Source organism: Heloderma suspectum, chromosome 7, assembly GCF_057233095.1.
Source record: "Heloderma suspectum isolate Gila_16-S chromosome 7, 16-S_ref, whole genome shotgun sequence".
Lineage (NCBI taxonomy): Eukaryota > Metazoa > Chordata > Lepidosauria > Squamata > Helodermatidae > Heloderma > Heloderma suspectum.
The window spans coordinates 42,663,950-42,806,783 of record NC_139464.1 but is presented as its reverse complement, the minus strand read 5'-3'; the positions used below and the strand labels follow the sequence as shown (position 1 = coordinate 42,806,783).

The following is a 142,834-nucleotide window of genomic DNA, read 5'->3' as shown; positions in this document are numbered from 1 at the left end:
CAGAGTTGGGAACCACTCATCCACAGGGCTTCCATCTTGCCAGGATTCAGTTTCAGTTTATTGGCCCTCATCCAGCCCATTACTGAGTTCAGGCACTGGTCCAGCACTTGCACAGCCTCTCCTGAGTCAGATGTCACAGGGAGATAGAGCTGTGTGTCATCAGCACACTGATGGCACTTGGCTCCAAATCCCCTAATGACTCCTTCCAGTGGCTTCATGTAGATGTTAAGCAACATTGGGAACAAGACGGTACCCTGTGGCACCCCATAGCTCAATTGCCGAGGGGCTGAGGAATAGTCACCCAATGTTACTGTCTGAAATTGGCCCCGTAGGTAGGACCAGAACCACTGTAACATAGTGCCTCTGATACCCATCCCACGGAGTTGATCCAGGAGGATAACATGGTCAATGGTATCAAAAGCTGATGAGAGGTCAAGCAGGATTAACAGGGTTGCACTCCCCCTGTCCCTCTCTCGATAAAGGTGTGACCAAGGCTGATTCAATCCCATAACCAGATCGAAACCCAGAGTGGAATGGGTCTAGATAATCAGTATCCTCCAAGAGTGCCTGCAGTTGCTCTGCCACAACCCTCTCAAGTACCTTCCCTAGGAAAGGGGTATTTGTGACTGGGCGGCAGTTGTCTACTACCATTGGGTCCAGAGTGGACTTCTTCAGGAGTGGCCACACTACTGCTTCCTTAAGGACAGCAGGGACCACCCCTTCTCACAGGGATGCATTTATCACGCCCTGAACCATCCAGTCATACCTCCTCAGCTAACTTTTATTAGCCAAGAGGGGCAGGGATCAAGAGAGCACATGGTTGGTCACACTGCTGCAAGCACCTTGTCCATAGCAACAGGCCACAGCAACTGGAACTGATCCCACAAAACTGGGCAGATGGTGGCATCAGACAGCTCGACTGGAACTGTGATAACAACAGCGTCAAGTTTGCTGCAGAGACAAGTAATTTTGTCTTCAGAGTGCGATGCAAAAAGGTCACAGTGGGTCCTCGACGGGGCCAAGGCCCCATTTTCTGGGGAGGGTGTTAACAACCCTCGGACCATCCGGAAGAGTTCCGCTGGACAACTACTCAAGGACACAATGGAGGCAGCAAAATAAGCCTTCTTTGCTGCCTGCACCACCACACAATAGGCACGATTATGTACTCTAGAGTGTTCTCAGTCATCTTCATTTCGAGTCTTACGCCATTTGCGCTCTAGCCAATGTCCAGCCTATTTCGTTGGCCACAGCTCCCCAGTATACCAAGGAGCAGAGCGGGCTCTACAATGCTGGAGAGGGCACTCAGGTACAATCAAGTCAATGGCCCTCTGCATCTCACTGTCCTACAGTGAGGCTAGGGCCTCATCTGGATCACCAGCTCTCTCCGCTGGAAAATCCCCAAGAGAATTCAGAAATCCATCAGATTCCCTCCATCTCCTGGGGCGGACCATCCGAATGGGTCCCCTACCCTTGCAGCAGGGAAGTAACACCGTGAGTTCAAATCTCACCAGGAAATGGTCTGACCATATCAGTGGGATTACTTGGACCCCCCCCCCCCACCTTCAGACCACCCAACTCGGGCCGATGACAAACTGAGACAACCCCATGGTTGCCATGGAGGCCGTGAAGTCCTGAGCTGGAACTCCAGAGACAGCCTCAGCGTGCAAGTTGAAGTCACCCAGAACCACCGTCCTGGGTTCCTCCAACACCACACTCGAGACTGCCTCTGCCAGCTCAGCCAGGGAGGATGTGGGGCAAATTTAGATCTTTCTGCAGTCAGGACAGGCACTGCTTACAGAATTTGGAGTTAGGGTTGAATTCTGCCCCACCTTCGTGAGGGATTTAGAAAGAAGTATTGACACTTGTGGAAAGCTACAGAAAGCGGGAGTGACCACTGGATAGATCCACAATCCTTGCTGTACGTTAAACAGATGAGAGTCTCACAGGCGATGCAGTCTGTCATTAGCTGGCTGTGCACATGTGTATCTGAGTGTCTCTAAGCTTTGCGCATGAAGATACAATCTCAAATTGAAATTAGCAGTGTGCGTTCAGGGTCAGGGTTAATCCAGGGTGGTGTGCATGCTGCGATTCTGAAGGAGTACAGAGAAGACACAAAGGCTGCATTTACACACGTTAACCATGGTTTGTTGCTTTGGCCATGAATGTCTTGCAGACAAAGCCAACCTTCAGAATGGTTTCGTTTTCAGGCTGCTCATGCTGGGCGCTTCTGTTTCAGAGCAGATAGCAGCTCAAACAAGCCAGGGATAAGCCATAATTCTGGGTTCAGACATCATGACAAGCCATAGTTTAAACAAGCCGGACTTCGTAAGCCAGCCATGGGTTCCATTTACAGCTGGTTATCAATCCATGGTTTGTTTGTGGGGATGGGTTCAGACACGACGACAACCCAGATTTCAATAAACCACACCATGTGTTATGTGTGACTCAGGCCAGAATGTTCTCTTGGCACTGAATTCAACTGAGAATTTTTGTTAAAGAAGCAAATTTCTAGCCTTATGGCTCTGTAGAAAATGCATTTCTAAAATCTTAGAAGCCAAAAAAGAGGCTGGGTGTCTCTGTGTTTTGGAGTGGAGCTTCAGTGTCTTGCATAGTTGCTTTGCCCTCCCCGATGGCTAGTAAAACCAGAATATATTAGCAAAATCAAGTGTGAAAAACTTTCATGGTTTGCATTCTTCCTCTGAAGTGCCATTCTTTCCCTCACAGTTACTTCTGAGGGGGAAGGCAGGGCTCAGCCTCCCTTCATCTCTGAGAGAACTGTTGAGGGAGGCATTTGCTGCTTCACCTGTGGCCAAAGCCAGTTTGGGGAGGAGGCGGAGGGGCATCTGACACCACGCTAATATTTCTGCTCCCCTCTCACTGCTCCTACTGCGTCTACAAGTGGAAGATCACATTACTGACTGATTGGAGAGAATTATGGAATATAGGATAAATTATGCAAATTTACTCAATGCGAATTATCTGCAAATCAAACAATTTTGCTTTTCTTGAGAGAGAATTGAAATTGCCTGGCTGCAGATTGTAGTATGTTTAGCTAGAGATGTAAAATTTCTGGAAATGTTGAGGCCATGGGGGGAAAATGGCTTTTTTCTGGGGGCAGTTTCCTGGAAAATTGGAAATTTTGGAAAAATTGAAAAATAAGTACTTGTTTTTTTATTGTTCTTTACAGATCTAAAGTCACTTTGTTGCTTTAAGATAGCCTTCCCCAATCTGGTGCCCTCCAGATATTTTGGACCTCAGCTCCCATCAGCCTCAGGGGGCATGGCTAATGGTCAGGAATGCTGGGCATTGTAGTCCAAAACATCCAGAGGGCATCAGGTTGGGGAGGGCTGCTTTAGGAACATAAAGCAGCCTTTCTGTTCCTAAAGGGATTTTATGTATGACTTAGTTTTCTCAAAAAATTATCATTACATTTTAAAACTTTTAAAAGTAAACTCAGGAGATTTGCAATTATTGTCTGAATAAATTAGAACTACATTAAACAACTGCTACAGCATCAGAAACACAGGACTCTATAGAACAAAACCCAAGCTGTCAAGAACACACATTTACTGTCAAGAATGCACAATGGTGACTCTACTTACATGTTGGGAAACTGAGCATAAATGTCTATCAGTAAAATATACTTTAGATCAATAATTTTAATAAGGAATGAAAGAAGTAATTATGCTGGCAATCTTACAGAGAGGATTAAAAAAAATTCCCCATGGCTTCATTATTACCAAACATGTTACATCTCTAATATTTCTATAAAAGTGTTCTTTTATATAGTTCTTATATACAAGTGATAGTTTTTAGAAATCATTTTGCAGGGAGTAAAGGCTGGGTAACAATATATAAATACTTTGTCTTAAATTCTAAAAGACAGTATTTCATAATCCAAAGCTGTTCAAGTTCATGCTGTTCACACACACACACACACACACACACACAAACACACACCCCTGGCTAATACTCTGGAACCAACATCAACAGATCAAGACTCTGCAGTGCCTAATTACTGGACCTCGGTCCTCTCTTACCTTTCTTTTTAATCATGGCTTCCAACATTTTATCCTCCTCTTCCTCCCTGACAAAACAAGAGAAAGCAAGAGTGACATTCTGCCTTAGCGAGAGGAGCCAAGGCATGGCTTATTCGAAGACACCATTACACACAGAAGCGATAGTCACTACTCTTCTCCAAACAGCATTCAGCCAGTACACTCTGCCTATGTCGCAGGAGAGGGTCCTCCCAAGCCTCAACACGTCACACCCTTGCCCAAGGTACTAGCGTCAATGCCGCAGGACAGAGCTTGGGCACTCATGTGCTTTGCCTGGAGAAGACGGCATTGTAAGAATGGCATTGCGCAGTTGCTCTTTGCAGTGTTACAGCCGGTGCGGTCTTCCCAAGCCCTGTTCCTTAGGCGTAGCCAGCTCATTTCTACAGACTTTCCCTCATGCTACCTTTGCCGGTCCTCATCCAGGCAGTTGACGATGGCATTCCGTTGTTCAATAATGGTCACAAGCTCTTGCATCAGCACCTTCTCCCTCACTCGGTCCTCATCTGTCCAATCTTTCTCTGTCGAGGAAGAGAGAGGGAATTAACAACCGTTACATGAAGAACTTGCTTGGGCGAGATGGCTGTGCTTCTGCTCTGCAAAAGGTCATGTGAAAAGCATGCATTTGACTCCCCACCCTCTGCAATATGCTCCTTCTTTAGTGCTGGGAAGACAGTGAATCCTGGGCAGCTTCTGGCTTTCTTGTCGTGCAGCACCACAGATATGAAAGATAGCCTCTTATTAGGTGGTACACTCCATGGAACTGTGTGGGACAGAGTATGTTATCTTGGGGTTAAAATAGGGGTGGGGAGGCAACACACACGTGCTCCCCCTGGCCGTTTTTTGTCTCCCCCGCCCCCAAATGCCCCACTGGTGGTGCTGCTTCCGTGCCACCAAATTTCAGGGGGAAAGCAGCAAAATGGCCCCTTTTTGAAAGGAGAAAGCAGTTTGCTGCTGGAATTTGGCGCCACTGGGCTGAAAATGGGGGAGGGGGAAACATTTTAAAAGAAGCTCTTTTGCTGCTTTTTTCCCACCACCACACTGACAATGCCGCCTGCTGGCCCCCAGAAGTTGCCCACCCCTGAGTTAAAAGCTCAGGTAGGATGGCTAAGAAAGACCTCTGCCTGGGACTGTGGCAAGCCACTGCCCCTCACAGTAGATAGGACTGGACTAGGCAGACCAGTCGTCTGACTCCGTATATGGTAGTCAGATATGTTCACATTTTTTTTACTTCTTGGCTGAGACTGATCATCACATTCAAAGTTCTGACAGAGGACCAATTTGGTTTTGCTCACTGATTCGGTTTGCTTTAGCTCACTGATCACTAAGTTCTTCTCTGCCCTTTTCTGTGGATCATTTGTGCTGTAAGATAATTTTGGGAGCTTCCCTCTTGTTGGACTCTCAGTAAGTAAATAGGGCAGGAAATGCTATATATGGAGTGTTTGCAGAAAGGTTGGCAGCAGGGAGAGGACTTCTCCTTTGATTGAACAGTGCTCCCTGCTGGCAGTCAAGGTGTGTTGAAACAGAGGAAAACAAAACAAAAGAGCCACATCCCTCTGTGTAGTCCAGCTTTCCCCATCCTGGTGCCCTCCAGATGTGTTGGATTACAACTCCCATCATCCCTAGCCAACCTGGGCAGTTTCAGTCCAACACACCTGGAGTGCATTCAGTTTGGGGAAGCCTGGTATAGTCTCTTAAAAGGGTCACGGTTCACGACCCAGGGCAACCCTAATTTCCCATCACACATAGAAACCAACTTCTGCAGGTGGCCCATAGAAGGTAACGTCATATACTTCACACCAGGGGAGAAAAGCAAGGAATTCTGAGAGAGGTAGCATTTGGCCTGTACCACACCTAGGTTCCTGCCAACGTTCTGAAAATGCTTCTGTCTCAGTAATTCTTATAGCAGCGATGGGGAAGGGGTGGCCCTCCAGAAATGGCTGGACTTCAACTCCCATTATCCCTCACTACTGGCTAGAGCTAAAGGGAGTTGTAGTCTATTATCTGGAGGACCAAACATTCCCCACCCCTGCCTTACAACAACCCTGTAAGGTAGGCCACTATGATTTCTCCCCATATCGGAGAGAGATGCTGAGGGATTGTAGCTTGCCTAAGGCCACCTACTAACTTCAAGGTGGGGAGAAGATGCAAGCTAAGATGCAAACCTCTTAGCTGCAATGCTACAGAAGTTCTCTAAACATTCACACAACTGGGAGGTTTTCTTTAATATTATTAAGGAAACTGAAAGCACCTTTTTATTAAAAGCACTTAGGGAAAAAGAAATGTAAATAAGTGTAGGTTAAACATTCAAAGGCCTCTGAACAAGCACCATGGAGGACCAGCCACGCCGGCCAGGTCAGAGTACACCAGAGAAGTAGCCTGACATGGTCTCCCCATACAGGCCCCTGTGACAGGGGATCCCTTTACGCCCAGGGAGAGGCAACCTGGTGCCCTCCATATGTCTTGGACTACAACTCCCACAAGCCCTCTCCACAGGCCATGCTGGCTGGGGCTGATGGGAGTAGGGATGGGTGAAACTGTCAAGCTTGATTTCACTCAGGTTCTCATTTTTCCAGCAAGTCATTTGTTCCATCCTGATTCTGGATCAGATTGCAACTTTTTTTAGTCTTTTTTTTTTTACATTTTCATGGATTTTTTTTTAAAGGATTTTTCTGTACGTGGTTTTTCCAAATGTAGGCATTTTTGTTCATGCTCTTGAAAATGTACACATTGAATAAAGCGCTTTTGTGTGCATTTTTGCAAATATACACAGTTTTTGAAATGTACACAACCTGCCCCTCGCTGAACTCCACTGCAAACTTCGGAAACGTACACATCCAGCGGCGAACTGCTTTCTGGTTCGTGTTTAGGTTGGGAAGTGTGAATTTGGTAAGTCTGCATTGAAATGCAAACCAAACAAAATTCTCAGCCTCGGAATCTGGAAGCCCAGAAGTTTTGGATGTCATCGTCCAAAAAACCGCTAAGGGACACCAGCTTGCCTAACCCTGCTTTGAGCACTTTAAATAAATGTGTTTTTTTAAAACGGTTTAAACAGCTTCCTAATGCTACAACATAAGTCATTTAAAAGACACAGGAGAAGCAGACCCGGAGAGACTTACCAGGTTTATTGAGAAGGCATCGGAGTTCGTACTCCACATCAGCCTGACGCTGCTCCAAGTTCTGCTGCTTAAAACTGAAAAAGAAGAAGCTGAGCATTAATTACTTTATTATTTTAAATATGTATATAGCACCTTGATGAGTCATATAGCTCTCTCGAGACGGTTACACACCAGCAGCAAGACTGGGGGGGAAGTGGGGAGAATCTTTGACAAGGCCATGCTCTTTTTGAAAGACGATTCTTTCAGAGAACAGTCTGAAAGCTGGATGTCTCTGAAATCTAGCAGCAGATAGGCTTAGCTGTTTTGTCCTTATCCAGCAAAAAAGGTTGTAATAGTGTGTCCATGTGAGTGTTGGACTGAGACTTGGGTTCAAGGCTCCATGAAGCTCACTGGGTGACTTTGAGCCAGTCACCGACCCTCAGCTTAGCCTATCTCACAGGGTTGTCATGAGGATACAATGGAGGGGAGGATCATGTATGACACCTTGAGCTCCTTGGAGGAAAAGGCAGGCAAATGTAACCAACAAATGAACAAAACAGCTGGCGGGGAGTACCACGGGGTGATCACAGCTTTTCTAGCAGGGGACGCTAAAGAAGATTATGGCTATGGAGGTTCTCAGATCGCTTCTAGCCCATCTAAACTGCAAGGATATTTCAAGAGGGGAGAAGAATGCCTTCCCAGAGAAATGCAGGCCTTTCCTCAGTTTCCCCACTTCAGCTACTGCAGCTGGAATTTCTGCTTAATAAGATTTGGCTGCTTCAGTGGCAACAGGAGACAGGTTTCCTGACGTGTCTGTTTCCTGACGCAGAAGCCATATTTCCACACTGCCTATGAAAAGAGGCAGTCTTACCACTGCCCACTCACTCGTGCCCCTTCCGCCATGATGGAATTCCTTACCACTGCAGACTGGTCAAACTTCAGGCTGAGTGCTTTTAGAAAGGTCAAAAGAACTACCCATTTGGACTGGCCTTCAGGACTGAGGATTAAGTCTGCAAAGGGTGGGAGCATTTCACTGATATTGACCCCTTGGTTCAGATGGCCTTGGCGGGAGCTGTTGCCTGGCAACAGCCAGTGAGGGATGGATGCTTCTCTCATGGGCTGAGTGAGTTCCAGCTGCTCTACCCGACTCCCTCATCCTGGAGCATCTCTGTGCAAGCTGCCACCTGTCACGAACGAGGGATGTAATCCTGGTTCCATGCAGACCATGTCATTTCTGCTCCTGGACTTGACTGGAGCGTGATTTTTTTTTTTTTAGAATTTTTTGTAAGCCTCTTTGAGAGCCTCTGGGGGCTATAAAGTGGGATATGTATTATTACATTTTCAAAAATTAAATTACAAATAAAATTACAAAATTAAATAATTAAAAAAATAAATTAAAAAAGAAAAACAAATAAAAATGATGATCATGATGATGATAATGAAATAAATATTGCCTGGTGGGTTTTTCCCCCTCCCTTACAATGGGTATTTTTGCCCTTGTTCCCTGCCCCAAGCTTCCCAGATGAGCAGGCTGCTCATCTTAACAGTGCAATCCTAAGCATATTTACTCAGAAGGAAGCCTTGCAAGAGTTCAACGGGGCTTCCTCCCGACTATGCCTGCTTTGGACTGCAGTCGAAATCGGTTATTCATACTCACATATAGATGAGTTCAGACTCCCGCCGCACCAGCATGTGCTTCTCATGGATGAGTTTAAACCAGTCTACCAGCAAACTGTCTTCGGGGACATCTGCCAGTCAAAGGGACAGATAGAGCTCAGAAACATGCATATGTCGAAGGACCGCTTCCCTTCACACAAACAGAGGCAAAAGGAAGATGCAGCCAGAGCATCTCAGACCTGGACACAATGCTTGCTCCAGGGCAACCAAGACCCAGACGTGCCCTTTTTGAAGCAGAAGCACAGCACCAACACAGACAGCAGCATTTTCTTCAGTTCCCTGTGCTGGCATGCACACACACACATCTCCCAAACACACTTGTGCAAAGCTCCAGTGGAGAGGGTTTTTTTTAACCTGCTTCCTTTCCAAGTTCTCTACATTCAACTTCCCTCTTCCCTCCTTGCCTATGCTGTGAACGGAGACCCCCTTCCCTCACCAAGTGGCACGTCCCGACGGCCTCTTCGAGGGAGCCACAGAGCATCACACATGTTTGGCAGCACTCGGCCTTGGCTGGCGCACCCAGGCCATGGTCCCACCCGCCACCCCGCTCTGCAACAAGCTCAGGAGATGAAGCCATCAGGAAATTTGAGGACTGATGTACCATCTTATCCTCCTTCAACCAGCCCCTCATTGTGTCCTGAGCTTAGCCAAAAAACGTGTCCTTTCCTTGAATGTCAGCCAAATAAACTTCAGAACCCTTCTTTCTTCACTTTCATCATTCCCCTCCAAGCCAAGAGACCAGTGTCCCATGTTGCGTATCCTCTGCCTCTATGGCGGCATAACATCCCTATCCCCACTGACCGCTCCATTTAATGTGGCCAGATGAATTGGACTGCAACTCCCATTGTTCCCAGCCAGCATGGCCATTGGCGATGATGGGAATTACTGTCCACCACATCTGGAGGCCATCAGGTTGGGGGAGGCTCGTCTAGGACATCTGAGTATTCCTCCCTCTCAGCATCATTGCCCTCACTCCTTTCTCTGCTGCTCTCCCTGGCTACTGGTGCTCAGAACCAGCCTCAAGGTTTCCATACAATACTGTGCGTATCTACGGTATGAACAGAATACTTTTAACATTCCTTTTATTTTTAATCCTGTGCATGTACAGTGTACACCAGCCTTCCCCAACCAGGTGTCCTCCAGATGTTTTGGACTACAATTCCCAGCACTCCTGGCCATGCTGGGTGGGGCTGGTGAGACTTGCAGTCCAAAACATCTGGAGGGCACCAGGTTGGAGAAGGTTGGTATACACAGTTATGATAAGGAAATATAGTCAGTGATAAATGTTGAAGTGTGGGCGCGCCTCACGGCAGTCCCTATAGCCATGTCCCCAGTGGAAGGTGGTGGCTCCAATTTCGGTGGGGCTCTGAACCCATTCCTGGTTTCATTCAGAAACAGCCAGAACTTTAAAGGAGCTATCCAAGGTGCTGAACCAGATCCCTAAAATAGATGGGCAACAAGAGGGCAAAATTGTGGGCAGCTGTGTCGATCCATACCAACAAGCCACTCCTAGCAGTTTTCATCTCTACCAGGAGCAGGTCTTTGGTAAAGCTAATGGGTCTTCCTTGCTCATTCTAAGACCAGGCCATCCCAAAATACTTTACATGACAACAGGAACAGCTCGCACCAATATACTGTTGCTGGGAAAATTCAGCTCCCCCCAGCTACCGTGTGGATTGCATCTAAGCTGTGAGGGAACAGGATATTCTGAGGGGGGTGGCTGATGACATCAGCATCCCTGCTAATCAAAAAGTACCTGTCCCTGTGAACCCTGGCTCCATTACACCCCCAAATATAGTGTTCAGGACTGGGGCACTTCAGCCAAGCAGCAGATGCCAACGACCAAAGTAATGATCCCAGGGCGGCAAAAGCTGGCTTGGCCGACAGTTTAATTAACACTGTGTTCCGTCGTGAAACTCTTCCTGCCTTTTGCACCTCAAACGGTGTCACCCATCCTACCATTCTCCATGCTGCGGAGTTTCCTTTCTAGTTCGACTCCTCGGTGTTCCAGCTCATCCAGATGCTGCTCTATGCTGTCCATCTCACCATATATATCCTCCACTGGGACATACTGGTCTGACTGAACCTTCAGGAAGACAAAAACAAACAAAGAACCATGCCTCCCATTTCTCACAAGCCAGCCATGGGCATGGCTTCCTGGAAGATTCCAATTGCCTCCAGGGTGGGAAGAGGGAGATAAAATTACAGAACATATGGATTTAAATAGATACAGTGTGAATGAGGGCAAGAAGTGGGACAGAACTTGGTCGAGAAGCCCCACCCCAAATCCATTCTGGACTCCTACAGAAACAATAAGAGAGAGGAACTTCTTTTCTTTTCTTTTTTTAAACCGAAGCCTGACATTCTTATGGAGACAAATTCAGAGTTAAGAAGGTGAAATCCACACAGCCTAGACATGAACACACACAGCTTTGTCTATGGGGAGAAAATGGCTGTGAAAAGAAAAGCGGGTAGTGGTGGTGATGCGAGCAGTATGCAGCTGCTGTGAAAAAGGCTTGTTCCACGTTAGGCATAATTAGGAAAGGAATTGAAAATAAAACTGCCAAGATTGTACTGCCCCAATACAAATCTATAGTGAGATCACACTTGGAATACTGTGTACAGTTCTGGTCAATGCAACTAAAAAGTGGTATTGTAGTGTTAGAAAAAGTGCAGAAAAGGGCAACTAAAATGATCAAAGGGCTGGAGCATCTCCCCTATAACAAAAGGTTACAACATCTGGGACTGTTTAGCTTAGAGAAAAGATGAGTGAGGGGAGATATGATAGAGGTGTACAAAATTATGCATGGTGTGGAGAATGTGGATAGGGAGACATTTTTCTCCCTTTCTCAAAATACTAGAACATCATCCCACAAAGCGGATGGGTGGGAGATTCAGGACAGATAAAAGGAAGGACTTCTTCACACAGAGCAGAGTTAAACTATGGAAGTCGCTACCACACAATGTAGTGATGGCCACCAACTTGGATGGCTTTAAAAGGGGATTATTTTATTTATTCATTACATTTCTATACTGCCCAAGAGCTGAAGCTCTCTGGGCAGTTCAGTACAATTAAAACCATAAAATAAAATACAATATAAAAGTTTAAAATTTAAAACTACAGTACAAAAAAACGGTACAAAATAATAATCAAATAAAACCAAGCAGCAGTGCAAAGATTTTAAATACAGCATCAGTTTTAAAACAACAGGAATGGAAAGACAAAGGGCACAATCCTATGTCTGTTTAGACAGAAAAAAGTCCTAGAGCTCTCAGCATTCCCATGCTGGGTGGGGAAGGCTAGGAGTTTTAGGGCTTTTTTTCCATCTAAATAGGCATAGGATTGTGTCTCAAAATGACAAATTTAGACAAATTCATGGACGATGGGGCTGTCAATGGCTACTAGAAATTCATGGACGATGGAGCTGTCAATGGCTACTAGTCATGATGGCTATGTGCGACCTCCAGTATCAAAGGCAGAGTGCCAATTTACACCAGTTGCTGTGGAACACAGGCAGGAGGGTGCTGTTGCACTCACGTCCTACTTGTGGGTTTCCCACAGGCCATGGTGTGAACAGCATGCTGGACTAGATGGATCTTTGGTCTGATCCAGCATGGCTCTTCTTATGTTCTTATGTTAGATTCCAGGGCCACAATCTAGAATCGGGCCGCAGGTGAACACCCCTCTCTACCTCACCATACCCCTTAGCTCTCCGCCTCCATGCTTCAGTTAAAACAGTACAGTAGAGGGTGCAGAATCCCACCTCTTTTCTCCCCCACTCCCCGTTACCTTCCGTTTGATCAATGGAAAGCCATGTCCAGGAGCAGGAGGCCTCGCTGGTTTGGGTCCCTTGGGGGTTTTCTTAACTGAGGGGGAAGCAACGGGTGACGGCTTTCGGTTGAAGGGATTCTCTTTGCAGGATGACTGGGGACAAACACACAGAACAGATGGATCAAAATACTCCTCTATGGCTGGGGTGCGACCCTGGGCTTACCGCTCTTCCCCAGCTCTTTAATGGGAAGTGTCCAGCTGCACATGTCCTCAGCTTCAGCAGATGAGGAGCGCCCAGGCCTCTTTTACACTAGGCACAAGGTGGGATCCCAGAGGGAACAGATTGAAAGGTACGGCAGTTCCTGGGGGTGACCTAGGAAGCCGAGAGCAAGCCAACCAGGACAGGACTGTTCTGAGCAGCATGACTGAAGAGATCCTGCTGGTACCAGTAGAGTGCATTGCATGGCAGAGCAGTGGGCTCTCATTTCTCCTGGGTGAAAGAGGGAAGGGACGTGTTACAAAGCCCTGAAACGCTCTAAATGAGGGATGCCGCCAAATTTCGTAATTAGTTGTCTTGTTGGTTGAAATTTGTGCATTTCTAATGCTCATCTTTGTAGCAAGTCTGAATAGCTGTCTCATGAATTCGTGACTGATTTCAGGACTGCTTGCGAGCTCCGGAGCATGCGCAGTCTGCATCTAAACTATGCTACTTCCGCGCATTGCGCTGAGTTGGTTGATGGGACCCTTTTCTTTCTTAAGGAAATGTGATGTCACTTTAACCATTTAGTGAACGGGCTTTTTTTTTCTTGTTTGTTAAAAGTGTACTTGTGGGTGTTGGTGGGTGGCACTGGAGCCTGTCTGTGAGAGGGATACTCAAAAAGGAATCCAGGTAGGAAGAGGTCTCTGTGGCGTGCTGCAGGCTGGTAGGGCTGGCAGGCACAGTGGAGCGCAGAGCTCTGGCAGTTGTAGTTGGTTGCTTACTCAGACATTAAATAAACTTTCTGGAATAAAATATGATCCGGTGGGAGCAACAGAATAAACTCATGGAGGATGTGGCAACAGTTAAGGCGAACTGGCAAACTGTTTCCTTTGCGATAAACAAAACAGGTAAGACTTGATAATCAGGCAGGCCATGTGAAAACAACCCGTCAGGAAGGAATGTGGTGATGCAGGACATAATGACGTATCATGCGATTCCAAATTACAGCTCCCAAGATGAAGTTTGACATTGCGCATGCACCAAAACGCATATGCACAGAACAAGAATTAAAGGACAACTCTCATCCGAGATTGCACAGAAGAATTCAATACTTTCCAAGGAAATTACCAATTCACTTGGGGTATGTTTGCCCATCACTACTCTAAGTGGTGAGGAATCACTGCACAAAGAGCTAAAGCTACAGTTCAACAGGGCAAACATGGCCACACTACAGCTTTCATTATTTCTGAAAAGATCTGTTGCAGGGGGGTGGGGGTGGGGATCAAAGCTTCATAGTATAAGCCAGCCTTCCCCAACCTGGTGCCCTCCAAATGTGCTGGTCTGCAACTCCAATGCGCCAACGGGGACTCCCAAGGCACCACACCCTGCTCCCTTCAAAATATAATTTTTAAATTTAAAAAGCTTGAAAAATATTAGGATGCCAGGTTCTCCTTCCTGTTCCCAAACCTGCCACTGCTCAACTGTTGGGTGGGCAGGAAAAGAAGAGTTGCTTCCTGGCCCAGCCCAATCTTCTTCCGTCCACACGGACCTTTTCTCTTTGTGCGCTCTCTCTCTCTCCCTCTCTCTCTCCCCCCCACCCCCCGCTGCCAGGCTCTAGCCTCACTATTTCTCTTCCTTCAATCCTTTTGCCTTGCTATTTCCCCCATGCTCCCAGCCTCTCCCCTTGCTTTTTCTCTCTCCCCACCTCAGCCTAGCTGTTCCTCCCCACTCCTAGCCTTGCTCTTTTTCTCTCCCTTCTCGGCCCCTTCTCTCATTCTTCACACACGTGTGCGCGCGCGCACACACACACACACACAAAGCACCTTCCTGGGTGAGGGGTCTGATGGCAGAGGAGGAGGCAGGAGCATCAAGTGGGGAAAGGAGTGGTGAGTTTGGGGTTGAGGTAGGGAAAGCCTTTCCTTTCCTTTTGGGGCTGGGGGCATTTTCCTTTCCTTTGGGACTGGAGAAAGGTGTGTGTGTGTGTGTGTGTGTAGGATAAGAGCACTCCTATGTAGGTCTCCTCAGAAGCAATTCCCATTGAGTTCCATGTAAGCAGGTGCAGGATTGCAACCTTAAGCGGGTATTTTGTCATGCTTCTGTAGAGTCAAATATGTGGATTGGCTTTGGATTTCAGACCTTACTCTGCTTGTACTCAGTTACATGGGTGAATTACTTGTCTTTTGACTAGCTAGTCCCACCTCTACCCCCTGGCAGCCATTATGTGCTTAGTCACATCCTCTGTGGGAGCCAGTTTGTGGTGGTTCCCGCAGCGGTTTCTCAAATTCCAAAATGTGTCCACAGGGCCAAAAAGGTCAGGGACCCTTGACATAACCAGTGGATGGCATTAAGGGTGAACAAAAGAGAGGTGGCCAAAAAGTTATGTCCCCAGAACTACGGAGGCAGGAAAGCTCTAACTCCGGTTGGAACTTCCTGACCAGATGCTTTGTTTATATAACATATGCACACACTTCCATGTTGCTGGACCTAACTCCCAGCCTGGTGCCCTCCAGATCTTTTGCACTACAACTCCCAGCATTCCTGACCATTGGTCATGCTGGTTGGGGCTGACAGGAGTCTAAGCCCAAAATATCTTGAAGGCACCAGGTTGGGAAGGCTGCTCCAAACCCTTTCGGCTTCCTGCCATACCCATACAGTAGCAAAAGGGTGGATATTTTCAAGATCACTTATGCATGAGATCACTATCACTCCGCAGAGATGAGGTTGCCTGTATATGGTTGAACCAAGAGGAACTGCAGTGGAGCAGCTATGCAAATGGCAAATTTAAAATGATGTAATACTACGGCATAGATGAGAGGTAGCCCAGCCTGCAGGCCGGATCAGGCCTGACACCATTTTTTCTGGTCCCTAGTAGCCTTAGCCCTACTAAATCTTAATCAAATAAATCTAATCAAATACATTTTTAAAAAACGCTGGCAGATTCACATGTACAGAAACAAAATTTTTTTTTTGAGTTGTAAGAAATAGAGATACTTCACACATGAATATCATATCTGTTTCCTCGGTGTTGTATGTAGCACAGAGGTACACGCATGGAGGAAACCAGGTTGGGGAAGGGTGGTGTAACTGATTCCAGGCAATGTCAAAAGGCTAAAGAAGCCTTTCTTGGACCTTTTAAAGTAGTTGGCCATGACAAAGAGATAGTGGTCTGAAATAGCCACCCCAACCTGGTGCTTTCCAGATGTTTGGACTTCAACTCCCATCAGCCCCAGCCAGCATGGCCAATGGTCAGGAATTCTGGGAGTTGTAGTCTAAAACATCTGGAGGCCACCAGGTTGGGGAAGCTTGGTCTGAAAGATCTTAGACAGGGACAGGATCTCCAGATCCCCTAAGACTTTGAGGCACCTTTCCTGGAAAATTAAGCATGATAAAAGCTTTGGAGAGAATAGGCTGAGGAAGGAAGGGCAGACAGACAGACCCCTGCCTCTGGAATCTGAGAATGTGGCTCCAACATACCTTCGGCTGTGCTTTGGGTGAAGGAGAGTTCCTGGCAGCTCCGCCGCTCAGATCCGAAGCCAAGAGGATGGGCGTGGGAGTGGCACCGGCAGGAGGCTTGGGGGAGGCTCGCCCAGGGCTGGTTTTCAAGTTCCCAGCTGAGCAGCTTCGGGTAGTCTGTAAATTACCGCCCTGTGCCTCGTGGCCGTAGCCGGCCAAATCGCCAGACGACGAAAAGGAGGAGACGGTAGAGCCACTGGGCAGAGCTGCGGGGCCCTCACTGGAGGAGACACTGGCAAGCGGAGGGTCCAAGCAAGAGACGACGACGGAAGCAGTTGGAGCATGGACCGTGGGCTCAGAGGAGCTCTTGGGCACACAGGTCTCCTCCAGGTTGTCAGCAGCCTTGGCCAAACACTCGGACGTGATGCTCTCCAGGCTGAGGGCAGGGGATGGGGTGGAGGATGACGGCTCTGAGCGGGAGAGTCTGGAGATGGGATGGTGAGCTGCAAAAAAGGGAAGATGCAGCAGAGAAGCTAGCCCAGCCTTCTGCAACCTGGTGCCCTCCAGATGTGTTGGACTGCATCTCCCACCATCACCAGCCAGCATGGACAAGCATTGGTCTGAAGGGCTGCTTCGCAGCCAGGGCCATTTAGCAGTGGACACCACTTTGGTCTAACCCTTGGCCACATGACAGAATCGTGCCTCAAACACCTGCCCCACATCCATCTCTAAGCCATCTAAATTGCAGTGGGGCTGTTCACATGACATGATAGCCCACTTGGGTGTGAGGCGCATGCCATTTTGAATATGAAACCCCTGCTTGGGGGTTGTCATGTCATGCGAACCTGGCAAGCATGGGTTATGGGAGAAAGAAGAGTTCCTACAGAGAAAATCACCGCAGGTGATTTCTTCTCCTCCAAGATGGAGATCAGTCAGGCTTCAACCATAACTCATCATAAAAAAAAAATGGGTGCAGGAGGAGGCAGAGAAGAGGGACAACATGGCACCCAACATCGTGTCCTTAGCTGTAGGAAACCGTGATGAAGGAGAAAAACTAACCACCACCACCTCAAGATCACATAAGGGAGGGGGCCCTTGGGGCCAATCCCAGAGGTATTAGAACAGAAATCGTAAGGATTTCTTGAGGGGGCGAGGGAAAACTTAAGCTGTTATTATTATTACACCTTATTTGCTAAAAAGCCATTAAGGTGGTATACAATAATAAAGCTGTAACACAATAAAAAACAGTGCCATAAAAAAGAAACCATAAAAATATGAAAACAACCAGAGAAATATCTGCTGGATCCTTAATCCTTCAAGATTAAGCAGAGAAGGCCCAGCTTCACCGCACCCACACTGCTGCTGGAGGCAGCGAAAGGGGTCTGAATTGCCCGTGACCAAGATTGCAGGGAAGGAGATGAGGGAACTCATGTGTGGGGTGGACAGCTAAGAGTACCAACACGTTTCCTGCTGGAGAGACTCACCAAGCGGGGAGGCACTGGGGGCCCTTGGAGCTGGTCGTTTCTTGGTCTTGGGGCTGCTGTTGGGGGTGATGCCGTACCAGGGGTGAGCAGTCTTGGAGGTGGCCTCACCCTCATCTGGCTCTTGTTTTTGAGTGCTCTGTGGCGTGACTGATTCCTCCTCCTCTGCCTCGTCCTCCTCAAAGGGGTTATAGGGCTTTGGCTCTCTCAGAGCAGGCCGTCCTTCTCTGCCTCGGGCCTTCCCTGCTTCCTCCTCACCACCTTCGTCCTGTTCCAAAACCCTTGTCGGGGTCTCTTTGCTACTGCCCGGTGGGGGAGGAGCAGGCTTCTTCTTGGGTTCCCCCTGGACCAGTGCAATCCATGGAGGGTCTTTTGGCCTCGGTGACTCTCCAGTTCTGGTTGGAGGATGAAAAAAAAGAAAGACATGGTGGAAGGAAGGATGAAAGGGGGTGGGGTGGGGGAACTGGAATCCCAACAAATGGAAACTTCTCCCCAAGTGGGGAGAGGCTTCTGGGTTCACTGCTCAAGAGAAAGCAAGATGCTCATTCTGTTACATCCAGAGCTGAATATATTCTCTATATCTATCTATATTTATATCTATATCTACACACACACACACACGGAATTCCTGGTGAATTCAGCAGCAGCTGCTGCATTTTCAGTGAGGTGGGAGTGGTACTTCTGAGCCCTGCATACTTTTAGCTCCTTCTCCTGGTTAATGGAAGTGGAATTCATTTGGCAAACCAAGGCAAGAGAAGCAAACTAGAAGCCTGCAGCCCAAGAGTTGCTGGGTTAGTTCTCCCTGTCTCTGTCTCTGTCTCTGTCTCTGTCTCTCTCTCTCTCTCACACACACACACACACACACACAGAGGGTTGCCACTGCAGTAGTGGAACAAGCCACAACTGGCAGAATTCTCTTGTCAGGGTCTAGATCAACCTTTCCCAACCATGGTTCCCCAGGTGTTGTAGGACTACAAGCCCACCATCCCTGATCATCAGCTATCCAGGCTAGGAATTATGGGAGTCATAGTCCAATAATATCTGGAGACCCAAGGTTGGAAAAGACTGATGCAGCAACCCTATCCCCCCTTTGCTTCCTTGGTCCACAGTTCCCGCCAGTCCCCTGCTGGCCCGTTCCCTTCCTGCCAATAGTTCAAACTCGGCTTTCCATTTCTCCCTGCAATCCTACTTTCTCTTTGGCTCCTCCTTTCTTCAGCTTCATGTCTCCACCCAGCACTGTTCCCTCAGGTCCAGGCCTTTCAGCCACTGAGTACTTCCCTCAGGTTCTCTTCACAGTTCCTTGAGCCTCTGGATTCCCTTCCCCTTTGTTGCTCTATGTCATATATCCACTTCCAAGTTGTCAGATTGCCCAGTGTGAGGTTTTAATCCCAGCGAAATGGGAAACTTTCCCTTCCCTTGCAGAAGATGGACTGCAAACGGTTTAGTTCTGTGAACAACTGGACATTCCATGCCTCCAGAGCAACACAGCCAATCAGGGCCAGAGGCTTCACCACCACAAGCATGATACAATATAGATTTGCTCAACGTGTGTGGTTTATACAGAGAAAGCAGCTTCCCTTGGTGCAGAACTGTGATTTCTCCGTGTTAGTTCAGAATATACACAGCCCTGGTTTTCCAACCTTTGGGGGAGGAATATTTGGGGTTCAGGGCACTGGGAATACCCCCTTCCATCTTTGCTGGATGAGAAGTCAAGTGACTTCGGACACAGCACTCAGCACTGTCATCTTCCCCTCTATGTGGTTAAAGTTGTTAAGAGCTGCTTAATATGTGATAAAGAATCTTGTGGCACCTTACAGGCTAACAAAGTTATTAGATTTCTTAGGACGCAATCCTAGGAAACTGCCCACCACTGGAATGCAGCCCCCAAGAGCTTCCCCAACACTGAATTTGGCCCTCAGGCTGAAAGAGGTTCAACATCCCTACTTTAAGAGGACCCAAGACTACTGTTTTTGCTGCAATAGGCTAGCAATTTGGAAACTAATACATTTTTTCCCTATATGAGAGTAACCTCTGTATAAAAGGTTATGCATATACACAGTCACTTGTAACTGGTATTTTGAGACAGGTTCCACAGATTGAGAAGCCATGGTGTGCACCAGAATTCCCTCTTCAACAGACATGGGGTCACTACCTCAGAACAGCAAGTTTGTGTGCTTTAAAAACACACACACACACACACACACACACACGGTTGGAAGATCAATTTAGATGGTGAAAAAAAAGGAAGCTGGAGGGAAGTTTCAACATTTCTCTTTCTGTCTCAGTGTGATTTACAAGCAACAGAACGTACCGGTCTGAGGATGTGGGTCTGCCTCTGGGTTTCGGAACTGGAGGGCAGAGCTCAAGAGGCCTACCTAATCCGGAAATGAAGAAGAGACAGGTGTGAGTGTCACCCTCTAGAAAACACTTCCACATCTATTACATGGTGAGAATTTATTTTTCAAAGTACATAGCTCACCCAGCCTTCCTCAACCTGGGGCCCTCCAGGTGTCTTGGACTGCAACTCCCATCAGCTCCAACCAGCATAGCCAATATGATGGCAGTTGTAGTCCAAACATCTAGAGGGTACCAGGCTGTGGAAGGCTAAGCTAGGCCCTATACCTGTGGATGAAAGCTTAACTATACAGCTATGCAATGTTTTATGAAACCTCAGATATTAGCCTGGGAGCAGGACTGCAGAGGTCCTGAATTTATCTACCTTGGCTAAGATTCTCTGGCTCGTTCCCAAGACGTATCCATGTTCAATCTCCATGCCCTTTTTTCTAACCATTCCATTAGCCCGGCTTTGTATTCAACAACTCATTTGGTCACCATGCAGGTGAATGAGCGGGCTGACAAAGGAGAGGTGGATCACTCCCTGCCTCCTAAGCCAGCCTGCCTGGTTTTCATGCTAGTGGCAGAGGAAGGCAAGTCCACTCCTCCATGACCAGCATGGAAACACAGCGGGCTGGGGAGGGGAGCAGATCACTCTGCCCCACCTCCAGTCTGCTTTTTTTATTCGCCTGCTATGAGGTGAGTAGCCTGCAAGACCAGTCACTTTTGCGGGCTTATTTACATGACTACGTTAGCAGTTAGCAAAAATCTCCACCTTGGAGGAAGAATAAACAACCCCACAACAAATAGAGTAAGACAGTTTGTGTGACGTGACAGCCCACAGGTTAAATAACTTGTGGGCTGCTGTGCACAAGTGGGAGAAAGTGGGCATGCTGCCTGCGCCGGGCCCGCCACCTCCGCTTTTACTCAGCAACCCACGCGCGGCTCCGCCGTAGGCTGTGGAGCATGGCGTCCAAACCCGGACCACAAGGTTGTTTAGGGGTTTAGTCGCTGGGTCACTATGCACATAAACATGCGTCCTTGATTTTTGTGCAGAATTGGTGCTCTGTGGGTACAGAATCTGGGTAATCCTGACACAGAACTACAATCTAGGAGCGGGTGTGGGAGAGTCTATACAACCCTGGCAGTGGTTTGTATAAGGGTGTGCCTAAGGGTGTGGCACTGCTATGGTTGCCTGTGGACACAATCCCCCACAAGTGAACTCTGCCCCAGGCAAAGAAAGGGGTGCAAACCAAGGCCAAGAATGCCTAGCGGGAGGCCTGCTCTGCACCTGCCAACCTGTGGCTGGCCCCAGCTGCAGGAGACAAAAGAAAGAAAGAAAAACAATTCCCATACAAGAGAACCTACCCTTGTTATGCAGAAGGTGGTCCCAGGTTCAATCCCCAGCATTTCCAGTTAAAGGACAAGTGAAACAGGTGGCTACGAGAGAGGGCCTTCTCAGTGGTAACTCCCCATTTGTGAAGCACCACCCCTACCACACACACACACACACGCCTGGTGGCTACATTATGCTATCTTCAATAGCAGGTGAACCCCTTTTTATTTTCCCGGGCATTATAGGAACCACTTTGCTGCTTTCAGATCAGCCTTTCCCAACCTTGGGTCCCTGGATATTGTTGGACTACAGGCCCATCATCCCTGAGTGTGCCAGCTGGGGATGATGGGTGTTGTCATTTGCCAGCTGGGGACCTGTGATTGGGAAAGGCCATTTTGGTTCTTTGCACTGTTTCATCTCCCCTGCTGCTTTTACTTTTTGTTTTATTACGTGCAACTTTGTTTTGCTTTTTTAAAATCCCCACTGCTGGTTTTAACTTGTGCTGTTTCGTTGTCATTCTTCTCTCGTTAACTCCAATGTTATGATTTTAATCTTATGTTTCATGACGGTTAATTCATAAAATCAGTGTTATGATTTTATGAATTAACCGTCCAGAAAACTTTGGTTATAGGGTGTGTTAAAAATGTAATAAATAAAGGATCGCAGGGAGCAGGGCTGAGAAAGACTTGAGACCCCAGAGAGTTGCTATTAGTTAAAGTAGACAATACTAGGTACAATGGACCATTGGTCTGTCCCAGTATGAGTCCATGTTTTTCAGGTGAAAAGACTGGTGACGATGTCTAGTCTGATCCTCAAAAAGTAATTTATACGTAAATACATACGTCAGCCTCCCCTAACCTGGTGCCCTTCAGATGTGTTCAGCTACAATTCCCAGCATCCCCCAACCAGTGCTAGCACAAGCTGCCCTAAATGCACCAAAAGCCCCTCACACATGGAGACAGGCATACATGCGCCATTTGCCATGCGCTGTAGTTGTCTCCGGGTCAACAGAGACCAGCTTTCTCCCACAGCCGCCACCCACTGAAGTGGCCATGCAAATAGGCTCTGAGCCAGCCGTCCTCGACTAGGTGCCCTCCGAATGTGTTGGACTGCAATTCCTATCATTCCCAGCCAACGGGGCAATGATGGGAGCAGCAGTCCAACACATCTGGCGGGCACCAGTTTGGGAAAGGCTGACTGAGGGTACTGATCCTCGGTCTCTAAAATTCATACCCATCTCGCTCCAGTTTGGTGCGGCGTGGAGCCACCCACCGGGCCCATTTCGCTCCCTCCCCCTGCTCAGTGTTTCCTTACCATTGGCCAGGCCAGATCCCAGCTCACTGGAGCCCTCGCTCTGCACGTTGCCTCTGGGCCTTGGAACAGGGTGGGAGTTTGGAGGCGAGAGGGCTGCCGCGTCCGTGCTCTTCCTGGGGGCAGGGGTGGGCCGTGTCTCCTTGAGCTGCCCGTGTTGTTGGCCAGCTTTCTCCTGGATGAGCATGGGCGGCTTGGCCGGCACAGGAGGCCTGGGGGGCGTTTGGAAGCAAGGCTCGGAGCTGGGAGTCGAGGCGAGCGTTTCATTCCTAGGCTGGGCAAGAGGCATCTCAGACTCCGACTGGGCTCCGTCCATTGCTCCCTCCCCCGTTTCCCCCATCTCTTCTGTGGTTGATGGGCAACTCTCCAATACTCCATTCTCTTCCTCCACACATGTGCTCACGACGCCAACCTCTCGGCTTTCCCTGGCGTGCCGAAGATCTGGACTTGGCCTGCGCCCTCTCCTCGCACTGAGGGCCAGCTTGCCACGATGCTGGGTACACACAAAGGTGCCCAGTTCAGGTCCAGGCTTGTAGGATCCGGGGAGGAGCGTGCTGGAGCATTCCTTACACCTGCCAGAGATGCAAACAGAGCCCCTTACCAGAAGGCAGAGGCAGGCAGGAATTGTGGCCTCGTGATCACAGGACAGCTCAGGCAAACAAAACGCAGTTTGTGGATTGGCCTCAGACTTAACCGCGAGACTCTGAGCAGAGTCACTTAAGTTCTCTGTTTCTCAGTTCCCCTGTCTCCATTGGCACAGATCCTGAGATCCTTTTCCCCCCTCTTTTTGTTTGGTTGAAAAGCAAGTTACTAGCCCTCATGGTAGCAGAACAAATACAAAGGCATTTCGTATTTTGCTTAAGAGTTGGAAAGTAAGAGATGCTCCAAGCAGGCTTGGCACAATTAGAAGGCCATGCCTCGTAAGGAAGGACGGGGATATAGGCGAATGGGTGGCAGCATTAGCTTGCAACAGACTTGGGTTGGAAGAGCTTACCTGAAGCACTGACGGTGGTATAGTTTACCCTCGGCCAGATAGCGCTGGACCAGGTGAACGTGTTTTTGGCAAGCTGCACAAGTGCTGCTAAGGGTGGTCCGCTGGGACTGCTCTGCCGGGCCTTCGGCAACATCATCCTGAGGCAAGAAGAAGTTGGAATGAGAATGCCTCCACGAACAAGGACATTCATGCACTCTTGGTATAGAGCGCTAGCCCCAAGCTTTAATATGACTGACCTAAGTCTCACTTATTCCAATAGGTCTGTTCTAAGTAGGGCTAATTTTGGATTCAACCCGATGTCTAGTACATTCATTCATTCATTCATTCATTCAATTTCTGTCTCACCTTTCTGCCCAAAAAATGGGGCCCAAGGTGGCGAACTGTAAAATCCAGATAACAAAAAAAATCTTAATTAAATCATAGCATTAAAAAAATTAAAAACACAACAATAAAAGAAATAAACAGCACCGACCAATTAAAAACCCCTTCTGCAAAACAACAGTTTATATGCCAAAGGCCTGCCTGAATAAAAGCTTACATGCCAAAGGCCTGTCCTGCCAGTGGAAGGAGAACCTGGCCTCCCTCAGCAGGAGCTACAAAAGAGCCACAAATCTGACCCAAGGACTTTAGAACTAACCACAACACACATCAGGGGGTGTATTGCCCCGGCCATGGCTTTAAACTCTTAGGTCAGAGGTGCCAAGATAGCGATAAATCAGACCCAGGTTTACTTACAAGGAGCATTTTACTGAGTACAATCAGCACACAGGCATACCCAATGGTTGGATCAGACAGCTTCTCTGAATCCAGAGCCATGGGGTACAATGGGTCTTACACCATACATGTTAGCAACGAAGCAGCATGACAGCAGCAAGGGCCCCCTAGTATTCATTCCCAGCATAGACTAATAGCACTTGGTTCTCAGTACAGCCACCTGTAGCTTTAAGGTAAACAGACTTTGCTTCCCAGGCCCATCTTGATCACTCATTAGCATGGAATGTGCCAAGGCCACTATTGGCCTTTTGACTCACCTCACATTCTCAGAGGCCCACTAGCAAGGGAATTGCACTAATAATGAACTTAAGCAAGGCATTATGGATCTCTAGGCCCCTCTAACACTACAGGTGACTTGGTTACGCTCCTGGGGCCAATACAGGGGGTGTGGGGGGGGGGGAGAAAGAGAAAGAGAGATTTACTCAGGTGCTAGATTTAACCTGATCAAAAGACTTTAGCATTAACCAGAACACACATCAGGAGAGAATGGAAGAGAGACCTGGTTCGCACCATCACCACAGTCCACTGTGGCTTATTAGCCATGGTAGGTTACAGCGCCTGTGGGGACCACATTGGCAGTCCAAGCTGCCACGGGTTCTTGTTACATGCGAACCCAGCAAGGGTGGTTTCTTGGGGTGGTTGACAAGCTACCCAGGACCCATGGGCTGTTTTAGGGTTGTGGATGGCTTGTAAAGCACCCCAACAACCCACCCTTGCGTGCAACAACAGGCTACAGCACGTCCCTGCCATGCCCCGAATATTCAAAATGATGGCCGCTGCCACAGCGAGAAGCCCTGCAGGGAAATTCACCCATGGTGGCTTCTCATTATGTGCGAAATGGGCCAGAGAGGAAGATCTACTCAGGTGCTAGATTTTCTTACAAGCTTACAGCTCCACTGTGTCACAAACACCTGTCCCATCCAGTTTAGATAACAACAAAAGTAAGAGGAAGCGACCTATCCAATATTTCTTGGCCCAGCTCTTAGCAAGATACTCTTGCTCACATCCAATCCTGGAATGAATGGAGCAGGGTTCCCAAACCTGGCACCTTCCATATGTGTGTTGGACTACAACCCCCATGATACCCAGCCAGCATGGTTGGGCATGCTGATGGGGATGATGGGGGTTGTAACCAAAACATCTGGAGAGTGTTGGGTTGAGGAAGGGAAAGTTGGAACGGGGTATCTTTAGCCCATGTTCCCCTTCTTGTGATGATTGCTGAGGTGAGCGGAAAGGGCGATCTTCCAATCCTGTCCAAACATGTACAATCTTTTCAGTCCCGATGAGCTCCATTTCAGCATCTCTGCATTTAATGGAGTCCGGTTTGAAATGTACATGACGAGGCTTAATAGGTCTGCTATTTGCCTCTGGGCAAAATTTTTGCCCTCTGACCCCAGGACTACCACAAACACACACACACACACACGCATAAAATAGCATGTTCATTGTTGCACTGTTATTATCCCAAGACGAAACAAGATCATTAGCGCCAAAACCTCGTAAAGACATCAACCACCAATGTAAGTGAACGAATCATTATCTTAAAAAAACTGATTATGTAAACAAGCCCTGAAATACTAGGAATAACAATAGCTCTCTATGCCAAGCCTGGGCAACTTATGACCCATGTATTGTGATATGCAAGGTTCTTAACAACCCCTTTCTTTTTGCTGTCCCTGGTGGGCTGCCATACCTGGCACAAGGGCTGCATTCAGCTTGGTGGGTAACACGTTCAGCACATATGCTTGACACCACATACACTGTCTACACCCTTTTCCCTGAAATACAGACATCCCTGAGCCAAGCACGGGAGAAATATAAACACTACCATAAAATACCACAAAAAATCAACCTGCCCATCAGTTGAGATTGGCTGGGAAGGCCATTTTGCTTATACCATCACCTATCAAAGTCCAGACTTCAGAACTTGCAATCGGGCCTTCTCGGTGGTGGTGCCCCAGCTGAGGAATGCTCTCCCCTGAAGGTTAGGTTGCACCAACATTGGTTGGCTTTTGGCGCCAGGTGAAAACAATCCTTTCTTGACAGACCTTTTGATTACTACAGCAATATAGTTGATGGGTGGTATATATGGAATTTTTGACAGTGGTTATTGTGCATTATTATTGGTTTTCTAGGTTTTAATGACATAGTGGGCCAGTTCGCATGATCACCATGTGTTTAATAAGCCACAGTGGCTTGTTTACGCCATGGTGTGTGCCGGGCACAATTTGCCTAACCACCTGTCCCGGCATGGTTTGTCATGTCATCCAAACCCAGGCAGCATGGCTTGTTGGAGCAGGCAACAACCCTCAAATAACCAACAACAGCCCACAGTGATTGTGCAAACCAGGTGAGCGTATGCTGTGACCCTCCCTGATATTTGTGATGAAGTGCAGGATATAAATTGTATGTATGTATAAATAAATAATCAATCTATTTATCTGTCAATCAATCCACAGGGGATCCATACATGCTTCATAGCTGAGTAGACAAGGAAGAGGACAGGATGATAAATCATACATTTCGAATCGCTCTCTTTTGGAGAGTACCACTTCAGAAGCTAGAACCAGAAGGAGGTTATAGAGAGATCTGACAGATGAGAGCAGGCAAGGTACCTGGGGTGCTACTGTCATCTCGGAAGCAACGACAGGCCTGTGGGCTGGCAGAGTAGGTGAGGAGGCAACCGCTGGGCGCTTCATAGGTGGAGGGACCCTAGCTGTAAAGGCAGAGAAAAACGGGATTCAATCCACGATGGTAGCTGATGAGTCAGAAAAGACTGGAGGGTGTGGAGCAGGACTACAAAACCTCTTTCAGCCTGAGGGTCGAATTCCATTCCAGAGAAGCACTCAGAGGCTGCACTCCAGCGGTGGATGGGACTGAAGGCAAAGGGCTGAGAATAACAGCACATTTTCACTTAAAGCTCTTTCTTGCCAGGAACTCAGCTTTGGGAGAAGCATTTCAACCTTTTACATTGGGAGGGAAAATGCACATTGGCCAGGAAACCACCAGACAATGGGTGGTTGGGAGAAAGGGGCGTGGCCACCTGGAAAACCCTGGAAGGCCAGGAGGGGGCCTCAGAGCTGAGGTTCTGCACTCCTGGTGAGGAGAATCACCTGTTTGACAGGGCAGAGTGGGCCTACCTGGCTTCTCACACACATCTGGAGCTGAAGCGCAAAGCCTCCATGACGTCTCCTCCTTCCAGCCCATGTGGGCAAACTGCTCCCCCCACACCCCTCTGTGCCCCAGTTCCCTCATACTTCAAAGCTGTTGTAATGATCACTTGACTTAGCTCAGGGTTTCAATGTTAAGCATCATCGTTAAAGCCACGGGGAAGTTCCAAGGCTCCACACATTTTGGGAGGGCTTTGGTCGGAAGCCAATAAGTGTGCTCACCCCAACCCCCCTGCCCCTCCCCTAGTTTAGGGAGATGGATGGTGTCTTGCCCCCCTGCCTCTAAGCAGGCTCTTTTTGTGGTGGCCCCCAATTGTGGAATTGGAATGCCCTCCCTAGAGCAGCTCATCACATGCCTTCCTTGTTGATCTTTCAGTGCCAGGCAAAACCCCGTTTTATTCTCTCAGGCATTTTAACTCATTGTGTTTTTACTGCCTAGCTATATTTTGTATTTTCTACCTTAGATTCTGAAGTTGTGTTTTGAGCTGTTTTGGAACTTTTGCATTTGCTCCCTTGTTGCTGTTTTGGTCTCTGTTTTGACAAAAGATTTCATTGTGTTTCTGCTACTGTATTTTATTGCAATCACATGTTGGGAGTGATACATTTCATTGATCTTATTGTTTGCCTTTTATTGCATACAGTGCCCTGAGATCCTAGGCTATAGGGCAACTTTCCACAACCTGGTGCCTGCCAGATATTTTGGACTACAACTCCCAATATTCCTGACCATTGGCCATGCTGGGAGTTGTCATCCAGCACATCTGCAGGGCACCAGGATGGGGAAGGTTGCTACAGACAGGGGTGCAGAACTTTAGGCCCATGGGCCAAATCCAGACCTCTGGGGGTTCCAATCTGGCCCGCCGGGGTTCCCCAGGAAACCACACCCCTTCCCCTGGTCCCAATCCCTTTCCCCCAACCACTGATCATTTGGTGGCTTCCCAGCTTTTGTGCAGTTTTTCCCCATTCTATAAGGTTAAAATGCCCCTGCTAAGTTATTAGCAGTAAGAGTCTTTACTTAAATATGCTGGTATTTTAAATATTGGGGGGTTGACCCCACCCCTTTTAACTTTGGCCCCACCCACCACTGGAATGCAGCCCGCATGAGATTTGCTGCACTGAAATTCAGCCCTCTGAAAGAGGTTCTGCACTCCTGCTATAGGTTATGGATTCTCGTATGCTCCACCAATTGTGTTGTGCGTGGCCCCCACCGCTTCCACAACAGCGATTTAGTGCTTCTGGGGCAACCTGAAATGAGCAGAAACATTTCACGTTGCCCCAGAAGCAGGGGAGACCTGAACATTTCAGGTTGGGAGGAGGCAGGTCGGCGGAGCTCGTGTAAGGGAGTTCTGCAGACTTACCTCCTTCCGGAAACAAGTGTTTCTTCTCATTTTAGGGCTCCCCCTAGGAAGTGCTCAATCTCCTTTGCACAAGCGGTGTGTTCCGCTTGCGCAACAGAATTGATAGGACCTACTGCTTGCGAAGGGAATTGGCAGGGTGCATGCACCCCATTGGATTCTGCCCGTACGTCTAATAAAATAAAGAAGTAAATATCCAGCTCTGGCATATTCAGACCCACGTGCCAGAGGCAACCCTTGCCCACTGGTGACTCAGCAGCACACATCCTCTTTCTGCGCTGCACACTGGAGAAGGCAAGTAACAACAGGAGTCTCTCCTGCAGTTTCTCTCCTTGGCTATGCACAGTGAAAAATTTGTGAATTCTCTCCTTCAAACCCTCCGAGTGTGCCAGAGAGCTTGGGTGAGGGGAAGGTTTGATGGAGAACACACAGAGAGGCTCCCTGGTAAACTCAGTCAACTTCTGGGGAGGGGCAGATCAGGCTGAAGTTCAAGGATCATCTTCCACCCTGCTCCCCAGCTCCAGGATCAAAAGGAGGGCGGGCAATGGTCCATGTCACACCGTGTTTCAGAAGTGGTTGGAGTGCCCCACCACCACCACCACACAGTGTGATTACAGGGATAATAATCCCTGTCCCTCCCCCACCCAGCCAGGGCCAGTCCTGGCATTAGGCAGAGTGTGGCAGCCTCCCCAGGCACCTGATTTTGGCAGCAAATCGTCATTTATTTTATGATGGTTATATTTTTACTGCTAGAGAGGGGGAAGAGGCGCTTGTGGGATTTTTTGCCTCAGATGCCCAAGGCCCTGTCCCCCACGTGCCCCTCGCTCCCACCACCACTTGCTCCAAGCTCTGGAAAACAGCAGGGGCTCATCATGCTTACAGAGGGAAGCTCGCTGTGGTGAGGAACTTTATGGACACCTGTTGAGTTCCCGGCTTCTAGGGAGGGAAAGGAGCCGATGCCGCCACACCAGAAAGGGGCAGAGGGCCCACGGTGTGATGCAGGAGACATCACTTTGGAGCTCTCTCACCTTGGCTGGGGTTGTTAAAATAGTTGTAATACTGGGAGACGTAAGTCATGACACTGAGGCAGTCAGGGACCTTCATGGAGACCATGTCACTGGGATCCAGCAGGGCAGGGATCCCCAGCTCCTGTTCGGCCACCTCAAATGCCTGCAGAAGCAACAGAAGGAGAACAATTAGGAAACCAATGTTGATGGGGACACACACACACACACAGGTGGACCAAAATGCCAGAAGAATTAACAACACGACACACACTCGGACTCTCTTCTGCCCTCATACCACCTCCTTCCTACTGCACACCTCTGAAATAGAACCATACCTGTTTTCATCTGTTATTTGTACACAAGGGTTATCCTTCTTGACAAGTACATCAGATCAGTGCACATTCCCAAAGAATCTGTTGGCTTTCTTTTTTCAAAACATTTTCCAGGCCTCACGATTGAGGAGCATTCTCAGAAATGTAAGGGGTCCTTGTGCAGACGCTTTAGTGATCTGGGAACAGGACTTCTTGCCAGCTTGCCCCTACAGTTCTCTTTGTGTTTGTCCCGCTTCATCTACCTACGTATCTATCACGCCCAAAGAGGGTCAGTTCTACAAATTCCACCTACCTCCACACCACCACCACCACCACCACCACCATCATTATAAATCAAGCACATAAGATGCATATGTGAAAACATGCAAACTTTGCTCCAAATATGGTCCTAATTTGGTCACTGAGTAAATATGTTCCCTTAATATTTAACAGCCTGAAGAGGGCACCTCCATGCAAGGGAGGAGTTTCCACTCTCTGAGTTATCTGCCTGTCAGTAAGGAAGTCAATGAATGTGAACTAGGATGAATTTTTCAATAGTTCCTTCCCCAACCTTGTGCCTTCCCAGTGTGTTGGATTACAGCTCCCAACAGGCATGTTGGCTGGGGATGGTAGGAGTTGTACTCCAACACATCTGGTGGGGAAGGGCTGTAAGTCCAGCCATCTCCTTTCCCCAGTTTCCACGCTGCCCTGGAAGGGATGGCAGGTACTCTAAGGAGCTTCAATGAAATGCCAGTCACACTGAAAGGCTGCTGTGCCAGGTATGGAGTGAGGATTCTGGTTATGCAGACCAGTTCCCCCATCTCCACCAAGCAGCAACCTATTGTGCCCCAGCTACATTTAAGAGAGATCTGTAAGGAGAAATCCATTTCCACATCTGAATTACTATAACTTGATCGAGACACAGTTCTGGCTAGAAATTAGAGGGCATTGTGGTGTAGTGGTTAAAGCAGCCTTCCCCAACTTGGTGCCCTTCAGATGTGTCAAACCACAACTCCATCATCCCCAGCCAACATGGCCTTGCTGGCTGGGAATTATAGGAGTTGTAGTCCAACATCTCTGGAGGGCACTAGGTTGGGGAAGGCTGGGTTAGAGGGTCAGACTGGCACTGGGGAGACCCAGGTTCAAATGCCCCCGCTCAGCTCTGAAGCACACTGGATGACCTTGGGCCAGTCATCAGTTCTTAGACTAAACTACCTCACAGGGTTGTTGGGGTGGGGGGAGAATCAGGCAGGCTGCCTTGACATCCTGGGAGGAAAGGCAGGATCTAAATGTAAACCCTCTTCCAAAGTTTGGGGGCGGAAAGTTGCACAGAGAAATAACAGAAAAATAAGAAAACTTCAGAAAAATATTGCATAAATTAGACACATTTTAGCTGGGAGGAGGTTAGCAATAGGACTGCTACTGATACTGGATGAAATGACAAAAAAGAAATGACTAAGGCACGGTGAATTTTTCCAGTCATGAACAACTACCAGGGACAAAGAATGTGGCAGAAATAATAGAGATGACAGTGCTATATTTGCTTCTAACACAGTCCATTAGACAGCACGCTGGACTATGACCAATTCTCAGCTGCACCGCAGACTCACTGGACCTTATGTGAGTCACCCTCTCTCAGTTTGAGAATGCAAGACCTTAACAGATGTGATCTGTATGTATTGTTTGTTTTTATCTCCATTTTAAAAAAACTTTTTATCTTGCTTTTCCTCAAAGAAGAATCAAAAGAGGCTTGAACATAAGACAACAATACGTACAAAGTTAGAAATAGATGCATATTAATGTGCAAAGAGAGATCACAGAGGAGAGCACAACTGGGATATCTTCCTACTATAAGTCTCCCCCTGCCTCACCCTTTAAGCATTCGAATGCTTCCATGTGGTCTTGGACTGTGAGTTAAGCATGGCATGGAAGCCTGGTGCTATAATCTTGCTGACATGGGGGAGATCAAGGCAACCTCTCAATCGGGGACTCTGACAAAGTATGCCTGGATACTTGGACCCATGAATAGAGGCAACACACAATCATTTTCTATCAGAACAGAAGCACAAAGGGTTATGTAAGAACTAGCCCATCTCTAGCCAGAACTCTACAATTACATCAGCAATACCCTACCCAGCTGAAATTATTATTTACACTTGCTTGGTATCTTAGATAGGCCGCAGAGGGAAATCAAAGCACATTCTTCTACTGCCATGGCAAGCCTATTACGTTGGGCTGCATATTTGGGTCAGCATGTTTGCCATACAAACATGAAATCTACTATTCTACATAGAATTAGGCCCTCTGGGAATCTAAGAGTGTTTCTTTTTTAAAGCAACAGAGCAGGGCCTTGATTTAAATCAGCAAGAAAAAAGTTCAGTTTAAATCACTAATTTAAATCAAGTCTCCCGTGGAGGCTTTTTCATAAAACCCCTGAACCAGATTGCAGATCTGACCACTAAAGCCATGTTAATTTACACTGTTTCATTCTCCCAAGCAGACTTTGCATCTCTTTTTCTCACTGTTTATATTTTGCATGCTTTCCTTTTTAACTATACAGGGAATGTCTTTGAAATATTCCCATATAGGGTCTTTCTTATGACAAGCACTCACAACAGTTTGAGGTTAACATCACAATCCTATACATGTAACCTCAGAAATAAGTTGCATTGAGTTCAATGGAGCTTACTCTCAGGCAAATGGGTAAAAGATTGCAGCCTTAGTTTGAGAATATAGGAAGATGCACACTGGGCAATTTTGTCTTCACTTTTGTTTTCCAGTGTTGCTCCTTTCGGGTCCTCTCCGTCTTGGCCTAGCCTTAACCTCACAAAAAACAAAGTTGCAAACAAAAATAACATGCCCAAAACTGTTAGGGTTAAAGCAAAATTTGATCATTACTGGGCTGAAAAAATCCAGTTTAATTTTTTTAAAAAACATTTTTTGTTTAAGCCAAGATTTTTATCCACATTGCTATACTGTCTTTCTGTCTTAATGCCTCTGCCTTGCTTGCTCCAACTCCAAACCACATTAAGCACCAAACAGCAATTCTAACTCGTCTGCGTCTTTGCACATGTGATTTTAGTTGGAGAAGCTTCAAGTTGCTTTCTTCAGTTGCTTTCTTTCAGGAAGCAAAAGCTCTTAATTAGGCTGGACAGAGCCATTTTCATGAAATGAAAACTTAAATCAATGTCCATGTTTGAATTGTATGTAACTTTATTTTTATGAGAATGTAAGTGCAGGTTTAGCATGTTTATGATTAGATTTAATTGTAACTATGTTATTTTTTAGGTCAGAGAGAAATTTACTATTTTATTTATAATAGTTTGAAAAAAAATTAAAAATTTTTAAAATCTATTTTTAATTTTTTTAAAATAAAATCATCTATTTTTATCCACTGTGCAAGGGAGTGAAAATTTTTTTTCTAGCCACAGAAATCTTGGCTGACAACTAGTTTTGCTAGGGACTAGTTTGGAAAAGGGGGGTAAGCCAGGCCTCAACCCAAGGCCTCAACTGGACTGCCCGAAATAGTTAAGGAGGTGAGAACGAGACAGCAGGCTGGACTGATTTAAATTAAAGAGATTTAAATCAGCAAGTATAGGGGCTGATTTAAATCAAAGATCTATATTAATGTATAAATCTGGCCACTAAATCTTGTTAATATACAGCTAGGGTATTTTCACCAAACATGGGAAACTTGTAGCTCTCCAGATATTTCAGCCTACAAAAGCCCCAGCCAGCAAAGCCAATGATAAGGAATGATGGGAGTTGTAGGCCAAAATATCTGGAGGGCCCCAAGTTGCCCAACCCTGATTTGCACTATCCAAAAGGGGAGACTTTGTGCAGTTATATTAGCCTCCCTCAGAGGGATGTCTTCCGGATGTGTTGGACTACAATGGTCATGCTGGCTGGGAGTCATGGGAATACAACACATCTGTAGGGCACCAGGTTGGGGAAGGCTGTATTAAATAAATAATAAACTGGGTTTTCTGATGACCCACAAAAGCCATGGAAGTTTTATTCTGTGGCAAACTGTGAGAATAAATAAATACATGAAGTTACACCTGGAACACTGTTCTCCCTTCCTTCTTTCCAGTATTGGCTGCTTTCTGTTTCACTTCTGCTCCTTCTCTTCTATAGCCAAACTTCCTTGCCTTGCCCCAATCCCACCCTCGCTCCAGAAACACCAACTAGCTAATAATCCAAAACATTTGCTCATTGTGGTCCATGTGATTTGCAAACGTGTCTTTGTCTCTTTGGAGACAACTGAGAGGCCAAAACTCTAAAGAAGCAAAGTGTGGTAGTTAGCGAGCAGTACAGTTGGTGTTCAAAAGACAAAAAGGGAACATCCTTTTATACCGAGTCATAATTTGAGATGCGAGCAAATTTGCAGTGTTTGGGAAGCATAAAAATAGGAGTCTTAAGAGATCACCCAGATGGGCACACTGGATGATGTCCCAAGTGCCATACAGGATGGCAACTTCTGGAGCCAGGAGCTGAATCCCAGTGCCTGCGATGTCTTGCCAGTCCCAGGCTCCCCAGTATCAAGTCCATCAAAAATATAGCCTATTGTGCCATATTTATATGATCCCGTTAATATTTGAAGTTATTATGCCATATTTATATGACCTACAGTCATATTTGCTATGCCATATTGATATGAACTATTGCGCCATATTTATAATGCTGGATGTCAAAAAGTTCTTTATTTACACAGCCTTTTAACCCAGTGACTTTGATAAGGGGGCCACTGATTTGCATTCATTCATTCATTTATTGCATTTATATCCCGCTTTTTTCCTCTAGCAAGGAACCCAAGGCAGCTTACATTATCCCTCCTCCTCTCCATTTTATCCTCACAACAACAACCCTGTGAGGTGGGTTGGGCTGAGAGTCTGTGACTGGCCCAAAGTCACCCAGTGAGGTTCCATGGCCAAGTGGGGACTAGAACCCAGATCTCCCAGCTCCCAGTCCGTCATTCTCACCACTAGACTACATTGGTTTAAGAGATTATGTGTAGCTTTGACACACTTGTTCTCAGTTTTAATTTTAACCAGACTATTAAAAATAAAACATATGATGTTTAATTTAAAAGAACACGCACTGATCTCGTCACTGATTTGTATCCATCCTGCTTACAAGTCAGAGCAGGAGGAAAGGATCCTCCCTCCTCTTGACTGTGTGCCCTCCCTAAACCCCTCCCATAAAGCAATTTCAGGAAGTGTGAAAAGAAGCTGACATACAACGCTTGCACCATGAAACTCCCAGCACCAACACATGCTCTTCCCCATCCCATCAGCCACTTCAGGAAACACAGAGGGGAGGAAGAGAGTTGGCAACGGAGAGGCCGGACTCTGGCCCATACGCTACCGGCTGCCCACTGCACTGCTTATGCTAGCCTTTCCCAACTAGATGCCTTCCAGATGTACTGGACTACGCAGGAGAGGGGCTGTAGCTCAGTGGCAGAGCCCCTGCTTTGCATGCAGACGGTCTCAGGTTTGATCCCCAGCATCTCCAGGTAGGGCTAGAAAAACCCCAGTCTGAAACTCTGGACGGTGCTGCTAGCCAGTGTGAACTATACTGGGCTAGATGGACCCGTGGCCTGACTCAGTATAAGGCATCTTCCTATGTTCCTATGCTTCTCATGATCCCCAGAAAGCACGGCCAACCCATCTGGAGGGCCCCAGTTGGGGAAGGCTGGCTAATGCACTGCCAGATGTCAGGAAGGAGCCAAGCCAGCGTGCCTCTGTGCCTTGCATTGCCTGTCTCTCTGCTGCTCTTGTACCCAACAGGCAACACCCACCTGGCACTGATGCTGAGGCACAGGACTTGGGAAATTCAACCTCCATCTGGCTCGTGGGGGGTTCTGCAGCTGGCATTTCTTCTGCAGGCATGTATGCTTGCAGCATGATGTTTTAGCGTGTGGCTTGCAAACCTGCTTTCTAGCCCGGTATGGTCTACTCCCACCTTCCCCAACCGGGCTTCCCTCTAGATGTGATGGCTGGCTGAGGATAATGGAAATTGTATTCCAACACCTCTGGCGGGCACCTGGTTGGGGAAGGCAGGATGGAGTAGACAAGCTTCAAATTGGAGCAAAATGCAGCAGCTAGGCTGCTAACGGTATCAGGACCATATCATACCTGTCTTGAAAGACCTATACTGGTTGCCGACTGCTTTCCGAGCACAATTCAAGCTGTTGATTTTGACCTTTAAAGCCCTAAACAGCTTAGGACCTGGCTGTCTAAGGGACTGCCTGTCTCCCTATGAACTTGCCTGGGTATTGAGATCTGCAGGAGAGGCCTTTTTCAGGGCACCATTACCCAGAGTCCTGTTGGTCGGGCATGTGTGAAAGAAAGGGCTTTCTCCTGTGTTGCCTGCAAACTACGGAATGCACTCCCCCGAGAACTATGATTGTCTCTTGGCTTTTAGAAAGGTTATGAAGGCCCATCTTTTCCATTCAGCCTTTTCAAATATATAATTTGAACATTTTAATGTTATTTACTGTTTTAGGGTTCTTGTTTTATTGTATTAAGGTTCGATTGTTTGACATTGTCGTACACCACCTTGAAGGCTTTTTAGCAGAGAAGGCAGTATAGAAATGTTAAAAATATATAAATAAACATTTTGACCGGAAGCAGCTCTCCATGGTCTCAGGCACAGTTATTTCCTAGCCCTGCCCAAGATCCCCTTTCAACTGAAGATGTCAGGCACTAAGCATGGGGCCTTCTGAATGCCACACACATCGCTCCCCTACAGGATCTGACCCCATGACTCCAGCGGCCCATTCCAAACGAAAGCGCCACCCTTAGCTCACCAAGCCACACTTCATGCCAAAACGTTCAGCACACACCTGCTGCAGCATGTTTCTGTTGGCATTTTTTAATGCTACAAGGTGGTAAAAGACAAGCAAATTCTACCCAATTATTTCCAAGGAAAGTCAAGTTACCTTAGATAACTCTGCTGCTCAAATTGTGAGGGAGGAGGTACAGGGGAGGAGGGGAGGAGGGCTTAGTGATCTCTACAAGCCCTAACCCCCGACTCCACCAAATTTCAGCCAAATCTTGCAGTGGTCTAACAAGGTTTAGGGTTGATAGGGGTGTACAAAATTATGCATGGTGTGGAGAATGTGGATAGGGAGATATTTTTCTCCCTCTCTCAGAATACTAGAACCCATCATCCCATGAAGTTGATTGGTGGGAGATTCTGACAGATAAAAGGAAGTACTTCTTCACACAGGGCATACTTAAACTGTAGAATTCGCTACCACAGGATGTAGCGACGGCCACCAATTTGGGTGGCTTTAAAAGGGGGTTGGACAAATTCCTGGAGGAGAAGGCTATCAATGGCTACTAGTCTTGATGGCTATGTGCTACCTCCAGTGTGAGAGGGAGTATGTCTACATACACCAGTTGCTTGGGAACATGGGTGGGAGGGTGCTGTTGTGCTCATGCCCTGCTTGTGGATTCCTGGTCGGCAGCTGGTTAGCCACTGTGTGAACAGAATGCTGGACTAGATGGACCCTTGGTCTGATTCAGCAGGGCTCTTCTTATGTTCTTCAAGGTAGCCAAGTGAAAGCATCAAAAAAGGTAAGGGGGGGGGCAGGTCCCTCTATAATTTGGGCAGCATGAAAAAAGAAAATGGCGGCCCGTGTCAAGAAAAGCACATTGTCAAATGTATCCCTGCTTAAGGCAAGAAAGGAAGTAGATTTCAAGTACCTTGGGTTGGATCCACTTGGGGCCTTGCACATGGCCAGCCCCGCCGGCCCCAGTCCACATGCACTCAGCCCTGCTGCCCCCAGTCTGCACATCATTACCAGTGTTAGCAGCCACAGTGTAGCACTTCTGGGGGCAAGCCCTGAAACGAGTGCAAATGCTCATTTCTGGAAGGGCAGGTTGCGCCCCTTTCAGAAATGAGCATTTGCACTTATTGTGAGGTTTGCTAGTGAGAGCGCTACATTGCATGGTAGGAATGAAGCCCGGAAAGGCTGGCCACGTGCGCAAGGCCCCAATTGGATCCAACCCCTTTTTGCCAGTATCATATTTCCAGACACCTAAGCAATCAGGCACCAGGTTTTTTTTCTAGCATTGCTGTGATCAATTTGAGCCAGGAAAACATCAGAATTAAGTGAAGTAATGAACAGCGAAGACAAAAGGCAGGACTCACCAGGCGGTTGTTCTCATACACATTGTCCTTAGAAAGCGAATCATAGTCCCTGCAGAGGTAAGGAGAACAAAACAAAAACAAATGATGTTTCAGAAAGAGAAGGAAATATGGTTCAATCTTGACCAGATCACACACAGATTTGTGAGGCAGCATTCATGAGGCAGCATTTCTGGGCAACTAAACCACTGGAGTGGGCTTACTGGTGCGAATACATATGTATAGCAAAATCTAATGATTTTTTTAAATTATGTAATTTAAAAATATACAACAAAACAATAACAGGGAATACAATGTTGTCTTGCTGTAAAAGCCTAACCATACCAAAGATAACCAATACCTAATAAATCAAACATGTTTCGACATAAAAGTCTTCCTCAGTGGTCTAGTATAAAGGACATGGTCTAGAGTATAAAAGGTGTGCTAAAAGTATACAAACATATGTATACAAACAAATTCGTTGCTATATTGCTGAGGGTTGGGTGATATTTCCTGTTTTTGTTTGGTCTGCTTTGTAAATTTTTTTTACCACAGTTGAGGGTCGAAATGGTCAACTACACTGATGCTTTCAGCTATTCAGATGAATGAACATTGTTAGATGCCCCCACTTTTTTTAATGCTACAAGAAGCATCCATTACTAGTGAAGTACTTCAAAGCATAATTTCCTGAGTAGAGAATCTTTGTAGTTCAATCACCCTTGATGTTCCAGACAGGGAAAGAAACCCTCCCATTGTGGACTTTTCAAAAACTCCCCCAAAGACAGGAAATTTAGACTACATAAGAACTTCAGTTATAGGATCACCAATGATAAAAGTGATCTTCAAAAAGAAAATGAAAGCAGCAGTGACACTTCTAGTGAGTAATTCCCCTCCATAAAGGTTCCTCACAGCTTGCCCAAGCGAAGTTCCCAATGGGTTGTGCTCAAAATCCAGGTCAGTTCACACATGACATTTCAACCAACACAGGGGTACCTTAGTACACAACACCATATGAACTGCTTTACATATGACGTTTTCCCAGTGCACATGTTCGTTGGTGCACACACCAGCCTTCCCCAACCTGGTGCCCACCAGATGTTTTAGACTTCAACTCCCATCAGCCCCAACCAACATGGCCAATCATCAAGAATCTTTGGAGTTGTAGTCCAAGACACCTGAAAGGCACCACATTGGGGAAAACTGGCCTATGCACCAATGAGCACTGCCATATGAGAAGACTGGGGAAAGTGTGTACTCTTGTTGGGGAGACATGCCTGGTGTTAATGGTAAGCCCAAGAAAAACTGAATGTTAGATCTGTATGACCTTTACGCATTGTAGATATATTTTTGGAATACATGGGGAACACTGGAGGAAGTGTACATGTCACAAACGGGCTTCCAACCTGTTTCAAACCCTCCATGCAATTGTGCCCTTAGAATCAGAACCTCTGGCCCAGGCGCCAAATCTGGCCTGCTTGCCTGCAGTCCCAATCTGGCCCTCTGAGGTTCCCCATATGGTCACAACCTCTTTCACTGGCCCCACCTTCTTCCACCCGGTCACCAATTGTTTGGTGGTTTCCCAACCTCTGTACAGTTTTTCCCCCATTCTAAAAGGTTGAAACACCTCTCCTGAGGCTCAGTTACCAACAGCAAGAACTTTAAGAACATAAGAACAAAAGAAGAGCCCTGCTGGATCAAACCAAGGGTCCATCTAGTCCAGCATCCTGTTCACACAGTGGCCAACCAGCTGTCAACCAGGAATCCACAAGCAGAGCATGAGAGCAACAGCACCCTCCCGCCCATGTTTCCCAGCCACTGGTGTACATAGGCTCACTGCCTCTGATACTGGAGGTAGCACACAGCCACAGCCAGGAGCCATTGATAGCCTTCTCCTCCAGGAATTTGTCCAGCCCCCTTTTAAAGCCACCCAAATTGGTCGCCATCACTATATACTGTGGACGTTCCACAGTTTAACTATGCACTGTGTGAAGAAGTACGTCCTTTTATCTGTCCTGAATCTCCCACCAATCCACTTCATAGGATGACCCCGAGGTTCTAGTATTATGAGAGAGGGAGAAAAGTGTCTCCCTCTCCACATTCACCACACCATGCATCATTTTGTACACCTCTGTCATCTCCCCTTACCCTCTTTTTTTCTAAGCTAAACAATCCCAGCTGTTGTAATCTTCCCTCATAGGGGAGATGCTCCAGCCCCTTGATCATTTCAGGGTGCAATCCTATGGCTGCTAGACAGCAGCTAGACAGCCATAGGATTTTTCATTTTCAGGGAACTGAGCTTGGAGTTAGCTCTCTGAGATCAGTTCCCAGAAAACTGCCTCCCTGCCTCTCCCCCGCCACCTTGTAGGCAGTGCAGTTTGTCCCCAGCTCTGTTCTAATAAGAGCAGCGCAGAGCAGGGGGGAAGGAGGCGTTCTTGGGGACAGGGATGGGACGGCGGAAGCGCTATTACGACGCTTCTTATGAACCATCCAGCCTCCCCTCACTCCAAGGCGCCCAGCTAAACGGCTGAAATTGGCCGTCTAGCTGCAAATCAGGGTGGTCGGAGTGCGGAGGAGATCCCTCTGTGCTCTGCCCACCCTGCATTTAATTAATTGGTCACCTCTGAGTTTGGAGGCAGACCAACTATCCGCATAGGACTGCACCCTTAGTTGCCCTTTTCAGCAGATTTTCCAGCTCTACAATATTTTCTTTTAGCTGTGGTGACCAGAACTGTACACAGCATTCTAAGTGTGGTTGCACCACAGATTTGTATAAATGCAGCATGATATTTATTCACAATTCCTTTTCTAATTATGCCTAACATGGAATTTGCCTTTTTTACAGCAGCCGCACACTTGGTTGACATCTTCACTGAGCTGTCCACCACAACCCCAAGATCTCTTTCTTGGTTGGGCACCACCGGCTAAGATCCCATCAGGTTTTACTTGAAGTTGGGATCTTTTGCCCCAATATGCATCACTTTACACTTGCTTACACTGAACCGCATTTGCCATTTGGATACCCATTCTCCCAGTTTGGAGAGATCCTTTTGGAGCTCTTCACAATCCTCTTTTGTTTTAACCACCCTAAATAATTTGATGTCATCAGCAAATTTGGCCACTTCACTGCTCAGTCCTAATTCCAGATCATTTATGAACAAGTTGAAAAGCATTGGTCTCAATAGAGGACCCTGTGGGACTGCACTATTTATTTCCCTCCACTGGGAGAATTTAAGCTCAAATGTGCTGGTATTTGAGGTTTTGAGCCCCACCCCTTTTGCCTTTGAGCCTGCCGTGTTTTGCTTCTGGCCCCGCCCACCACTGGAATGCATCCCCCGAGAGCTTCTCTGAAATGGAATTCAGCCCTCAAGCTGGAAGAGGTTCAACACCCCTACCCTAGAAACTAGAGGGGTCCCAAGCTAGATTCCAAGCTGTCAAGGGAGCAGACATCTTCACTCAGCACATGGTTGAGACCCTCTTCATAATCCCTGGTTGCTGATGCCTTACCTCTACAACACCATTGTTGCTCAACAATGACTTCCAGACTTCCTTCCCCATTCAGCAACAAACAATTAGGGGAAAGCTAAAAACAGCAAGAACAGACATCCAAATCATGAAAAAATAAAGACCCAAAGGAGCTTGTATGGCACAGTACACCATTTAACAGAGTGTGATTTCTGCAAACCTTATGTTTTACATAATTGATCTCATTCATTCAAACAATGTTTTAGCACAGAATGGTAAACCCTGCACTACCATCAACTCCTGCCCTAGCAGTATCTTATTCAGTCCTGTCGAGTGACATGACAATGACTGAAATTACACCGTCAGCTTTTCCCAGCAATGCCAAGACCTGTTGCCTCTGGAAGTTTCATCTCCTTTTCTATGAAGCCAACTCATTATGTTCAGGAGAAGGTGGAGAGTTGTGACATAAAAAGAGCTGACATTTGCCAATATTTCCAGCACTTTTTGCAAGGGAAGAAAAATCAACAAGCTAGGGCATGGACTAGGAATGTCTGAGTTGTTACGCACACACCATGATTGGTTACGACAGGCACCATCAGTTGGATGATCTCAGCGGTTTCTTAAACACAACCCTTCATTAAGCCACACTCCTGAGACAAAAGCAAAGATCGTCACTACTTCACATGTGAGAAAACAAGCAATTTGATTATGTATGGGCAAATGTCTAAACTCAACAGTAGCATCATCATCAGTTGTGCATACATTTTGTTTATTTATTTTGTTCTTTTGCCATATCCAACCCCTGCAAAGCAAATTGTTGCAAATTTATACTCTGCTTCAGCCTCTCCCAACCTGGCACCATCCTACAACTTGCATAATCCCAAGTCAGCCTGATCAGTTGAGGATGATGGGGAATTGTTGTCCAACACATCCGGAAGATGGCCAGCTGGGGGAGGCTGCATACTTGATACTTTTACACAGTGTGGAGTTCAGGATCAGAGAATCTGACTATGCCTGCAGACCTATGCATGCTTACTTGGGAGTAAGTCCCACCATACTTAGTATGGCTAATGCCCCGAAGGCACATATGTAGGATCGGTTGGCACACTTTCTTTTCCATTTCATCATGTTACTTATGACTGCTTAATAACAGCAGTTTTAATTTGTGGATACCACCTAGAGATGTTTGTTGTATGCAACAGCAACCATTTGGAGATTTGCCATTCTTACTGGTATGCTGCAGAGCTGATACCCTTGGGGGGTGGGGGGAGGAGATACATTTCTTAAGCCTTATTGGCTAGCCCCTGAAATAAAGACCTTGAGACTGAGCTTTAGAATTCCTTCACAACATTCTGTCATTCGCTCAAACATTGCTTAAGTCCCATGCAACACCCTGTTCTTTGACTGCATCGGTTTCGGGGAAGCCAACTTCACAAAATGGTTGACTTGATCAACAAATCAACCTAAGCAACAACCAACAAAACACCATATGAATTGTGCTAGCTACATAGGAAAGCAAGCAAGTTCACAACTGGATAACAAAAGGCAGACAAAGGATAGGCATTATTTTTTTCCGCCGTAATGCCAGAAAGATCACACAGTTTGTCTCAGCCTAGTAAGTACTGTGCCTTTACCAGCAGGATTTCCTAGTTGTGTGACTGTTTCACAACTGGCACAGTAGAGCCTCAATGGCATGGACCATTGGGCTGGGGTTTTAGCATAGTTCTGGCCCCTCAACATGGGGCCAGGAAAGGGCTAGGAAGAAAGCTGGACTGAATTCAGGGATTGGAGAGGCAAAAGTAGGTCATACTAGATAGCCTGCCATTCTGCAACAGTCTCTGTCAGCAACTAATCTTCTTGGAGGGAGCCAGGCACCACCTCTCTGGAGTCAGATTTGGCCTATGGCCTCCATTTGCTAACTCCTAGGCAAGAGGGATTTCATTTTGGGACCAGTGCCTCAAGCCCCATCTCCTAAAATGCTGCATCAGCAAAATCTGTTACCCCGGACGCTAATTGCTTTTGGAGTCAGGCAACACCTCTCTGGAGCCAGGTTTGGCCTAGAGCTTCCATTTGCAACAAGGATTTCTCTTTGTGCTTAAAAACAACAACAAAAACCCTTCAGATGGGGTACACTATGAATCTGCACAATCTCTTCTACCCCCAACTTGTATGCAAAACAAATTGAAAGCATAGCAGTGGCTCAATGCAGCAAGTACATCCAAACATTACAGACCAGATGCTTTATAAAAGGTGGCTAAACTTGGCACACACAGAGGCCTCACCTCAGAAAACATTAGAGCCAAAGATAGTATTAGCACCAATATACGACAGCAGCCAGCAACAGGCAGCTCATGAAGCAAAGCTAGCCAACATGTAATTCACTGGCCCTAGGTTTGAGAAGCTGTGCCTGATCCCAGGGTCCTCTGGTTCACTGGGAGGGATGTTGTTACCATCCTGAAAACAACTGGACAAGACAGACTCCAGGTGTGAGGGCATGACAGGGAACCAGTGGGTTGCTGAGTATCACTGAATGGCACAATGCACCCACAGAGTGGCGGGTGGGCAGTCCCACGGTGATGGAAGGGATCCATTGTCCTCTGCCATAACCAAGACCTAGCCAACCATGGACATACAGGAATGTGGTTTTAGGGCCTCCTACTACCACAAGCAGGGCTGTGCATGCCGTGTGACAACAGGGGTTGTGGAACCATAGAATGTGGTAACAGATGCAGAACTCTGCTTCCTGGGAGCCTGCACTGTCATTTTCAAAGAAAGAGCAAGTTTCTGATGCCTAAGGTTGAGTAGATATGCAACGCCTGGGGAAATCTCAGAAGTCAGAAGGGTTGTGGGGATAACATTTTCCATGGCCAGCAGGCAGGAGTTTACTGGCCAGCCCAGCTCTTGCCCTTCCCCACTGAACACATGAGTAAAAATGCAGGCTAAATTAAGCAAAACAAACAAAGCAAAACATATTTTATTCAGTGTACAGAAATGATTTGTTAGTGTAGTTTTAATTTGATTCACTGTGTGCGTGGCGTGGAGGATTAAGCACACAAAGCCCTGATCGTAAGGTCTCTGTAAGCTGTGGGAATGAGCAACAGCAGAGGAACATATGAGTGCACTGAGCTTTGCAGTCTCTTGATTTCACTGTGGTCTGAACAGCTTGTTCAACTTTTTTAAGGCTTTAGCTGGAACAGGCCGTCCCGTGGAAGACCTTGCAATCGTGGCCTATTCTCAATCCCAGCCAGAACCCATTAATATGTGCGGCTTTATAAATACAGCTTAGAAGGAGAGAGGGTCTGCTTTTGATCTGTCAAAGGGGTGATTTTTGACCACTTCTTTCCACCCTTTGATCCTCCAGCTTCCAAATCAGGGCATACTAAAGTGGTTAAAATGATTCAACACTCCCCTTAGATGTTCCTTGGAAAATCGTTTCTTAACATGCCATGTCCTTGTAAGGCCCTGTGTGTCAAGTCGGCAATACAGTTCACGCCACCTAACTGAGAAGTGCTTAGTTGGGCCATCTGCTAGAAAAGAGATTTATGTCCTGGATATTTAACAGCAATGACTTCTGCTTAATGGGCTAGTAATTCTGTTTCAAGGAGAAGTCTTGGCTCTGCTCAATGAAGCTCTTTCAAACCACTTGCTCCTGTACTGGCTTCAGGCCGTGTGCTCTTCTAAACAGTTGCTTTTGGGACCCCCAACAGCTGTCAGATAAATGTTTTAAGTGTATGAATAGTTGACTGTTTCCATGGATGTTTGTCAGTTGCTCGTCAATGTCACATGGCAGTTGGCAGAGACCCTCTGTTCCAGCCTTTCCCTATGCGTCACCCTCCAGATGTGTTGGACTAAACTCCCAGCATCCCCAGCCAGTGTGCTGGGAGCTGTAGTCCAATGCATCTGTAGGGTGCCAAGTTGGGGAAGGCTGCTCTGTTCCATCCCTAGACGCCTTCTCCACTTGTTCAGGCAGAATTGTGTCTTAGCTACATAAACCTGTTGCTACAGGTTTGTTGCGGTGCGCTTCTTCTGGATCTGTGCTAAACTGAAACTGATTTAATTAGCAGCTCACCTTCTGTGTCTACACTGAAAACATCTGGGAATGAGTATAGAAACTACCAGTTATTGTATTTGCACAGTTCAATTTCTTCCTCTTGGAAGAGTAGTAAATGTTCCAACTGAAAAGATCTATCATAATAATGGGAATATCCGTGTTTATATAGCACATTTCAAGGGAATGTACATACATTATAAGAACACATAATAAGAAGAGCCATGCTAGATCAGACCAAAGGCCTAACTAGTCCACAGTGGCCAGCCTATGGGAAACCCGCAATGGGACATGAATTCAATAGCATCGTCCCATTTGTGTTCCCCAGCAACTGGTATACGAAGTCATACTGTTTCCAGTACTGGAGGTAAAATATAGCTGTCGTGACTAGTAACCACTGATAGCCTCACCCTCCATGAATTTGTCTAATCCCCTTTTAAAGCCATCCAAGTTAGTGGCCATTAGGCCATCTTGTGGTAACGAATTCCATAGTTTAACCATGCACTCTGTAAAGGAGTATTTCCTTTTATTTGTCCTGAATCTCCCACTGTTCAACTTCATGGGATGACCCCAGGTTCTAGCATTGTGAGAGAGGGAGAAAAACATCTCCCAATCCACTTTCTCCACACAATGCGTAACTTTATACACCTCTTTCTTGCTACCCCCCTTCTTGCCTTTTTTTTTAAGCTAAAAAGCCCCAAACATTGTGACCTTCCTCATAAGGGAATTACTCCAGCCCCATGATCATCTGGGCTGCCCTTTTCTGCACCTTTTCCATCTCTACGATAAATATCCTTCATGAAGTGTGGTGACCTGAATTGTGCACAGTATTATCTCAGTTACCCTTACAATGGCCTTGTAAGGTAAGCCAGTATTATTAATATCATATTGCAGAGAGGGAAAGGGCTGAGAGATATGGTGTCTCACTTAAGGTCACCCTGTGAGATTTCATTTGTCTTTCTGGATCAGAACAAACATCCACCTCAGTCCTGTTATCTGCCTCCCCCAGTAGTCTGCCCAATGCCCCCGGAAGGTCTGTGGCTCAGTGGCAGAGCACCTGCTTTGCACCATTTGGTCCTAGGTTCGATCCCCGGCATCTCCAGTTAGGGTTAGAAGAATTCCTGCCTGAAACCCTGGACAGCTGCTCCCAGTCTGTGTCAACAATACTGGGCTTGATGGATCAATAGTCTTCTTCAGTATAAGGCAGCTTCTTATGTTCCTATAAAGCTCTCAAGTAGAGCATGATGGAAATAACGGTTCCCTGTTGTTTGTCTACAGCATCTGGTAATAAGAGGTATACCTCCACTGAATACATTTCTATTTTTAGCTATCATAGCCAATAGCCATTGATAGAGCTATCCTCCATAAATAGGTCTCATCCATTTAAAAAGCAATCTGCACCAAGGATCTATAGTTGCAAGATCCTACACTGGGCAAAGGGCTGGACTAGATGACCTCCTGGGAACCTTTCACCTCTAAAATTCTGTGATCATGGCAGTGGTGGGGGCACAACATGAACAGGCCTAGAGATGGATAACCATTCCCTAAATAATTATTCACGGTGCTAGTTTATTTCTATGTTATTCAACAAACGCAATACGGACTATTGCTAAATGGGGGCAGGGAGTGAGAAGTAAGGTCTTCATATGATACTTTTGAAGCCTGAGAGAAGGAAGCTTCCCACAGAAATGGCACCAGTTCTTCCTCCTGGGCATTTAATCAGAGCATAAGGAAGCAGCAACCAGAGACAACCTTCCATCGTAATTCAGGCACTGAAATCACTGAAGAACACAAACTGGACCATCTTGCCCTTGTCAATGAATGTTTCCTACACTGTATTCTCTGATGCTTTGTTTACACATGTCATATTTATAAATAGCAAAAAGGAAGGAACGAAGAAGCATGTGGGCTGAGACAATACAGGAAATGCTCAAAATAACATTAGGAAGAAGGAGCATTAATTTTTACACGTAGATATAGATTTGAAAAGCTATTATACTACTAAAAAATAGTAAGGGGAAAGAAGAGAACAATACTATTTCAGCCTTCCCCCACCAGGTACCTTTGAAATGTGTTGGACTATAATTCCCATCATAACCAAGCAGCCTGACCATTGTCTAGGGATGATGGGAACTATAGTCCAACACATGCAGAGGGCACCAAGGTTGGAGAAAGCTGCCCTATCACAAACATGAAAGGCAGCAAGTGCCATCTGCCCCCTTTCCAGAGAAAGGCACAACCACTGTGCACCAACAAGAAGTGTTAAAACTCAGAAATCCCACAGTGTACTGGCTTAGAGAAGGTAGTTCAATTGATTATAGGTTGCTCATGAATCTTGGAACTCATCTTCTAAAACGCCACTAACCCCAGAACTCAGCTGCCTATCTCCGGACTGGAAAGCTCCTCTATAATATCAGAGAAGCTAAGCCAGTGGCAGTCCCAGAGGCCACAAACACGCACACGTAACATCGGAGCAGATCAACCAAAGGCATCAAGGAAAGCAAAGCAGAAACCTATTAAAAGTCCCTGAAAACTCTATTATGTTGGTTCAACATGCTCTCTCCAAGCCCTCTTTGATAAAGCTGGGGAGCCCCGCTCAGATGCCTCCTACCTAGATCCCATAACCCCATAAGAATAGTCCACAAGTTCTCTTCCCCTATATCGGAGGGTGGGGGCAGATTTCCTCTACTCTTCCTTTATAGAAGTGCCCATGTCTACTTGAGATCCCTTAAGGCAGAGGTTCTCAGACTGGGGTCAGTACTTCCACACAGCTTGTCCACAGATAGGTTGTGGACAAACAATTGAAAGTATCTGCACTTAGCACTTGATTCATTTTTTTTCTGATAACAGAGATGTTATCATCTTATTTTTACCAGGGCCAGATTATCAAAGAGGCTGAGAAGGCCCTGGCCTGGGATCTGTGGTTTTCATAAGACAGCACTGGGACAAGATGGGATTTTCATCACTGGCCACTCTCAAGTCCAAATACAGAAGGATGCATGCTGAAACTGACCTGAGGCTAGAAGCTGACAAACATCACACCTGACTTCACAGAACTCTGCTCACAGAGACAGGCAGACGACCTACCCCATCACAAAGGCAACGGTTATTAAAATATGAGCTATGTAGGTGCTTTGATTTGTAGAAAAACAACAGCACATTTATTAAGCACCCCACCGACACCCCGGGCAATTTTAAAGCGGCACGGGGTGGGGGGGGACGTTTGAGAGCCACTGGCTTAAGGCAAATTAATCACCTCTTAATCCATTTTTAAGCACTGAAACTGTGGGAGATAAATGAATCATAAAAGGGTGGATATTTCCCCCTGCCCCTCCACTTCAATGCCTCATATTTGGAGTGAAGTTCTCATTCATATTTGCAACTGCAAGAAAGGGTAGCGGTGCGGTTATTCAGAATCAATGGCTAGGGAGCAGAAAGGCGTGACCTTCAGCCTATGCTTTTGTTGACAACCGATCCCTCGCACATTCCAAGTATGGATTTCTGGGCTCCCGCAGCCCCACTTCACTTCCCTGTGGGGTTCCAGGGGTCGAAGGACTGCTGTAGGGCTACCCCGCGCCCACCCCGCTCTCACGGGTAGGGGCTCCTTTCTGCCCACCCCGGAGGCCGTTTCTAGGGCTTGTCCCGCCACAAGTCCCTGCGAATCCTCCAGGAGGTGCGCGCTCGTCCCTCCCTTCCAGAACCGGCGCGAAGTTCCTCGTCGAGCCGACCGGTTGCCCAGGCGAGCGCGGGGCTGCCGGGCCTGGCGCCGCAGTCGCGGGACGGGACGGAACAGATGGGTGGGGAGCGGGAGGCGGCCGCCCGGCGGTACTCACAGCAAATCAGGCCGGTTCCTATGGAGGATGGCGCAAAAGGCCAGGCCATCCCGGAAGGAGCTGCTGAGGTCGCGGATCTCCACGCCAGGGTAGCCCTCGCACTGGCGGCGGCACCAGGCCTGCAAGGCGCTGCGAGGGCCCGACATCGGGGCGGAGGACAGCGGGATCCAGGCTCAGGGAGCCGTTGCCCGGGGAAGCGCCATGGCTGGGGCGGAGGAGGCGAGGCAGCCGCCTGTGGTTCCGGCCAGGCTGGGCGCGCCTGGGGCTCGGGCGGCTCCCGCGCGCCGCTCAACGGGTCTGGGCGGCTCCGCGCCCGGCGCGGCTCCGCGTGCCCGCGGCTGGGAGGCCAGGCTGGGCTCCGCCGGCGCCCGCCGCGCTCAGGTTCTCTCTCGCGGCTCCCCGACCCCCTCCTCCTCCCCCCCCCGGGGGCGCCTCCTTCCTCTCCCGCCCAGCCGCGCCGCCGGGCTCCGCTCAGACCTGGCCCTGCGGCGGCTTCCCCGCCCATCCTGAGCCCCGCGGCGACCTCGCCGGAGAGCGGCTGTTAGTCATCGAGCGGCACCGGGGAAGCCCGGCCGCAGCCTGCGGGCCGGCGGAGGAGCTGGTGCAGCTGCAGCAGCAGCAGCAGCAGCAGCAGCGCCAGGCCCGGTTGCGCGGGGATGGAGAGGAGCAGGAGGGCCCGCATCGCTCTCAGGCAAGCGAGAGAGAGGGAGGGAGGGAGGAGGAGACCGAGGCTTCAGCAATATCACGAATTCCCGGAGGAAAGGTGGTTCCGTCCATGGCTGAAATGGAGCATCCATGTTCAGAGGCAGCATGCTGGGGAATGGCAGCTGCCTTCGTGCTTTGCTTCCCGGAAGCACCTAATTGGCCCTACCGTGGGAAACATGATGCCGGACTTGGTCTGAACCAGCTGGGCTCTTATGTTCATGGCCTGACACTGGGCTCCAGGCAGGGCCGGCCCTCCCATTTGGCAGAGTGTGGCGGATGCCTCAGATGGCAGATTCTGGGAGGCAGCAGCAAGGGGTGGCAGGAGAGAGAACTGTGGGCCACTCAGCCTGCCCTGCACCCCCTAAAATAGGGGAAATTCCGGTATGGGAGATGATGGTGTCCCATTGCCAGTGCTGAAGAAAGATTCAACTACCAGCCCAGTTGGCCGTTGTACAAGGAATGGAAGGGGAAAGCCATCTTGCTCTTCACCTCAAGCAGCAAAATGTTTTGGACCAGTCCTGGCTCTAGTGCATACAAGCATGACAGTTTGGAATGGAGGGATGCATAACTAGGGCAGGTGAAGCCTGAGTGCTGGAGCCCAATGGTTCTACTGAGAACACCAGACCAAACTCAGTCTGTAATGTACCAGACCAAACTCAGTCCTCCTGACTGTGGCCCGCCAGATTTTTGGGCCTACAACTCCCATCAGCCCTAGCTAGCATAACCACTGGTTAGGCATCATGGGAGTTCTAGGCCAAAACATCTGGAGGGCCATAACTTGCCCACCCCTGCTTAAAGTTATGAGCAGTGATGCCATCAGGGCAGGACTTTGGGACACAGAAGTCCAAGGTCCCACACAGCAGAATGAGCTTGGATGCTCCCCAAATGCAGCTGGACAGGTTCCCCACATTTTGAGTGGTGGGAAGTTGCAGGGGTGGTGCCTTAGACTTGGTTTCCTTTTGATGAGAGCACATTGGAGTATGATGGTATCTTTGTGACATTTGCTTTTTTAAACAAATATACAAGCCTAGCATAGTGGAGGAGGATTCCTATGAGCAGACAGCATCTCTCCTAATTGTTCACCAGGTCCCCGAAAGGATCCTTCAAGTCCCCAAGGATGCTTCGGCCAACTCACAGCGCTCTCTGCCTCTGAAATTCAAACTGCAGAACTGGCTCAAAGTGCCCTTCTGTTTAACTGGAAGGTGTCACCTTCCCAATCTCTGATGAGAGTTTTCCCTTCCAAAGACTAGAGGGAGATTCCCAGCTATCAAGGCACAGGAATATCCTTGTTCCCAGGCAAGTTCCTGGCCACTCATTCACAAAACAGCTTCACTCTCAATCCAAAGCCTAGGTGTACAGTCTGGGTTCCGTACGACATGATTGTAATACTGTAGGTATTTTTTCTGTGCAGATTGTACGTGAAGGAACTTTTTCTGTGCTGTGTTTTAGGTAAAGGGGGCAGCCAGAACACGCATGGTGAGAAAGGAATAATTAAAAAGACAAATACTTCTGTAAAAAGACAGCATTAATTTAGTGGTTTCTGGAAAGCAAATGCTTAGTCCAAGATTTCCCTTGGGAAAACCATGCAAATACCGGTCAGACCAGAGAGACTGGAATGAAGAGCTAGGCAAAGTAGGTGTGGAAGGGTGTGTTCCTTGTTGGTGCTGTTCCAGAACCTTGACTTAAGACACAGGTTATTTTTGGCCCTTAACTGCCAGTCACCTGGCAGTGTTGCAGTTAACCAGCCCCTCTGCAAGGAACTACAGAAAACAGCAATATTTTGTAAAAACCAGCAGATACAATGGGGCTGTTGTGGTCTCCAAAGCAGAAAGGGCAGGAGTGGGTGAGCAGAAGGCAGGGGGCCAAACAATTTGGACTATTACATACTTCTTCCAGGGCTTGGTGCCCTAACCAAGCCAGATCTCCCCTTCGCTATGGTCAGACTGCCATCCCTCATAGGTTTTCAAACAGTTAGTGGCTTCCTTGATCCCAAGTGCCAGGTCTGCATACTCCAGATGTTCCACAGAAGGCCCATTCTTCTATTCAGTAGAACTTACCTGAGGACAGAATGTCCTGACAGGGGTTGCCATGGGACTCATGGAGTTGCCACTCCTGAGCACAGATTGGTCAGGAGCACCTCTGTTTCTAACCAAGTCATTTGTTCTAAACACTATTATAAAAAAACCTATAATTATAACCAAACTAGGGCTTCAATGATGGGTCAGTCAGATTAATAGTTTGTAAATATATTTTGTTCAATTAAAACAGGGGCGTTGAACCTCAGGCCTACCTGGGGGCCAAATTTGGGCCACCTGGGTTTCCCAGATGACGTTTTCTTCCCTGGCCTACCCCCTTTTCTCCAACTGTCAACCATTTGGTAGTTTCCCAGCTTTTATGCAGTCCTCCCCCACCCCTTCTAAAATGTTGAAATGCCTCTCCTAAATCTTAGTTACTGGCAGTACAAATTTTAGGCTAAAATATGCTGGTATTGTTTGTGTCTTGAAAAAGGCAAATGCTTATTTGGAAAAGGCATGCATGCATGTTGTTAGGATGTGGCTAAGACCAGCACGCATCACATTTCATTCTGCTTTGCCCCTCACTGTCCTGGTAACTAACTTTTGCATGTTGTTGCTGCTTTGTACACATTTGTTAGATGTAATGCACATGAATGCAATGGCATACATTCATTGTGAAAGAATGAAAAAGGAGGGGGTGAACAATAGCTTGGAAAAGGGACACAGTGGATCCTCTGTCTGAACTTATCATGGGTGTGAACCCCCCTTAATGAGGTATTTAAAAATGCTGAAAGCAAAGCAGTAAAAAGGAAGCAAGGGCAACCGAACATAGGATGTAGCACGAATTGCATCACCTCGTTGCGTTGCTGTCAGAAGCAGATGGCAGAAAACACACAGAACCACTGATCTGTGCCGTTACTCTATTAGTAATACGATAGCTAGGGGCTTGGCATCGTAAATTATCAGTCTGAGAACACATTATGCATCCCCTTGGGTTGAGATCTCCACATCCGAGGAGCACTTAAGCAGCAATGCAGCTTGACGTATTTGTTGGCTACTCCGTGTTATTTTGGAAAGACCAAAAAGAGAAAAGGTGATAAAAATCCATAGACAAGGCAAAGGGAAACTGCAAAGCCCTATGGGGTTTTTCTTCCTTCCTAACCTACATGGTATGCTGTGATGCATACATTAACAGAAACAGAATTGTGGCGACACGTTAACAGAATTGTGGCAACACGTTGTATATTCCATAATTACCAGGCTGGAGTGGCCAAAGCTATAGACAAGTCTAAAACCATCGATATGGGAAATGGAGAGTTGTGTCTGTATAAACATTCATGGTTATATGGCAGAGTTGAGGCTGAAATTTTTTCCTCCATGCAAATTAGACTGAACACAGTCAATGGTAGGCAGAATGCCTGCACTCTCATTTTTTTAAGCAAGTTTCTAGCCTGACCCTTCAAGGTTGCAGAAAAGTTTGAGAAAGCTCATTAGCACCTGTTGAAAGTTCCTAAAGCAAAAGGATCCTCAGGCAGGTTTCAGAGTAAGTTGTTTCTCTACGGAACAAGGGAGAGCCACAGATGGGGCAATGTTTGGCATGTATAACTAATGTACATCTGCATCTGCAGTGTAGTGCCTTGTCAACTAGCTGGCTGCACATCCCCCATTTCAGCCACCAGTTATGTGCTACTAATTGACTGGGTCTAGAAGCTGGATCAGGGCCTATTGAGTGGAATGAAACCCCTCTTTTCACTTGTATTATACCTGACTCCAAGGTCTCAATGCTTGTTTCTTTCTGTCATTCTTTCCTACTCTTGTCCTTGCCAGATACCTGGAATTCTCAATGCTGAAAAATAGAATTTATGCAGATTATGTAATTTATGCAGATTATGCACATTTTATCACATTTAATACCGGGTCTAACCACAATGCTGTGAACCTACAACAACAAAACCCGCCAGAAAGCCCTCAGAAACTGAGGGCTTTCTGGCGTCTTCTGAGAAGACAACAGGATACTATGTCATGGTCTACAGGGCTGAGGAATCTGTGGCCCTCCAGATGTTGCTGGTCTACAACTCCCATCATCCCTGACCATTGGCCATGCTAGCTGGGGCTGATGGAAGTTGGAGTCCAACAGCATTTGGAGGCCCACAGGTTTCCTAGCCCTGATGTACCACTCTAAGGCTCAGTAGATCCCTGCAATTAAATGACAGGAACTTCCAAGACGTGTTAAGACAATATAGCAAATCGAAGCCAGGAAAGAGGTCAGAGGATGATTTTCAAAGGCATTTTGTGTTCAGAACCAATGCTGGGAGCGAGGAAATGTCTCGAGACTGACACATAACCCGAGGGCCCAAGGATTCCATCAACAGAATGAGAACGGCAGTCAAGATCCGATTAATGCAAGCAGCCCCCGCAACAGCGAGGCTCAGAGTGGCAAGGACAGCTCCTGACCTTCAGATAATCGGGGGTGGGGGATGCAGGCATGCTGGAATCAAGATGGAGTCCTTGCAAGAGAAACAAGGAGATGCCCAGAGAGCTTTGGCTATTAGGTGGTATAGAATTGTAATAAATAAACACTTGGATTCCTTGGCTGCCCTCTGTACAGTCTCAGGAATCAAGGTATAAAAGAGATTATTTCTATGGAACTGGACCGATGGCCCATCTAGTCTGCCAGCTGTGATCACCTGTGGATTTTGAATCCAGCTGCCTAGAGTGTTTCGCAGCCTTGCTATTTGTGGAGGTGGCCCTATCATGTGCAATAAGGTAACCAACTGCAGGAGGTGGATTTTGGCTGCCAGGCGAGTGGGGAGGGGAGTGGGGGAGGGGAGAGTGTGTGTGCAAGGAATAGATCTGATGGTAGTGCTCTTGTTTCGCCCCCATTCATTTCAATGAGGTTCATACAAGAGAACTTCCCGGTGGGTCGTGCCTTGAATTAGTTTGTGCATGTAGGATGGAGACATTTGGATTTTCCACAAGGTGATGGTAGGATCCCATGCTGCCAGTACCCCCTTTAAACCTTTAGGGTCAGGAATGGGAAACCCGCAGCCCACCAGATGTTGAACTCCAACTCCCAGCAGCCCTGGCCAGTATGGCCAATGATCAGGGATAATGGGAGTTGTAGTCCCAACATCTAAAGGGGCCACAGGTTCCTCACTCCTATTTTCACATAAATAACAGAAAAAGGTGAGAGAGGCAGGGACATACAGTGTACACAGGTGAGAAACAGCAGGCTGCACAGCTTTGTTCACTGCTTTGGGTCAGTGAACTGGCTCTGAATGTAAAACTCCACCTCCTTCTGCTACCCAAGATAATGACCAAGCTATTGTTTAATTCTGAGTTTCAGCAGAAGTAGGTCAACATTTCCTAGAACATCTTACCAGAGGAACTGTTCCTTGCTTTCAACAACAGCTTCCGATAAACCCATTGATCATCACACAATACAAAATGGACTGGGGCGGGGGGGCTCAAGAGGCTGTAACTTGCAAAGAAAGAAACCTTAGGTAAAACTTTCCGGATTATATCTCAGACCCAATTTAAACGTGAAGCTGAACGTCGAAGAAGTACACATCGGCACAGTGCTGTATACACTTGGTGTCTTGTTTTAAAAAAAGGGCTGCTTCGCTGGGCACATGCAGCATTAGCACAACGGGGATCCAAGGTGGGAACAGGTGCTCCACTGGATGCATAGTGCTGGAGGGACAATCTATAGAAATAAAAGAGGATGTGCGTGTCCCGGTCCATTGATCAGTGCCATAGTGCTGAGAACATGAAACCTGAAACTTGCCATGAATACAAAGGGGACTGTTGGGGTGCGCACCTCGGGGTAATTTTGTTTTTTAAACTCAATATTTTTAGTTAATTTAAATGTGTCCATGTGATTTCAGTCTGTGTACCCACTAGGGGCACACTTCACTAAACAGCACACCGCTTTGCAGTCCATACAGTTTGAATCCATGGGAGATTAGTAGGCCAAGGGACACAGTTATATGCACGCTCCCTGCTCCTTGCTGTGGGGCAGCCCCCCTCAGAGGAACGGAGTAGGCACGCCCCTCCCTTAGAGGGCTCCAGGGGTACACCATGGCAGAAGCCATGCCTAGGTGTGCCAGCAGGCGTGTCTTTACTCAGGGCAGGCAAAATGTGTCCACCTCTGACAGCTGCCTCAGCTCGCTCGAAGACTTTGCTGTATGAAACTAAGGGCGATTCCAACCCTTGCAAAGCTAAGTCTGTTCACGAGCTTGAAATATGAAGCCAGCTGCAGGGCACGTCACGTGGTTAAGTTCTTGCTCATCCAGCATCACATTTTAACTGGTTGTATTGTTTACTGTGGTTTTAATGTTTTATATATTTTGTATTGTTTTATTGTGTGCTCTTTGGTTTTAATTGTTGTGAACTGCCCAGAGAGCTTCGGCTATTGGGCAGTATAGAAATGAAATAAAAAGATAAATAACTGGACCGGATTTTGTTCCTCTTCCAGGCTCTGCTAGTATCTCCTGCTCGAAACATTTGACACTATCCACATACGTTGCTACACTGTAAGTCAACCAATCTTATTCAAAAATCCTGTTAAGGAGAACTCTCGGATCTAAGAATGTTTTAACCATTTAGCAATACCATCCTCCTGAATCTGTCATAGCAGCTGAGCCAGGAGATGGAAATTAAAAACAATGTTGCTCCACAGACTACACCAGCATTTCAACAATTGGGCTGTGTTGATGCGGCTGCATGCTCTGAATTCCTTCAGCTGGTGCCAGGCAGAGGCTCTGACAGAGCCCGTCCTTCCTCCTGCCGCAAAGAGCAACTGGTCTGATTTTGTTCCAGGTCAACTGCAGTAAGTGGAGGGAATCTGCCCTAACCCCTTAGCAACTTCAACACTCATGCTGGCTCAAGCGTGCAGCATGTGACTTATGCGTTCCCAGCAATTTAGCAAGAAGCATTAACAGGTGCGAGATGCAGAAGGTCCAGAGTTCAGTACTGCGCAAAGGCCAGTTCCTGTGTTGTTGTGCTTATCACGCATGCTACAAATCTAACATGTCGTGCTTGAACATGTCAGAGAGAGCTCCCAATTCACTGCAGCTCTCGGTAGCCTGCACATGCCTTGGGAGACACGCATCTTCTGGCTGTTTTGTGCCACTTGGCCCTAACACAGGGATAGGAAAATCTTTTGGCCCCGAGGTGAGAGCCACCAAGATCACTTTCTCTACCACCATTAGTGGCAGAGAAACCGCTATCTCAGCAACATTAGGATTGCCGAGGGGGAGGAAAAGTGAAAGCCTCTCCCAGCCCACAGCCATCTCCACTAAGAACAATGTGTTCCCCAGCTGGGCAGTGGGGAAAAGTATGTGGAGTTCCCCAGCCTTGCGGGTTGCACCAGGAGCCCCAGTCCGCTCTAACCATTCTAAACTGGTATACGTCTGTGAGCTTATAACCCAAATACCCATCAGATGTTTATCCTATCCATCCTCCAGGGATCTCAGGGTAAAATACATATATGAGTTATCCCACTTTGTCTTAACAAAACTGCAAGATAGGTCAGACAGAGAGACTGGGACTGGCTTTACAGCTGAGCAGGAATTTGAATTCAGGCCCCTTCAGTTTAAGGCCCATGTTCTGTTCACTGTACTACACCCACTCTGCCAGTGACATTGCTGCAAAGTGATCATGAATTCATTTAGGACTGGGGTCACATGTTATTCCCACAGCCTTTGCCATCTAGGGCAAGTCAGTCTCCTCTCCTTACTTGCAAAACTGCTGTTTTTCGCAAGTGGCAGGCCAAAGAAATTAGCACTTTTGCAAAAAAAAAAAAAAAAAAGGAGGGGGGCTTACAGCTTATGTCATTAACCTAGGAGTAGGTCCCACTAAACAAAAGACACACTTCCAAGCAAATATGCATAAGATCAGGCTCCAAGGCTGCAGGTATAAGCATGCTTATTTGGAAGCAAGTTCCACTGAAATGTATAGGTCTGACTTCCAAATTACAGTTATGATGAGAATTGTGCATCTACATATATTCCAGTGTAATGTATTTTCAAAGCAAGCTCCACCAAAACTGCTGGGGCTTAGAACGAAGATGTGATTACAATAGGGTGCTGAAAAGAACTCTTTGGTTCTGTTTTTAACTGTGTAGGAAAGATGCTGCTTTTTAAGACTGAGAAAGCCATATTGCTTGCTGCCATAATCACTGACACGGCAGTTCTCTCCATGTGAGATGGAGCCTTGGCAAGGAACTGCAGGTTACAGGACCACCCTTCCACATAAATAATGGTTACAAAATAGGAGGGTCCTTTTTGTTTCCACATGGATCCTTCCAGAGGCCTCTTAATACAGGGGTGGGCAGACTGCAGGCTTGTTGGATCTACTTTGCTTTTTACTTGAACTCCAACATCTAACAACCAAAGCCAGGTGCAAAAGGCATGCATGTAGAATTTAAAAAACAAGGAGTCCGAGCACATCCTGAACTCAGGAATTTTTTTTCTGTACTGAACTGACTCTCCTTTCACATAAAAATCCGCTCCTGGTTACCCCAAGCTTTCTTCATTTCAGCAGCCTAATTTGGGTGGGAAAAATCATGTTGTTGTTCGTGTTAAACAATTGGAAGTCAAATACGTCAATCTACTGCAAAACACCCAGAGATCTACCTGTAGATCCCGATCTGCTTTCTGCCCATCCCTGCCTTAATATAGGTTGTGGACAAATGCAATCTGATTCCTTCTTGTCAGTCACTATGAGGCTATAGACATGAACAGATATGGTCAAGCCAACCTTTTACTTCTTTTAGGAAAGCTCGCTGTGTTAACATTTGAGAACCATCATTTTACAACCAGGACTTGCATGCTACACAAATTTCTGGCACTTGTCCATGTCCATGTTAACAGAAGTTCCCTGTTTAATGCACAGGAACTTTACGCAAGCGTCGTGCCTTGCAAATGCCTACCATCAATTGCCAATACCAAATGTGTGCAGTTACTTTGCAGAATATTCTGTTCACAAGACTCAGTTTTTCATGGATCTGATTTTTTTTTCTGCAAGGGCCAGGTAGGCAGAAGACAGGTTGGAGTACTGGTGGTGAAAGAACTGAGCACAAGGAACTCACAGCTGTGTTCCAAAGGAACAGAGGGAGCAAGCACACACTGACCCTTTGTATACCAAACTGTGAGCAAGGTACAATTTTCTATTTATTTGGTAAACCACTAAAGTGATGGATAAGCTTATACTTCTTTCCTTCAGGGATTGCCATTTATGTGTGAACACAGCTCATCACAAGACACCACCCATACAGCACAAATGTTTTTTCCCCCCAAAAGGTGCTAACTTCATACTGAGTCTATGGATAAAAGCTATTCGCAGCCATAGCTTCACATTCTTGCTCCCACTGGGGAAAGATGGTAGGGGTTTGGCACAAACAAATTGCTCGTGTTACTTCAATAACATTGTCTCATCAATGCAATGAGCATTCCACAACACCTGCTGTTCTCACTCATACACTGAAAATTGTATCATAAGATGTAACTAGAAATAGATAGGCTTATGCTTCCTGCAGCTACTCCCAAGTAAGTGTGCATAGGATTGCAGTCTGTATTTCTTTTATTTCATACAAAAGGAACCTGAAAGGCCCCTTAACAGCTGCTTTACTGTTATATTTTCCATTGTAGAAGACTTTTAAAAACGGGACCAGAAAATCAATGTCAATTTCAGTATAATTGATAAAGCAAAATAAAACCTGGATGACATTTGATGATGATTCCAGCTGAACATCAGGAAAAACTTCCTGTTACAGCACTACGACAATGGAACCAATTACCTAGGGAGGTGGTGGGCTCTCCCACACTGGAGACATTCAAGACGAAGCTGGACAGCCATCTGTCAGGGATGCTTTGACTTGGATTCCTGCATTGAGCAGGGGGTTGGACTAGATGGTCTTGTGCCTACAAGACCCTTCCAACCCTACTATTGTATGATTCTATGTAGATTTCATTATATCAATTCACGATCACGGTGTTCCAATATATATTTAACAAAAAGGACACTTATTGATAGCACACTCATGAAAGGTCAGCAATATGCAGTTGGACAGGACATCACAGAAATGCCTAGGACACCCCTAATTGATTCCATTCTCCTTTCCAGTAAACAGCAGGCCAAGTCTTCTTGACAGGTTGTAATGCAACAGGGGGAAGGACATAGATCCAAATTTGTCTTTGTTTCTGGGACCAGCATGCATAGGTCACCTTTTTAAAGTAGTGGCGAACAGCTGTGTTTGAGTTCTCATGTGGACCTTCTGCCTGTCAACCATCCCTACACACCTCCCACAGAGTGAAAGCGGCCCACCGCACAAGCTAAGCTAGGATTTCAAAGAAAGCTGGAAGACTGGCCACCTCTCCTCAAAGGGAAAAATGATAACTCCAGAGATGCACAAGAGATTTGACTCATTTAATTAGATTTCTTAGTCCTTTGTGTGAGCTCAGCCATCTGCAATCCAAGAAAAAACTGCAGAGCACTACAGAAAATTCCAGGATTCTTGGCTCATCTCCCCTCCCACTACCCTTGCCTTCTGAACACAAAAAAGCCAGGCAGCTTGACAACTGCTTCAAAGAGATTTTCAGGGCCTTTGGCCCATCTTCTTCAGAGTACGATTCAGCTGAAAGAGACAGACAACTAATTACAAGAAAATTCAGGACACATGCACACACACCCTCTTCAGTGCCACTGCCCCAAGTATGCATTCCTCGATCAAGAATTCGAGCACCCAACTAGAATGCTGACTGCATTTAAGTAAGAAAATTAAATCTAACCCACTTAGACACTACAAGGCAGAGAGATTTGAAATCAGACCACAGAAAAGTTTTCAACAGCAGGTAGAAGTTTGTACAATCGTACAAGTTGCAAAAGATTTCAAACGTGTTTAGCCCTCTTAACAGAAATCTAAATATCACTGTACCATCTCCCCCTCCCATGCATTCCCCAAATCCTTTATTCTATAAAGGAATATTCCCAGTTTCTTCCATATTCCCTCATACACTAAGCATTCAAAACGCGTAACTGTCTGTATCCTTATTCTTATATTTTAAAGTAATGGTGTACACACACACACACCCCTCCACTAGCCTGGTAGCCATAGGTGACCATGAATTGCATGGAGGAGAGTAAAAAAGCTGGTGAGGGAGGGATGGACCACTCTATTCTTAAGGAAGATAACTCCCATTTCTCCACACCTTGTGCAGAAATGCAGCTCCCCAACCTGCCTCTGCCACTGCCAGCAGGCTAGTAATTGGGTACCTAGAAGGGTATTCTTCCACTCACGATCCCATGTGTATTGCTTGTCAATTCACAACTCAAACGCATCAGGCACTGATGATCATGTGCATTTGATGATTATTAAAACTTACTTGTTTACCCAGGCTTTCCCCAACCATTAGCTTCTCTTAATATTGTTTTGCTTATAGAATGATGTACTGTTTTATATGGGAAGTGGCATATAAATATTTTTAAAACAAATAAATGTCCATGAAGACATGACGGCCATTCTCCCGCACAGCGCTTTCATTCCCTCAGTTGGACTCCCGGTGATGCAGTGACCTCTGCAGGAGAGCTGGAGCAGCCATACGGTTTCCCTTTGTGAGCAGCAGGAGACAAAGTAGGGTGTGTGGCCTTTCAAGAACTCCCTCCTCTCACAGAAAGATGGCAGCAATGCCATATATTCCTCCATTTCTGGCATTCATGACAAACCTCTTTAGAACAACTGATGCCCACTTGACATGTCACCCACCCCTGCATGGAAAGATGCTCCCTCACCAAACCCTGGCTGAAAGGGTGCAGAAGGGCAACAATGCTATGCTTCACACCACCAGGTTTCTGGAAACTATATATATATTTGCTATATTTTTCAGTAGGTTTCTCCTGCTTATTCAACCACTGGCTTACCTCCTCGAACTTATGGATCTGACGGATGAAGAAATCCCCATAGCGGCGAGCAACTTTTGTGTCTGCAATATGGATCATGTCCTGCCAAAAGACAGGCAAAAGTAAACAAAAGCCCAGGGTTGCTAACAGGGAACTGCTGGGTATTGTCTGTTCCCTCTAGGAATAGGGCTATTTTTCAGACTGTCTTCCTCAAAACTAAAAAAATGAGAAGTCTGCCAGTTAATAAGCCACTGTGCTTTAATATCTTGCCTACTTGAGAGAGGACGTCGTCCTTGTATTCACCTATCTCCCTAGGAACTTATTTTTAAAAAATGAAGTCTCAGGTTCCGTGTAAGCAATCTGCAAAGTAACTGCAGCCAAGCAGAGGATAATGGAAATGGGTTTGATGATGGTGTATCATTATGTATTCCCCATTAAATATGATGCACTTGTGGGAGAAGAATTGCTGGGGAGAATTAGGCTGGTGAGGATAGTTGAATTGGGTGGGGGAGAATGAAACTCTCTTGGGCCAGAATCACAGGAGCTGGTATCTTCGTCCCTTTACTAGTTTTCTGAGACAGGAAGATGACGGCATGGTAAGAAAATGCACCTCCTGTTGTAGGTGGTACTACAAACCAAAAAGGTGTGCCGTGTGATGCTTGTGCAAGCCTCTCATTCCAGCCCTTCCCTAAAGTTTGTTTCCAGCCCAGGTCCTCCATATATGGGGAGTTCATTCCTACCAGGGACTCAGTGGCTACCTAGAGACGGGCGTTCTAGGAACTAGGTAACCTGACTAGCCTGGACAGCATGAGCTTTGCCTAAAGCAGGGTTGTTGACCTGCAGGCCTGTGGGCCACATCCAGCCAGCCAGAGATCCTAATGTGGCCCTCTGGGGTTCCCCAGAGGGTCATGGCCCCTGCCCACATCACCAGGTGATTCCTGCTTTTTATCCCCAACCACTGATTGTTTGGTGGTTTCACGGCTTTTGTGCGTTTCCCCTCACTCACCCCATTCTAAAACATTGAAATGCCTCTCCTAAGGCTGAGTTACTGACAGTTAAGTGCTTTAAACTAAATTATGGTGTTATTTTTGGCCCCACCCTTTGCGCCTTTGGCCCTGCCCACTACTGGAATGTGCCCACCCCGAGCGTCTCTGAAATTAAATTCGGCTCTCGGGCTCCAAGAGGTTCGACACCCCTGTCCTAAAGGGATGGAGAGAAGCGAACTGACCGACAGTAACAGACTGACCTTGTCAATGTAGAAGTCCACCTCAGAGGCTGACTGGAACTCCCCATCCAGGGCAGAGATGCCACTCGTCCAGACCAGGTTCTTCATCTTATGTTTGAAGACCAGCAACTGGATGCGGAACTCCTGCTCTGTGAGGTCCAAGAAGCCAGCCAGCTTGGCGACAGGCATGGTGGTGTAGAGCTTCAGGAAGCTGCGGATGGTGGAAAGCTGGGCTTGCTGCTGGACCTCATCGGCAAAGACCTTCAGCTGCTGCAGGAAAGGCTCCTTGTGGTAGTTGGGGTGCACATTATCATAGTTGGGGACCACAGGCGAGAGGAACTTGGGACAGGAATAGCTGAAGAGCTCTTCATACACTTGGGGATCACCCTTCTGCATACGCAGCATTTTGTCCCCATACTTCTCCCGGAGCTGCAGATGAATGCTTTCATCTATGCGCATAGGGTACATGGTGAGAGCAATGGCCAGAAGGGCATGCATCTGCTCATTTTGTTTGTTAATCTGCCACACAAAGAAACCTCATTAGGAACATTCAATCCTATATATTCGATTTGCACATATGAACTAATGCAGTGTAGTGGCTAAAAGACCCAGGGGAGGAAGTCTCAATTCAAATCTCACCTCTGCCATGGGTTCACAGGGAGCCTTGACAGAGACAGACAAAGACTAGTGTGGCACACAGCCTGAACCTCTGGTATTAAAATGAAAGCTGCCAAGGGCCATTACACTCCATGGACCAAGATACTAGAGTCACTTTAGCCCTGCATTTCTATGGTGCATGGTCTGCGTGACCTTGCACTGAGAATTATGAGTGGCAACCAGTTCAATATAATATTGGAAATGGCATTAAGGAATGTCTTGGGACCATACCCTCTTGGTTCCCTTAGGCAAGCCACCATCATCAAGCCTCTGAACTCCCTCCACCACAGCTGTAGAATGGGGGATAACACTACTGAACTACCCCTACAGGGCTGTTATAAAGCTTACCAAAGTAATGTACATGAAACACTTTCAAAAAAGTATTAGTACATAAAGCCGAGCAAATATGATGCATCATTATAAAAAGACAAACAAGTTACTAACCCATACACTTGGGGAGCAGCCCAGAAATGTGTGTTGGGGAGTGTCTCAGGAAAGCTCCCTCTGGCCAACCTGTGGGTCTTTAAAGCCCTGTACACCCACCTATTGTCAAACTCCATTCCTCCCCTCCTCACCACCCCATTCCCCCCGTCCCCAGCAAAAGCCTTCAGGTTTTTTGAGAAATGAACTTTGAAAGCAAACCTAAAAAGAAACAGATCCTGTAACACTGAGCCTGGAATAGTCAGAGTTAAGAATGAAGCAGCAAGAGTGCAAGTAAAGAAATGGGTTTTATGCCAGGGCAGTTGCACATTGTTAATATGCTTTAGTGGAAAAGTACACCAAAAGATGCATAATCTGTGATACCCAATACTGACACATTGGTTTTAAGGCTCCAGAGGGGAGACTCAGCACATTAACAGAGAGGACAAAGCTTTGAGTAGATTAGAACTAAGAAGCTGTTGCAGAAGTAGGAGCCCATTTTGAAAACATCGAGTGAGTGAAAGGTGGGAGTGGAGACGGTGGAATCACACACAGCATCACAGCTAGTATCATTGCAGAGCAGAGGGTATGGGTTTGCAAAGTAACAAGAGACAAGGTCAGATTAGCAAAAGAAAGCCTTGAAGGTGAAGACTGAAGTCTGACATATCTGGAGCAGACAATGAGGAGCCAGGGAGAAACTGGTTCCTAAAAGATTTAATCAGTTACATTCTAGATGAGTTGTTATTATTATTATTATTATTATTATTATTAAATTTATTAATCGCCCATCTGGCTGGTCACCCAGCCACTCTGGGCGATGTACAACACACCATAAAACAATTTAAAACAATAAAATTCTACCATAATTTTTTTTTTAAAATACCCTAACCCACCCCAAATGCCTGCCTGAACAACCACGTTTTTAATGCACGACGGAAGCTCATTAAAGAGGGGGCATGGCTGAGTTCCCGAGGGCCACAGAGTGGGGGCCACCACAGAAAAGGCCCTCTCCCTCGTCCCCACCAGTCTAGCTTTCCTGGCTGATGGGACAGAGAAAAGGCCATCCGAGGCTGATCTTGTTAAGCGGCCTGTCTGGTGCTGCTGGAGGCGCTCCTTAAGATAGGCTGGGCCAGAACCATATAGGGTTTTAAAGGTCAAAACCAACACCTTGAATTTGGCCCGGAAAACAACTGGTAACCAGTGCAACTCCTTCAGCACTGGAGTGATGTGATCTCGCCAGCGGCTGCCTTTAATCAGGCGAGCCACCGCGTTCTGTACCAGCTGCAGCTTCCGAACCGTCTTCAAGGGTAACCCCACGTAGAGCGCATTACAGTAGTCTAAACGAGAGGAGACCAGGGCATGTACTACCGATGGGAGCAGATGGTCGGGAAGGAAGGGGCGCAGCCGCCGTATCAGATGGAATTGATACAGCGCTGTCCGGCTCACAGCTGACACCTGAGCCTCCGTGGACAGCTAGGAGTCCAAAATGACCCCCAGGCTGCGGACCTGGTCTTTCAAGGGTAGCCGTACCCCATTCAACACCAGGTCAACATCCCCCAGCCTCCTCTTGTCTCCCACCAAAAGTACCTCGGTCTTGTCAGGGTTCAGCTTCAGCTTATTCCTCCCCATCCAGCCACTCACCGTCTCCAAACATTTGGACAGGGATTCTACGGCCAACCTTGGTGAAGATTTGAATGAGAGGTAGAGCTGCGTGTCATCCGCATATTGATGACACTGCACCCCAAACCTCCTGATGATAGCCCCCAGCGGCTTCACATAGATGTTAAATAGCATCCGGGAGAGGATGGAACCCTGTGGCACCCCACAAGTAAGTGGGCACGGGTCCAAAACCTCCTCTCCCAGTGCTACCCTCTGGTACCTGCTGGAGAGGAAGGACCGGAACCACCGCAATACAGTGTCTCCAATGCCCAACCCCTCCAGACGGTCCAGGAGGATACCATGGTCAACGGTATCAAAAGCCGCTGAGAGGTCGAGGAGAACAAGGAAGGAGCATTCACCCCTATCCAGAGCCCTCCTCATATCATCCACCAAGGCGACCAAGGCCGTTTCTGTCCCATGCCCAGGCCTGAAGCCCGACTGAAATGGGTCTAGATAATCAGTTTCTTCCAAGTGTGCCTTCAACTGCACCGCCACCACCCGCTCAATCACCTTGCCCAAAAATGGCAGATTTGAGACTGGGCGAAAGTTGTTCAGAACTTGAGGATCCAAGGAGGGCTTCTTTAAGAGCGGTCTTATCACTGCCTCCTTGAGGGCTGATGGCATCACTCCCTCCTCAAGGGAGGCGTTCACCACCGCCTTGATCCCCTCACCCAGTCTCTCTCTGCAGCTCATAATGAGCCAAGATGGGCAAGGATCAAGTAAGCAGGTGGTCGGCCTTACAGATGAAAGCACCTTGTCCACTTCATCAGGAGGAAGAAGCTGGAACCAATCCCACAAAACCGGTTTGCCACAGGCCGCCTCTTGCTCACTAACTGTATCCACAGCGTGCAGAGTAACACACCTAATCTGATCAATTTTATCTGCAAAGTGCCTTGCCAAAGCCTCACAGGAGGCCTTAGAATGCTCCAGTGGTTCCGGAGCCACAGGACCGACCAGGCTCCGGACCACTTGGAACAGCCTCCTGGGATAGCACTCTGCAGACGCGATGGAGGCACCATAATATTCCTTTTTTGCTGCCTTCACCGCCACGTGATAGGCTGAAGATACAGCTCTAGCCCGTGTCTGATCGTCTTTGGAGCTAGACTTCCGCCACCGGCGCTCTAGCCGTCTCACCTCCCGTTTCAGAACTCATAACTGCGGATTGAACCATGGTGCAGTCCGAGCCCTGTTCAGGGGGAGAGGGCGTTTCGGAGCCACCTGATCTAATGCCTAAATGATCTAATTGCGGCATTCCAGCCACCCACCAGGGTCTCGACCGAGTGGCCGTTGGCATGCCCCAGAGAATCCCCAAGCGCGTTCAGGAATCCATTTGGATCCATAAGACGCCTGGGGTGGACCATTTTAATGGGTCCTCCACCCCTGCGGAGGGCTTGTGGAATCGAGAAATCCAACGTCACCAGATAGTGATCTGACAATGACAAGGGGGTGGTGGATATACCCCCGACTTCCAGATCACTCCCCGCTTCTCCAGAAACAAACACAAGGCCTAGTGCATGACCGGCTACATGGGTGGGCCCAGTTAGAATATGGTGCAGCTCCCAGGAGGCCATGGTCTCCATTAAGTCCCGAGGTGCTCCTGTGAGGATGGCCTCCGAATGTACGCTGAAGTCCCCCAACACCAGTAAGTTAGGGGACTGTACACGCACATCAGAGACCACCTCAAGCACCTCGGCCAGGGAGTCAGTCGTGCAGCGGGGTGGACGGTACACGAGCAGAATCCCCAGACTGCCCTTCGCGTCCAACCTCCAGTACATGCACTCAGCAACCTTGGTCTCCCGGAGAGGGGGTCTGGTGAAGACCAAGGACTCTTGGTAGATAACAGCCACTCCCCCTCCCCGATCCCCAGCCCTCGGCTGCTGTGCATACGAAAATCCAGCTGGACACATGGCTGCAAGGGTTGGAGCAGCAGCCTCGGCCAGCCAGGTCTCAGTAATACATGCCAGGTCTGCGCCCTCATCCAGGATCATGTCATAGATGAGGGAGGTTTTCTGGGTAACAGACCTGGCATTGCAGAGCAGCAAACGAAGGCCAGAAGATGGGGTCATGCCTCCCCCAGCCATCCTTTGGCTCTGGACAGGCCCGGAGCAGGGGACAGATACTACACATCTCTCCCTTGTTCCCCTTACCTGGCATGGCCTGCCCCTAGCGCTCCGCCAGCGCCTGCCGCCCAGCCTCGTATGTTCTGGCCCCCAACACTCCCCCCACTGCCTCCATCAGATAAACATGCCCCCTCGCTCCCGCCTATCAGGCAGGCTACCCACCCCTAAAAACACAACAAAATCCCCCCCAACAAAATAAAACAAACAAACAAAACAATTAAAATCCCCTTAAAAATGCCAGGCAGGAGTCCACAGGGAAGGCCTGGTGGTGGTGGTGGTGGTGGCAGCAGCAGCAGGCCCAGCAGCAGCAAGCACGCCTCTTCCCCGGTGGTGGTGGTGTCGTCTCCTGCAGGCCCTGGCTCTCCCAGGCCACCTCAGCCAGCCAGCTTATGTAGCCCCTCCAGGGAGGGGCAGGTGGAGCAGCGCAGCTGGCTCGGTACCTGGGGGCCTGGTCCTGCAGGGACTGGCGGTCTGCCAGGCAGAAGTCCACAGGGAAGACGTGGTGGTGGCAGCAGGCCCAGCGGCGGCGGCAGCAGGCCCAGCGGCGGCGGCAGCAGGCCCAGCGGCGGCGGCAGCAGGCCCAGCGGCGGCGGCAGCAGGCCCAGCGGCGGCGGCAGCAGGCCCAGCGGCGGCGGCAGCAGGCCCAGCGGCGGCGGCAGCAGGCCCAGCAGCAGCAAGCACGCCTCTTCCCTGGTGGTGGTGGTGGTGGCTTCTCCTGCAGGCCCTGGCTCTCCCAGGCCACCTCAGCCAGCCAGCTTATGTAGCCCCTCCAGGGAGGGGCAGGTGGAGCAGCACAGCTGGCTCGGTACCTGGGGGCCTGGTCCTGCAGGGCCTGGCGGTCTGCCAGGCAGAAGTCCACAGGGAAGGCCTGGTGGTGGTGGCAGCGGCGGCAGCAGCAGGCCCAGCGGCGGCAGCAGCAGGCCCAGCGGCGGCAGCAGCAGGCCCAGCGGCGGCAGCAGCAGGCCCAGCGGCGGCAGCAGCAGGCCCAGCGGCGGCAGCAGCAGGCCCAGCGGCGGCAGCAGCAGGCCCAGCGGCGGCAGCAGCAGGCCCAGCGGCGGCAGCAGCAGGCCCAGCGGCGGCAGCAGCAGGCCCAGCGGCGGCAGCAGCAGGCCCAGCGGCGGCAGCAGCAGGCCCAGCGGCGGCAGCAGCAGGCCCAGCGGCGGCAGCAGCAGGCCCAGCGGCGGCAGCAGCAGGCCCAGCGGCGGCAGCAGCAGGCCCAGCGGCGGCAGCAGCAGGCCCAGCGGCGGCAGCAGCAGGCCCAGCGGCGGCAGCAAACACGCCTCTTCCCCGGTGGTGGTGGTGGTGGCTTCTCCTGCAGGTCCTGGCTGGAGTTTGGTGGACGATGCGGGTGCCAGGACAGTGAGCAAGTCTGTGGCCAGACTTACTGACTATAAAATGTTTGCAAGTTTTTAACGATCTGGTTCAAATACTAGGGGGTGGAAGAAACATAAAGATGCAGTCCTACGCAAGCTTGCCTTGGTGAAAGTTTAGCTAAATACAATGGGGCTTACTTCTGAGTAGACGTGCATAGCATTGTGCTGTAAGTAGGGCAAGTATGTTTGGGAAGAAATAACCAACACCAGCAGCAAAGGAGTACGGAACAGATGATTTTGCAAAGACAACTACAGTCAGAGCCAGAAATATTGGAACAAGGATAACTGTTTTGGCAGTTGGCCTCTGTACACCACCACACTTGAAGCTGAAAGGAAACACAACCAGATGGGAGCGAAGTCAGGACTTTCAGCTGTAATTCAAGGGGTTTGACAAAAGTGGGACACTAACCATTCAGGAAGGACAGCCAGTGGCATACACACACACCCATCGTTGGTGGCTCATAAGTTATGGAACAAACCAACATTATTTCAAACTTAAGGATCGCCTTTAATACCTGGAGGAAAATCCCTTGCAGTCAATGACTGCCTGAAGTCTGGAACCCATGGACATGACCAAATGCTGAGTTTCCTCCCTCGAGATGCTTTGCCAGGCCTTTACTGCAGCTGCCTTCAGCTGCTGCTCGTTTGGGGGTCTTTCTGCTTTCAGTCTTGTCTTCAGTAAGTGAAAAGCATGCTCTATTGGGTTGAGATCAGGTGACTGACTTGGCCATTGAAGAACATCCTACTTCTTTGCCTTCAGAAACTCTTGGGTGGCTTTTGCTGTATGTTTTGGGTCATTATCCATCTGCAATATGAAGCGGCGTCCTATCAGTTTGGCAGCATTTGGCTGAATCTGAGCAGAAAGTATAGCCCTATACATTTCAGAATTCATCCTGCTGCTTTTACCAGCAGTCAGGTCATCAATAAACACCAGTGACCTGGTTCCATTGGCAGCCATACATGCCCATGCCATAACTCTGCCTCCACCATGTTTGACAGATGATGTGGTATGCTTTGGATCATGAGCTGTTCCTTTCCTACTCCATACTTTTCTCTTCATCATTCTGGTACAAGTAAATCTTGGTTTCATCAATCCAAAGAATCTTATTCCAGAACTGGGCAGGCTTTTTTAGGTGTTTGCTGGTGAAGGCTAATCTGGCCTGTCTGTTCTTGAGCATTACCAGTGGTTTGCACCTTGTTGTGAAGCCTCTGTATTTACGTTCATAAAGCCGTCTCTTGACTGTAGATGTTGACAATGACATGCCTACCTCCTCAAGAGCGTTCTTGACCTGGCTAGATGTTGTGAAAAGGTTCCTCTTCACTATGAGCAGAATTCTGCGGTCATCTACTTTAGTTGTCTTCCATGGTCTTCCAGGCCTTTTGCTGTTGCTGAGCTTGCCAGTTAAAACCTTCTTTTTCAGGATGTTCCAAACTGTTGTGTTGGCCATTCCCAATGTTTTTGCTATCACTCTGATGGGTTTATTTTGTTTCCTCAGCCTAATGATGGCCTCCTTCACTCGCATGGACACCTCTTTGGACCTCATGTTGGGGGTTCCAGTGAACAGCTACCAAATGCAAATGTAACACTCAGAACCATCTCCAGGCCTTTTATGTGCTTGATTGGTCATGGGGTACCCAGGAAACAGGCCACACCTGGCCACACAGCTGCTTGTCAGCCATTCATTCCATTACTTATGAGCCACCAATGATGGGTGTGTGTGTATGCCACTGGCTGTCCTTCCTGAATGGTTAGTGTCCCATTTTTGTCAAACCCCTTGAATTACACCTGAAAGTCCTGACTTCGCTCCGATCTGGGTGTGTTTGCTTTCAACTTCAATGTGGTGGTGACAGGGGCCAACTGCCAAAACAGTTATCCTTGTTCCAATATTTCTGGCCCTGACTGTAACTGTCCACTAAGTGACATGGGAGCACAATGGCTTCAGAGCAGCTTACCATCTCGTATTTGTAGGTTGTTCTCTGGAACATGCTCTTGGTCCTCTGAATATACAGGAGGATATTAGCAAAGACACGGATGGCATCTTGGTAGCGTCGCATCATGAGGTATGCAAAGCCCACATAGTAATAGGTAGTGACCTGGCATTCTGGCACTCGTGAATACATACTCTGAGAAGGGAAGGAAAAAGACTGTAAGTGAGAAGTCAGGAAAGAATCCTTTTCAGTCACTACTGAGAACAGCTTTCTTTCAAAGGATGTGGTGGAAGGGCCCAGCTCCAAGTTTCTTCCATTAGAAAGGGACGATCACTGACAGGTAGAAACAGAGATTTCTCTGTGGTAGCCTTGAAATGGAGCACCTTCATGTTATCTTTTTAACCAGCCTTACAGCTTTATACACTATTATATTTTAACAGTTTCCAGAGAGGCAGCTATGTTAGTCTGATCTCCTCACACAAAGTAAAGAGTCTTTATGGTACCTTAAAGCCTAACAAATGTATTATTGAACATAAGTACAACATAACTTGAACATATGTAAAATGTAGGTTATCTTTTTTTTTAAAAAGCATCTCCTTCAACAGAAGGGGGAAGAGGTATGCCTACTTTTCCTGTCAACATACAAGCACACACACACTTAATAGCTCTAAAGACCCCACATTGCACAATTAAGCATACTTGGATAATGCAATCCAACTATGGGTTTTTGTCAATCAACCAAATATCCCACCTAACAAGAATGTCAAGAGCTTAAGACAGCTGTTAAGACAAGCAACAGCAATCCTGACATACCAGGCTGTTCATTTTGGGCACAACACGTGCAACCCAAATGGAAATTAGGCACAGCTTATTCTCTCAACACATTCCACATGTTTCATTTGGAACCAGACTCTTAAGGTTTAGAATTTTTTAAAGCAACAAATAGCATGGCAGTGGGGGGAAAATAAATGGTTGGAAGGCGATAGGTAGTGTATGAGGATGACTGGCAGCTCTGAGGAAGGGACAGGTCATATTTGTAGGCTGTCCCCTCTGGAACATGCTCTTGGCCCTCTGAATGGTATTGGTGAAGATGCAGATATCATCACATCATGAAAGATGCGAAGCCCACACAATAATGAGTGAATTAGCACCCAGGTACTTCAGAATGCAAACTCTGGAAATGAAAGAAAATGACAAGGCAGATAGTCTCCTAAAATAGTGGAGCCTTTGACAAAACTCCTTGCATATTTTCAAATGCATGTCTCCAATGTTGAGAGCATAAACATGAGCTGGAATTCTCAAGAATCCAAAGTTTTTAGTCATACATCCAACTCCACATACAACTAAAGACAAATGATCTTGCACAATATCCACTGTGACTCTAAGCAGAACTCTTAAAAGTGGGAACAAAGATTCTACATTTCATACACATAACAGCAGAGAACTACATCTGGACCTCATCAAATGCATAAACCAGAGGACTCCTCAACAATGAAAATTAGAAATGCCCTACCACAGACAAACCTTCCTTACAAGGGACATTCTTTTTTAATACTATGGCAGCTCTGTTACCTTCTTGTTAAGCTCGATGTTCTCCAGAACCTTGATGGCTTGATAGTAATCTCCCAGCAGTGAATGGAGGCGCAGCAGACCCACAAGACTGAAATAGCCCAACATCTTGTAGAGGGAATGGCGGCCATACTCCCCAGCCACACTCTCAGGGTCACCTAGGGGGAAAAATGGAATTTGAAAGGGCCCCTGGGCATTCTACAGCAGAACATGGGGGAAGAGAGCAAGTGCAACCATCAACATGTCACCTTGGGTCACGATCAGACTAACATAGTTAAGACTTCCCATATAAAAACAGTTGCTGGATAACAAATGAATTGGACAGAACCAAGTCAATAGGGGCTCGATCAAGAACCCAAAAGTTCAAAGAACATGAACAGGAATTTACTAGAGGATTTAAGATATTACTTGTTCCCCTGAGGCATTAGAGGCACCAGCTCCTCAATCTGGACAAACAACCATGTTACCCACATTAATCAATTTGAAATTACTGTCAACCTCCGGTTTTGAACTAACAATCACTACATCACCTATTAGTACACATAGAGAGTGAAAGATTTCATGTTAACCTATCCTTTTGTATGCATATTAGAGAACTAACAGCCTGATCTATGTTTACTCAGAAGGCAGATCCAATAGTTTCACAGTTTGACTTATTTTTGAGTGTGCAAAGAATTACAGCCTAAAGCTACAATCCTAAACACACTTAATAGGGAGTAAGTAGGGGTGTACGGATTGTATTCACTCTCGTCCGCCCGTGGGTTTGCGGGGGGGTGGGGGGAGGCAATCCGGTCCTCCCCCCGGAATCCTCCCCGGCCGGCTCTGCTCCATGGCGATTCCGCAGAGCCGCCGGCTGGGCCCATCCGCAGCCGGACTTCTGGCTGCGGCCGGTCTGCAAACGCAAATGGCATCCGGCATAGTGGACGCCATTTGCGTCCCTGCCTTTTGCCATGATAGGCTACATAAAGATTTACGTAGATTTAAAAAGATTTACTATCACAGCAAAAGGCAGGGACGCAAATGGCGTCTGCTACGCCAGACGCCATTTGCATCCGAAGATAGGCGGCAGCGGCCGGCTGGTAGGATCCAGCTGCCGTGGATTCCCCCAGGTGGCGGAGGTAAGTCCGTTTCGCCGCAGGAATCCGGCCTCATTGGAGTCTGTGGCGGAATTCTCTGCCATCCCTAGGAGTAAGTCACATTGAACTCAGTAAAACTTCCTTCTGAGTAAACATGCTGAAGAATGCACTCTAAGTGCATTGGGATGGAAATAAGCCATATTACATGATTTGAGAATGCAACCAATATATTCATAACACACCGTTTCTTCCAGACCAATTTACATGCCAACTATGCCCAAGCATTAGATTTAAGACTATTAAGCTCCTTGTAAACAAAGGGGAACAGGGAAAAATTAGCTCAACGGGTTTGTGGATTAAACCATACCTATCAAATTGTTGAGAGGTGAAGTATCTCTCATAGGCTCTCAGTCCTGGGATTCTGAGAGGGATCTAATAAAGATCCAAAGAATACAATCACAACAATGATGTTATTTGTAGAATATACAAATGCGTGGCTCACTCTGTGCAAGTCAATTAACATCTTACAGCCTCCTTAAGTCTGCAGTCAGGCTGGGATACAGGGAAGAAGATGATCCACTTCTTTGCCACCTTACCTCCGCTAGTGTAGACCTCGAGCTGCCGATTGATGTTGGACTTGTCCACTAGGGAGTGCAGCACATTGAGCACACTGTGGACGTTCCAGATCTTGGGGTTTGAACGCAAGAAATCAATCTCTTCCTCAGACTTCTTGGCAGTCTTGCAGCGGTACTGACTGAAGGACTGGAACTGTAAAGGGGTACAGAGGAAAGTATGGGAGAAAATGCAGCCAGTAATTTCATTTATTATCTGTCCACCTTCATTTATTAATTGTCCATCTTGGATACTTGGTGAACAAAGGCAAGATAAACATCCCAAATGAATACTTAAGTAGTAGTTACCTGTACTGGGATGGCGGGGGGAGGGAATTTATTAACGTATGTGCATAAATGCATGGTCTGCACATGCTAGGCAAATAAAGAAAATGGTATCTTAAAAATTAAGATCTTTGTGCAAGAAAAAAAACTTGCGGAAGTTTATTTATGTTACCCAGAAGTCAAACAGCAGCTATAAGAATTGGGGCCAGGGGGCATCAATAGCATAGGAACTTGAGCCACTAGCGAAAGGCAAGTCATTTTCTGTTCCATACATCCACGTTCTGTGTCACAGAAAGCCAGATTCTGAATACAGAATAACTTATACAAGCCACATACGGTTCTATACAATTTACACTAGAATTCTATACATATATACATAGAAGTTAGCCCCGCTGAGTTCCATGGAACTCGCTCATGTGTATAGATTGCAGTCTTAGTCATGGATATCTGAGAAGTATTAAGAGCCAAGTAGCAAGCTAAAAGCATGTCATAAGACACTAGCCAGCCCTATTGATTTTGGAGGCTTCTGCATATACTGACTCCACGATCTCTAATTAATCATTATAGCAAGTTTCTATCTCTTATGGCAGCCTTCTCTAACCGGTGCCCTCCAGATGTGTTGGGAGCACCATTGGCCATACTGACTAGGAATTACGGGAGTTGCGATCCCAACACATCTGGAGTGTGCAAAGTTAGGGAAGGTGGTCTTATGGCTTGTAATCTTAAAAAAAAAAAACAAGCATGTGGGATAGGCATAGCCTTGGCCATCAGCTACCATACCTGATAAATAAACTCATCAATGATATCCCAGAGCCATTGGTTAGGCAGTTCCAGAGGAGCTGGGCCATCTGCATCTAGAGAAGAACATTCACAAGAAATGAATAGTGCCAGAGAGAAGAGATGTCTGTGCATGTGTCCCTTGCCTTAAAAGGAAGGGGCTTGGGCAGGGGTGCACAACCTTTGCAGCCCCAAGGGGTTGTTTAGCTTTAACAAAAAATGGGTTTTATTTATTTATTACTATACCACCCAAAAGCCAAGGCTCTCTGGGTGGGTCACCCCACTATTGAAAAATCTCCTCATTCTAAGCCTCCTATCTCTTGCACTCTCTAACCAATCACAAAGCTGCATCGCAAGTTGCCCATTCACTCATATGAGGCACCTTGAAGGTCAGTGGGCAGCTTGGGCAGGCTTCTTCAATAGGGGGCTGTAAGGCTCCATCTTTCCCCCACAAATGCCCCCCTATCCCAGAGCAAGAAATCTGCAGGGCTCAGGCTATCACTAGTTCAGTGTAGGTCAGGGAGATACAAGATGGTGACAGTGGAAGATGCAGGGCAGAGAGACCACTTCACGCAGACACTGGAGACTACTGGGGTGCTAAATAAAATGGAGGTGAAGAACACTCTTGTGGGGGTCACAGGAAGACTTTGGGGGTTGCATATGGCCTGCAGGTTGTGCGCCCCTGGGCTAGGGAAAAGGAATAAAGTGCAGTACCTAATAATTGAATGAATTTGCAAAGACAGACAACAGGGCTATTTTTATAGCATCACCAAGTCTCCCTGAATTTCCCCACTGCTCACTTTTGAATGTGATTTGTCTGTCAAGTTGTCTGTCTTTGCAAATTCATCACCTACATAAATGAGGTGCTAAAAAAGGCCCTGCCCTCAGGCTTACAATCTCTGTAATACAGGATGGAAAGGGAAAGGGTAGTAGTGGGAAATGGTAATTGCACAAAATCAGCTACAGAGAAAGTAGTGAGCTTTTTTTAAAAAAAAATCAAGCACTTAAATGCACCAACAGAAGAAGCCAAATGGATGTCAGGAGATAAGAAGTATTCCAGTGCTAAGAGGCAAGGACACAGCTGGGGAATGGCCAAGGTAACTTTGAGTTGCTGAATTGATTAGACTTCACTCCCAGTATATAAACATATCCTCACAATAAAAAATTAGATTACACATAGGTAACTGGATCACAGGAACTCACTGAGAATATAGTTGAATAGATTGCAATAGTTGTAATAAGACTCAAACCTCTGTTCCAAGGATGGACCACCCTGTAATAATAAAAAAGAGGTGGGATGGTAAATAAGTTTAGCTCAGCTGTTCAACTGCCTGGGCTTCAAGCACTTAATGGCACCTGACTTAAAGATAACCTGTAATGAAGAGCAGGGCAGAGTTCCAGGATGAAGCTGAACAAACAAATCTCCTTTCAACCAGGGATAATCTAAAGCCGATACTTACACTGACTTTAGCATAGATGTGTCTGTAATAGAGCTCCTTGTACAAAATCAGGAACACAGCATCTACAAGGAAAGGAGACACAAATATTCTTTAAAATATTTACATCTCGCCTTTCCACATAATGAGCCTTTCAAGGTGGGTGGCGTAATTTAGAACAATTAAACATAAGATCAAGAGCCCACCTAAAAACAAATAAGCCCCTTTCCAATAAAGAGCAGTTTAGACAGAAAAGATGCAGTAAAACCATATGAATATAACACTCAGGCAAATAAAACTATATTTATGTGGGGCCAGAACAATAATAATGTTGGCATCTTCTCTCTCTGGGGGAGTCTTCTTTAAGTGCACATTCGTATGGAAGTATACGTTCACAAACTAAGCAGCCATGCTGATGCCATGGCTGGTTTGATTGTATATGTTAGACCAGCGTTGGGAACCTCTTTTTGTTGCTTTTGAGAGCCGCATTCACTTGGGGGTAATCTGTCAGGGTCTGCATGCCAGCAATAGGCAGGACCACCCCTTTTCTCTGTACCTTTCTCCCCCACCCCCCCGCCCATTCTTCTTTCCTGCCCAGTGGCCTGCTGAGGGAGGGACAGATCACTCTTGCTGGAGGTGCAGACTGATCACTTTCAGAGGGCTTCTGAAATTAGGGCAAGGCCTGCATGAAATTCCATAGAGGGTCACATGTTGGCCAGCCCTGTGCTAGATGATCCCCATACTAAAAAAGAGGGGAAGTGTTCCTCTCAAAATGACGGTACGCTAAAAGCATTATTCTTTGGGCCTAGAAACACACAAAGAAAGCTGTGAATAATGGATATTGCTATAATCTAAAAAGTTCCTTTACAGGCCAAACAGAATCAAGAAATCCATAGTGCAGTAGCCATAAGAATCTAGACCATGTAAAGCAGAAGCCTTTCGTCTCTTCCCCACCTCCTCCTCCAGCCACCTATTTGTAAACAAGTTCAAGTGGCTTGGGTGGCTGCCACTTGCTTTCCTTTAGCCTAGCTCAAGGTTGGCGATGATTAGTTGGCGACAGAGGTCAACTGAGCATCCTCATTCAGCTTCAACTTCCGAAGTTGTCACCAAGGGTTCAGTTGAGCAGCAGAAAGAGGAAGGCAGAGGGGGTAAATGGGGACAGGTAGACAGAAGGGTAGAGTAGGAAGCAACAGTGCAAGGACAAAAGACTTTTCTAACCCCTTTTGCATTCCATCTTTCTTCCCGCCACAGTTCCTCATGGGGTCCACTTGCTCTGAACCACTTTCAATACAAAAGTGTGCTGCTGCCATAAGTGAAATGAAAAGGCTCCATACTAAAAACCAGCAACTTCTTAGCTTATATAAATATTGAAGAGACTAAACATCGGAGCAGACTGCACACTTTCATGACGTTTCCTGTTAGATAAAAGGAGCCACTAGAAATTAAAAGAGCTCAATTTTGTTCTCCTCTTATCTCTTCTTTCCAAATTCCAAAAGTCCTGGCTCCAATGGTTTAAAAAGGATAATACATAAACTGTTCCAATGTGACACAAAGGCCACAAAGAACATTTTCCTTCTCTAACAAACTGGTAAAGAAAGAAAATATTTACCATTTCCAACCTGTGGTGCAATAGCCTCCGCCTCTGGCCACGGTGTGTTTTTAAAGAACCTGTCTGTCAGTTTGGTCCAGCTGCAACACATGTATTTTTTTAAAAAATCAAGTGCCTTGGTCTTCGATATCAGAGAGATCAAAATATACCAAGAACAATAGGGATTAAGCCATATCTACTATAACTCATGCCTTCCTACTTTTTAATCAAGCCCATGTAGCTAAGGATTACTCATTTTCTGGGAGAAAGACATATGCCTCCTATACAGTGTATTGATCAAAGTTGGCAGCAAGATTTTAATTTACACCAGGGATGATCATCGCTGGGAAACCCAGACCTGTTTGGGATCGCGGGACTTCTGCAGCGTGCCCAACTCGGCTTGCTTTCGTGAGCCAAGCTGCGCAGGTTCTTCAAGTTCCGGGGACATTTTACGCATTTTTCTCAGCCATAATGTTTGCAAATAGAATTTTGCTCAAATTACAGCCACAAATCTGCATAATTTGCACAACTTTACGCAAAAAAATTGTTCAGAAATTCCAACAACCAGACTTGTTGCACACCGAGCTGGGTCAGCTGATGGAAGATGGAACAGAGAGCGGGGGGTGAGGGGGGGCTGAGCCAACGAAAGCTTCTCAAGCTGCACCCCACACTGGATTCCTCCAATATCCCTAATTTACACATACATCTATCTCTGAGAACTGAAGGCATCTCTTTAGAATGGGGTGAGAAAACAGAACCTTCTTCACAAGAGACTATAAATCTGCATGCAGAAAGTCCTGTCAGTCCCTAGCATCTAGAGCAGCCTTCCACAACCTGGCATTCTCCAGCTGTTTTGGACTTCAAATCCCGACAGCCCTAACCAGTATGGCCAATAGTCAGGAATCCTGGGAGTTGTAGTCCAAAACATCTGGGGGGCACCAGGATGGGGAAAGTTGATCTAGAGGATCTCCGCTTGCACAGAAAAACTTCTGCCTTAAATTTCTGCTGTTGCTAGTCAGCAGAAAGTACACCTAGGCTAGGTAGACCAATGTAACAGCATAAGGCAGCGTTCTACACATTCCTCAACTCCTTCCCACTATTTGGGAATAAGTGAGATGTTGCAGGGCCTCTGTCCCATTAATTCTTCATTCTCTCTCAAGTGTTAATGCAAGCAATTGGATGTTATCACAAGATAATTATGCTGATAACCCGCACCCTTCCATGAGAAACCATACCTGTTTTCATAGATGTCTTGAATCTCATACACTTTCTGGTCAATGACATCACTAGATACACGACTGGCCTGCAGCTCATACACTTTCTGGTCAATCAGATCAGACACAGTCTTATGAAAGTACTGGATAAAGTTTTTTATCACCTCAGGAATCACCTGATAGGTTTGCTGTTCATACTGTCGTTCATAGGCTAGATCCTGTTTTGGATCCCCTGTGAGACATTACAAATGTAACAGTGATATTAGAGCAGAATAGGAAGACATAGAATGATAGCAGTTTGTGTTCCAACCCTCAAAAAGATCCTTAACTTAGAATCCAACTTCTCTTCTTTCTTTGCCCTTCATGCCTATTTTACATGTTTAGAAAAACTCTTCATACATGTTACTAGGATAACTATTGGAGCCCAGGAAGAATAAGATTATTTTAATCCAAGAAAACAAGAAATAAAAATACACCTTTTTGTTCCTGAGGCATTACATTTGGTAAAATAAATAGATATGTCAGGTTAACCCCTCCCCACTGCCAAAATATAGAGCAAAGTTACGGTGACACCTACAATACATTACAAGAGTGCAAACAGGGTGAACAGTTAAATGTTGATTTGCTTAGCCAAGATTTTCTTCCATCTGAGCTCCAATCATTTTCCCATTTTCTTCCTATTAATTACTACAAATATAAGGAGACAGCACTAAGCATCTACAAAGGAGAACCCTCTTCGTTAAGCATCTAGTCTAAGCTTCCTAAGATAATTGTCAAATTCAATTTAAAACCAAGCTTGCTCTTTTACTAGTGGCCTATATAGAAAGTTTCATAAAGTACATATTTTCCCACTTTTTCCAGAGGACAGTCTATTAGCCTATTGCCACAAAAATGGCAAGTCTTGTGGCAGCTTAAAGATGGATGTATTTATTCTGGCATTAGCTTTCATGGACTATAGTCCACTTCACCAGATGCATGGAGAATTCTGAAGCAAAAGTTGTACTTGCACAGCAGCCCCATCCTTTATCAAGGCTGCAATCCTATACATACTTACCTGAGAGTAAGTTCCACTGAACTCAATGGGACTTACTTCTAAGCAGACATGCATAGGATTGTGGTGAAAATCTGTCAACTTGCGTGTGTATATCCCACAAGAACCCCCTGGTACACTATCCTACTCCTACAGGAAACCCATCTCTAGGTAGCACCATCAAAAAAATGGAAGCAAGTACCCACCTGTGTGCATATCATAATCTCCTGGATAAGTATACGGATCATAGGAGCCCTGAAAACAGAAGAAAACAAGAAAAACAGCTGTATTTGACACCATAACATACTTAACTTTCCCCCCACATCAGATGTGAACGCCCACCCAACCTGGAAACAAGCTGCTCTTTGCAGCCAGGAATGGGGCAGCATATTATTGCCTCACTTTAAGGGCGGAGGGGGTTCTTTGCCGCCCAGCCAACACCCCAGAGCACCCTTCCCCAACCTAGTGCCCTCCGGATGTTTTGGACAACTCCAAGCACTCCTCACCATTGGCCGTGATGCCTGTGGCTGAGGGCAGTTGGAGACCAAGACATCTTGAGGGGAATAGGTTGGGGGCGGCTGCCCTATAGCAGAACCCCTCCTTCCCTGGCAGGGCTGGGCCCACGCCCGTCTCTTTCAAGCCCCAAGGCCAACCAAGCGAGTTCTGATTCCCATTCCCCGACCAAGACCCCGACCAATGAACAGGCGAGGCCAGTACCTCATCGTAATCCTCCGTCGGGTAAGACATGGCGGGGCTTTGAACAGCAGGAAAAGGGAACGCACACCGTCAAGCAGCCGAATGGGACGGGAGCGTTGCGGCAGAGAAAGAGCTCCGGCCAGCAACTCGGCGTTACTTCCGGCAAGGACCGGAAGCCAACAGGAAAAGTGCTCCGGGTATTGGCGGAGCGGAGGAGGTAAAGGAGATTATTTCGGGCGAGGGTTGCCGCGGATTATTGTGGCGGGAAATGGCAGAGCCAGGCTGGAGACTGTGATTGAGAATACGCGCTTGGCATCTGGTCCGTCGGTTCCAAATCTTGGCGGAAGTTGCGCTCGCATCACTCATTCAGGGCAACCATACGGGAGAGAGGTGTAGAAGTGATTGGGTCATAATTGGCTGCTACAATGTCAATCTTTTGTTTCTCGACTTCCGGGTGGGTGTGTTGTCGCGTAGGAAACTGGCCCTTCTTTGGTTGAGTGCAATCAAGGGCTAATCCAAGTGGTTCTCCTGTAAAGCTTTCGGTTCCCAACTACACTCAGTAGAATCCATGTGCGGGACAAGCATGGTGGAAATGCCTAACAAAGCCTAAACGCTCCCTTTCGCTGCAGTACCTTGAAATAACCATTTTCTCTACCACCAAGAACTACAAAAGTCCCTAGACAGGAATTACGTTTTTTTCTGTCAGTGTGACCATGTTTTTAACGATCATGTTTATTACATGTATGACAAAACGTCTGTAGATGGAAATAATATTGCATTTATTGTCACCTTGGGGTCCTTATTTAGACTGAAAGGTGACACGGAAATAATTAGTCTCAGTCCTCATTGGGCGATCTCCTCTTCCTCTTACGGCTTTTTTCCAAAGACGTTTTTGTACCGGGAGTTTCCCCTCCCCCCTCCCAGCAGATAACTCCCTCGGATATGTGGGTGGTACTGTTTGGGCCACGTAAGGATCCAGGCTTAGGAAGGCGGCAGTACTGCAACCGAAACTTTCCCCACGACCTGAGTTCGATCCCAGCAGAAGCTGGGTCCCAGGTAGCCGGCTCAGGTCGACTCAGCCTTCCATCCTTCCGAGGTCGGTAAAATGAGTACCCAGCTTGCTGGGGGGAAAGGTAGTCACGACTGGGGAAGGCAACGGCAAACCACCCCGCTACAGTCTGCCATGAAAACGCCAGTGAAAGCGGCGTCCCTCTAGGGGTCAGCAATGACTCGGTGCTTGCACAGGAGGAACCTTTCTTTCCTTTTCAGTCCGTATAATATATTAAATTATATCAGATATCGAATATTACATATTAGATTAGATATTGTGTAGGCTGTACTTCCACCACTCCAGCCCTGCATGTGGAGGATTCTGATCGAAAAAGGCCATGTGTCCCACACTTGCTTTTGGAACCTCTCTCCCTGTTCTGACGTTCTCTGCCCGCCTATTCTAGCATCCGCCTTTTCTGATTGGCTACGCGGCGGCGGCCGCGGAGCTCCCGAGTGGCCCCGATAGGTGCTCGCGAACCCGTTGCCTGGTTACGCGAGTGCCCGCCCCCGCCTCCCGTGAGCCCGCCGCGGAGCGTGGGCCGGGCCGACGCGGCGGCGGCGCAGGGTCGGCCGGGCGGCAGGGATGGAGGGCGGCGACGCGGGGGCTCCCGGCTCCCCAGCCGCCGCGACCGCGAGCATGTTCTCGCTGGCGGGCCTGGGAGCCGCCTTGCGGGCCGTGCCCGACGCCCCGGACCCCGCCTCGCTGAGCTACCTGCAGCTCCCGTGGCAGCGCGAGCCGCGCGTGTGCAAGATCGTCGGCCGCCGCCGCAGGGCCGCCCGGCTGCACCGCAAGGTGGGGCCTCTGGGCAAGGAGACCCACGGTGAGGGGCTGGGCGCGGAGGGAAGCGAGGGGGCTGCCCCCTGCGTAGCGCGCGCCTCCGTGGCGGGAAGGTCCAGACCCAGTTCCAGCCCTTTCCGAGGCAGTCGTCTGGGCGCTTCGGCAGCAGCCCAGTAGCTGGATTGGAAAGCTGGCCAGCCTGCGGGCCTTGCAAGGCTACGCGCCTGATCCTGTGCGTGTTTTGTTCGGGAGGAAAGCCCGAGGGGCTCAAATGGGGCTTACTTCCGAGTAAATGTGACTATGACAGAGGGCACCCTTCTCCATCCTGGCGACCTCCAGATGTATTTGGACTACAGCTGCCATCACACACAGGCAGCACGGCCCCATTTGTTGGGTTGCAGCCGCCATCATCCCCAGCTACCAATGCCCAGTGCCCATGCTGGCTGGGGGTGGTGGGAGTTGTAGCCCAGCACATCAGGAAGACACCAGGTTGGGAAGGCTGTCAAATGAGATTGTAGCAGCAGTAGGGATTCAAAACTAAACATGCATAGAGTTGGACTTCAATCAAAGTTTGCTTACTGGGGAGTAAGCCTTATTGCACTTGAATGGAACCTACTTCTGAGCAAATAAACTTCTGAGTAAACATGCTGAATAAATATGGGCCATCATGGCGGTTCATATGGTCAGACTCTCCAGGCTAATGCCCTTTCAGCTACATAGTTCATGCTCTTCTGTTGTTGATGAAGGAGGGAGGGCCAAGAAGGTGTGGTGACTGGAGTGTTTTTTGAGGGGCTAAACTGCCATGCTCTGTCCCCCCAGGGAAGAGTGGGAAACAAGGCTGACTCAGAAACACAAATCTGAAATAACTCCTGTGGCTTTATTTGGTAGTGACTGGACCCGTTTTTACCTATGTAGGTACTGAGAAGAGTTTTGGGGGACTCTGCATGGTAGCTGCCTTGATTAGGAGTAGGAAGGGGTGGCTGAAGTATGCTGAGGAGTAACTGCTTCATGTTGAATTGATCTGAGTATGCAGCCTTATGGCGCAAACCTGTGCATGTTTACTCAAAAGCGAGGCTCACTGCGTTCATTGGTGCTTATTTCCAGGCAAGCGTGTATAGGATTAAAGCCCAAGTGAAGTAATCCCTTGACATTCTAGTGTCTGGAGAAATGGCAACCAAAAAGGGTGGGGAAAATGCTACCTTCTTCTGAGTAACTGCGTGGGGAGAAGTGAATTGGGTAAACCTTGTAGAGTCACATTCTTGTTTTTCCACAAACACAGGGCCATTGGTTTCTGGAGAGTCTCTTTAGAGACTTGCAGGAGCAAAATGAGGAAGTGATCTGAGAATAATATATTTGCAGGTAGACTGACTGTGAACACAGCCACATTCCACGGCAGGCAAGGGGGAGTGGAGAGCCTTCCATTTTAAACAAAAATGATTTGCAACCCAATGAGAATTAAATTAGTGGGAAGAGGGGAAGCCAACCATGCTGCTATTTTCACTTTTAAAATAAAATTTAAAACTGAATGAGCAATCCTGGAGTTATACAGCTGGGAATCACATGGCCTAGCCTCTGAGAATTACAGCATCACAATGTAGGAGATATCCAGTTAAATGCCTGCAGTAGGTGAGGAGTCACCATCACAATGGAGATGCTACCTAGCAATGTATCACATTTTCCTGAGTACGAAATACTACTTTTTAGTGCTCACAAAAGTGCCATATTGCACAATAGAGGCGCAACCTTGAGGGGAGGCATGGACTGCGCACTGCAAATAAAAAACATAAGCAACAAAGAGGCATTAGTTTTGCAAAACCTTTTTTTGTATGTTTTTGTGAGGAGCGAGGGGAATAAACGGTTGTTGTTCCATTCACTTTCCTCTGGGGAAAAACCCACACACCCTCTCTTTTTTCCCACAGCTTTGAAAAGGTTGAGAGAAGCTGCCAATTCTAATGACTTAGAAACAGGTAAGATTGCATCCTTCAGGCCCTGTCTTCAGATATCTTCTTCTGCATGGGTTCTGGGCGGCCAGGGTGGGGTGGGGGGATGTGCGTCTTACAAGGTTAAAATGCGGTAAGTAGGAACATGGTTTCTGCATGGTAAAGGTCATGCTGTGAATTGTGGGCTGTGGCTTCAGAATGGTGCTGAAGATCAGAAGCTTGAGAATCCCATGAGTAGAAAGACTTAAGACTCTGCCCGTGAGCCTGAGGAGGTATCTGGTGGTGACCAAGGTGTGAGTCTTTCCCCATACAGGTTAGCTTCCTTCCTTTCCTAGTTGCTCCTTAAGCCACTCATAACCAATTCCAGCTTACACAGCACAAGCAGTGCATAAGATCAAGCTATTAGTGCAGCCTTGTAAATAATCCCCCCAAAGATACTAGCCCGCAGATGTTTTTATTAGCCTGCTTGGGTCTGGCAGAGGAGGTGCAGAGAGCTGCATTTCTATACTAGGTGCAGAGGAGGGATGGAGGGCTCCATCCTTCCCCTTGCTGCATGGAATTCCATGCACTCGCCTGCATGCAATTCCTGGTTGCCTTTGATGACCAGGTGAGTCCGTATATACAAGGCTGCATTAATGTCTGCATATCTTTATGTATGACAGGGATGGGGACAGTGTGGCCCTCCAGATGTTGCTGGACTGCCACTCCCAACATCCCTCACCATTGGCTATGCTGGCCAGGGCTGATGAAAGTTGCAGTTGGCCAACATCTGGAGGGCCACGCATTCCCCATCCCACATAGGGAGGTGTTGGGTGTGATGCAGCAAAGTGAAACACTTTCACAATTAGCTTCTGTGGGACAGTTAAAATCTGTATTAAATCTCCACCCTCGGTTGAAATCACGAGGACTTTGTGTTTAACTTTGGCTGGATTGTGCCGTGAGATGTATTTGAACGCTAGGCATCATATAATTTTTTTTGTTTGTTTCAGAAAAACAAATGTATATAGGTGTGTAGCAGTGGGGATATAATATCCTGATTAAATGAGGATCCAGATGTCAGTAAATAATTTGCATTAGGAGAAGTGTGAATTATATTTGCCACTGGAATTATTTTTAAAGAGCTGATTTTGTAAGTTACTAAAAAGACATTCTGGCAAAAAACTGATTTCAGTAAATACGAATTCTGCCTGTGAATGCTTTGTATTGCATTCTGCTAGTTTACTTCTACGTGTTAAGAAAGTATCTGATGTTGAATTACTTCTCAATAATTGTTACTGAAAAAGTCTGACTACACCGTGCTTGGGTCTTCAGCACGAAGCATCAATCTTTGGGCCATTATGTCAGAATTCATTGCACCTTGAGCTGCAATTCTTATGGGCAGCCTTAACCAACAGAACACCTCAGCCCTATTGACACTGTCTTGTCTTGTTTTCCTTGGTGGCACCAGTGCAGCAACTTCTGGAAGACGGGGCAGATCCCTGTGCTGCTGATGACAAAGGTCGAACGGCGCTGCACTTCGCTTCCTGCAATGGAAACGACCATATTGGTGAGCCACCTTGAAATGAGGTGGAACTGTCAGCTTCTGGCCCTGCTTTGCAGGGATTGGTTGCTGCTTGTTTTCTTTCTTTCTGAAAATGTTGGCATCCTCTAAAGCATCTTTGCGAGCATCATGGGTTTCACTAGTGCAGCCCACTGCTCCTAGCTTGTGGAAGGAAACTCTGGTCATAAGCGGCGGGCATGGGCTAGTACAGGGGTGGAGTGATTTGATGCACAGCGATACTCTTTTGGAGCATGATTTCTCAACTATCATGGTGACTGTCAGGGTTCCTTTGGCCCCCCTCTTACTTCTACGCCCAAACATACACAGAGGAGAGGCATCAGTCTACCGCTTTTAATCCATTACTTCACAGGGTCATACAGATGTGAATTCTCAGTGACTCTCAGTCTACAAGGGAATGCCTTCAGGGGATTCAAAGGGAAGTTATGAGAGTTGCCGGATGTTTGAAGAGGGAGGCGGTCTGGCTAGCCTAACTTAAGCGCGGGATGTCCCTCTCTTCTTGTGAGGCCTCTAAGCGCAGCTTTTCACACAAGGCCAATCGGGTAGACCATCTAAGTTCCGCTCTTGCCTTCTCTGTCTTTGCTCTGCGCCTGTGTCTGGCGTCTGTTAGGTCATACTCCCCACACCCCGCCTCCTCCTGTTCCCTGCCTTTCATGGGGCGGGAGGTGAAGAGGGACCCTCATCTTCAGCCAGCTGGACGTTTGTAACCTAGGAAGCCGGCCTACTCATATCTGGATTAGCCTGGGAAAACACCTCCTCCGTGTCTGGCGGTTCTCCTTCAGAATCTGAACTGCTATCCCACTCCCTGTGCTCAGAAACACCCCTGACAGTGTCACATAGGATTGTCAGATGCCCATTATTCCTGAACATTTTAGGGCGGAACTATGGCTTTATGTGGGAGGCTGGGATGTGATTCCTGAAACATTTAGTTAAAGGAGCTTTGGGAGCAGGAATGGAAAGGAACTTTGAGAACATAGCAAGCTGCTGCCAATCAAGAATGACAGCGGCAGCATTAGATCATTAGGGGGCTTCTAGTACTCAGTATGCAAACTTGACAGTTTCAAGGACACAAAGGACACATTTCAGGAGATCCCAGTTCCGCTAAAGCAGAGTGGGGAGCCTGCAGATGTTGTTCGATCCCAACTCCCATCATCCCTGACCATTGGCCATGCTGGTTGGGGCTAATGGGACTTGGCATCTAGCAACATCTGGAAGGCTACAGGCTCCCCACACCTTCTCTAAAGGACTTTTGCAAAGAAACAGATTTTGGGGAGACACGGGCAAAGGTGATTTTGCTGGCTCTTTTGAATAAGCCACTCTAGCTGGCTGACTCCTGTAGAGCTAGATGGTGCTGATTTAGTATTTCGGGAGTTCTGGTGGGGGTTCTGCGCTCTTCAAGTTCAAGACAAAGTTGAGGTGGGTCTGTTTGTGTTTTAGTCCAGTTGCTTTTGGACCATGGAGCTGACCCAAACCAGCGAGATGGTCTGGGGAACACACCCTTGCATTTGGGTAAGTATCAACCACCTGGAATGCAGCAATGTGGTCATCTTCTTACTCTGCCTTTCGCTGTAGACTTCCCCGCCTGTAGCTTTCATTTGTATCTTCTTTCCTTCCTTTGTATCACAGTAGCAATCTTTTGTGTTTGGGAGAACTGCCAGGGAGACCTTGGAATTCCTTACGTTGAATACTGTAAAGATAGAGTTAGAGCAGTAGTAGGCAACTTGTGACCCTCCAGATGTTTTAGCCTAGCCAACTTAACCAATGGTAAAGGATTATGGGAGTTGTAGGCCAAAACATCTGGAGAGCCACAAATTGCCCACCCCTGAATTACTGGAAGGTCTTCTGCCTTAAGGAATTTGATAAGACTAGGTATTTGCCATAACTGCAGGTAGCATCATCTGGGGTGTAGTGTAGTGGCTAAGAGAATGAGCAGTGATCCAGGAGGTTGCTGATCCATGTCTCTTCTCAGCTGTGAACTCATGAGGTGGCCTTACACCAGCCATTATCTCTCAGGCCCCATCCTCATCTGCAAGATCATTATACTAGCCTGCCCTGCAGAGCTGTGATAAGGTTTACTGTGATAATGTATGTGAGGCATATTGAACATTAAAGTGCTGTATAAATGCCTGATGATGATGGTGATGAATGCTTAAGCATAGAGTCGTGGACCTGCAAGGATATAATTGAACAACCAAGTATAGAATCTGGTAACCTTGTCAGAATACTGAGAATATGAGCTTTGATCTTTTGGTTCTCCTTGTGGAGATTTGTTTGAAACTTGCATGTGCAGCATCTGCTTAGAAGCTCAGAAACGAGAGATGGTATGAGTAGAACTACAGTTCAGCTATCTGCCCTATTGCGTCTCATGCCTCATGAATCCTCACCTTCTACCCTTTGCCAGTGGGAACAGAATATATCCCACAATCTGTTTTTTAAAAAACAACCACCTTGTTTTGTGCACTTGGAAAAGTTACAGAAGTTCACTTGATTTCCATTATTTATTCTGATAATTGAAAACAGGAGGATTAGGCATGAATTTTCAGACTTGATCATAATCCCTTTACAACAAATAATACTTGGCATTTGTGAAGACATATTTCATGTGTTCAGAGCGTTGCATGCATGCCATCTCTTCAATCCTTACTGTAGTCTATCCGTATATTGTGGATAGGGATTGCTGCGGCTGAGGCAGTATTGGCTTGCTCAAGGCCCCCTTGTGAAACATGGCTGAGGCGAGATTTGAATCAGGGTTTTCTTGGCTTCCATGGTGAGCCAGCCCACTGCACCGGTACCTTTGCAAAGGTACCACGTGGAGAAATGGGCAGTCTTTACCCTGAGTCTCACACTGCTTTTCTGTAAAGCACTACTTAGTCGTGCATATCATGTTTTCCCTCCCCAGCTGCCTGCACGAACCATGTTCCTGTCATCACCACACTGCTCCGTGGAGGTAATGCTTCCTCTTGGCAAATTATCCTCTTGCCTTCTCCTCTTTCATAGTCTCCTAAGGCTGGGCCTCTTTAAAAACATCCCTTTCTTCTTCAATATGTGCATCTTGCAGGAGCTCGAGTAGATGCCTTGGATCGGGCTGGAAGGACCCCTCTCCATTTGGCCAAGTCAAAGTTGAACATCTTGCAGGAGGGCCTCTCGCAGAGCCTGGAAGCAGTGCGTCTTGAAGTGAAGCAGGTGGAAGAAATACTCCTTGGGAGATTGTAGCTGGTTGGCTTTTCTATATTTAGCATTGGTTCCTATGCCCACTAGAAGACAATTGGGGTAGGGGAGTGAATTTGGGTACTCAAATGGTTTAGTAACCTGAGAGTCAGTGGATTCTAAGTCAGATGTGAAGCTGTAAAATTCAGGGTAGGAAAGAGAACATATGTGCAGCTTAGTGGACTGAAATGCAAGTTGTGGATACTGGGATGTCGAGCCTCTTTCAGCCAAAGGGCTCGATTTGATTTCAGAGACGCTCTCAGGAGCCACATTCCAATAGTGGGTGGAGCCAAAGGCAAATGGGGCAGGGCCAAAAATACCAGCATACTTTAGCTTTGAACTCTTCCTGCCAGTAACCAAGCCCGAGGAGAGGCATTTCAACCTTTTAAAATGACAAAAAAAGCACAAAAGATAGGGAACCGCCAACTGGGTGGGGGAAAGGGTATGGGGCCAGGGGAAGCAGAGGTGGCCATCTGGAGAAACCCAAAGAGAGAAGGGTGTGGCAGAAACAGAGGGAAGGAGTGGCTCCAGCTATTGCTAGCTGGGAATATGCGAATCAGCAAAACCCAAGCTCACCAATATTTTCCAAATTCCATCTTGAAGCTCATTCGGACTTGAATCTGTATCAGATTGCAAGGTTTGCTTTTTTTCTTTTCGCATGAAAATCCATGTGTATTTTCGTGCATGTTTTTCAAAATGTACACATCAGTTGTGCACATCGTTGAAACGTATGCATTCTGCTCCTATTGGTGAAAGCATATTTGTGTGCATTTTTCTAAAGTACACATTTTTTCATGCACATTTTTCAACATACACATGCTGTTGAATGCAATTTTCTCAGTCTGCAAATCGAATTGCAGGCTCAGAAATACACAGACTTCAACTACAGATTGCACCCGAGTCCGCGTTCCGTCCGAAAGATGCAAACTGGATAAATCTTCTTCAAAACCAAACTGAAACAAATTTCTCATGCATCCCTATTGCTAGCTTTGGCCCTGCCTACTGCCAGCCATGTTATCCCTGAGGGAATGCAGCTCTTGATAGAAAAAAGGTTCCCCACATGTTTGGGGGGAGGGGGTGCTTGCACGATAAAGCGCTCATCCTCTTCTGTCAAAATTGTACGTCACCTAGACCCCACACAAAGGATACAGGGACTGATGAGGAAACTATTCCTCTTCCCCCCAACCCCAGCTCTGTCAGAAGGCTGCCTTTGCCAACCCCAGCAATACTCTGTCCCATGCTGCTGCTCCAGGGCATTTTTCATTTTTCAAAAGGCCCATCCTGCAATGCTGGTGCATGTAGTAATATTATATAAAAACATTTTTAAAGGCTTGTAGGATAAAGCAGAGTGGCTTGCGTCAGGTGGTTGTGCGGTGGCGGGAGCAGTTGAGGTGGCTGTGGAGGAAAAATGCATGCCTTTTCCTCAGCGGCCATTAGGGATATCAGAGAAATCCGCATTGGAATCACATGAGTTCGGATTTCTATGAATCTGGAATGGCTTTTCCCAATTCACACGGATTCTGTGGACTTGCAGACAGTTTTTTTTTTTAACGTTCTGGAATTTTACACAAATTTAGTCATAGAAAAATATGTAAAATAAAAGAACACCAGCTGAAAATGAGCATTTCCCCCATAGGCAAAAGCATGGAAATGCACATTTTGGGGGTATTTGCACATTTTTGAGGGGGATTTTCACATTTTTGCAAGAGCAAGTTTGTCCAAATTCACATTTGTGCAAATTCGGGAAGTAGAAAAAAATGAGCAGACAGAACGAAGGGCATCTGACAATCCTTGCAACATAGGCATAATAGATTTTACAAAATCCATACATCCCTAGTGGCCACCCTGCTCAGCTGTATCGATGCAGGGCCTTGCAGCGGGCAGCCTATAAACACCTTAAAGCAGGGGTGTAGGACCTCGGATCTGGGGGCTGAATCTGGCCCTCCTCTCATTCTACCCCAGCCCTCTGGGTTCTCCAGAAGGCTCCATGCCCTGTTCCCCAACCACTGGATACCTGGTGGCTTCTTGGCTTTTGTACAGTTTTTCTTACAGGTTGAAATGTCTGTCCCAAGGCTTAGCTTCTGGCAAAAAGAGCTTTAAGCTATAATATGCTGGTATGTATGTATGTATGTATGTATGTATTTATTTATTTATTTATTTATTTAATCAATCTTTTGGCCCTTCTGCCTTCTCCACTGCCCACTGCTGGAATGTGGACCCCGAAAGCTTCTCTGAAATGGAATTCAACCTTGGGGCTGAAAGAGGTTCTGCATCCCTGCTGTAAAGGGACAGGCGCAGCCTGGCTCTTGCACGCAACTCAAGCTGCAGGGAAAGGGGTGAGGCAGGGATGGGCAATTGGCTCCTTGTTCCCAGCTTCTGCACACACAGATGCACCTCAGCATGTCAGAGGGGCTGGCCTTTGTGGTTATTTTCCCAAGCTTGGCTACATGACAGAGCCCCAAATATTTTGGGATGAAAAAGGAGAGGAAGTGCTGAGGGAATGATCTGCTCGTTAACAATTGGCATCAGTGGCAAAACCAACTCCCACGAACTTCAGTGGCACCCACCCCACATTCAGCCGCCAGCACTACCACCGCTGCCTGGAGAAGGGTGCGATTCCTTCTTTTAATAGGCAAAAATCACACCTCTAAAGCAGACGAGAAAATAACACCATATCCAGAAAGTTCATGCTGCGGTTGGACTGGAAACTCTTAAAACAGGGCCCGTGGGCAGGTTGCCTCCTGGGACTAATCCTTACTGCCACTGAACATAAGAAGCTGCCATACACCAAGTTGTATGGTGTACAGCCATACAACCTGTAATGTAAGTATGTAATATACAATGTAACATACTTGTAACATACTTGTATGTAACATACAATTATGTTACTGAACATAAGAAGCTGCCATACACCAGGTTGGCCTGTTGCCCATCAGTACCGGGTACTCTGCCTGACAGCATCTCTCCAGGAACTCAAAACAGAGAAGGGTCTTTCCTGTCACCTGCTAACCTGATCCTTTTGACTAGAAACGCTGGGCATTGAAGATGAGGCCCTACTGCATGCCAGACATGTCCTCTACCACTGAGCTATGATCCACGTCCAAATGTGAAGCTTCCATTCAGTTATTCTGGCGTGAAGCTTCCATTCATGAAGCTTCCGTTCAATTGTTAACGTGAAGCTCCCATTCCATTCAGCTGTTAACGCGAGGCTTCCATTCAGTTGTTATGGATAGTAGCTCCATGAACTTGCTCAGACCCTTTTTTAGGGTGCAATCCTATACATGTTTAGATGGAAAAAGTCCTACAACTCCCAGCAAAAGGTTGTGGCTGGAGAAAGCTGGAAGGCCATTTCTTTACACAATGCACAGTTTACGTGGCTGTCTGGGGAATGCTGGGAGTTGTGGGACTTTTTTTCCTTCTAAACATGCACAGGATTGCGCCCTTAATCATTTACGCTAGAAGCCATTGCCATATCATGTCATAAAGAAGTATGGAAGTAAATTTTGCATTGTGTGAAGAAATGACCTAGCTTTCTCCAGTCACAATCTTTTGGGGGGCCTGTATCTGGTCAAGGGGGAACAAATATAGGATCCTTACTTCCGTGTTGCTTCCCCGCCCCCACAACATCCCTTTGTTACAGAGCTTCTACTTTCTCTCCCACTCTCGGCTTTTCAGCATGTCCACCTCCAACCCACCTTGGTATAAATATTTTAGGATTGTTTAATCCAATGTGATACTTTTATGTGTCTGGATGTCTCAATGTTGTTATAATTTGCAACTGTTAATTACTTACAAATTTTGTTATGTTGTGTGAACCTTTTGATGCTGTAAGCATGGAAACACAGCATACAAATAAACTGATAATGATACTGTACCAAAATGTGAATTCTGTGGCAATATGCTGCCAACATTTCAGCAGTCTTCCCCAACCTGGTGCCTTCCAGATATGTTGGGCTGCAGTTCTCATCATTCCCAGCCTACATTCTGAAGTGTGCAAATTAAGTATATTTGTGTAAGAGTGCCTGGTTGCAAAATTTAGGTCCTCAGAATTTCTTCTGGAATTTGAAAATTTTTTGATATGACATACCAGGAGCCCTAATCAGCCTTTCTATGGAGGGAAACATGCTCTTCAGTTTTGGCACTCTGGTTCAAAGTCTGCACACTCCCCGTTGCTCATACCAAACCCCATCTCTCCCATGCTGCATGTTTTAGATCATCCAGATGTTGCGGGAATACCTTGACCGACTTGGCCGTCACGAGCAGCGGGAACAGCTTGATGATCTTTGCACCAGGCTACAGATGACTAGTACAAAAGAACAAGTGAGTGACCAAGGACAATTTTGTATACTTCATGGGCAGAGCAATTCTACTTACCGGGGGCGGGGGAGTTCCATGGCAGAGCATCCACCATATCTAAAGCCCTGCTGGCTCACATCACCTAGGGCAGGAGTGGGGGGGGGGGGCGCATTGCTGGCTTTTGAGCTGGTGTGTTGTTGATTTTAACCCTTCCCTTTGAAACCAATGGGAGGCAATTAACTATGCCACCTCTGAGGCTAGTGTATTTAAGGAGCCTGTTTGGGGGCAAGCTGGAGGAACGAAGGAGCCTAGGAGCTGTGGATCCAGCCTTCCTTGACATACATCTGGAACATACATCTGCTTATCAATGCGAACTTCTCAAACTGGGGATTGGTAATGAGCGGGGTACCGCAGTGCTAAGTCCTGGGCCCAGTGCTCTTCAACATTTGTATTAATGACTTGGAGGAGGAGGTGCAGGGAATGCTTATCAAATTTGCAGATGACACAAAATTGGGCGGGATAGCTAATACCCTGGAAGACAGAAACATAATTCAAAGTGATCTTGATAGGCTAGAGCTCTGGGCAGAAAACAACAGAGTGAAATTTAATAGGGATAAATGACAAGTTCTGCACCTAGGAAAAAGAAACCAAATGCACAGTTACAAGATGGGGGATACTTGGCTCAACAATACTACAAGCGAGAAGGATCTTGGAATTTTTGTAGATCACAAGCTGGATATGAGCCAACAATGTGATGTGGCTGCAAAAAGGGTAAATGCTATTTTGGGCTGCATTCATAGAAGTATAGCTTCCAAATCATGTGACGTACTAGTTCCCCTCTACTCAGCACTGGCTAGGCCTCACCTGGAGTACTGTGTCCAGTTCTGGGTGCCACACTTTAAGAAGGATGCAGACAAACTGGAGAGGGTTTAGAGGAGGGCAACAAAGATGATCAGGGGACTGGAAACAAAGCCGTATGTGGAGAGACTGAAAGAATTGGGCATGTTTAGCCTTGAGAAGGGAAGACTGAGGGGAGATAGGATAGCGCTCTTCAAGTACTTGAAAGGTTGTCACAGAGAGGAAGGCCAGGATGTCTTCTCCATCATCCCAGAATGCAGGACACAGAATAGTGGGCTCAAGCGACAGGAAGCCAGATTCCGGCTGAACATCAGGAGAAACTTCCTGACTGTTAGAGCAATACAACAATGGGACCCATTACCTAGGGAGGTAGTGGGCTGTCCTACACTGGAGGCATTCAAAATGAAGCTGGACAGCCATCTGTCAGGGATGCTTTGACTTAGATTCCTGCATTGAACAGGGGGCTGGACTTGATGGTCTTATAGGCCCCCTCCAGCCGTACTATTCTATGATCCTGTGAACACCGCATTGTGGTGCCCATTGGACACTGCGGGTGGGTCAGCCACAGCAGCAGAGCTTTCCATTAGGAGGGCCTCCGCCCGCAGAGAGGAACATCCACAGCATCCTATGGCTTCTCACCAGTTCTCCTTGGAAGCTTAGGGTTACTCCTTCAATATCTGACTTTTAACCAAGTTTAAATATATTTCTATATTGCTCAATGTCAGAGCCTTTTTTAGAACCTTGAATGGAAGAGACACATTCTCTTTAAATAGCATACCATTTAATTAACAGATTTGTAGAAATCAGTAAAACGAAAGGTTTTGTTTAACTTCCAATTGGGGCTATGGAATAATTTCTGTTATTAGTAACGTAACAAAATGGATTAAGGGTAAACAACCTCAAGGCATATTAGTATTGTTAGGGAGATTCACATTTTAAAGACTATTAAATAACACTACCTACTCCAGTTGCACATGGTTGTTACTGTTGGAAGCAATGCCATCACAGTTCCACTGTGACAAGAAAGTTATATAGTAGTTTTGGCTATAAATTGGAAGGAATACATTTTTCTGATTGTTTTTTCATCAAATCTTGTGCATGGAGGAGGAACGCAATGCATCTCTGCAACCTGCATGGCAGCAGGTCCTTTTTAACAGTCTCAGTCTTGTTGTCAACCCTGATTAATCTGGGATCAAACATTAATCCATAATTTTAATTGATTATTTGCGCCGTTTAGAGTTCCCCACAAGATCCCAGCCCTTCAGAGCACTCCCAGCCCCCTTGTATGTCAGAGTACAGGGCTTGGAACCACTCCAGGTCACTGTTCTTGGACCTAGGAGCCCTGGCTCATCCCAGGGGATCAAGGGTGGACAACTTGTGGCTATCCAGTTGTTTTGGCCTACAACTGTCATGATCCCTCAACACTGTCTATGGAGGCTGAGGATGATGGGAGTTGTAGTCCAGAACATCTGGAGAGCCTAGAATTGTTCACCCCTGCAGGAGAGGGTTGAGGACTGACTCCCAGGTGTTGGCTATTTGTGGCCCTCCGGATGTTTTGACCTACAACTCCTATCAGCTCTAGACCATATAGCCGATGGTGAGGGGTCATGGGAGTTGTAGGTCAAAACATCTGGAGGGTCACAAGTGTCCTACAAACACTTTTGTCCTACAAACCATTCTCAGAGTCTTTCTTTTCCAAGGCTGTCAGTCCAACACCGCCTCCCTTGCAGTCTTTGCCTTGTAAGTCCTTCACCTTCTCTCTCTTCCTCAGCGTTCTTTGCTGCTTATAAAGTCAAGCCTGCTGCTCCTGCTTATCCCACACCTCTGCTTTTTCACCCCTGCCCTTACCAAGTCCACCTGGGCTTAATTCCAACCAGCTGCTTTGAATGGGGAGAAAAATTGCATCTTTTCTGGGCACGACACACACCAATTGAAAGCTTGCCACTCTGGTTGTTAGCAATGGGTGACTGTCTAAATCCCTATATGTCCTGGCTTTTCCTGTCCTCATACTCTCATCCATTCTTCAAGGAACCTTGCCTTTGCAGGAGTCCTTCTCATCACTCTGTCCACTAGTAGCAGAAATTTCTCTTACTTTAGGGTTCTGTAGCTTGACTGGACAATTTGAGTCCCATCCTTTATTAATGCTTTGCCTTCTCCCGATTGCGGCTTTGGGCAGTATCCAACATTGTCAGTCCACTAACGCAAATGACATTGTGCTAGCGGAAACGTAGGTTCCGAACTATGCGCAAGAGGAACATCCAACTAAAGTTACATTTGTGCAAATGTGGTTGTACACACAGTTGTGCATTATGCTTATGCCACCAGTTGGGCAAGCATAATGCGCCACCACTTGCTCAAAGGGAAGATTCAGCTGAGCTCCGCTAGTGCTATTTGAGTTTGTGTAATGTCACTATTGGATACCACCCTTTGGGCTTCTGTACTGTGTTGTGTTTGTTTTTCTGGCAGGTGGATGAAGTTACTGACCTCCTCGCCAGCTTCACCTCGCTCAGCTTGCAGAAGCAGAAGATAGAGAAGAGGTAACGGGCTTTCCTGTTGATCTCTCAGTCGAAGGGAGAAGCCTCAGCAGAAGGTGCAGCTCATCTGCAAGACTTTGGATCTGCTGCTGCCGCCGGTCCCAAGCATGCTTTTCCCACTGGATGCATGCCAAACTGTCTGAAACCACTGGGCTGCTGTCGCTGCCTTGGACTCTTCCTCCTGGACAAGGGGTTCATGCTGAGACCCTGACCATGGGGACATTGGGCCGCTCTTTGCCGTTGTCATTGGCTTTTTAAGCATCAGGGCCGCCGTTCCAATCAGTGGGGTTACCTTGCTCTGGCCCCTTGTAGGGACGCTGCCCTTTCGGAAGCATCTTCAAGGTCCTGCAAGCGACAGATCCAATGTACTCCAAGCACATGTGGGGAAACAGCAGCTGTCAGGTTTGTCTGCTGTTAATTCCCGTTATTTAAGCACACACATTATCGAGTGTTTGTAGAAATGGGGGGAGGTGTGTTTTTGTTTTTGTCTTTTATATGGTACATAGTTTGACCTGAGAAAGGGCTGAAGGGCCAGCAGTGTGAGCTGTGCCCACTACTGAGAGAAAAAAGAACCAGTTCACCTTCTCGCAGTGGAGGCTGGTGGTTCCGATGTCAGTGGGGCCACCAATGCTTCGCACCTTGGATAGCCCCGTTAGAGTTCTGATTGGTTCTGGCTGAAACCCGGAGTGGGTACACTGCCGCACTGACATCGGAGCCACCAGCCCCCACTGCCTTCTCTCCCCACCCACCGCACTCTGGCCCCAACGGCAGCAGAGGATGTGACAGCACTTTTTCCATGAACACGCCGCCGCTCGCTCCTGTTTCCTGCATGTTGGCTCACACGTGGGAGTCGGCAGCTGAGGTGTGCACGGACAGAACTCTCCCGCAGCCCCTCTCCTGCTCATACTGAGGTGACGCGGAGGGCAGAGCTCTTTTTCTGTATCTGCCTGCACGGAGGAAAGCAGCTGTTGCAACATAAGAGATTCCCTCAGGTTGGGGCCCCATGGGAATCCCACTGAGGGACTACAGTGAACCCCAGCTCCTGTGGCATATTCCTACTCTGTGCCATTCCCGTGGCTGTCTCTCTCTTTCTCCCTGTCCGCTTAAGTAACCTATCCATCAGAGATGGAAGTAACGTGGAACCTACTGGCTGTCCACTTCGGGTTGCTTTCAACACTACTTTGCTTCCTGCAGGGATGTATGCCCGGTTCAGACATAACCGCAAATTACAATGGGCTGTGTTGAGATGTAACAACAAATCACTGTTCTGAATCAGGGACAGAAGCGTTAAACCTTCTCCCTGCGCTCGTGAGAAAGCAGGGAGAGAGTGCAAGTTCGAGGCTCATGCTGATAACATTGTGTCAAACCAGGCTGTTGTGGCCATCTAGGTCAGGGATGTTGAACCTCAGGCCCGTGGGCCAAACCCGGCCCCCCGGGGTTCCCCAGATGGCCATGCCACCTTTACCAGGTCACGTCCCCTCTACGCCCACATACCTAAGGTCAGGAGGGGGATAATGAATATAGGGGAGTGAGAGGTCAAGGGCTCCTCTTGTACAAAGGTACAGGGTGGTTGCTCCTTACAAGCCCTCAAGGATGTAGTTGCCTCATAAAAGCATGTTTTGACTTCAGCCACTGACAATCTGGGTGAAAGGGGGAGGCAGAGGCTGTATTCAGCAAATCCTTCTAGGAGTCAGTGGCTTGCTTCCTTCATCACTAAAATCCCCAAGGCTGTTTTAGGACCTTGAGACTAGTAGGCTATTACGACTTAAAACAATTGTGCTGCTTTTGTGGCAGAGGAGAATAATTGGATCAGCCTTCCCCAACCCGGTGCCTTCCAGATGGGTTGAGCCACAACTCCCATCACCCCCCTGGCTGGAACTCACCTGGAAGGTGCCCGGTTGGGGAAGGCTGCTTTAGGTAGAGGTCCAAATCTTGACTTTCATGCCCCAAACAGCTTTGATAGGAGAATCCTGAACATTCAGGGAGGAAAGTTTGATGCTGACTTGATTGTGACCTGTGCTGGAGCTGTCACGGTGAATGCCGAGAACTTTGTTCCCATATGCAAGGGAGGGTGGGAGGCTATTTGAACTTTTCAATTGTAAATGTCAATAAAATGCTGTCTGCTTTCAAGGTGTCCTTGGACATTTCTGCCCGCCATTGCCTTGCCTGCTCTCCCCCCCATCTTATCTTTTTGCCTGGGGCCTGAAGCTGGACTCAGTAGTTTCTTCACTTGAACAAATAGCATCGAAATGAAAGATGACAGTGTCTCATTGCCTTGAGCGCAAAGGCCAAGGCAGCCTGTAGACCTGATATAATTTGCTGGCTCCGTCTTGTATTTGCAGCTCGGATTCTGTTGTTATGAACTCCTGCGTCTTAATGGACTTGTTGCGAACTCAATAAACAGTCAATGTATCTCTGCTACCCTCTGCTTGTTTGTTGGCAGCAGTTTATGTGCAGTGTGCTTGGGAAACAGCGAGGCTGTCCAACTAAATCAGATTTTTGTATTGAGCTCCTTTAGTGTATAGCAAGCGAAAACATTAATCATCGCTGTTTGGGAAAATAGCAGAGTTGGGGGGAGGGCGGGGAAATTGTCCTCGTATTAAAATGGTTGGCCAGGTTGTAAGAAGTGAGAAAGGACAACACACAAAGCAAGGGTGGACAACTCTGGCCCTCCAGATGTTTTGGCCTACAACTCACGTGATCCCTCACTATTGGCTATGCTGGCTAGGGGCTGATGGGAGTTGTAGGCCCAAACATCTGGAGGGCCACAAATTGCCCAGCCCTGATTTAAAGAGCTGTTCTGATCATCTGAAGAGAGGTGCAGGAAGTCTCATGCTTCATTCTATACTTCGCTTTGATAAAAGTCTCCACTGCCCCATTTTAAAATTAGGGAAGCTTCCTGGAACTTTTTATGGGCCTCTGAAGCATGAATGGAGGAAGTAAGTACAGTAAAGCATTTCTTTTTTAAATATACGGATGGAGGTTTTGAGATGCTGGGATTGCTCAGTTCTCCAGTATGTCATGAGTTCTCCAGTTCAACATAAAGGTTGCAATTCTTGTGAGAAGGGGAAAGAGAGGCTGGGAAGCAAAGAAGAGGTGGGAGGAATTGCCCAGTGCAACCAAGTGCTTGCCCAAATAAGTGCACGCTTACCGTAATGCAGCTCTTGCAGGACTGACTCCAGGGTTTCTCCCAGAAGCATTTCCTTCCAACTCAACACCAAACTCTGCCCTCCCAGCTCTGCTACAGAGCAAGGGCTCTGATCCTGCAGGTGGTTCAGTTCAGGGGATTATGGCTGATGGAGCACTAACTGCTTGCTGCCCTGCTAGTCTCAGCTCACCTTGATGCATACCTGCTTAGGTTACTTGCCTGCACTGAAAAACCCAAAGATGAAGATTTGGGGCACAACCCACCTGGAAGGTCTTATGTGCAACTGTGCAGAAGGGGAAGTCCAGAGCATCCAACAGCCCCTGGAACAGCCTCCCAGGGGCTGTAGGACTGCAGCCTGAGACTGTCTGAAAGGGATATTTTTCTTGTCCCTGATATTAGATGAAGATGTGACATCTGTTTGGAATGCCTAGGCACCAGGAACCAACTGTTCCTTCAGACCTGTGCTGAGATGACACCTAAGTGTTTGGGTCCCAACATACAATTTCTAGGTGTTCAGAGGATTCTCTTCTTGATTTGTTTTCCTCCTAGGACTGGTGTTAGAGCAGGAAATATAGTGCCTTAGGAAACTGAAGAAGATGGGAAGGTAGCTCCAGGTGCAGTGTGTTCGGTGGAGGCCGATGCCTTTTGAACTGTATTCTCCCCAAAGAACTGGATTCAAATTGGAGCTCTTCCGGGAGAATTCAGTTCAAAGCATGCTGGACTCAAACAGAACATACTAATGTGACTCTGCAGGTCTCCTGCCTTCTTCCCCTGCATGTGATGCCTTCCTGCATTTCATTTTCTGTAGAAAACCTGGTCAGCAATGCATTTTACGGGAGGGCTTCCCTGTGGAAGAAATGGAGTGGTGGGCCAGGACAAACTGTAAGCAAGTTCCTTCACCACAGCCATAATTCCCTCCATCCAGCCCTCTTGAAGGGTGCTATTGCAGAGGTCTCCAACCTTTTAGGGTGGTTGGGCATATTTGGAATTGTGATAACATGTTGCAGGCACTCTCACAAAATGGCTGCCAGGCAGGGGATTTGCCTATTCATAAAATGGCCACCATGGTGGACGTGACTACTCACAAAACACTCATTTCCCAGAAGGCAAGCGAGTGAGACTATTTAAAAAACAACAACCTTGCCCAAGAACCTAAGTACAAGGCAGAGGTGGAGGGCTGAGCTCCAAAACACAAAACCACTCTCAAACTCAAATAAAGATGGCGTTGGGGGTGGGGGAGCACTTTGCTTTGCAGCATAGGAACTTCCCAGTTAAGTTTAAAAATCTTAAGAAATAAAATAAAAATCGGGCAGGGAGCCTTATGGGTGCCAAGAGACCATCTTGGAGACCCCAGCTATTTTGCTTACTGAGAGACCGCACATGCCTGCATAGGCCATTCCTGAAATGAACCTTGATCTGCCCTCACAGGATTGGCAGTTGGGCAGCACTTTTACCAGCCAGTCCAGTCATGGGTGTCTTGGCAAGTAATGAAAAAGAAAGCCCAAGACAGTCCAGGCATCAAACCCTCTGTGCTGATCTGCCAGGTAAGAGAGAGCACTTAAACTCAGCCCAGCTATCTTCTCCCTAGAGGCCATCAGCACTGCGATAATGCTACCCCTAGAGCCAGGGCTGATGCACTCTTGTCTGGGGTGGGGGCAGTCGTGAAGTTAGGACAATGCTACAAATAAGAGAATCTCTGCACTTGTGGAGCAGCTGCCCTCATGAACAATTCATGTATTTCAGACCCTCCGGTCCCTTCAGCCACACAACGCCAAACAAATGGCGTTCCTCAGCTGCTGAAACATTGAAGTGAGGCAGTGAGACAACTGGGCTTTCCAAGAATCAAAATATACCTTGTCCTCCCTTCCTGTTACTGCCTTCCTCACTCACCTATAATCATTATCCCCCTCCTGAGCTTAGGTATGGGGTAGGGGAGGTATCTAGATACTCATTTTCTGTCCTTTTCTCTCCACTATTTGCCTTATGCATGCAGAGCACTGAATTAGTTATCCAAAGGAGGAGGACTGAAGGTACATCAGGATCTACCAGTTAACGTCTGGATGATTTGCAGTAGGTTGCTAGGGTTTCTCACCCCCCCCCCCCCTGTCTAACAATAGCAGCTCTCTCCATCCCCATTAGATTGCTGAAAAAATGCTCCGGGAATCCAGGAGTGGATTTTTGTGAGAAAGGACTTGTGAGCTTGATGCTGGTTTTGATAACAAATTCCTGGGTTGAGCCTGTGCTCAGAGACAGCCTGTTCCTTAATGCTTAGCGTGTGTGTGTCTACCCTCCGGAGCCATTATTTTACTTGGTGGATCTTAAGAGTTCTTGTAAAAAAAAAAAACCCAACAAAGTAGATCCCACAAGCCTTACATCTTCCCATCCCTGCTCCAAAGCACTGGATTTGTTCTCCTAAAGAAGGTTTTCTAAAAAGAGTTTTCATTCAATGAGCAAACCCAGTGTGGGAGAACAGCCCAGAGTGAGTGGAGGAGAGGCATTTGATTAACATGTGGATAAATGAGAGCTGACAATAAGACTTTCAGAACATCTTTTTCTTCTTTTTTTAAGATTCCTACAATGAGGCCGTTAGTAGTCAACTGGAGAGATGTAAAACCATCACAGATTGAAAATGCTTATATACACCTATGTGTATACACACACACACACACACACACACACATTGAGGGATGGGGTAAATGATAGAATGTACTGCTTTTCACACCTGTGATAGTTTTGTTTACTGTTGGAGGTTACAAGAACTGCTGAAGAACCAGTACCATCACTAATGGGAGATGAAGTTGAACAAAGTGTAAAGGTGTGTTCCTTGCAATTGCAATTACTCATTTACACTGCTGGTGTTCAGATTAATTAGTAAGATAAAGAAAAGGGTTGCCAAACAATGTCATAAAACATTTTGTACCTGTGAAACTGGGTTCACTTTATTGCTTGTTTTCTGCCAGAAGAGTGCCTTTTTGTTTTAGCCAAGTAGTAGATCAATGCAAACTCTGTGATCCTCAAACGTAAGAGCTAAATCATATAAGGCAGGAAGTTACATCAGCCTTCCCCAATCTGGTGACCTCCACATATTTTGGAATTCAACTATCAGTCCCAACCAGCATGGCTGGCCAAAATATCTGGCAGGCACCAGGTTTAGAAAGACCGCATTGCACAGTATGAGGTGGTACAGTCCTGAAGAGGTAGAAAGGACAGTATCATTTCAGATTGCAAGTGTGGGATCTCATTTTTGAATGTTCCCCTGTGTGCAAAAAACTCTTTGCCTGTAGAAAAATAGCATGACTGGACTAGAATCTTTCTCCATGACATGCTAGTTTGCTATTTGCAAGCAGGTGTTTATGGAGGGAGCAGTCAACTCTCCACCCTGCCCCATCATCCCTATTCAATTAGAACTACAGCTGCTATTTGTAGAAGTTTTAAAGAGACGGAGATGTGGCCATCTAGTTTGTCCCTTTGGCTTGGCTCTCTCTGGGCTGGCCGTGGCACTATTGGGGTTGCATCTATTTAATGGTTGTATTACTGGTTATCATCCTGGAATAAATTATTGATGAAGCGTCTATAAATATTTTAAATAAATTAGGGACACCAATGACTTTCCCCCCGGTCACTGGCAGCCTTCATGCCTGAGTAGTCATTTGGCCCAGGATCTTCCACATCCACACCCCAACCTGTAGCTATACTACATGTGGAATGTGTATTCTGAAGTTAATATTTCAAACAGCTGGAGAAAAGTTAACTCATGTCATTGTCCAGTACATTCCAAGAATGTCAGCCACTTACTATAATACAAGTGTTCTTATCTAGTGCTAGTAAGGTGTAGTGGTTGAATCCAGGACTGTTTCAAATCCTTGATTCAACTCCCCACTTGGCTAGTTTGCTGGGTGGCCTTAGGCCAGTCACTATCAACTAACCTTCCTCAAAGGGTTGCTGTGAGGATTAAATATGGGGAAGCATTCTATGCTTTCCTGAATTCATTGGAAGAAAGGCAAGATTAAAATTTAACAAATAAATATCTTCCATTAAGTATTAAAGCAGCCTTCCCCAACCTGGTGCCCTGCAGATGTGTTTGCCAAGCTAGCTGGGAATGATGGGAGTTGTAATCCAACACATCTGGAAAGCAGCAGGTTGGGGAAGGCCACGTTAGAGGATATTTCAAGTCTGACTGTAAACTTCACAAAGTCACAGGGAATCTGGATTACAGCCCATGTGAATCTGCAATTTGGCAGATAAAACTTTTGTTATGACTATCTAGTCCTTCTGGCTCACTCAGAACAAGCCCCAAGTCACTGGTAGCTCTTACAAACAGTGCATTTTCACAAAGCCTTCTCCATGTTGCTCTAGAGCAGCCTGGTTTGTTGAATGTGTCAGCTTGACCCTGCTAGACTCTATTAAAACATCCTCTGATAACTAACCAGTGGAGATGAGAGCTTTTCTCTGTTGAAGTAGTAAGAAGTGCGGGATCCTTCAGACAGTGTGACTGACAGTGCCCTGCAGAGAGCATGTTTGGCTTGGATCACAGGTCTACTACACCTGCTGAAACCCCTCTTCTACACAACTGTTAAAGGTACAGGAGCTCTGTCCTCTTTTGCATCTGGCCACCATACACTACACCAGTACACCTTTTGAAAATCCAGGGCTGTACCTTTCCAATCTCAGACACAATTCCTCTGTATCATTGGGGGGTGGGAGGGGGCGACCCTCTGTTGATAGCTGGGTCCTCCATTCTATAGTTCAGTGGTGCTGAACCTCTTTTATAACCCGAGGGCCAAATTCCATTTCAGATATACTCTTGGGGGCCACATTCCAGTCATGGGCAGGGCCAAAGGCAAAAGGGGCAGGGCAAAACTACCAGCATATTTTAGCTTAAAGCTCTTACTGCTAGTATTTTGTCTCTGTAGTCCTGAACACTGTATTGTATTTGACTAACAGCCATTACAAGCAACATAACTTAAAACATCATGCAATAACAGAACGTAAACAGAAACTGTTAATGAAACAACTGCACGGTCCACTGCAAGAGAATTCAGAGTGACCGCATGAATATGTTTTGCAGACTTGGCAAACCAAGCTGTTTTATATATAACATAAGGGTCGCAGTCTGACAGTAACCAACAAATCTTCACATAGACACTTCTACCCTGTAAACCTGCCCCAGAAATCTGTCCCTGGGATTTTGATGCAAATGACAGTACAGTAAATAATGTGAGAGATCCTCTCCCTCTCCCATACCACAGATACAGAACCGTAGGCTTCTTGGAACATGCCTATATCTTCCATCCAAGAATGCTGTGAGCATGGTTTGGAAGCCTAGTTCTGTAAATGAGGTTCTCGAAGAAGCAAAAGTAAGAGTTTGCAGGTATTGAGCTTTTTCATCATCCGTTTTAAACAAACAATACCACTGAGAAAAGTTTGAAAATGTAATTAGATCTAGGTCTTGCTGCCTATTATCTATTCCATAAATCCAATCCCTCAATTTCTTTTGGCTTCCAGTATAGTAAAAAAATATCTGGTAGAGGGTTTTCGGAGGTTAGCAACTCTTGGCATGACTTAGCCCAGCCACCCTTCTTCATTTGTTCTCTTAAGCAAGGCTTGGGGAAGCAATCTTCTGGCATGCCCAGGACCCTCTTATAATACCTTTATACTGTAGCAAGAAGGTCTGCCTTCTGAGCCCCAGCTGTTACTGATACCATGCCTGTCTCTGCCCTGAGGAAGGGAGCTGAGGTTCCCAGCCGGACTGCCAGTAAGTGTTCCGAAAGCCTCCAGCTCCTTCAAGTTGTTATGCCTGACCCCTCTTACTGCTAGTAACTAAGCCTTAGGGGAGGCATTTCAACCTTTTGCATAAAAGTTGGAAAATCCCCAAATGATTGGTTGTTGTGGAAAAGGGGGTGGGGAAAGGGGCATACCCATCCAAGTTGCCCCCGAGGGCCAAGGTTTTGCGGCCTTGGAGCATCTCTACACCAGACTAAAGTCCCACATTTAAAATGGGGCTTTCTGCTTCCATTTTAAATGCAGGATCACAACAGACTCCCTCCGCACGTGCTTCCTCCCCCGCCCCCATCTGAGTCTTCCATTATCTGTCATTGATCTCATGCCTCTTCTTGCTTCTTTTGACGGAGGAAACCGAAGCAGAATGGGGGTAATTTGATAGCTCATTATCTGCGATCTATTTAAAAACCGAACAAAGGGCATTTAGTGCAGCAGATGCCCTGGAGGTTCATGACATCATCTAAAGGGCCCAGAAACTTCCATAAATGAGCCATCTCAATAGCAAGATAAAAGCTCTGTGTAAAGGAGCCCCTGCTATAGTTTAATGGCGAACTCAGTTCTCTGAGTGTGGATCCTTATGTAGCCCAAACAGCCTAAAACAGCCTCACTGCCCCTTCCAGGTCTACATTCTACCCTTTGTATTGCAGCAGGCGTGCCTGGCACCAAGTGCTCTTGCCGCTCTCAGGAGTTACTTCTGCATGGAGAAGCCTAGCCATGCTGTGGTCTGCTACTAGCTCTTTGCCTTATGGGGAGGCACTCCCCCAATGCTGGTTAAACTGGACAGCATCCCCCTCTCCTTACTGACCTCCTGTCCTGTCTTGAGCCTTGCCTGTGGCTGGAAACTGAAAGCAGAATTAGGGCAGGCACAGCACAAGAAGTCACTGTTGCCACTCTCAAAATGACACCATGACTGTAATCCGGAGGGGTGCAGTTGTACCCCCCTTGCCCCTCTGAGTGGATGCTCATGATTTCAATCTTTTAGTATGGGGGGGGACTTCACAAAAGCCAGGAAGCCACAAAAACAGCTGGTGGTTGGGAGAAAGGAGGTGAGGCCAGGCGGAAGGGGCCTGGCCATCTGTGGAATGCTGGATGGGCGGATTTGGCCCATGGGCCTATGGCCCAACGCTCCTGCCCTACCTAATGAAGTGCATCGGCTTGAGTTTTCCCTGCCAGCATGTAGGCATCTTCACGCAGCCTGTGGCTGCTGAACATCCCTCCTCTGTGCAACTGTTAAAGGTGTAGGAGGAGCCCTGTCCCCTTTTGCATCTGGTCAAAGCAGCGTGGCAGCAGTGTGGCATGGCAAGGGGAATACTTCAGGCAATGTAAAGCTTTCTCACAGGGGTGACTCTTCTATCACCCCTCATTTGCTTGCTTGCTAGCTTTATTTTTTGCATTTATATCCCACCTTTTTCCTCTTGCAAGGAACCCAAGGCGGCTTACATTATCCTCCTCCTCTCCATTTTATCCTCACAACAACAACCCTGTGAGGTGGGTTGGGCTGAGAGTCTGTGACTGGCCCAAAGTCACCCAGTGAGCTTCCATGGCTGAGTGGGGGCTAGAACCCGGATCTCCCGGCTCCCAGTCCAACACTCTAGCCACTGTACCGCACTGGCTTCATGTGATGTTGACATCAGCAGTGTTGCTGATGGCAACATCATCTGCAAATATTTTCTGCATGCCTTGTCTACAGAGATGCATCACCCAGCTTCTCAAGGTTTCTGGAAGGATATTTATCTTAGGCTGCAATCCTATACACACTTACTAGGGGTAAGTCCCATTGAACGCAGCAGGGCTTAATTCTGAGTAGACACGTATGGGTTTGAAGTGTTAGTTGTGACTTTAAAAAAGTAAAATCATGAAAGCACTACTATTCTCCAGGCATCATGCAAAGTTCGGACCATGGTTCCCCAGTCTCCATGTGTTTCTTCCTATTAGCAGTTGGTGATCAGTATATGAGTGAGGGTTTTCACAGTTGTAAATAAAATGCAGGTACAAAAAGTATCTGAGGCTTTTGGTGGGGGACAGATGGGACACACTTAGCCAGTCATTAAATCCAAACAACCTCCTTCCCACCAGGCTGCTCTCTGACTCTAGTAGCTCTTAGATGGTGGCTTGCAATGCTATCATATACATATTTACTCAGAGGTAAGTCCCATTCAGTTCAATGGGGCTTACTCCTGGGTAAGTGGGTATAGGATTGCAGCCTCAGGTTGCAACCCTATCTTCATTTATCTGGCAGTAAGTCCCATTGAACCGAATAGGGCTTATGTCTGAGTAGACATGTATAGGACTGCACCATCAGGAGCGAATTAAAACTTTCTGTCTTTCTCTTTTGCTTCCTTCTGAACTACAGCCACAGGCTCCCACACCATCCTGTCTCAGTTACCTGTGGGCTGCAGATGCTGACATATAGGTGTGAATAAAGCCTTAGATGTCAGCTGTCACATAGCATCCTGTTACACACAACTTATGACATCTCATCTGGACAAACAGCTTGGAGTACTGAAGCCTACTACTTGCCCTTTAGATCCTTGTCTGACCTGGATGAAACTTAATCCAAGCAAGACAGAGGTACTGTGGATTGGGAAACCAACAGCCCTGGATGGAGGTTCACAACTGGTCTTAGATGGGGTTGCTCACCCTCTAAAAGACCAAGTGTGTAGTCTGGGAGTCCTCCTAGACTCGGCACTAACTAGGGAAGCCCAGTGTGTTTTACTAGCTTAGGCTGGTATTCGAGCTGTGGCCCTATCTAGAGAGGACGGACCTTGCCGCAGTCATCCATGCACTAGAGACGTCCAGGCTGGACTACTGTAATGCGCTGTATGTGGGGCTGCCTTTGAAGATGGTTCAGAAACTTCAGTTGGTGCAGAATGTTGGTGTTGGTGGGGGCGATATGATTTGATCACGTTATGCCTATGCTGCACCAGCTGCACTGGTTACCAGTGTGTTTCTGAGCCCAATTTAAAGTGCTCTTTTTGACTTTTAATTCCTTAAACGGTTTGGTACCAAGTTACTTGAAGGGCCATTTTTACCCATATCAACCTGCCTGCACATTCAGATCAGCAAGAGAGGTCCTTCTCATCTACCCACCTGTGAGAGCAATTAGGTGAGTGACTGCGTGTGAGAGGGCATTTTCCACAGTGGCCTCACACCTCTGAAATACATTGCCATTGGGGCAGACCCCACCATGCCCCAACATTGCAGGCTTTTAAGAAGGCCTTGAAAACCTATTATTTTACTCTGGCCTTCTCCTAATATGATTTCTGTTTTTATTGCTGGCTTTGTTTCTGGTTTTACTGCTGGTTTTGTTGTTTCTATTGCTGTTTCTATTGTGTTCTTGCTGTTTTTATTGTGTTTTTATCGCTCTTACTGTCATGCAAGTTTTATGTGTTTATTGCTGTACACCGCCTTCGGAGGGCTTCTGCCCTAAAAGGCGGCCAAGAAGTATTTTAAATAAGTAAATAATGCCTCTTCCCTTCTCATCTAAACAGCTTTTAAAACAACAACAACACTTTTAAAACTGCTTTTTAAAAGATAGTGGTCCTGAGGTAACCCCACCTTTGGACTCCCCTGTGAAGTATCAGTTTCTTCTCTTTTTAATTACATTCACTGGTTGCTCCCTCAGATGTATGAAGTGGAATTATAAATTCCAGCCTGTGGTGTCAATGAATTATTCAAGAGTCTGTTGCATTTTGATATCCCCCCTCACTTCTGTTCGCATGCTGTTTCTCTTTGACATTATTCATATCTTTGTCTGTCCTCCTCTTTGCTTCCAACAATAATAATTTGAATAGCCACAACACTTGCTTGTTGGCCACAGCACATACACACACACACTGTCCCATTAGTCATTAAAGGGTTAGCAAGAATTGGCTCTCCTCTAGTAGGGCACTGAAGAAGCAGTGCTGGGAATACAGTGTGTGAAATCCTAAATCCCAGTACTATGGCAGGTTTTCTTTAGGTTACTACCTTCATTTTATGTAGCATCTTTCTCAGGAACTCTGATGCCAGCTCTGCTTTTCTCTTTGATATTTTGCCGAGTTAATTAGCTCCATGGTGTGTCATCCGCACATAAACCAAGCACAGTGTATGAACTTTGCAGTTCTGCAGCTAGAGAATCGTCTCCAGACCCATTACCTTTGTTCTTGAAAAACTGACACTTTTATTTTAACACAGATTCGGGAATGATTCTAGACTGGTTAAGGGTTGTTCGCCCTGAACAAAATGCAGCCCTGAGCTTTGTGACAAAATCCAAAGCATGTTTCAGGGGCCATCTAACTGAGCCATGTCGTATGCGAGTTTTCTGTGCCATCATATGCTAAAAATGAACCTGGCCATGAGATGGATGGAATAATCAGAAGAGCATTTCGCCATGTGGCCAGTTGGGCTTTGAATTGACTTGGGTGAAACAACTCTGACTTGAGCTAATGGGCACACTGAGAATGTGAATTGAGCGGATCTGTGCAGAGTTCAGCATGTGCAGAAGCACGGGTGTAATTGCTTGACTCAACTGACATTTAATGCGTTGTTGTATGCAATAGCCCCACTGAAATGAAATGGACTCAAGTTAGCCATGAGTAACATAAGGCTCATTCATTTCAGTGGGGCTACTTTAAGTAGGACTAACATTGACTATAGCTGATTATTTATGCATATTAGTTAGAAATCAAACAAGCTGGACCTGCAACAAAATGTTGCAACGCAGAGTGCTCATGTTCAGATATCAGGGTTCCAACCAGCCATGCTCTCTTCCAGAAGGCTCCATTCTATCCCCTCACTCCCCCCAACACCCACACCCAGTCAGTCAACATCCTGAGCATGCTTAGTCATCTTCATTAGGCTGCTCTGAATCCTTCCCCTCTTTTAAAAGTTGTTTCCCTAAATAATTTTTTGTACTTCTACAAACATTGGAGTTTCCCCAAACCTGTTGATACCACCATCTTGTGCATGGATGGTCCAGTTTAAGTCCCATTCCTTTCAATGAGTCTACTCTAATTAGAGTTAACTCTGGATATAACCTCTTGGATGGAAGACCAGTACTTAATATAGCTAGCTGAATTTTATGGACTTTAGCTTGCACCCATCCCTGTAATTCCATCTATCTTTATATATGTTTTATGTTTTCTATTAAAATATTTGTATCTCCAACTTTCAGTCCTGAAAAGGACCCTCAAGGCACCTAATAAAGTTAAAACAATCAATAGAATAATGACTTAACAGAGGCCAAAACAAGAATATCCAAAAAGGCTCCCATATAGGTATACGGTGGACTGACTGTGTGTGTGTGTGTCTATATTAATCATTTATTTATTCATTCATCCTAGGTTAAGTAATGATTTTCCCAATTCCCATTCCTTATCCAAGTTCTATAGCCTACTTGTGTTTGCATCTGTTGCACACCTGGTGTGCCTGCCCCCATTACCTGCTTTTTCCAGACACTTTTGATTGAAGACAGGTTTTTAAAAACTGATTCTGCAGCTGTCTCTGGAGCAGGACCTCTGTGTTTATTTTAAAAGCCCATTGTGATGACCTGAGCCTGAGCGTGCAACTTCGGAGAAAGCTCTCAGGAGCAGGTTGCCCCAGTGGGAATTCAGCACTCAAAAATGCTACCTTAGACTGGGTGTTATAATGAAACCATGAGCAGGTGGAGTAAATCCATCAGTAGAAATGCCAAAATGCCATATTTCAATGTTCTCTCCTCCAGCCATTGCTTTTCATCTATTTATTTATGCTTCCAGTTCTGACTCTGACAGAGCAACCCTCTGCAGGTTTACTCCGAACTAAAGTCTTCAGTGGAGCTTACTCCCAGGTAAATTTGCATAGCACTGCAGTCTGAGTCTTTGTTCTTAAGCTTTTTGTTCCCACAGAGGCCATGTTCACATAAGAACCATGCTGGATCAGACCAAAGATCCATCTAGTGCAGCATTCTGTTCACACAGTGAACAGCTGCCTGTGGGAAACCCACAAGTAGGACATGACTGCAACGGCAGTAGCTCACAAACAGTATATACTTAAGTTTGACTCCTGTACACGGTTACCTGAGAGTAAGTCCCACTGAATTCAATGGAGCTTACTGAGTAGACACATCTAAGAACATAAAAAGAGCCATGCTGGATCAGACCAAGGGTCCATCTAGCCCAGCATTCTGTTCACACAGTGGCCAACCAGCTGTTGACCAGGAACCCACAGGCAGGGCATGAGTGCAACAGCACCCTCCCACCCATGTACACCAGCACTCCCACCCATGTTCCCCAGCAACTGGTATACATAGGCTCACTGCCTCTGGTACTGGAGGTAGCACATAGCCATCAAGACTAGAAGCCATTGATACCCTTCTCCTCCAGGAAATTGTTCAACCTCCTTTTAAAGCCACCCAAATTGGTGGCCATCACTACATCCTGTGGTAGCCAGTTCCATAGTTTAACTATTCGCTGTGTGAAGAGTATATAGTATCCTCTTAGTTTAAGATCCCTCTAGGTTCTCACTTCTGGCATATATTATTTTTTTCATGCTTCCTCATTGAATTCCATGAGTGCTCTCAGCTGAAATGTCTTGAACTTCTCCCTCCACATAATTAGATGATACTGTAAGTTAGATTTTGCCCTCTGGTAGTCCAGCCTAATCAAAACGGTAGGTAGGAAAGCACACACATACTACAGAATTTCTCTCCCACTCCCCCAGCTGAGCCCTGTGCCCATCACCACAGAATTATTGATCCTAGTAGTACATAAGCAGAGATGTACAGAACCCACACAAAGAAATGTCTGTTTACGTCAGAGCAATACTCTCCATCCCTTGGGCCTTTCCGTTTACTTCTTGCTCCAGATGAACACTGAAATAACAGAGATAAGGCTAGAGGATCTAGATGGGAATGAAGGTGGACAATCTAGTGAAGGAACAGGAGCAGAACTTCAGGCTTAATCCTTGAGATTGGCAAGGCATAGGACAAGGGTCCCCAACCTTTTTGGATCTGTGGGCACATTTGGGCATTTGAGAAACTGCTGTGAGCACCACCACAAAATGGCTCCCACAGTGGATGTGGCTAGTTACATAATGGCTGCTGTGGGGGCCTGGCTAGTCAAAAGTGAGCTAAGGAGCTAGTGGGGTGGGGGAGAAATACCATGGCTATAGGCTGGGAGGGGGGAATAGCAAGGCAAAGAGGTAGAGGGGAGAGAAAGAGCAAGTCTAGAGGTTAGAAATGCAGAGAAAGAGCAAGGCTAGGGGTTAGAAAGGGAGAGAAAGAACAAGGCTAGGGGCTAGAGAGAAGACTGCCCCATCACATTTTCCAAGAAAAATGTGGTCTTGTGTGGTCTTTCGTCCTTTGGGCGGGGGGGGGGGAGGGGAGAGGAGATGTGTAAGTGGCCATCTTATTCTAGAACCAGCAACTGTAGCAGCAGAAAAGAGAGCTCACAAGCCTATTTGGGCATCGTCCCTCACATGATGGACTATTAACAAAGGTGGGAGGGGAGAGAGTGGGGCTGGTCCTGCTAGCCCTGCTCCTGCTGCTGCATCTTTGCCAGTTCCACCCTGTCCAGCATGCACACATTGGAGGGGCACGTCTGGACAGGGTATCATGCTCTAAGCAGTAGACTGCCCCATGGGTTCCACCTCACAGGGAGGAGCCTACACATGTAGAGTAGGATCCCTCTACAGATGTCCCCTGCCTGTCTAGGGGTGGCCAGGTGTCCTACTTTACAGGGGACAGTCCTCTATTTGAAGTGCTGTCCAGTCCAAAGCCTGTTTGAAGAGAAATAACTGTAAGAAGGGTGAGCTAGTTGGGTTCTTGAGGTTGCCGTCCACAGTAGCACCTGGACAGCAGCAGACTGAGCAGGCCCACAGTTCACCTGGTCACAGTCTTGCCTACTATGGTGAGATCTTTGTATTTTTATTTAAATTGTATTTATCGCCTAAAATCCAATGTTAAGTCCTACTTAGAGTAGAGCCACTGAAATGAATGGGATTTAAGTTAGTCATGACTATATAAATTAAATTATATAAATTAAATCAGTGCCTTCTTTTGTCCTCTTTTGGTGATGCATTTCCCTGTTTTGGCGATGCCAGCCTAATGGCGGTCAGAACAGCAAGGACATTACTGAAGGGTTGTGGTGTGTCCCCACTGCCCCTCTTGTGCACTCATTGCATTAGGCGAATGCCTGAATAGTTGATGCTCTGACTTTCACCTCTGTCGTTCCCTTGGCCTTACCTCTGCTGAGCTGGGCCTACTTCACCTTGATGTGGTAAAGCTGTGTTGGACCTGTATGACTTTAGGCTGCAGAGGGGGGCTCACGTACTAAGGAATGTTCCTTAATAAAAATACATATGTACATACATACATGAATCCCTGCACATAGAAAACTAGAAGTTAGAAAGAAGGAATCTTGAAAGGCTCACCACAGAACCAGGCCTGAGGGCCAAACGAGGAGGTTAAATGTATCACTTCAGTGCCATGTGTGTGTTTTTTAATTGTTAATAACTGCCGTGGGGGCCCTGGTTTTTTATAGGGGCCATGACACCCAGGAGGAGATTTAACCCTTTTTTCCCCATTGTGCTCTTGATGAAAGTCTACCCTGCTATGATGGCTATTACCCCAGAAGACAAGCTCCCATAGCTACCTATGGGAGCTTGCCTTCTGAGGTTAACAGCCTCAGAAGGCTTTTTTTTTTGGACCACAGCAGGGGAGGAAAGAGTTAAAGCCCTCCTCATGTGCTGTGGTCCCAATAAAAATTAGGGGGCCCATGGGGGGTTATTAACAGTTTAAAACACCACTGTTCCAGTCCTGGTTGGGGCCTCTCATGGCTGCTATTTTTAAAGGAAAAAACTCCACCACATTAAATGCCATGTAAAATATGTAACGTGTCATCTGCTTTGGCTCTCAGGAAGTCAAAGGGTCATGAAAGAGAAATGAAGGAGAGCTTGTTTATTCAAAGAGCTGCTGGCTATCTAAAGCAGACCATATGTGTACCTCTTGCCTGTCTTCCGTTCTGGCAAAATATCTCTGTGCCCCTGCTTTTATTTTATTATAATGTCTGCAACAGGGATGTCTGCTTCCTCCCTTACAAGCCTAAAATGCTTCACCATGGTGACAAGTAGCTACTTTGCAATTTTAAGAAATGTTCTCTCAAGGATCTCATTTGGAGAATCTCAGCAACAATCCATAAGAAACCCCTGTGCCCCAGCTTTTATTAGTGAAGTCGGTAGGAGTGGATGAGACAGTAGAGTATCTCTTTAAGATTGGCAACTGGGATAGATTTGAATTGGCCATTTTTTAATCTTGGCTTTAGTTCAGCTCAAATGCTAGGCTTTGGTTTTTTAAAAATAGTTTATATTTAAATGAACTATCATTTGCATGTGAAAGGTAGCTGGGATTTTTGTTTTGAGCTTTCCAGAGAGGCAGCCTTATTATTAGCTCAGCCAAAGCAGGGAACCATCAAATCGTATTTCTATAATAAAACAGCATTGAAAACCTCAACCATTTGGATCCAAGACCACAATACTGTGTGTAGGCTTCCTTAGTGGGACTTGTTTCCAAGTAAACATGCACAGGATTAGGCTGTGCGAATTACCTTGCCAGTAGGATATTGAAAAATGGGCTGTAATTCAGACCAGGACTAGAGGAAATGGTTTATTATGGGTGAAAATAAAAGCAATTCAATTACACATAGTTCAGATAGCTAGAAACTAATAGGAGATTGTATAATAAGCATTTAGAGGCCAAACCTGAATGGCCATAATACACATAATTAATTATATGTTTGGAGTAAACAATAATTGACATTCTAGGTGTATAGTTAAGGATCCATTCCTCTTCTACAGCTCCTTCTCCCTCCCAGAATTGTTGGAAAACACAAGCGAACACCATGCCATGATTTCAGTGTGGTTGGGAGTTATGCACACACCTAGGAAAACACCAAACTAGTAAGAGGGGAGGCTTCTCCACCGCACCACACGGCTCCCAATTTTTTTCAAAAACAAGGAGAGATGTTTGAAATAAATAAATGCAAAGGTGTTGGAGAGACTAAAGGTAAAATAAAGCAGCCAGTTTTAGAGAAGACTCCATTACTGAGTTCCTAAAGGAAATCAACCCTGAGTGCTCATTGGAAGGACAGATACTGAAGCTGAAGCTCAAATATTTTGGCCATCTAATGCGAAGAGAAAACTCTCTGGAAAAGACCCTGATGCTGGGAAAGACTGAGGGCAAAAGGAGAAGGGGACGGCAGAGGATGAGATGGCTAGATAGCATCACTGATGCAATGAATATGGACTTGAGCATGCTCCAGGAGAGAGTGCAGGACAGGAAGGCCTGGCGTGCTGTGGTCCATGGGGTCACGAAGAGTTGGACACGACTGAACAACTGAACAACAACAACCATTACTGAGTAATTGGACATTGATCAGTTCATATCTGCAAGCTGTAGGGGAAACAACAGGTCACCAAATGTGCCCTGTAGCACAAGCAAGCCAGTCTAAGACATTCTGGAACCTGAGAAAGAAAATCCAAATGTATTTATTTCTTGTATTTATTAAACGCCTCATAAACTATATTTCTCTGGACATTGTACAGTGCAATTTAAAATACAATAGTAACATAATACTAATATATTACTAACATTTATTACATTAATTTCCTGCCTTTTCTCCAGTGACCTTGGCTCAAGACTTCACATAGTTCTTCCTCTTCATCTGTATCCTCACAACAACCTTGTGAACTAGGTTAGACTGATAGATACTGACTAGCCCAAAGTCACACAGTGGAATTTCATGACTTAGTGGGGATTTAAACCCAGGTCTCCCCAGTTCTAGTCTGACATCAACCAGTACAACTACACGCGATCACAAATTGTGTCACCGTGGCAGTAAAATATAGCAATGAACAACCTAATAGACATGACAACCTTTAAATCAGAGGTGTGGAACCCTTTTTCTGTTGTGTTCCACATTATCTTGAGGGTATTCTGTCAGGGGCCACATGCCAGAGCTAAAGTGGGCTTCGCCCATTCTCTGTCTCTCTGCCATCTTGTTTGCTCTTTCTCTTTCTTACACTCCCTTTTCTCTCTGTTTCTGCCACTCCTTTTCTCTCTTTTGCCACCCCTTCCTTCCTTCCTTCCTTCCTTCCTTCCTTCCTTCCACTCTCTCTGTCTCTCTCTGCTGTCTCTCTCTGCCATCCCTCCTCTCTCTCTCTCTCTCTCTCTCTCTTTTCCTCCCTGCCCAGTGGGCAACCAAGGGAGGGACAGATCACTCTTGCCAGAGATCTGAATGCTTGCAGAGGGCTTTTGAAATTAAGCTGAGGACTGCAGGTTGCCCACCCCAGCTTTAGATGTTGCCCCAGAATCTGTGCCTGGAGGGAGCTGCTTCAGTCTGCCTACTTATATGGCTGGCCCTGAAGAACATTTCACTTGCACTTTTTTAACATTAGGTTGTAGAAAAGGAGATACCTGACAGTATCATATGGCAACATAAACTTGCATACTTTCAGGCAGGCACAGTTTGCCAAAGGAGTGCTCCAACAGAACTTTTTAAAAAGCCTCATTAAAATGCTTTAAGCTTATTGTGTGCAAAAGCCCATACCACAGAGGCCTGAGAAGACGTAAATGGTGAGGGAGGAATAATAATATTTCCAGTGAAGCCAGAAGGCATAAGGGTCGATTCTAATGAAATGTGTTTCCTCTCTACAAAAATAGCCCTGAATCAATGCATATGAAGAACAATGTGTCAGAAGGTGGAAGCATCTTGCACCGAGGTGAACAAGAATCTAGTCTCCTACTCACAAGTCATTCTTGTAAAGTCCATTTAGATTTTGTATTGTAATGTTTTTCATATATAGCCCTCCATTAACATTTTTTCATGAAGGGAAAAACAACACCAGTTACTTTGATGTGGATTCTTATAATGGGATGAACTTGGAAAAGGAATAGGCCATAGAACCATTTTTAAAGGAATGCGCTGCAGCAAACTGAAGAATTGTCACCCCAGAAAAGAAGTAGAAACACAGACAGGGAACATTTAAAAGGTAGACAGAGGACAGACAATACTGTTTTCAGCAAACTGAACATGATTTAGAAAAGGGATTACCGCCCATCCTACTTTTTGCCTCTGGTAAGCAGGTTTTGCATGCTTTTGCATTGCTTAAAAAAAACTCCTGCAAAACCTATTTGAACAGAGGCAACAGTAAGACAAAGCTGGTTTGAAACTCAACATTAAGAAAACTAAGATCATGGTATCTGGCCCCATTACTTCCTGGCATATAGAAGGGGAAGAAATAGAAGCAGTGACAGATTTTATTTTCTTGGGCTCCAAGATCACCGCAGACGGTGACTGTAGCCATGAAATTAAAAGATGCTTGCTCCTTAGGAGGAAAGCTATGGCAAACCTAGACAGCATAGTGAGAAGCAGAGACATCACCTTGCCGACAAAGGTCCATCTAATTAAAGCTATGGTTTTCCCAGTAGTAATGTATGGCTGTGAGAGCTGGACTATAAGGAAGGCTGAGCGCTGAAGAATTGATGCTTTTGAACTGTGGTGCTGGAGAAGACTCTTACGAGTCCCCTGGACTGCAAGGAGGTCAAATCAGTCCATCCTAAAGGAAATCAACCCTGAGTGCTCATTGGAAGGACAGATACTGAAGCTGAAGCTCAAATATTTTGGCCACCTAATGCGAAGAGAAAATTCCCTGGAAAAGACCCTGTTGCTGGGAAAGACTGAAGGAGAAGGGGACGGCAGAGGATGAGATGGCTGGATAGCATCACCAATGCAATGAATATGGACTTGAGCACACTCTGGGACAGAGCGGAGGACAGGAAGGCCTGGTGTGCTATGGTCCATGGGGTCACGAAGAGTCGGACATGACTTAACAACAACAGTAAAACAAAATAAACACATGTGTAAATAAACCTTAGGAAGCAAAGCCTCTCTCAACCTAGTTTCATCTGTCTTCAAAAAAACTTGTCTGACTCTAGCTTGAGCCAAATACAAAACATGGTCCTAGGAACAAATTTGAGTGGGAGCTGGCTGGCAGAAAGGTCAGCCTGATGAACTCCCATCTGTAGCTTCTATGCTTCTGCAAACCATGAAAAGCTGGAGGAGCAATAATGAAATGTAATAAAAGCAAGCTTTTGATATGTTTTCTCATCTCTACAACAATTCTTTTGAACAATAGCTCCTGGGGTGAAATTGAGATAATAAGCTATTTATATGAGCTGCCAGATTTCTTCCCAGTTGGGTTTTAGGAACAGGATTGAAAATGAGGCCCTCTCTGATACAAAGCAGCAAAACTGAGAGGCTATGTATGTTTGGCCAAATGCTGTTTGGCCATTCTATAATTTTCAGAGAAGGCAGGCAATGGGAATTGAATTATGCTGCATATAATTGCAGCTTCATTACCCATATTTACATATTTGAAAGGCTTAAAGCCCAGTCCTAACCCTGTCTACTAGGGAGTCAGCCCCATGGATTTAAATGAGACAGATGGCACAGTTTACTTACGTTTATTCAGAAGTATATTCCACTGAGTCCTGTCAGACTTTACTTCCTAGCAAGTGTGTTTAGGAGTGCAGCCCATTGTGTTTAGGAGCCTTAACAGCCCATTCCTAAACAACCAGGTAGCCTCCAGATGTGTTGGACTACAACTCCAATCACCCCCATCCAGGAGATGATGGGACTGGTAGTCCAGGGCAATACACAGACATGTTGCTGTGTTCATGCTTGCACAATGGGGAGCTAGCAGTTCTAAAAACAACCCAAAATGAGTAAAAACACTTGTTTCCAAATCGGGACAGGTCAGCAAAGTTTCCTTCTGCGAGCGCCACTGACATTCCGCATTCCTGAAACTAGTGGCTCTGTTAATTTCAGGTTGTTTTTAGAACTGCTAGTTTTCTGTTGTGCTAGCAGTGGGTCCTGCTAGCACAGGGGCAGCATTGAATACTGCCTCAACGCATATAGAGGGCGCCAGGTTGGAGAAGGCTGATCTAGTGTACATCATAATTAGAGATGCTGGAGAAATCTGCAATGGATTCAAATGAGTTCAGACTTCTATGAATCTGACCTGCGGATTCCCCAGCAGACTGACTTTTCCCGAGTCACATGGATTCCATGGACATGCAGACCAGTTTTTCACTTTGGGGGGGATTTGTGCTAATTTGCATTAGCACTAATTCACATTAACTAATGCGCATGTGCCCAAATGTGCATTAACGCTAATGCACATTACTGCAAGTAGAATGAAATTCTGGTAAAAAATCCAATTTCGTCAATAAGTGGATGATAGAATGAAAGATCCCTGACAATCCACGAAACACAGAGGGAATGGATTTAACAAAATCCGTATATCCCTGATCATAATTCCTCTGGGCAAGGGCAACGCCTGTATTCTGTTCAGGAACGAGCATAAAGTGATTGCTTAATCAACGTTAAATGATGGTAGCTGTAATGATGGTAACATTTTCCCTATCAGCTGCTGCTTCCCTGTGTAATAAAAACTGCTCAATTCTACAAATTCTACTGGTCTAGGGAATTTAGTCTAGTTTCCTTTATGTCTAATTCGCACACAAAACTTTTGGCTGCGTACAGATGTCTATGTTATTGCTTTAGCACTGATCCTGCAGCAGCAGCAGCAACAGCAGCAGCATACTCAATCATCTAGTCTTCTTGGAGAGTCTTCTCACCTAGTCAGGTTCTGGGGAAATATTGTTCCCTTTAGTAATGAACTTGGGTGGTCCCGTGCCTATCAGTTTGGGAAGGAAACAGGGCCATTCAAAAAGCAAGACAGAAGTTTCTGCATATCGTAGCTTAGGCGTGCAGAAGAATATTCGTTTACAAATGAAAATAAAAAACCAAAAAGGTCCAACAACGATCTAGATTTCCAGGACCTATGGAACCATAAGGGCTGTTGAGCCACAGAATGTTGAGGTTGTCAGTTGAGGAGAAAAGGGAAACTGGAGGGTGGATTGATCTGCAGGACTCACCCTAGCAGTTTATAATGTAATGGATGGATTAGGACACACGAAGCTGCCTTATGCCAGGACAGACAATGAGTACATCTAGCCCAGTATTGTCGACACTGATTGGCAGCGGCTCTCCAGGGTTTCAGGCAAGAGTTTTTCCAACCGTACCTGGAGATGCTGGGGATCGAACCTGGGAGCTTCTGCATGCAAAGCAGGTGCTCTACCACTCAGTGCAGGCTGGTGGCTCCGATGTCAGTGGGGTGGTGAATCTGCTCTGGGTTTCAGTCAGAACTCTAAAGGAGCTGTCCAAGGAGCGAAGTTCTGACTGAAACCCAGAGCAGATTCACTGCCCCACTGACTTCAGAGCCACCAGCCTCCACTGATACCACCGAGTTACAACTCGTTCATTAGTATATGTGGGGGTGGGGATGTGTGCTATGCAGTTAAAAACTCTCTACACTACGAACCTTATAGTAAGGGGAAATTTTAGGAGGTGAGAAAGAAAAGAAAAAGGACACACTTTTCCTTTTTCACTCTCCAGGAACACACACACACACACACACACACACACACACCATAGAACAATAATAAAGTGTTCACTATGTAGCTCTGTATAGTAGGAGCACTCCAGATATGGGCTGGGGATACACAGCAGTATTTGATTTCAGCTACTCACTTGTGTTCTTTTGGTTTTCCAAATTTTGGAAGCCAAATTTGCACAACACTATTGGTTGGCCCTTGTGTCAATCAAACAGCCTCCCCTCTTGGAACAATTTTAAACTGTTAAAAAAGAGTCTTAAAAAAAACTTTTAAAAAAATTAAAAGCACTGAATACACATTTGATAGGATAAACATGCAGGCTCTTAAGGAAAAAACCCTCAAACAAAACAGTCTGCCAAGCATGGGGCAGAGGGAAGGGGGAATGGGAAAAGGGAATCCACAGGCTGAACGTGTACCTTTACAACAGCGAAGGTCACAGAAAGAGGCAGAGCCCCCCCCCCCCTCAAACATACACTTCTGTTCACAGATGCATCTGTATGCATGTACCATTCATTTCTATGATAGCATGTAACAGCCTTTTGGAAGTTTCAGTGGTGATTTCTTTAGCCATTCTTGCAAGAATGGTGTAACTGGAACTATTAAAATAAAGCCTCAGTTGGCAAATGTTGACATTCTCACTGAGGAATATGGGTAGTTTCAGTCATAACAAGGAAAGCCAACTAGAATCAGCCTGCTCCCCACTGACACACATTTCATGCAGATGGGAATATGGTTGTCACACTATCCCTCTGTTTGCATCATCTGCCATGGATGTTTAGAAGGCAGAGCTGGCCCTACCATGAGGCAAAGTGAGCAGTTGCCTCAGGCAGCAGATGTTAGGTGGTGTTGAAGGGGCAGAAACAGCAGCCCCCTGGCTGTTCCTCTGTGTTGGAGGACAGCGCTGTGTGTTCCAGGCAGCTGTCTCTCCTCCCCGTAAGCTAGCTTGCTGCCCTCAGGTCTGGTGAAGATGCTGTCCCATCACCAGTGTGGATGTAAGATTCAGCTGCCAGTCTGTTTGGCTTCTGTAGGTGGAACAGAGAGGTGCCTCCTTGCCCTTCATTGCAGGCAGCAAAATGTCTCGGAACGGCCCTGTTAGAAGGTTACAGCCCTCCATGTGGTGTCACAGCCAGTGGGTTGTTACCAGTTGTTCCAGAATCTTCTTCATCCATTAGACCTCTCTGATGAAAGAGGGCAGTATCTTGTAACTGATGAGGCCATGCCTCTGGAAGAACCCCTTCAGCTTCTCTCAGCAATAGGCCCTGGTAGCACCTGATATTTTCCTCATGAACCTGAGTTACCTCAGTGTTCCCTCCATAGGCGCCTGCTGTGTGGTTGACTAAACCATTGGCAACATTGGCCACATGGACCTTGTTGCCAGCTTGCTTCTTTCTGTTCTTTCGCTGGACCAGGAGGCAGGTGAAGACCTGCTTGAACCTCTTGCGGAAGTGTTTGGAGATGAGAGCATAGACAATCGGGTTGAGGCAGGAATTGGCATAGGACAGGCAGTGAGAAGCCAGGCGGCAGGCATAGGTAGCTCGGTTAAAGGGGAAATAGCCAAACCAGAAGCACAAGATCACCAGGTGGTGGGGCAGCCAACACAGGCAGAAGAGGACAGCCACGGCAATAATCATCTTGGTGACCCTGCGCTTGGCTTTACGGGACTCTGAGATTCTCTCAATGGGGTCCACAGCAGTCCACAAGAATTTAATGGTCCTAGCATAAGCCAGACTGACGACAATGACCGGGAGGACATAGCCAAATACAAAGGTGAGGATATCTAAGATCTTGCGGCGTTGGTCTTCCCAAATAGGGACACAAATGGGCACTTCCTGGTAGTGGACTATTTGGTAGTAGCTGAAATATGGCCCAGCAAAAATCAGTGACATTGTCCAGATGATGACAATGGCAAGAGCTGCATTGCAAGAGGTGCGGAGATCCCGGGATTTCAGTGGGTAACGAATAGCCAAATACCTAGAAGCAGAATTGTAGAGAATTGTGTTTAACAGAAGACATTATGTCCACCACCACCCCCAACACACACAAGCACCATCAGCATCCCTTTCTCACTTCTCTATGGCTGTGTCCATGTCTTGCCCCCTAATTCAGGTGACATCCAGCCTGGGCTACTGTAATGCATTCTACATGGGGCTGCCTTTGAAGATGGTTCAGAAACTTCAGCTAGTACAGAATATGGCTGCCCAGATATTGGTGGGGACTGGGTGGTCTGCTCATGCGATGCCATGCCAGCTGCACAAGACCACTTTAAAGTGCTGGTTTGCTTGAAGGACTGCCTTCTCCCCTACCAGCCTACCCACATTCTGAAGTCATCAGCAGAGGCCCTTCTCACCTGCCCACCACCAAGGGTGGTTAGGATGATGAATACAAGGGAGAGGGCCTTTTCAGTGGTGGCCCCACACCCCTGGAATCAGCTTCAATCAGGGGTTCATCAGGCCCCTTCTTTGCAGGTCTTCAGGAAGGCTCTGAAGACCCACCTGTTTCTGTTGGCCTTCTCATAGTCTGTGGGCTGCTGGTTTACTAGTGTTATCTGTTTTTATAAATTTTATTGAAGTTCTATTGTATTTGTTTTGCATCATTTTCTATTGATTTTATTTTGTAAAGGCAGCCTAAGTAATTTAAAATAAATAAATAATCCCCACCCCGCAAAGACTATCCCAGTGACAGTTCCTTCTAGGTTTCCCCCCAAAGCCCCCAAATATGTTTGGGTTAAAATGCCACTGAAAGCACCCTGTTCTGTAGCTCACAACAATTTGTGTAGATTTAGATATAGCTTTGTATGGTTCACACATAATGTGATACAGAGTTTGCTTTTTCAATATAGACAGAAGGCAGAATGGGTTCAGAAACCCATATGCACTGTGAGGAATGCCAAACATCCAACCTGAACAGAGAGAATACATGTTCTGACTGGAATGTATTCATATATCCCCTGTGAGGGAACAGTAAGAGCTGTTAAGTAGGCTGCGGTTACTAAGGGGAAAGGGAGGGGAAAATATGGAAAGGGTAAAGAGGTAAAACTGGAGAAAACATATGTGGAGGAAGCAAGAAGTACTCTCTGTGGATTATGATATGGGAGGATGGGGTGAAAGGTGGGGAACAACAGGGGCCTGAGGAATAGGTGTGAGGCTGTGACAATGCATGCAGTGCAATGAGGTGGCAGAGTTCTGAGGTAAGAGAATGGCAGATGGGAGGCCCCATTTTTTAATATTCTCCTACATGGAAGAGCTCCCTGCAAGAAGAAAACTAGTACAATGAGGAGCAGGCTGGGCTAGATCCTTTCTGCCTGATGTGACAGGTTTTTACTTGCAGGGAATTTTAAGTTTCATTTAAAACTGTACCCCTTCTACAGTCTGGCAGGAAACACTCCATGCTACCACTTCAAAACTCCACCATCTCATTCTGCAGTATGTGTAGACCAGGCAGTCTTGGTAGTACTTCTTTTTGCCCTGGCTACACATAAGGCAATTTCTGAAGATGTAAGCTGTCATTGGCATCTTTAGTTAATGAAAGATGGGAAATATTTTTTTAAAAAAGCATTAAAAATTGAGAACACGCACATCTGTAAACACTTGGATACTTTGGATATTCAAAGGAGCAATTGCCCTTTACCGCTCCCTTCTACAGAAAAAGTAGCAAGCCTACATTGATCAAGCAAATTCTCTTTATTTGGAGGACAAAGGGATGGTCTTCTGGGTAGTGTTGGAGAACTGTTTGTATTTACCTGTCCACAGAAACAGCTGCCAGGGTGAAACTGCTGGCATACATGGTGAGGTAGATGAGGAAGTGCACTGCCTTGCAGGCAAAGGCCCCAAAGAGCCACCCATCCAGTGTGTAGATGGTGGCCTGGAAAGGGACACAGAAGAGGATGAAGCAGAGGTCCGCCACAGCCAGGTTGAGGATGAACAGGTTGGTAGTGTTGTATTTCACCTGCCCATTGCGGAGAAGCACAGCCAGCACCAGGCCATTCCCGACTGTGCCCACAAGAAAGATGAGGGAGAAGATCACTGGCACAATAATGCCTACGGTGCGAGTTTCTAGGCTGTCTGATGATGTGTTCCAGCTGTCTGGCATCTCCCCATCGGAGAGCAAGGGCCTGGCAAAATAGAAAGAGATTGAAAGGGCAGAGAAGAAAGTGGTAGCCATGAAACCACCTTGTTAAATCCCTATACTTGCTTCCAGTCTGCTCCTGGATCCAGCACAAGCATCTTGTGCTGACCTTCAAAGCCATTCATGCTCTCCCCCTGCCCCCATTTATCTCTGCACTCTTCTTTCCTAATGTATCTCTGGCCTAATATATCTCTGGCTCTTCCAGCTCCACCATCCTCCGCTATCCAAAGATCTCCTGCTCACTCAAAAGACTCCACCTTTTCTAGTTGTCCTGTATGCTTGGGAACTGCCTCCCAGAACACCTGTGTGATGCCACCTCTCTTACTTCCTTCGAATTTCTCCTCAGAACTCACCTTTTCCATGAAGCCCTTGGACACACCTTCATTCCCATGCTCTACTGCAGGGTGGGGTACCTTTCCTGGTCAGAGGGCCAGATTTGTTTCAGAGATGCTCATGGGGGGCTGCATTCAGTGCTGGGCAGGGCCAAAGGCAAAAGTGGGCAGAGCTAAAAGTCCAAGGCCCCGCCTCCCAGTCCATTGTTTCCCATTTATAGTAGGAAGCCTGTCTGCTCAGAAGTAAGCTTGAGCAGCAGGCCTACTCACAAATAAGCAGGACAAGCTTCTGCATGACCACTGCAACTCAACCCCTATCTCAGTCTAAGCACACGCAACTGTAACAACTGTGGCCACTTTCACACATTGGTTTTTTAGCAAGGTCATTCTTCTTTAATCACTGGCTTTTGTGGGAGTTTAAACAATGCTGCTGCTCTCCTGCTGCTGTCTCACAACTTCCCCTCCCTCTTCCCATGTCATCTGAGAACGGGGAAAACCTGGCATTTTCTGTGCTTGCGATTGAAATCGCCATTTCCCCCCTGTGTATTTCCCCTTTAGCACTTTGTCCCGCTTTGTGTGGGTATGTGGTAGGGGGTGTTGGTGGGCTGTGTTGAATAACATTGTCATGTCAACAAATCGGTGGGGGGGTGGGGGCAGGTCACTGACCACGCTTCCAGTGACCATTTCTGCCTCTCTCCGATTCCACTACGGGCACTTGAACTGTGAAGTGGTTAACCATCCCAAATACTTCTCAGAGATCCCCCTGAACACAGCAATGCTTACTTCTGAGTATTGGCTGTAAGGCTTTCCTTTCCTGGGAGTAAGTGCCACTGAAAGCTTTTCTACATGAGGCTGTTAATTGGCTGTATCTGCTTTCGGTGTCGTCTCAGCATTGAGATCCAAGTGCTACATGAAGAGTGTTTCCTTTCCTGCTTTTGCACTATATAACTTCTAGGTGGACCTGTGGTATAGCCGAATAGCGCAAATACACAAGAAGAAATCACACTTTCTTTCTCTTTCATGATTAAATGATGCTTTTTCCTTGCTCTAAAAAGACTAGCCAAAAGTGCTGGTTAGATACAGAAGCAAAACTGGAGGGTCATGGCATCTAAAGAATTTGTAAGTGACTGTGAGTAGGGAATGATGAGTGCACGATAAATGCTTCTTGTAAAAAAGCTCCGTGTCTGTTTAGGTATCAGCATTAAACAAGCAAATTTAATAGTGACATTGGGAGATGCAAACCCCCTTCCTCCTCTGTGATGCAAGTGACTCAGATTACATAGGCATGAGATTGGATTAAGTCCAGGTCATCCTGGGTGTCTGGGTTCAAGACCCCTTTCTCCTTAGCAAGCACAAGCCTCAACCCTGGCTTCAGTCCCCTCTGGAGGGAGCCTCTGCCAGGCACCACTTAACCTTCTTTGATTCATTACATTCCCAAAGCTGTTAAACCTTTTTATTTGCTTCATGTTTTGGTGAGTTAAAATCTCCAACTTTGTTTGTGAGGACTCAGCTACAACCCAGCTTGCCTGGGAGAGGAGGGGAGGAGGGGACAGAACACTTAAAGAGAATGTTGGTGGAAAGAAAGGTCCTGGATTGCAGATTTTGTTTTGTTGATTCATTAAATGGCACAATAGAGTAGTGGGGACTTTATGAAAATTGCTATCTTTTTTCTCCCCTGGCACAGATCCTGCACTTTTAACAGTAACATGATTAACAAATGGAAAAGGTGCAGCTTTCCCTGTAACTGGAAAGTTGGACTTGCCGGATTCCTGCCCATCACACAGATATTAAACGTACAGGAGCCAGTTGATTGAGAGACGTATTGGTCCCCATGGTGTACAAGTATTTTGCCCCACTATTGCAGGGGTGCAGAACCCCAGGCCCATCTGGAGCCCAAATCCAGCCCTCTGGGATTCCCCAGGGGACCATGTCCACTAATGCTGCCCCCCCTTCCCCCAACCGCTGATCATTTAGTGGTTTCCTGTCTTTTGTCACATTCCTTCTTCCTCCCTCTTCGCAATCAACACACTCCAGGAAACAAAGCTCCAGGCTAACACTACTTGATTTGTTAACGACTAGCTTTATTACAAATGCAAATCCTATGAAACTCTCAGACTGCAAGGAAACAGTTAATCCACACATCCATGAGTATCAATAGAAGAGCCAAAGTGGAAGTTAGGGAAGTTGCCAGCAGTCTGGGCATGAACTTCACAGCCAGAATTGCTTCTCAGGGATGCCCTTCCCTTAGTGTGGCTCCCTCCTACATTGGCTTCCAAGAGTGGCCAACCTGGCAGAGCATCTGAGCCCTGCCCCCAACTTTTCCTGCTTCACTCTGCGAAGGGCCCTAGCATCCCTCAAGTCATGCCTCCCGCCACCCTTCTCCTCCTCCTCAACTTGCGTTCCCATAGTAGAGGAATAGGGGAGCCGTTCAGGCTGGGCCATCTGTGTGTCAGGGTCCTGGGAAGAAAGTCTCGCCGTACCTGGGCTCACTAGGGAGGGTGCCTCCATCTGTTCTGGCTGTTCCTATTCTGATTCCAGATCTGAGCTGCCAGACATCTCCACACGCTCAGATTAATTTCTGACAGTTTTGATATGTGTGTCTGTGTCCCATTCAAGCAGGCTGAAATGCCTCTCTTAGGGCCTAGTTACTGGCATTAAGAGTTTTAAGCTAAAATAAGCTGGTAGTTTGGCCCTGCCCCCTTTGGCACTGGTCCCACCCACCACTGGAATGCAGCCCCGAGAGCTTCTCCAAAATTGAATCGCATCCTTGGGCAGGGCTGGCCCTCCCATAAAGCAGGGTGAAGCACCGTTCCCCCTCTCCGCCCCCTCCAGGAGGACCCATCACCACCTCCAGCGGGTGCTCTGGTAAGTCTAACCAGCTGCTCACCTACTGCGGCATTTGCCGCAGCAGGAGAAGGGGGCCAGCAGGGTTCTCCATAGCAGCTGGCTGTTCAGTGATGCCAGCGGGTGCTCTGGAGAGTCCCGTGGATCCCCTTCTTCCACAGTGGCAAATGCTGCAGCAAGAGAGCAGCCAACAGGGCTCTGCAGAGCAACTGCCCACCGTCTGTTTCACTGTCAGTAAAACAAAGGACAGGCAGCTGCTCTCAGCCACCTGCCCTCTGGCTCACACTGAGAATCCTCTCAGTGCAAAACAGAGGGGTGGCGGGCTCTCTGTAGATCTCCTGCGAACCCCTCCCACAATGCCTGGCTCTGAGGAAGGAACCTCACAGGGTCAGGCATTTGGGCCTGGCCAGCTCTCTGAAGAGCCACACAGGCCGTTTTCTGTGGCCGATGAGGCTCTTCGGAGAGCAGTAGCAGCAGCAGCAGCGGGGGGAATCGTGTGTGGATGGCGCATGGGGGTGGGAGGCAAACGAGGCATGGGAGTGGGAGGGAAGTGTGTGGGAAATGTGGCATGGGGATGGAGGTAAGACATGCCCTGGTGGTGGGCGGGGGAGATGTAGCAGGTGCGGGGGGGGGGGAGACACCAGTATACTCTCTTATTTCACGTGGTGGAAGAGCTTGCACTGACCCTGCCCTTGAGCTGAAAGAGGTGCAACACCTCTGGTGTACACACATTTCTTTTGTCCCACTGTTGCCTCTGCTCAAACAGGTTTTGCAGGTTTTTGAAAAATACAAAACTGTTTACTAGAGGCAAGAGTGGGATGAGCTCACTAACTGCCAACAGTAAACCTAATTTTTAGACTGTTTTCAACTCTCTTAAAAAAAACCTATTGTCTGCCTCCAATCTAAGGCTGCAATCTGAAACACACTTACCTAGGAGTAAACCCCATTGGACTGAGTGGGACGTATTTCTGCCTAGATGTGCATAAGATTGCAATGGAAGTGTCTTTAGGCTGTGATACTGGAACCTTTACTCCAGATTATCCTTGATCCCACTGCTGTCCATTACGGTTTGGTGCATACAACTGCCTTGCTAGTGGCAGCTGCTTTTATATATCTGCACGTAGCTTTTCCCTGCTCATGTTCAATGGATAATCTGATTTATTCTCCCTGGGCAAATATGAGATTTCGCACACCAAAATCAACCCATGCTTAGGTGGTTCATAGTGCCCTACAACTTTCCAGGTGCTGCTTGTGGCAAAATGAGTCCAACGACCCATTCATCACGAACAAGGAGCTGCTACAGACACAAAGCGTGACAATCGTGTACACACCATCCCTGACTGGATGGAGTATGGTGGCCTTCTTCCATGGAACACACACATTAAAAGATTCTTCCAGTGTCCAGAGCCTGGAGACGTGAAGTCTGGTAAATCACAGCAGCTGATAAAATCACATATAATTCGGTATCAGATTCAGGATCTAACAGACTTTACAATGCGAAGCAACCATTTTCGGAGTCTCTGAGTGGAAAAAGATAGCTAACAGTCTTCCCCAACCTGGTGTCCTCCACATGTGTTGCATTACGACTCCCAACATCCCCCAGCCAGCATGCTGGGAGTTGTAATCCAAAACATCTGGAGGGCACCAGGTGGGGAACGCTGGTGTAGAAAATAAGGAAAAAACACATGGTTTTAGGAGCATTCTTAAAATGAACACTATGTGGATTTTCATTTGTACTGTAGTGTTTTGTATAATGCGTGTGAGTTATACTATTGATTAAAATATAAATGTAAAATATTAGGAACATCTGCAAAATTAGAGTGACTTAGGGATAAGGAGAGATTAGTATTATAGAGAAAAGACTGTTGGTCTTTTTAGCTGTGAATGGTCTTTTTAGCTGTTCAGCTTTTCCGCATGTATGAGAAATGTGAGTATCACAAAGTTCTGTGTCTTTAGCCTTTCTTCCCAGAATCCCCTTGCGGTGCCCTGTCACTTTCTCTCCTACTCACTTCTGGAATGCTCTCAGATCCACACAAGGATCTAATTCTCTCCCCAATATGATCCTTCTTTAGAAATATGTCACATCCTATTAGCAAAGACTTGCATAGGTAAGAACCTTTATAAACCGAGCATTACTACAAAAAACAGTACCATAAAGATATGATCATATAACATAACTTATAAAACATGAGCTAAAATATAGCTATAAAGGAGCCATTATTCAAATATATTAATGAAATAAAACCTTACATATCTCCAGCACTTGAATGCTCGCCCAAACAGAAAGATCTTGCAGGGCTTTGCCTTTGGAAGATGCTCAGGCTCTGACTCTACTTACCCCGTAAGGGAATGTGTAATTTTATTCTCCTCCTATCCATCTGCCTCACACTAGATGGGACTGGCACTGAGCTTCTGCCACCACCGCCCCCTTCAACCCTTCTGAAATCTAGGGGGGGGGGTGTCTTTGTTCTCCCTTAGTGCCATCTGCCCCACACTGGAAGAAGGTATGTATCTCCTGACATAGTCCTTTCTGCCTCAGACTATTGCTGTTTCTTCCCTGCCTCCCATGAATGCAGCACTTCTATGATGGGAGAAAATGCACTGCTGAAATTCTCCCTTTGGCACAATTAAAAGCAGGCAGGAACCTTGCCTACAGGCAGGAACCTTGCAAAAACCTTGAATTTTGCAACTCTAGGAGGGACTCCTCTCCCCCTCCCCTGTTACAAAGTTCCTTTTGGGCCACACAGCAAAAAAAAAGAGAGAAGAAAGAAGGAGAAGCCCTTTTCTCCTTTGCATTCCATTCCATGCCAGGCTGTGCTTTCTTCCTCAAAGCCAGGCAGTAGTACTCACTTGTTAAGAAAGGTGGGTTCCTCCTGGCCTCTTTCAGGTCTCCACCCTCCAGCAGGAACGACTGGGCAACATGGAGACGTCCTTGCCCTGCTTCATTCCAGTGCCAGTGGGAGAGAAACTAGGGAACTCTGTAAGTTGTGATGAGCAGAGCTCTCCTGTGTCTCTGTCTCTCTTGCTCTAGCTACTTCTCAGCACATCTCTCCCCGCAACCCCTGCATCTGCTTTCTCTTCTCTCTTTCTCCTTCCTTGATGTTTCTCTTTCTCTAGATTTCTGCTCACCCCCTCCTACTCAGCCAAGCCCATTGATCTTTTTTTTTTTCCTTGAGGTTTGGTTGGGTGTTAACCCTCCTATGGCCAGATCTCCTTATCCTGTACAATGCATATCTATCTATCTATCTATCTATCTATCTATCTATCTATCTATCTATCTATCTATCTATCATCTATCTGATCGCTTTTGCTAGCCTCTTTCCCAGACACTACCCTGCCTGTTCTACAGGGATCCATCGGAATATAGAACAGAATATACCTATCTCGTGGGTTGGTCCCCACGTATGAAAGCACAGCATATTTTACCACTCAGTTTTAAGCAGAAAGATCACTTACACTGCTATAACAGAAGAATGTGTTCACAACACCATCTAGATGGCCCTGGGAAAAACAATGTGTGATCCCCCGCCCCCTGCCAAGCAATCTGTGAGGAACAGGTTGTGTGTAAAAGCTGGCATTCAGAGGACAAGGCTTTTCCAGCATGCATTGGATATATGTAGGCTTCTTAGAATTTCTTGGTGTGTGCTGAAAGTGAGATTCTGCATGTAGCACACTGGCAGTGAAGGTGATCAGCTCACCATGGACTTGGCATCACCACCACACACAGGGTTTTCAAGGGTTTCCCTCACAGCCAGCATGCGCCTGACTGTTGTGTGAACAGTGGTGTAGTGGCTTGCAGGGATGCAGAGCCAACACTTTTTAATTAGCAGGGATGCTGATATTCTCTACCAGCCCTCTCAGAATTCCCTGTTCCCTCTGGGCTGAACTCCCAGTAATTCTCACAGTAGCTGGAGAAAAATGAATTTTCCCAGCAACAAGATATTGGCTGGGTTCACACAACACGCTAACCCACACTCAGTGGTTGATCAAGTGGTTATCTTATTGTCTGACTGCAGTGTGTTTTCCACAGGGCGGCTTGTTTAACCATGCAGTGTGGCTTATTTTTCTCGAACAAACCACCCTGAGAACCCATGGTTTGTTGTTGGGTTGTTCAGCGTGGTTAACAAGCCACACTGCCTGGTTAACAAGCCACCCTGCAAAAATGTGCTGTGTTCAGATAACACAATAAGCCACCCTGCAGAAAAGGCGCTATGTTCAGACAATATGATAACCCATGGTTCAACAACAACCTACACTCAACCACTGAATGCGGGTTACTGTGTTGTGTGAACCCAGCCATTGTTCCCTGCTGCAAAATATTTTGGGGTAGTTTGGGCATTTAAGATCCATTAGCTTCACAGTGGAGATAAAAACTGCTTGAACTAGTTTGTTGATATGGGTCAACACAGCTGCCTGCATTTTTAGACTCTCCTTGGGGTTGTGGCTATGGGGACAGTCCTCTGTTTGAAGAGCTGTCCAGTCCAAATCCAGTTTAAAGATAAAGAACCATCAGAAGGGAGAGCCAGCAGGGGCCTTGAAGTTGTCCATCATCCACCATCAGCACCTGGACAGCAGACTGAGCAGTCAGACAGCTCACCTGCTCAGTCTTCCTCCCCATTCTGGTGAGATGTATTGTATTTTTATTTAAATTACAGTAATTATTTCCATCTAAAGTGCATCTATACCTATAAATTAGCATGTGCAAATTTGTTGCAAATTGATGTCCTCTTTTTGGGTAAAGCGTAGGTGGCCACCCTAATTCCTTAACTTGTTCATTCTCACAGCAGTTCTGTGAGTTAACCCAGCAGTCCCTTTCAAAGCAGGGGAGCTTAAGCCAAGAAAGAGTAGGCTGATCATGATCCTGCTGCAAGCCTGTGGCAGGATTTTAACTCCGCTCTCCAGGTTGTATTGCAATCTTCAGCTCATGGCCAATAATGCACTTCCAAAATGCCCAACAACTTATGAAAGCTATTGTGTCAGCAGTAAGGAACAGAAAGGGAAATTATGCGTGGTGTGGAGAATGTGGATGGGGAGACATTTTTCTCCCTCTCTCATAATACTAGGACCCAGGGTCATCCCATGAAGCTGATTGGTGGGAGATTCAGGACAGATAAAAAGAAGTACTTCTTCACACAGCACATAGTTAAACTATGGAATTTGCTACCACAAGACATAGTGATGGCCACCAATTTGGATGGCTTTAAAAGGGGCTTAGACAAATTCCTGGAGGAGCAGGCTATCAATGGCTACTAGTTCTGATGGTTATGTGCTACCTCCAGTATCAGAGGCAGTATGCCTACATACACCAGTTGCTGGGGAACATGGGTGGGAGGGTGCTGTTGCACCCACGTCCTGCTTGTGGATTTCCCATCGACAGCTGGTCAGCCACTGTGTGAACAGAATGCTGGACTAGATGGACCCTTTGTCTGATCCAGCATGGCTCTTCTTATGTTTTTATGTGATACATGTTTGGATGAAACTGGTTCTAAACTTAAAAGGGTGTTGCCTATATAAAGGTGAAGGTGTCCCCAACCAGTCGTGTCCAACTCTAGGGTGCGGTGCTCATCCCCGTTTCTAAGCTGAAGAGCCAGCGCTGTCCGAAGATGCTTCCGTGGTCATGTGGCCGGCATGACTGAACACCGAGGTGCACGGAACACTGTTACCTTTCCCGCCGAGGCAGTACCTATTTATCTACTTGCAATTTCTTGCTTTCGAACTGCTAGGTTGCCTATATACCATGACCCTATCTATACCTTGTCATTTGAAAATTAGAGAAAAATTATATGTAGCCAGACCCTGTCGCCCAGGGGGATAGGGAAACTGCTGCTCTCCAGATGTTTGGACTAGAACTCTCAGAAGTCCTGACCATTGGCCATGCTGGCTAGGGCTGATGGGAGTTGAGGACTAAAACATCTGGAGGGCACCAAGTTGGGGAAAGCTGTTGGAGCCAGTGCGGTATAGTGGGTAGAGTGCTGGAGTTAGACCAAAGAGTCTGGGGTTCAAATCCCATCTCAGCCCTAAAGTTTACCGGGTGAACTGTATGGTCTCTCTCTCTCTCTCTCTCTCTCTCTCTCTCGCCATAACCTATATCAGAGGAGATAAAAAAGCAAAGCTAGTCGTACTGGTCCATGGGTGGGTGTGGAGGATCCAAAAGCCACAGTGGGCAACACTTTTATTAGAACCCACCAAATTCCACAAAAATGTTCAAGCTTTTGAGTTCTCCAGAGCTCTTCATCAAGCTAGGTGGTACGAAAATCAGGAGATCGCCGAAGAAACAGCAAAGTCCAAAAATCTGGCCAGATATGGTGGCTGTGAGGTCTAAAGTTTAGATAGACTCAGTCTCAAAATGCAGATTGCAGACTGAATGAATTAGTCAGTGGTAGGTTTGCAGGTAACAGATTACACCTAGCAACACCATATGATCTCTCTCTCAATCTCTCTCTGTCTCTCTCTCTCTCACCGTAACCACCCTCAGAAGATTGCAAAGATAAAAGGGCAAAGACATAGATGCTACCCTTGCTCCTTGGAGGAAAGGCAGGATAAATAATGTTATCAATAAATAAAAGTTGTGCAGAGCTCAATCCTAGAATCAATTTTCAGTCTTGAAGTATTCAAAGCAATCATAAAGGCAACAGCTTTTCCTTTACCACATGAAGCCCACATATATGGGATTAGAGAGAATGGCATCAGTATTGGGGCATGTAGCTTCCTGTCAGCCTTAGATCTTGGCACCTTAGAAATTAAGTACTGCTCTGTAGTATTTTACTATTTTATACCTTCTGGAAGACAAGGGGTGCTTGGGTAGAGACATTCTGCACAGTTTTCCCAGATATAAGCATGTACATTTTATTCTTGTCACTGGTAAGGGGAGAGAAAAAACGCCCTAAAACAAATTGCTCCCAAGAAGGTTCACAGGCAGTTTTTTCCCTTGTCATATACGGATATAAAGAGCTGCCATACTACATCAGACCAGTAGTTTGGATCCAGACTTTGCCATACTTACAGAAAATCAATGGGACTTAATTGGTTTCAATGGGCCCACTCTAACTACCTCCCCCAACCTGGCACGCTCCAGATGAGTTGGACTACAACTTTCATCATGCTGTCTGAGATTATGGGAGTTGCAGTCCAACACATCTGGAGGCCCTTGAGTTAGGAAAAGCTGCTTTACTACCAGACTTTATCAGCACCTAGTCTCTGATATCTTAATGTCAAGGTTTCCCAGGCTTTTAGCTGGAGGGAGAGAATCTATAGGACTCTCAGACATGATACGATGGACTCAAATAGTATGATTACTTGTATGGCTAATACAATGAACTTGAGCACGCTCCGGGAGAGAGCGCAGGACAGGAAGGCCTGGCGTGCTATGGTCCATGGGGTCACGAAGAGTTGGACACGACTGAACGACTGAACAACAACAACAAATGGCTAATACAATATCCAGCCTTATATCCTACATCATCTGCATGTTACTGGAGACTGCAGAGTTTGCTATCCCACAGTGTCCTATGAGCTTAAAACAATTAGATCCATGGATCCATGTTTGGAGTCTTAATTTAACATGGCAGATATACACAGTTTGAACTATGGCAGCAGCTGGGATAAACAGGCTTAGGAATCAAGCGTAGAGCTAAATGTGGAAATTCCAGTATTTAATTAAGGATGCATTCCTATGCAGTTTAGACAGGAAAAAAAAGTCCTACAACTCGAAGCGTCCCCCAGCCGGCATGCTGGGGAGGAGAACCTTTTGAAGTGAGATTGTTGAAGTGAATCAAACTTGCAGCAGGGCATCTCCAGAACAACTGAACAATGGCTACCCCAACTCTGGCCAAAGACCTATGGATGTCTGAAGTGCCTGTCATGTGTGAATTTTCTCTCTTTCTTTCTCTCTCTCTCTCTCTCTCTCTGCCCCTGCCCCCCACTCTCATACACACACCACACACAGTTAAACATTAGGCAAGAGATTCTACTGAGTAGAAAGAAAGAAACCAAAGTACCCACAGTCTCTTGTTGAATGCAAGTGCTTTGTTGCCATGGAAACAGGTGTATCTGAAGGCATGTGGCCTTGCCAGTATATGTGTTAAGTAGAGAGTTCCTGTCTATTTGTCACTGCCCAATGTATGTTTCTTATTAGAAGAAGATGGTGCTTTTGGCAGTGTGTGTGTGTGTGTGTGTGTGTGTGTGGAGGGGAGGTCTTTTTCCTCAACACACTAGAAACAAAAGCATTACCTGCTTTTATGGCTAATACAATATTCAGCCTTATATCCTACATCATCTGCATGTTACTGGAGACTGCAGAGTTTGCTATCCCACAGTGTCCTATGAGCTTAAAACAATTAGATCCATGGATCCATGTTTGGAGTCTTAATTTAACATGGCAGATATACACAGTTTGAACTATGGCAGCAGCTGGGATAAACACACTAGAAACAAAAGCATTACCTGCTAAGCCATGCCAGTGTAGAGCTGGGGGAAAGTGCTATAAATGCTCATGGGCTTTTGTTAAACTTCTTTATTGCCTTCACAAAAAGTGTGATGGTGAGTCTTTAGAACATAGGAAGCATCTAGCCCAGTATTATCGCCACTGACTGGCAGCAGCTCTCCAGGGTTTCAGGCAAGGGTTTTTCCAGGGTTGGGGAGAGAGGGGAGATGCCAGGGATCGAACCTGGGACCTTCTGCATGCAAAGCAGGTGCTCTACCACTGAACTACACTCCTCTCAAGCTATGGACCACTTGATATGGATAAGTAGGCATATGGGAGCTTTAGATGGAATCCAGATTTCCAGGGAGGGTTGGGCCAGTAGTATCCATTACACTTGCCAACTGGGTGTTGGTCCTACTGGAGACTGCTTTAGTAGAAATTTGGGGATGCAAAGAACAGTTCTCAGTTCTTAGCAACAACTGCTGGACTTTCTGAATAGTTGCCACAGTTATGTGAGCTGGTTCCACCACACACTCACCAACCTGCAAAGCCACAGTTGCTCTAGAGAACATGCATATGTACCCAGTGCCACACTCGGCAAGAATCATGGTATGCCAGAACCCAGAAACATCCTTAACTTTACACTTACACCTTTGCAATGAGTTGCATCCCTTGCACCAACAGCCAAACCTGTGGTGAACACAGAATCCCCACAGTGGGCAAGCAGTTCAATTCTATGAAGATTCAAACAGTCAAGGTCAGGGGACCCCAACCTTTCTGGTTCTCACAAAATGGCTGCCAAAGGGGTAGGGGTTGTCCATTTGTAAAATGGCTACCATGTTAGGCACGGCCAGATACAAAACATATATCCTAGAAAGCAAACTGCTGAGACTATAAGGAAAGTAACTTGGCCAAGAACCTAAATACAAGGCAGAGATGGGGTCTGAGCCCCAAATTTGCCCCCATGAAACACAACAAAATATCCATTTCACAGAAGGCAAATTGGTGATGCTCAAAGAAACACATACAGTAGTCTACACCACACCACACACAAAACCAGGTAAAACATATGCACAGCACAAACAAAACAGCCCCCTTGCTGTCCCCTCTAACCCCCGCTCCCTGGATACTACCTACTGCCCCCAGCTTACTGTTGTCTTTTTTTCTGGGTGGTTGTGTATGCTTCAAAACAAAGTGCGGGGCTGCAGTACTTTTATTTTCTAAGAAAGCCTCTGGAGACCAGAGGCATTTATGGAATTAAGGACCAAGGGTAGCACTTTGCTTTGCAGCATTAAAAACCAGAGAAATTACATACACCAGCACCCTGAGGAGGCTGGTGGCTCCAATTTTGGTGGGGCTGTAATTCCATTCTGGGTTTTAGTCAAAACCAGCCAGTATTTTAAAAGAGTTATCCATGGTTTAAAAAAGTTCTTCTTGATAATAAAAAAACTTTTACAATAAATTAAAAACCAGGTGGTTCAGGGAATCTTGCAGGCACCAAGAGAGGTGTCTGCAGTCAAATCGATGGCCACAGGCACTGTGCTGGAGACTCCAGGACAGGGTGGTGTTGGCAGTGGAGGTTGGTGGCTCTAATTGTGGTGGGGCTGTGATACCAGCCAGAACTCTAAGGAGCTATTCCAGGTGCTGAGCCCAATTGAGGGGGTAGGGTTTAGCACCATGGATAACTCTTTTAAAATACTGGCTGGTTTTGACTAAAACCCAGAATGGAATTACAGCCCCACCAAAATTGGAGCCACCAGCCTCCTCAGGGTGCTGGTGTATGTAATTTCTCTGGTTTTACATGCTTGCCTCCATTGACACTGTAGCATGGGTGGTGATTTGTAACACATTCTCCAGATGTTTTGGATGATAACTCCCATAACCCCCAGTTCGCATAGCCAATGGTCAGGAATTATGCGGGTCATGGTCCAAACATCTGGAGGGGACCAGGTAACCTATCCCAGACTGAGAGCATCTCTACACCAGCCTAATATCCCACATTTAAAACAGGGCTTTCTGCTTCCATTTTTAAATGCGGGATCACAACAACTCCCTTTTTCATGCGCTTCCTTTTCCCCATCCCCTTTCCCCCTCCTCCCCCGTATCTGAGTCTTCCATATTTTTCATTGATCTCGCTCCTCTTCTTGCTGCTTTTCCTCTTTTCACAGACGGAACTCAAATGGAACACAGTGGGGTAATTTGATAGTTCATTATCTGCAAAATATTTAAAAGCAGAACAAAGGGCATTTAGTGCAGGAGATGCCCTGGAGGTTTGCAGCGTCATCTAAAGGGCCCGCAAACATCCGTGAGACAGCCATCTCAACAGTAGGATAAAAGCTCCATGTGAAGAAAGCCTGAAGGTCCAGATCCAGTCCTGTCTTGCCAATGACACATCCCTGATTAGCATGGTGCATGCTCTCTCTAAACCCACCAAGACTTGCTGCACCATTGAGTAAGGTGGACAAAAGCATATCATAAAAAGCATAGCTCACCAAAAATGCCTGCTCAGCTAAAGAGGTGACTATTTTTTCTCTATATATTTGCTTTTGTCCCTGGGAGCAGCAGTGCTGTCTCATATCAAAGCCTGTAACTAGGGAAAAGGGGAATGAGCAAGCTCTCGGCCAAAGGGATCTGCTGATAGCAAAAAGGGGTGGGGAGAAGCAGCCTACAGGGTCAGCTTGCTGCAGTTAAGAGGCACTCTGGTCTTGAAGGAACTGTGGCAGCCATGGATGTCAGAGCATTGTTCATCTGCGTGCTGCTTCTGGAGCCCTGGTGCCAGAGATCTCAGCACACCAGAGCAATTTCCCTCTCCCAGGAAGGAGACTTTCCCCTAAGCCAGGCTCCCCTGGCTCATGATAAGTTCCGTGAGATGGCGCAATCCAATCCTGACATCCATCTCATCCGGAGTAAGCCAGGCACCCAAGCGAGGCCCTACAGCCTGTCACTCTCCCCAGATGACTACCACCACTACTTACCCAAACCGAAGCGCCTGCTGCGTGCCCCCCGGATGATGAAGTTGCTGGGCTCGTCCTATGATCCCTTCTGGATGTCTTTTGAGGACCCCCGTGGTCGGAACACAAGCCTAGAAGAATTCGGCGCCCTGAGCCAAGATCTGGCTGAACGTACAGCTCGATTCAGGAAGAAACTCCTGCAGGAGGCCAAGGGACTAGATCTTTCCGAGCTGCTGCCTCCCGAGGATGGGATCCCCCGCAACCTGAGCCAAGCCCTCCTCCCCCGCCTCCATCAGTGGCTAGTGGCTAGTGCTACCTGCCATCTGACCTCTTCCTGGGTGGATATGGGACCCATTTTCTGGCCACGCTGGGTACGCCATACAGACTGTGACCTTACGAATGTTGGATGCTCTTGGCCTCCAGGCATGGCTTGCCGGCCTGCACAGGTCACTCACATCAAACTTCTCGCATGGCATTGCTGGGCAAGCAGCGACCGGACTCGAAGGCCTGGGAAATCCCTTCAGCAATGCACTTGGAGGCAAATCCCTTATCCGGTGGTGGCTGCATGCAAGTGCTCCTGCTGATGAGATGGTATGGCAGCGGTTGCACTGTCAACTCTGGACGTCTTCCAGATTTTGCTGTCATTTCCCAATCAGTGGAAAGCCGGTGTACTCAAGATATCTGAACCAGGGGGCAACTGTAGCAAGAGATAAAAGAAAGCAGGACGCCGTGAAATTGTGAAAAACTGTGCCTTGGAGAGGTCTCCACAGTGATGAGAGAAAACCAGACTTGAGGAATTGCTGCCATATCAAAGGAAAGGAAGCCAAGGGAGTGAAACAGAGGCACCAACAACTTTCTCAGGTTGACGTGCATAATGATAAGTTGACAGCAGACAGTGACCGCATTTCAACATTGATGTGCTGGGAGGCAAAACGCATTGGAAACTCAGTGAATTGTGCTTGTTGTCACTGAAGGGGAAACATGATGTTCGTGTGAAGAAATAAATGGGCTTAATAAGTGTTTAGGATAAGTCATGTTGTCATTTTTTGATCTGGATCTGGAGCAATTGCCATATTGTTGAATTTATAGTCTTGTTTGAACATAACGTCATCAGCCTTGGATATAGAGCTCTCAGGCACAATCCACCTGGAAGTTTTCCTGCACAGGCTCCACTGATATGAATGGAGACATGCCAGAGCACAGAAGTCTCCCATTTTCAATGGGGCTTGTGCGGGGGGGAGGGACCTCCAAGTGGGTTCTGCCCCATGGCTCAGGCTGTTTATGCCTCCCCGCTAAACTAGTGTGGCAGCTACCAAGATGGAGGAGTATTTTGGTTAGATCCTCTTTTGCTTAGATCTTTGATACTGAAGGGCTGCTACTCAGTTCATTTTTCTCTAAATGAGTTCTTAAGATGCACTTTGGGAGATGGAAAGAAGGTGCCCGC

General features: G+C 46.8%; 5 protein-coding genes across 8 annotated transcripts in view; 2 read left to right on the top strand and 3 right to left on the bottom strand.

Moving 5' to 3' along the window:
• Positions 1-50,450, bottom strand: part of MICALL1 (MICAL like 1) — a 53,740-nt gene extending 3,290 nt beyond the window's left edge. Inside the window, exons 1-15 of the mRNA XM_084809769.1 lie at positions 49,807-50,450; positions 38,488-38,536; positions 30,038-30,179; positions 27,100-27,200; positions 23,711-23,847; positions 22,720-23,288; positions 20,047-20,110; positions 17,739-18,130; positions 16,276-16,757; positions 12,621-12,755; positions 10,790-10,916; positions 8,811-8,901; positions 7,175-7,248; positions 4,462-4,576; positions 4,041-4,087 (exon numbers count right to left, since the gene is read on the bottom strand). Coding sequence (XP_084665895.1) covers positions 4,041-4,087; positions 4,462-4,576; positions 7,175-7,248; positions 8,811-8,901; positions 10,790-10,916; positions 12,621-12,755; positions 16,276-16,757; positions 17,739-18,130; positions 20,047-20,110; positions 22,720-23,288; positions 23,711-23,847; positions 27,100-27,200; positions 30,038-30,179; positions 38,488-38,536; positions 49,807-49,952 — 2,671 coding nt within the window. The 5' untranslated portion in view covers positions 49,953-50,450. The remainder of the gene's footprint in view (positions 1-4,040; positions 4,088-4,461; positions 4,577-7,174; positions 7,249-8,810; positions 8,902-10,789; positions 10,917-12,620; positions 12,756-16,275; positions 16,758-17,738; positions 18,131-20,046; positions 20,111-22,719; positions 23,289-23,710; positions 23,848-27,099; positions 27,201-30,037; positions 30,180-38,487; positions 38,537-49,806) is intronic.
• A 10,492-nt stretch (positions 50,451-60,942) lies between these two features.
• EIF3L (eukaryotic translation initiation factor 3 subunit L) lies at positions 60,943-82,218 on the bottom strand. Its single transcript, XM_084809770.1, has 13 exons — positions 82,113-82,218; positions 81,602-81,650; positions 80,387-80,597; positions 79,173-79,252; positions 77,588-77,649; positions 77,331-77,400; positions 76,131-76,204; positions 75,051-75,222; positions 73,382-73,536; positions 71,834-72,004; positions 63,673-64,170; positions 62,448-62,528; positions 60,943-61,164 (listed from the first exon to the last, which is right to left on the bottom strand). The coding sequence occupies exons 1-13, from the start codon at positions 82,140-82,142 to the stop codon at positions 61,126-61,128; spliced, it is 1,692 nt and encodes a 563-aa protein (XP_084665896.1). The 5' UTR covers positions 82,143-82,218; the 3' UTR covers positions 60,943-61,125.
• A 1,452-nt stretch (positions 82,219-83,670) lies between these two features.
• Positions 83,671-100,733, top strand: ANKRD54 (ankyrin repeat domain 54). Of its 4 annotated transcripts, none has more exons than XR_014784289.1 (9): positions 83,671-83,962; positions 85,839-85,886; positions 87,307-87,405; positions 88,855-88,926; positions 90,317-90,364; positions 90,476-90,600; positions 94,837-94,944; positions 98,245-99,969; positions 100,220-100,733. XR_014784289.1 is itself a non-coding variant. In XM_084809771.1 (9 exons), the coding sequence occupies exons 1-9, from the start codon at positions 83,725-83,727 to the stop codon at positions 100,544-100,546; spliced, it is 912 nt and encodes a 303-aa protein (XP_084665897.1). In that variant the 5' UTR covers positions 83,671-83,724; the 3' UTR covers positions 100,547-100,732. The 4 variants fall into 4 exon arrangements, 2 of the variants coding, with proteins under 2 accessions (XP_084665897.1, XP_084665898.1); XR_014784290.1 differs by having other exon boundaries at positions 98,245-98,714; positions 100,444-100,732; XM_084809771.1 differs by having other exon boundaries at positions 98,245-98,315; positions 100,444-100,732.
• A 22,241-nt stretch (positions 100,734-122,974) lies between these two features.
• GALR3 (galanin receptor 3) lies at positions 122,975-133,110 on the bottom strand. The gene is made up of 3 exons (XM_084809768.1): positions 132,868-133,110; positions 126,456-126,827; positions 122,975-124,687 (listed from the first exon to the last, which is right to left on the bottom strand). Exons 2-3 carry the CDS (start codon positions 126,803-126,805, stop codon positions 123,817-123,819), a joined length of 1,221 nt encoding a protein of 406 aa, XP_084665894.1. The 5' UTR covers positions 126,806-126,827; positions 132,868-133,110; the 3' UTR covers positions 122,975-123,816.
• A 7,987-nt stretch (positions 133,111-141,097) lies between these two features.
• LOC146339614 (noggin-like) lies at positions 141,098-142,412 on the top strand. Its single transcript, XM_084809767.1, has one exon. It carries the CDS (start codon positions 141,165-141,167, stop codon positions 141,972-141,974), a length of 810 nt encoding a protein of 269 aa, XP_084665893.1. The 5' UTR covers positions 141,098-141,164; the 3' UTR covers positions 141,975-142,412.
• Positions 142,413-142,834: the final 422 nt, after the last annotated feature.

Bases quoted from the DNA above. Each gene is read 5' to 3' on its own strand.
- EIF3L (XM_084809770.1), bottom strand. From the start codon at position 82,142: ATGTCTTACCCGACGGAGGATTACGATGAG. The intron at 81,651-82,112 runs GTACTGGCCTCG...TTCTGTTTTCAG, and splicing joins CGACGGAGGATTACGATGAG to GGCTCCTATGATCCGTATAC. The intron at 80,598-81,601 runs GTGGGTACTTGC...AATGTCTCACAG, and splicing joins AGATTATGATATGCACACAG to GGGATCCAAAACAGGATCTA.
- ANKRD54 (XM_084809771.1), top strand. From the start codon at position 83,725: ATGGAGGGCGGCGACGCGGGGGCTCCCGGCTCCCCAGCCGCCGCGACC. The intron at 90,365-90,475 runs GTAATGCTTCCT...TGCATCTTGCAG, and splicing joins CACCACACTGCTCCGTGGAG to GAGCTCGAGTAGATGCCTTG. The intron at 98,316-100,443 runs GTAACGGGCTTT...TCTGCTTTCAAG, and splicing joins AAGCAGAAGATAGAGAAGAG to GTGTCCTTGGACATTTCTGC.
- GALR3 (XM_084809768.1), bottom strand. From the start codon at position 126,805: ATGCCAGACAGCTGGAACACATCATCAGACAGCCTAGAAACTCGCACC. The intron at 124,688-126,455 runs GTAAATACAAAC...TTCTGCTTCTAG, and splicing joins GCAGCTGTTTCTGTGGACAG to GTATTTGGCTATTCGTTACC.
- LOC146339614 (XM_084809767.1), top strand. From the start codon at position 141,165: ATGGATGTCAGAGCATTGTTCATCTGCGTGCTGCTTCTGGAGCCCTGG.